Here is a 121843-nt window from a genome sequence, read left to right on the forward strand (position 1 = left end):
TGTTTTGCCTTCTTTATAGCTGCATCGATGTGTTGGGACCAGGTTAGATCCTTAGAGATCTTGACACCCAGGAACTTGAAACAGAAATATGGAGATGACTGATTTGACTTTGATAAGATTCATATCATCCTTTGCATTTAATTAAACTTTGAATGATTCTGACAAATCAGCAAGTCATACATAATATTCTTGAGTTGATTACTGAATGAAGCATCCAGAACTTCGAAGAGTTTTATCATGGTCTCCAAATGTACATAAAAGCATCTCAGGCCATTTCCTTTTGTGAGCAATTTGACTTCTGTGTTTAACAGCAAGCATTTTATGTTCATTATTCACAATACAAACCTCCGAACTGAAAGGACGGATCTTGATTTCACTTACCACTGTGATAACAGTATTTAATGAACTGTGCAGCCGATCACATTGGCTTTTGGGGACAAGGTACTTTCTGTGATTTACGCACTGAATAGTAAATATGTAAGGTACAGCTTTTTCCAAGAAAGTAATAACCCCACGGTGGTACCCTGTCATTGACGGTGCCCCATTTATTGCACAAGCAACAATGTTGGTGAGCAGAATGTCAATCTCCTTGAAACATTGCTCAACAACCCAAAATATTGAGTCCCCCTTTGCATCAGTTTCTAGTCCCCTTGCAGGTAACAAAGTTTAAACTATGCGTTCACCTCTTATAAAACAAACACAACCAAGAAGCACAGACTTATTACCTGGCAAAGTTGACTCATCCAGCCGCAGATCAAATTCTGTTATCCTAGGTATATTTCATACTGTGCCGTCCAAATTTTCAGACATTACATTTATTCATCTTTGCACAGAGTTGTGGCTGAGCAGAATTCACTTTAATTATTTGGTCTGGTGACTTATGCAAAACCGTACTCAGAACCTCCCTTACTGGGGGCAGAATCTCATATTACATGGGGCATCCCAGATTTAACAATGAAAAGTTGTATGAAGCACGTAAACCATCGTTGTTTTGTTGTGAAGTGTTGGCAAATATGTTCTGAAGTGTTTTACGTTTCTGAAAGTTTTCACAAAGTGACTGAAAATAAACCAAATTCTTGATTGCTTTATCAGAGTTTATTCTCTTCAAATGTTCAAGCAGCCTGGATGGTTTCATTGCCTCATTTGAAAAAAAATCTTTTTCACACTACGGACACATTGGTTGCTGTTGATTGCTTAGTGCTGGTATAAATCCTTATTTCAGACACTCCTCACTATACTGTCCACCCTTCTTTATCATCTGCCATTTTCATTATGGATATACGACCATGGTCAATCACTTATAGTTTAAGTCTAACCTCAAGCGCTGCGATCAATACAAGGGAAAGTTACGACATTATAATAGCTCAGGCAGAACCTGACCCTCTGCCTGAAGGTAAGTAAAGAGGGACAGCGATATCTCAGTTGGGCCGTGCGCTATAGAAATGCGATCGAGACAATTTGAAAGGGCAGATTCTGAACTTTACCCCATTGAATGCCGTACTGATATTCACAGGAATGGGAATTGTAATAACTAACAGTAGTAAACACCAATAATGCATGGGAAAGGCCTGAAAATAACGTGATTTCTTCAGTCCAGATCTCTCATGATATGCCAACTGCAACTGTCACATACTTTTCAACAACTATAACGCGCTTTGAACAAAGTCTAAGAGAATGGTGGGTTAGTAGGAGATAAGTTGATTACATGATCATTGTAATCATTATGAGGCACTGAGGATCAAATGTTTATGATAAGTAATTCATTTCATAAATTTCCCTCAGCTGTCCTTGCGACTGACTTGATGCCCCCGTGACGACAACCCTATTATTTCTACAGCTTTCCTTAACTTGTCTACGCTTCTGTTCATCAATGTCCCAATGGCTATTGGAGGTTCTGTAATACAATCCCATCAGAGTGATCGCAACCTTCCTATTTTTGAGTTATACCTATATAGATTCAGTGAATGAGTCCTCCATTATGTCCCCTCTGAGTACACCTGTGATATTGTCCCTGATTAGTCGTGCAACTCACCCCTGCCCACCACCTCTTTTACATCTATATTTTCTAAAACATTGAAAAGCTGGAACATTAATCATCCATTCCTGTCCCTCTCTCAACTGAGTCTCTGTATTAGCCACAACATCATAGTTCCATGTACTGATCCATGCTCTAAGTTCATCACCTTTACTCATAATTCTCCTACCATTAGCATACACACTCTTCAAACTAACCACCCCATTATATCTAACAATTTGCTCCTGCTTGTTTTTTACTGACCTGACCTCCACCTTCCTCTCCACTCCTTCGCTTTCTGACCTAGTACGCTGGTTCCCATTCCCGTGCCAAATGAGCTTCAAGTCTCCCGAGCAGCACTAACAAGCGTCCTTGCCAGGTTATTGGTTCCCCTCCAGTTGAGGTGCAACCTGACCCTCTTGGATAGGTCACCCTTACCCCGGAAGAGGTTGCAATGATCCAAGAACCTGAAGCCCTGCCCCCAGCCACTCATTCATCTCTACTATCACCCTATTCTTGCTCTGACCAGAACGCTGCTCCAGGAGTCATCTGGAGTTTAGTAGCTTGCAGTTCCTGCTCCTCAGCCTCCCTATTCTTCCTCTGAAGGACCTCATCCCCCCCCCCCCCTTCTACGTGTCATTTGTCCCAATGCACACCACAACCTCTGAGTGCTCTCACCCTCCTCCTTGAGAATATTCTGCGGCCGGTAGGTAACAGATTGCAAGGTTGCTGTTCTCTCGCCGGCTGCCACAGACAATGACTCACTCCCAACACGCTGCCGATGCCTTCCCAAAACGCCATGACCATCACGGGCCCAGGTTCCTCCTCTCGTCTAACCAGTGACTTCATGAAGACCTGGAGTCCTTGCCCTGCCTCGGCTGGCGCCTCAAATCTGCAAGGTTCCCCTCCATAAATACAAGAGTTTCTGCAGGTGCTGGAAACCCTAAACAGCACACACAAGGTGCTGGCGGAACTACGGAGGGCAATAACCGTTCAACGTTTCGGGCCGAGACCCTTCATCAGGACTGGAGTGGAAGTGGGCTGGGGCCAGAAAAATAAGATGGTGGGTGTTTGGGAGTGGAGAGGTGGGGGGAATTGGAAGGAAAACAAGCTGGCAGGTGATGTGGCACCGGGCATGGAGTAAGGTGGGTATAAAGTAAGCAACTGTGAGGGGATAGGTGGAGATGGCAAAGGGACAAAGAAGACAGAATCGGATAGGTGCCGACAATGGATCATGGAAGAATGGAGAAGGAGGGGCACCAGAAACAGATGACGGGGCACGTAACGAGAACAGAAGAAGTGAGTGTGTAAACCAGAGGGAGATGATGGGCAGGTTCACTTGGTCTTGTACTTCCACTCTCCCCACCTTATTGAGGCTTCTGCTCCCTTCCTTTCCTGTCTCAGTCCAAATTATCAACAGTTTCTTTCCCTCCGTAGATCCTTCCTGACTTGCAAAGTTCCCCTGGCACTTTGTGTCTGTGTTGCAGACTCTTCAGCACATTGATCTTCAATTAGAATGACGTGGATGTCATCGTCCCTTCTGGCAAGTCCCCATCTTGCTATTACCTCCTTAATTGGGCCTTAATCCCCTCGTCTGATTTCCGATCATTCCCAGTTCCTCCAATTCCATCACACCTGGTTCCCATTAGCGAACATAGAGTAAAACTTGGGCGTCACAGCCCTGCTTTACCAGTTCGACTCTCGTGTGAGTAAACCTCGTTTCCTGATTCCTTCGGACTGTCAGTTCTAAGCTCCGCATCATTTCCTGGATACTCCACGTAACCTTGTCTCCGTGTAAAGACTCTCCCGGATACCAGTTCCCTGTTCGTGATGGTACTAACGCCTCACGACTCGGCCTCCGCGCCTGTGCCCTGCACTTGGGTTCGTCCTCAGCCTCGTCCTTGCAACAGCGGAGTGTCGCGGGAGAACTCTACTGTGCCAGAATCGTTGGGTTCTGACGGAGAGCAGCAGATCTGTAGAGGATGAAATGCAGAGCATGTGTCAGTGTGTTTCAGGCTGTGGTTGTAAATGGTTATATGGTTATCAATTGTAAATTGCCTAAATTATTTTCAGCTGATTCTCAGAGACATTGATATCCAGAGGAAGAAGCCATTGACAATAATCTGAGATGCCAGAGTCTTTGGGAATTGCACGGTTGCAGGAGGACGTTGTGAATAGCAGATCAAGCGGGACCCAGCTTGGTAAATCAAACCCTCAGCTGACGGAGTCAGTGTTCTTGAGATCTTTTCCGGGACCCTCGCTCTTTGTGACTTTTACAAATAACTTGGATGAGGAAGTGGGATGTTGGCAGGTTTTCAGGTGACACGAAGGTTGTCGGAGCTGTGGACGGTGTGGTAGGCTGTCGAGGGTTACAATGGAACATTGACAAGACGCAGAGCTGGGCTGAGAAGTGGCAGACGGAGTTCAGAACCAGAATCGGGTTTAATATCACCGGCATGTGCCGTGAAATTTCTTGTCTTCGCAGCAGCAGTACAATGCAATCATAATAACAGAAAAAACATGAATTACAGGAAGTATAATAAAATGGTTAAATTAATTAAGTAGTGCAAAAATAGAAATAAAAAAGTAGTGAGGCAGAGTTTGTGGGTTCAATGTCCATTCAAAAATTAGATGGCAGAGGGGAAGATGCTTTCCCTGATTGGTTGAGTGTGTGCCTTTAGGCTTCTGTACCTCTTTCCTGATGGTGACAATGAGAAGAAGGCATTTCATGGATGAAGGGGTCCTTGATAATAGACACCATTTTCTGAGGCATCGCTCTTTGATGTCCTGGATGCTGGGCAGGCTAGTGCCCATGATGGAGCTGTCTGACTTCACGACTCTCTACAGCTTCTTTCCATCCTGTGCAGTAGAACCCCCCCCCCCCCCCAGCACACCAGACGGTGATGCAGACAGTTAGAAGGTATTCTGCTTTTAATTTCAACTTTCCAAAGTGAATTACTTCACACCTTTACAAACTGATCAGAAGTGGAGAGAGCGAGCAGTCTCAAGTTGCTGGGTGTCGATATCTCTGAGGATCTAACCTGGACCCAACGTATCAAGGCAGGTATAAAGAAGAATGTAAAACATTCAACCAGACATCTAACCCCACCCTGTGTTACAAAAACTATGATACTAAACACTCAGTAACACTTCAAACCCAACAGGTACTTCATTTAGTCTCCCAAAGCTACACAACTACAAAATTAAACATTCAACAGATACTTAGTGTGGGTATTTGCAACATACTTTCCTAATAATTCTTCAGCAACGTTCATGACCTCAGGGTGAAGATTAGCCCCTGAAGATGAAAAAAAGCCCATGAGTCTCTCGTACATGCTATTCTTACACCCCTGAGGCCCCCGGAACCAGACCGGTGTCAAGGTGTACCGGTGTCACCGGTACCACAGTGCCCAAGGTAGCCAATAGGACAGAGCTGCAGCATTCTTTGAACTGGCCAATCAATGACCGGCACTGAGAAGTGGCTTTCTACTGACAAGTGCACTAACCCTTCCCCACCAGTTGATGGTCAGTAATAAGGGTAACCTGCCTCCCATACAGGTACCAGTTGCAACGTTTTATACCCCCCGCCAGACTCAAGGCCTCTCTGTCAAGCTGTGAATACTTTTTTCTCTGCAACGGTAAGGCCATGTCATCCATCACTCATAAAATGTGACATGACTACACCTATATCATAAGGGAAGACATCACAGGACAATATGGATCATAATGTGTGAGCATTATGTCTGACATCACCATTTCCTTTACCTTTTGGAAAGCCACCTCACACTGCTTTGACCATTGCCATTTCTTTTCGATGTGTAGAGTTCAAGGGGTGGAGCACAGTAGCCAGATTTAGCAGGAACCTGTTATAATAATTGACAAGTCCTAAAAAGTACCACAGCTGTGATATGTCCTTTGGCCTTGGCACATCTACCACCACCTGAGTTTTCTCAGCACACTTGTGTAACCTTGCACGTCAATGGTGTGACCACAGTAAGTGATGTTCGGTTTAAAGGATCCACACTTGTCACATCGTGCTCTGAGCCCATAATCTTCTTATCTTTTTAACATTACCTTTAGATTTTGGGGGATGTTCCTTGTCATCCTTACTGGTCATCCTTGCGGCATCTGGTTTATAACTTTCTGCCAGAGTGCAGGCACAGATGCTACTAAAAATAAACCAATTATAATGATAAAGACCTTTTTGAGTGTTTATGGTAAGAAACACTTTGGACTCCTATTCCATCTCCATCTGTCGGTGGGCCTCAGCTAAGTCCACTTTCCCTCCCGAAAGGATTGCAAAGGCACCCTCCGTCCCGGGCAGAGGGTATTGATCTGTTTTCAGTACTGGAATGGCAGTGAACCTAAGATCACCCCAAATCCGACAGACCCCCCTTCTTGGCCACCGGCACCACTGGAGTTTCCCATGGACTCCACTCAACATTGCAACGAATTCCTTCAGCCTCCGTGCAACCTAGCTCACTGGTTACTTTGTCACGGATGGTATAAGGTTTTGTAAAACTCAGGTGTGGCAATTCCATTTAACACAATTCTACCCTTGATGCGTTTGAGTTTTCCAATGCCATCCTTGAACCCCGTGTCACCGTGGCAGAAAGTTATAAACCAGATGCCGCAAGGATGACCAGTAAGGATGACAAGGAACATCCCCCAAAATCTAAAGGTAATGTTAAAAAGATAAGAAGATTATGGGCTCAGAGCACGATGTGACAAGTGTGGATCCTTTAAACCGAACATCACTTACTGTGGTCACACCATTGACGTGCAAGGTTACACAAGTGTGCTGAGAAAACTCAGGTGGTGGTAGATGTGCCAAGGCCAAAGGACATATCACAGCTGTGGTACTTTTTAGGACTTGTCAATTATTATAACAGGTTCCTGCTAAATCTGTGACACCATCCAGCACCTTTCTTAATTCACTTTCAATTGACTGTTGCTGGGGATGTGGCATGCAGAACTTGAATGAATAATGAATCGAGTTGCAGTTATCTCAACCAATCACACCCCCTCAAAGCTGGCCCTTCTTTTTTTTTACCTCATGGAAGCCCAATGTGGCTTGTAAGTTTTTGCATTTTAGTTATGAATGTCATTTCAACAGGAGTTATCTTTTCTCCAGTATACATTCTTCATTGGATATCTGCACTCTTCAGTTCAGTACTGTTGAAATACCATTCAAACTTATTTCATGGAATGACAGAAACAGTGACTACTTTTTAATTAATTGCCGTTCACTCCTGGTGCAAGCTATATTGCTTGTCTCATGTTGGTTTTCACACTGTAAATCTACAAAATCCTACAAAAGCAATAAATATGGCCCAGTCCATCAAGGGTAAAGCTCTTAATTGAGCGCATCTGCATGCAGCATTGTCGCAGGAAAGCAGCATCGACTCACCACCAAGGGCATGTTCTCTTTTCACTGACGGCATGAGGAAGAAGGTACAGGAGCCTCCGGACTCACACCAGCAGGTTCAGGAACAGTTACCACCTGTCAACCATCAGGCTCTTGAACCAAAGGGGATAACTTCACTGAAATTCACGTGCCCTATTACCAAACTGTTCTTAGAACTTATGCACTCACATTCAAGGACTCTTCATCCCTTGTTCTTGATACTTATTACTTCTTATTTAATATTATTGCTGTTGCATTTTTATTTTTTCTCAGCTCAAGCTGGTAAAACCTGAGGTGCAGGTACAGCCAAGCACACTCATTTCTCAATTGCTAGGAACTTTCAGACTATTCTGGTGGTGTTTAGTATTGTGGCTTTCTGAAGATTTACAGAGATATTACTGTGTAGTCCTCATTGTTTAAAGCTATTGTGTAGTGACTTTGGGATGATACCAGTTGCAGATATTACTATCGGGACAATGTATACACTGTTCATGTTCCATAGTCTTTCAATTTCCCCTTTTAATTCAGAATATTTCTGGTGTTTTCACTTATTGATTTCTGTGAGTTATGTGTGTTTGGAATGACTATATCTATTAAATAAGTTGTCCTCGCTTGTTTATCCTGTATTATTATATCTGGACAGTTATCATGGATTGTCCCGGTAGTAATATAATTTGTGTTATTCTGACTCTAAAACTGGATCAGGCTTGTATTTTTAGTAACATATAGTTTTTTTTTATCAGTTTATACTTTAAAGCAAGATTTTGATGAATGATGTTTGCCTCTTGATTGTTCCCATAGATGCAATCAGATTGAGTTAAATTGTTACTGGATCCTGTCATGTTTTGGATTCTTTCTGGTTTTTCTTGACATTTTCTACATTTATCATTTTGAATTTGTTGATCTTTTATTGTGTATTTTTGACATTTTTTGTGTTAACCACCTGGCCCTGTATTGCCACAAGGAACCTCTCTGTTTCTGGGAAGAAGTCTCCAACTCTGAGCCAAGTATTCAACGCTTCTTTGTCGACACCTAGTGTACTCAGATCATGGGATGTCTTCCATAGAGGGCCATGCTCTTCCACTGGTTAACACTTTCTTCAATAGTGATAATGTCTTAATTTTTCTGGGTTTAATTTTAATTGTGTATGCTTCTTATGGGAATTGCATATGCTTGTATGGAGTGCTGGTTTCTGTTTTTGTAGATGAAAGCGTATCCTTAGAAGTTTTATCTGAGTTGTGTAGATCTTTAAAGTCTGTTATTCCTCTTCCCCCTTCTGTCCTAGGTAGTGTTAATCTAAGTGCATTCAAGATATTCTGAAATCTGTCATTTCAGTTCTTGTTTTTATTTGCCAATTTTCTAGTTCAGTTTTGGACCAAGATATTATCCCAAAAGAATATATTAGTATGGGTATAGCAAAAGTGTTTATTGCCTTTGTTATATTTTTACTGTTTGGCAGATTTTCTTAAGCCTTGAAGTAAACTCTCTCAAAAGTTTTTCCTTTATTATACTACAACCTATTTTCTTTCTTGTTGATAACCCAGATCCTCATGTTTCATATTCATCCATTGGTTGTATTGTATCCTGCTGCTCTGTTTTATATTTTATGAGCTCTGATGCAACTTTCTTTATGTTTCAAGTTCTTATCTAGTCCAAAGTTTATGTTTATATATTTCAAAAATTGTTCTACTATTTGAATTAATTGCTTTAGCTTTATTGATGAAGAAGCAAATAATATCAAATCATCCATGTATAGAAGGTGCGTCAAGGTACATTTTGTTTGTGATTGTTTCTTATTTGATACCCTATTTGTATCTGATTCAGTAAATTAGAGAGTGGGTTTAAAGCTGGACAAACCATCGTGGATTTAGAAAGTTGCCCTGCAAAATCACAAACAAGAGAAAATCTGCAGCTGCTGTAAATCTGAGTAACACACACAAAATGCTGGAGGAACTCCACTGGCCAGGCAGCATCCATTGGGTCATTGAGTACCAGAGTTTAGAGGCCAAGTTACGACTCTACAGGATAATGGTGAGACAGCACAGGGACTAAAGTGTGCAATAGAAAGCACGTGATTGGCCTTATCAAGATGAAGTAAAAGTTCACTTGAATGTTGCTGAGACCATTGGGTTTCAGTTACAAGGACAACATCAATAAGTTGGGACTTTTCCCTGGAGTGAAGGAGACTAAGGGGTGACTTTAAAGAGGTTTATAAAATCCTGAAGAGCTCAGATAAATATGATTAGTAAGGATAGAATCAGAATCAGAATCAGGTTTATTATCACCAGTATGTGACGTAAAATTTGTTAACTTGGCAGCAGCAGTTCAATGCAATACATAATCTAGCAGAGAGAAAAAAATAAAATAAAACATAATAACTAAACAAGTAAATCAATTACGTATATTGAATAGATTATTTAAAAATGTGCAAAAACAAGAAATTCTGTATATTAAAAAAAAGTGAGGTAGTGTCCAAAGCTTCAAAGTCCATTTAGGAATCGGATGGCAGAGGGGAAGAAGCTGTTCCTGAGTGTGTGCCTTCAGGTTTCTGTCATTCCTACCTGATGGTAACAGTGAGAAAAAAGTGTGCCCTGGGTGCTGGAGGTCCTTAATAATGCCTTTCTGAGACACTGCTCCCTAAAGATGTCCTGGCTACTTTGTAGGCTAGTGCCCAAGGTGGAGCTGACTAGATTTACAACTTTCTGCAGCTTCTTTCGGTCCTGTGCAGTAGCCCCTTGATAACAGACAGTGATGTAGCCTGTCAGAATGCTCTCCACGGTGCAACTATAGAAGTTTTTGAGTGTATTTGTTAACATGCCAAATTGCTTCAAACTCCTAATAAAGTACAGCTGCTGTCTTGCCTTCTTTATAACTACATCGATATGTTGGGACCAGTTAGATCCTCAGAGATCTTGACACCCGGGAACTTGAAACTGCTCACCTTCTCCACTTCTGATCCCTCTATGAGGATTGGTATGTGTTTCTTCGACTTACCCTTCCTGAAGTCCACAATCAGCTCTTTTGTCTTACTGACGTTGAGTGCCAGGTTGTTGCTGCAGTACCATTTCACTAGTTGGCATATCTCACTCCTGTACGTCCGCTCGTCACCACCTGAGATTCTGCCAACAATGGTTGTATTCAGCAAATTTGTAGATGGTGTTTGAGCTGTGCCTAGCCTCTGTGCATACAGAGCAGTGGGCTAAGCACACATCCTCGAGGTGTTGATTATCAGCGAAGAGGATATGTTATCACTAATCCACACAGACTGTGGTCTTCTGGGTAGGAAGTTGAGGATCCAATTACAAAGGGAGGTACAGAGGCCCAGGTTCTGCAACTTCTCAATTGGGATTGTGGGAATGATGGTATTAAATACTGAGCTATGGTCAACGAACAGAATTTGACGTAGGTGTTTATGTCGTCTAGGTGGTCTAAAGCCGTGTAGAGTCATGGAGATTGTGACTGTCGTTGACCTATTGTGACAATAGGTAAGTTGAAATGGGTCCAGGCCCTTGCTGAGGCAGGAGTGTAGTCTAGTCATAACCAACCTCTCGAAGCATTTCATCACTGTCGATGTGAGTGCTACTGGGCGATACTCATTAAAGCAGCCCACATTATTTTTCTTTGGCACTGGTATAGTTGTTGCCTTTTTAAAGCAAGTGGAAACTTCTGCCCATAGCAATGAGAGGTTGAAACTGTCCTTGAACACTCCTGCTAGTTGGTTGGCACAGGTTTTCAGAGCCTTACCAGGTACTCCATCGGGACCTTCCGCCTTGCGAGGGTTCATTCTCTTTAAAGACAGTCTAACATCGGCCTCTGAGACGGAGATCACAGGGTCATCAGGTGCAGCAGGGATCTTCACAGCTCCAGATGTGTCCTTCCTTTCAAAGTGAGCATAGAAGGCATTGAGTTCACCCGGTAGTGAAGCATCGCTGCCATTCATGCTATTGGGTTTCGCTTTGTAGGATGTAATGTCTTGTAGTCCCTGCCAGAGTTGCCGTGCATCTGATATCGCCTCCAACCTCATTCAAAATCATCTCTTCACCCTTGAAATAGCCCTCTGCAAATCATACCTGGTTTTCTGGTACAGGCCTAGGTTGCCAGACTTGAATGGCACAGATCTAGACTTCAGCAGATGACGTACCTCCTGGTTCAGCCACGGCTTTTGGTTTGGGAATGTACAGTAAGTCTTGGTAGGCACACACTCATTGACACAGGCAGCAAACCTCTGCCATGATTATTCTCAACATTGGTGTGCCACAAGTCTGCATCCTCAGGCTCCCTGTACTCTTTAATGTGTAGTCAGATTCATCCCTAACTCCATCTATGTTCACTGATGACCAGAACTCCAATAACAATGACACAGAGTACACAAAGGAGTTAGAGAGCCTTGTGGCTTGGTGTTATGTTAATAACTTTTCCCTGAATGTCAGCAAAACTAAAGTTGGTCTTTGACATCAAGAAGTGGGGCAAAGCACACACTCATGGATGGGTCAGTGATGCTGAGGTGGAGATGGTTGGGAGTTTCAAGTTCCTAGCTGTAAACATAATCTACAGCTTGTCACAGTCCAACCACATGTACACTACGATCAAGACAACACACCAATGCTTCTACTTTCTCAGAGTGTTAAGGAAATTCAGTGTGTTGCAAATGAACCTCACCAGATTTTACTGATGCACCATAAAAAGCATCCTCTGCCCAAAAGGACAGTATTCCTCTCCACAGGTGCTGCCTGACCTGCTGAGGTCCTCCAGGATTTTGCTTGTGTTGCTCAGAATATCCAGCGTCTGTAGAATCTATTATTTATCATTAGGTACAACTAAGGTTTCTTTCTGTGCTTGTTTGGAACCCCTAAATCTGGCGTTGGGTTTAATATTCTTGACCTGTAACAAATCATTTTTGCTTTAAAAAGTGTGTCTGGGTTCCTTAGTGCCTCTGCAATGCACACACGGTGCAGTCGGAGAGAGTATTCAGCCCAGGTGGACCCTGTCATTGTTTCTCCTCCAACCCGGCCTCCTCCAATCTCACTCAGTCCAATATTGTATTTAACTGGTACAGTCTGGTAAAGACCCTTTTATCGAGTCAATATGCCTCTTTGTTCACTATTTTGAATATTACTCGTTCTTTCGAAGTTTGCTTGCTATTTTGAGTGTTTTACAACTTGGCCACAGATGAACATTGTCTGGTTCAGCTGTATGGCTTGAACGATAACTAAACTTGATTTGATTTGATAAATTCCATAATTATTTGGATGGAAGTCAGGGTAGAATCCCTTAGTGAAGAACACTGGTGTGCGACTGTTTAACGTGGGGAGGCTGGTGCACGGGCAGCTTGCACACGGTCCTTGACAGATCGGGTTGAGAGACCGGGGGCTCAAGGTGCAGTTGCTGGAATGCAAAATGACTGGGGACTCTTCATAACTGTACTACGCGGAAATGTTCCACCAACCTGCTCGGGAAAGGCCTGGCTTATTGGCCCAAAACTGACGTTAGTACCACAGTTTCTGCCTATCAATAAAAACCACAAAAGCATCAATGATATCTACTGTCAAATATCTAACTTCTGAAGAGCCTAACGCACGTATTAATTGGACAAAACACGATGTGCTTCAGACCGAGAAAATTTATTGGTCACATTAAAAATCATCATCAGACAGATGCCGGGCTGGGACAGAATCCCGGTCCAGTCCTGGATATAATTCTTCCGAGCAATGACTCTGGAATCCAGCTCCTACAGTCACTTGCGGACTCACCGGTGATTCCACAGACTGGCTGACTGAGTGGGTCCCTCCCCCCGCTCGGAATCAGTGAACACCCTCCCTCCAGTATGAATTTTCTGATGTGATGGGATCCTCTGTGACTGAGTGAAACCCCTCCCATTGTGAAGGGGAAGGTCTCGCTAGTGTGTACTTAGCTTGTCAGACCTAGTGAATCCTTACCCACACACAGGGCAGTCGAACGGCTTCTCAGCAGCGTGAACTAGGCAACGTACCATTAACACGTCCAGCTGAATGTATCCCGTCCCACACTGAGCAGGCAGACAGTCTCTCCGTGGAGTGAACGTGCTGGTGTCTGGACAGGGTAGATGAATTGGAATATGCTTTCCCACACACAGGGCAGGTGAAGGGCCTTTCCCCGGTGTGACTGCGCCGATGGATTTCCAGATGGGACGGGTAGTAGAACGCCTTGCCACACTCCCCACATTTCCATCGTTTCTCCTTGGGGTAGTGGCTCTGTGATCTCAGCAGCCCAGAGGCTTGGCTGAAGCCTTCTCCACATTCGGAACCTGAGAACGGTTTCTCCGCGCTGTGAATGACGCTGTTCTCTCCCACGTCCGAAGATTGTCGGTGTTCTGACCTTGGTGGGCTGAGCGACTCCGGCTGATTCTGGTGCGTGGTTTGGACCAATCTTCCCCTTGTTGCTAGCACCTTGCAAACAGGTTTAGAGCAGGAGAAGGGAGAAGAAAATTAAAATACAAAGATGAGCCCTTGAACACCCCGCCCTTTTGAGCGACTGAGTGTTGACTTTAAGGGCCCCTTTCCCTCCACCGACCGCAATGTCTATTTTCTCAATGTTACCGACGAGTACTCGCGGTTCCCCTTTGCCCCGACACCACTGCCACGTCCGTCATAAAAGCCCTGCGCCAGCTCTTCACTCTGTTCGGATATCCCTGCTATACCCACAGTGATTGAGGGTCCTCCTTTATGAGTGACGAGCTGCACCGGTACCTGCTGGCTAGGGGCATTGCTACTAGTACGACCACGAGCTATAATCCCCGGGGTAATGGCCAGGTGGAGCGGGAGAATGCCACAGTGTGGAAGGCCACACTTTTAGCCCTTAAGTCAAAAGGGATTGCCGGTCTCTCGATAGCAGGAGGTCCTCCCTGAGGCACTCCATTCTATCCGCTCCCTGTTATGTACGTCCACCAATGCCACCCCTCACGAGCGCCTGTTCTCTTTTCCCAGGAAGTCTGTCACTGGGACCACCCTACCAGTTTGGTTGACGTCCCCAGGGCCAGTGCTGCTCCGGAAACATGTGAGGAGCAATAAATACTCCCCGCTGGTCGAGAGGGTTCACCTTCTACATGCGAACCCCCAGTATGCCTACGTGGTCTCACCTGATGGGCGGGAGGACACAGTCTCCGTCCGCGACCTGGCACCCGCAGGAGCAGCAGACCACTACCCCGAACACTCCATGGTAACTATGAACCCTGTACCTGAGGTGACACCGCGCTCACCAGGCCCTACACAGACTCCTCACGACACTCCTATACCGGGTGTTTCGTACGCGTATATACCAGGTGCCTCGCACACGCGTGAGGGATCACCGGCGCCTAGTGGGCTGACACCTCCAGTTAGGCCGGAACCAGCACAATCTCCATCTCCGGTGCAATCACCACCGGCACCTGTGCAATCACAGCCGGTGCTACGTAGATCGCAGCGACAGATTCGACCACCTGATAGACTTAACCTGTAAGAAACTTCGCCACATGGGGACTCTTTTTAAAACAAAGGGGGGGGGGGTGAATGTGGTGAACTACATATACCTGTCTGGACACGCCCCCTGCTGACTGCTCCTGTGGCTCCTCCCACACTGTCTCCCTGTGGTTGGACACGCCCCCCGCTGACTGCCCCTGTGGCTCCTCCCACACTGTCTCCCTGTGGTGAATTACATATACCTGTCTGGACACGCCCCCTGCTGACTGCCCCTGTGGCCCCTCCCACACTGTCTCCCTGTGGTGAACTACATATACCTGTCTGGACACGCCCCCCTGCTGACTGCCCCTGTGGCTCCTCCCACACTGTCTCCCTGTGGTGAACTACATATACCTGCCTGGACACGCCCCCTGCTGACTGCCCCTGTGGCTCCTCCCACTGACCGTGGCTCCTCCCACACTGTCTCCCTGTGGTGAACTACATATACCTGTCTGGACACGCCCCCCGCTGACTGCTCCAGTGGCCCCTCCCACTGACCGTGGCTCCTCCCACACTGTCTCCCTGTGGTGAACTACATATACCTGCCTGGACACGCCCCCCGCTGACTGCTCCTGTGGCTCCTCCCACTCTGTCTCCCTGTGGTGAACTACATATACCTGTCTGGACACGCCCCCTGCTGACTGCCCCTGTGGCTCCTCCCACTGACCGTGGCCCCTCCCACACTGTCTCCCTGTGGTGAACTACATATACCTGTCTGGACACGCCCCCTGCTGACTGCCCCTGTGGCTCCTCCCACTGACCGTGGCTCCTCCCACACTGTCTCCCTGTGGTGAACTACGTATACCTGTCTGGACACGCCCCCTGCTGACTGCCCCTGTGGCCCCTCCCACTGACCGTGGCCCCTCCCACACTGTCTCCCTGTGGTGAACTACATATACCTGTCTGGACACGCCCCCCGCTGACTGCTCCTGTGGCCCCTCCCACTGACCCCGGTATAAAGGCAATCGAGGCCTGAGCCCGGCCTCTCAGTCTCCAGGATGTAGTATGATGGTCACTCACTGCTTGTTCCTTCTTCCAGTCAATAAAAGCCGATATCTCGCCTTCACGTCTCAGAGTGAGTTATTGATGGCGCATCACCCTGCAAACAGTTTTAGAGCAGGAGAAGGGAGAAGAAAATTAAAATACAAAGATGAGCCCTTGAACACTACCTCACTGCCCATCTTTTCCAGTCTTTTTCTTTTGTAAGAGCACTGAACTGCTGCTGCAAAGCAACAAATTTTAGTTCATGCATTCAGCGGCCATTTTATTCAGTACCTGTACACCTGCTCATTAATGCAAATATATAATCATATCACAGCAACTCAATGCATAAAAGCATGCAGACATGGTGAAGAGATTCAGTTGTTATTCAGACCAAATATCAGAATGGGGAAGAAATGTGATCTAAGTGTCTTTGACCGTTAAATGATTGTTGGTGCTGGACGGGATTGTTTGAGTATCTCAGAAACTGCTGGTCTCCTCGGATTTTCACGTGCAACAGTCTCGAGAATTTACAAAGAATGGTGCAAGAAATTAAAAAAAACACCAGTGACTGGCAGTTGTGTGAGAGAAAATACCTTGTTAGTGAGAGAGGACAGAGGAGACTGGCTACGCTGGTTCAAACTGACAGGAAGGCGACAGTAACTCAAACCACACATTACAACAGAGGTGGGCAGAACAACATCTCTGAATGCACAACACGTCGATTCTTGAAGTGGACGGGCTACAGCTGCAGAAGACGACAAACATAATAAAGTGGTCACTTTATTAAGTAGAGTGGAATTTTATACAGAGTGTAGATATAATGTTGAAAGCCATTCATAGGGTAGTTAGAGCATTTTCCCTGGGGTGAAATCATCAAATATTAGAAGTGAAAACACAAGAGACTGTGGATGCTGGAAATCTGGAACAACGCACAAGGGAGCTGGAGGAACTCAGCAGGTCGGGCAGCGTCTGTGCAGAGAAATGGAGACGTCAATGCTTTGAGTGGATGTTCCCTCTTCACCCCTCTCCCACTGGGCAGAAGATACAAAAGACTGAAAACACATACAGTTGCAAGAAAAAGTTTGTGAACACTTTGCAGTTACCAAGTTTTCTACCTTAGTTTCTCATAAAATGTGATTAGATCTTCATCTAAGTCACAAGAGTAGAAAAACACAATCTGGCTAAACAAATAACACACAAACAATTGTACTTTACATGTCTTCATTGAACACATTGATTAATCATTCACAGCCCAGGCTGGAAAACGTATGTGAACCCTTGTATTTAATAACTGATAGAACCTCAGCTGAATGTTTCCTGTAGCTGATGTAACTTGTACAACAGCAAGGAGGAATATAGGAATGAGTGTCTGCAGCCAACAGCAAAGCACGGTGGAGATCCCCTGCCATTTTGGGACTGTATTTCTGCAAATGGGGTTGATGATCTGGACAGAGTTAATAGAATCCTCGATGCTGAGAAGTGCAAGCAGATTCTCATCCATCACACAATGCCATCAAGGAGGCGTCGGATAAGTCCCAACTGTATTCTGCATGGGACAATGACCCCAAACACATGGCTAAGGTCATAAAGAAATAACTTCAGCAAGAAGAAGAACAACAAATTCTGCAACAGGTTGTTATGGCCTCCACAGAGCACTGATATCAATATCTTCGAGGTTCTCTAGGATCACCTGGAGAGACAGATGCAAATGAGACAGCCAAAATCTGCAGAAGAACCATGGCAAATTCTCCAAGATGCTGGGAAGAACCTACCAGCAGATGTTCTGATAAAACTTAGGTATACAACAGTATACCTAACAGAATTGATGCAGTTTTAAAAGCAAAGGGAGGTCATACCAGATATTGATTTGATTTAGTTTTTTTTACCGTTTACTGCTCTTTATAATAATTTTTGATAATTAGAAACTTTTTATTTCCTTATTTATGAAAACATTTCACTTTTACAGAATCTTTTCCCCACAGTGGTTACTGTGTTACTTTATCAGTATTTGCTGTCGAGGATCCTTCACAGGCTCTGGCTGATGAGAGCCTGCAGTTTTAGTAGTGACTCATCTTTTATGGATTACTGAAAAGGGCTCTGTGGGTATTGTGGTAGCTCCAAATCCCACGCTGATATCCCACAATGTGCTTATTAATAGTTATTAATAATAGTTTTGGGGTGGAAATCGAAATCTCTGCAGTACAAGACATGCCCTCTGCCCCTGGCACACACACCTTGGATAGTCCCAGTCTTTGATCCAAAGATTCCCAATCTTCATACTTCAGGCAAACTATTTCTACTTTACATGTGCTTCTGAGGTTGGTGGAAGCGGGAGGTTACGGAATGTTTCTGAAATGTTGTTTATCCATTTACAAGGATGCCCAAACCCGAACACGTGGTGCTGGGTCTGTTGTTGTTTGTCATCGAGATCAACAATTTAGTTTATAATGTGATAATCTGGATCAGCAAATCTGTGATGTCACCAAGACTGAGAGTGTAGTAGACAGAGAGGAAGGCTGCCGAGTCTTGCAGTCTGTTCTGAACCAGCTGGAAAAATTGGCCGAAAACAGCAGATGGAATTTAATGCAGACAAGTGTGAGGTGTTGTATTTCAAGAGGACAAACCAGGGTAGGACTTACATGGTGAGCATGGATACTGAGGACTGCAGTAGAATAGAGGGATGCAGGTTTGACTTCAACATTTAAGAGAGACTTAGATAAGTACATGGATGGGAGGGGTATGGAGAGCTATGGTCCAGATGTGGGTCAGTGGGACTAGATAGAATAATGGCTCAGCACAGACTAGATGGGCCAAAGTGCCTGTTTCTGCACTGTGATCCTCTATGATGCTATGCTCTATGTTTAAGATCATATGAAAGCATCTCTCTCTGCATATGTAATGTGTATTTCATGCTCTTTAACATACAATCTCAGATAAGATGAAGTTTGAATGGATGTATTAGACAACAAGGCACTGATAGGTCAATTTATTGATACTCGTGTTCAGTTATTAAAGGTACAGTTGCATACGTTCATCAACAGCCTGAAATCCAGATGAGAAATGCAAAATTTCTCATCTGAGAAAAGCATTATTTGAATATTTTTGAACAAAAGGATGTGGTGTATGTAATATTTGAGTAATATTGTAAATATATCATTTGATTAAACATTCTTTGAAGTTTAAATAAGTGATTATGGGTTATACGTATAAGCACATGAATGGCATGAGTCATTACGCTAACATGTCATACAAATGCACTCGCTAGAAGTAAAAAGGAAGAGTACACATTTATGCCTGTCTCCCCATGTTTTTCTTTCAATTAGTTTCATATTTTGGAGTTAGAAAATGTTACAGTGGTGATGAGGTAGTTTTAAAACAATCCTGAGATGACTACCTACCTGTTGAAGCACAGCAAGACATTCAAGTTTAAAAAACTCAGCATGCTTTCTTTGCAAGAGGAGAAATGGCTGAATTTTAAAAAGGCAGAAAACAGACAAATTCACAGATTCCTAAACAGTGAGTACCAGAAAATAATAATCATAATTTTTTTAAAAAGAGCGGAAATTACTGGCTACATCAGAATGATAGACACATTCAATTGCACAAGAGATAACTGGATATTGTATGCCAAGCAAATTGAGCTATATTTTGAAGCAAATGAAATAGCCAAAGAGAAGTGGGCACCAGTTTTGCTGAGTTTATTGGGTTTAAAGGCGTATAGTTTGCTCAGAAGATTGTCTGTACCAACCACACCAGCCAAAATTAGTTTTGCTAATATTGTGGAAGTAATGCAGGAACATTTAGAACCAAAACTGTTGCTGATTACAGAATGCTTTAGGTTTCATAAGCGGAATCAAAAGGAAGGGGAGCCCATTTCAGTGTACGTGTCTAAATTGAAGAGGTTGTCTGAACATTATCAGTTTAATGATGGACTTAATTATCAGTTAGTTTGCAGAATCTAACAAGAAAGTATTCAAACACTGCTCTTAACTGAAGCCCGGCTAGCATTTAAAAGAGCTGTTGAAATCATAGATAGAAACACAATTGAGTCATAGTCAGGAATGAAAGTGAGCGTGAATAAAATTGCATTGTCTAAACAGAAACCAACCTGGCCAAACAAATTCTGTTACCATTATGGCAGGGGCTCACATACTCCAGATGATGCAGGTTTAAAGGTGAAACTTGCAGAAAATGCAACAAAGTAGGTGACGTACAAAGAGCAAGTCAAGTAGACAAAAATAAATGGACTGGTCAGGGTAGGAAAAAAGATAAAAATAGATGCAGTTTCAGATAGAGCACTAGTCTGCTGGTGCTGATGAAAAATCTGATAATGATGAAGGTGACACTGGACTGGGTAGCCTTGATAACTACAATCTGAAAATTAACATGAAACAAGCAATATGGCTTACACTGGAAGTGAAAAGGAAATTAATTAAAATGGAATTGGGCACTGGCTCAGCAAGTAGATTGAATGGCACTGCAAAGACCCTGAACTGAAACCTGAAGATATCCAGCCAGGAATTTATACTGGAGAAAAGATCATTCCTGTGTGCATGACATTTGTAACAGTAAAATACAATCAACAGTCATATTGGGCTTGTATGTGGTAAAAACAGAAGGGCCAGCATTGAGGGGTTGCAACTGGCTGAGACAACTGCACCTTAATTGGAGATCCATCCAACTTTGCGTGCCTCATCCCCTGCAATAGAGTCAACAGGAAGCAAATTAAGAAAGGTACTGGATTATGCCACAGCAGGGTTCAAGGCCGGCACTGGAAAACTCAAACGTATCAAGCGTAAGATAATGTTAAATGAAACTGCCACACCTGAGTTCTACAAAGTCCACCTGTTTCCTTACACCATCTGTGACAAAGTGGCCAGTGAGCTAGAACACATGGAGGCTGAAAGCATTCTTTCCAAGTTTGAGTGAAGCCATGGGCAATGCCAGTGGTCTCAGTACCCAAGAAGGATGGGTCTGTCTGGGGCCATGGTGATTTTAAGGGCACCACCAACGTAAATGGGTCTGTCAGGATCAATATCCTCTGTCCAAGACAGAGGATATCTTACCAAACCTTTCTGGAGGGAAACACTTCAGCAAACCGGACTTAGCTGAGGCCTACCGACAGATGGAGATGGAAGAAGAGTCTGAATTGTTTCTCAACATAAACACATGGGCTTTATCATTTATAATAGGCTTATTTTTGGACTAGTAATAGTGTTACCTGGATAACATAATTTTTACCAGTAAGGATGACAAATAACATCTCCAAATACTTGACAGTATGAAAAAGATTAGAGGTTTATGTGCTCAGAACACAATGCAACAATTATGAACTCTTTGAACTGAGCATCACTTACTGTGCTTACAAGTGTGCAAAGAAAATGCAAGCAGTGGTGGATGCGCCACAGTCAAAAGATGTGTTGCAATTGTGGTCCTATTTTTATGATTTGTAAAGAACTATAACAGGTTCCTGACAAACCTAACTACTGTGCTCCGCCCATTGAACATTATTATGGATTGGGAAGAAATGGCATTGGACAAAGCAGTGTGACGGGTCTTTCATAAAATTGAAGGAAATGGTGACATCAGACACTGTACTCACACATTATGATCCACATTGTCCAGTAAAGCTTGACTGACGCCTCACCTTATGGTGCAATCACGTCTCATGCTGTGAATGATGGAAGTGACTGCCTTTGCATCATAGTCCCTTACCACACAGATTGACAGACAGGCCTTGAGTCTAGCTTGGGCGTGTAAAATGTTTCAACCAGCACTTGTACGGGAGGGAGAGCTTACCCTCATTACTGATCATCAACCACCACTGGAACACCTTTCTGTGCATCTTCAAGGGCGTTCCACTAACATCAGCAGTAGAAATGTAGAGGTAGGTTGTGTTTCTCAATTACAAGATTAAATTCAACAGTACAATTAATCATGGAAATACTGAAGGATTGTCCCATTCACTCTTGGGAAAGGAAATACATGAAAAATTTACAAAAGGCGACACTCCTCTTGACAACGTGTGAACCTTTGTATCGGGTCATGGCAACATGACAACACAAACCAGCTGGAACGTGCAGCAGAAATCCTATTTTTACCTGTGTCAGGATGAACTTGCCTTTTACAGAGGTTGTCCTCTGTGGGGATTGAGAGTTGTTGTACCATCCGAGGTGAGAGCTAAAGTGTTGGAGGAGCTATGTGCTGGCCTTCGAGGTGTGGTCAAAACGAAACCAGTGCCTTGCAGCTTTGCTGCAGTGAGCTCCCATCGTCACAATGTGCCTGAAACTCATCTGACCTTACCAACCAAACGTACAGTATTGAGGATGCAAATCTCCTTTAAACCTGCCCCTCTCACCTTAAACCTAAGATCTCCAGAGCTAATTGCTATTAGTATTAGTTTATCATTGTCACATGTACAGTGAAAAGCTTGCCTGGCAATACTGTTCATGCAGCTCAAGGCGTGACACAGTGCAATGAGGGAGAACAAGGTAAAACAGAATAAAGTGTAACACGGAAAGAGAAAGTGCAGTGCAGGTATACAATAAAGTGTGGATCACAGTGAGTATGGGCAATACTCAACCTCGAGTATTTTTCAATTTCACCCTGGGGAAAACGCTCTGACTAACTATTCTCTGAATGATTTTCTTAATGTTTTATACATCTACTGTAAAAAGAAACCTTTCCAATCCTACCTGAAGTCCCTATGTGCCACCTTAATGGAACATTCACAAAATAGTGGAGGAGCTCAGAAGTTCAACACAGCATTACAGCAAAACACCGGTGACTGGCAGTTGTGTGAGTGAAAATACCTTGTTAGAGAGAGAGGACAGAGGAGACTGGCTACGCTGGTTCAAACTGACAGGAAGGCGACAGTAACTCAAACCACACATTACAACAGTGGTGGGCAGAACAGCATCTCTGAATGCACAACACGTCGATTCTTGAAGTGGACGGGCTACAGCTGCAGAAGACGACAAACATAATAAAGTGGTCACTTTATTAAGTAGAGTGGAATTTTATACAGAGTGTAGATATAATGTTGAAAGCCATTCATAGGGTAGTTAGAGCATTTTCCCTGGGGTGAAATCATCAAATATTAGAAGTGAAAACACAAGAGACTGTGGATGCTGGAAATCTGGAACAACGCACAAGAGAGCTGGAGGAACTCAGCAGGTCAGGCAGCGTCTGTGCAGAGAAATGGAGACGTCAATGCTTTGGGTGGACGTTCCCTCTTCACCCCTCTCCCACTGGGCAGAAGATACAAAAGACTGAAAACACATACAGTTGCAAGAAAAAGTTTGTGAACACTTTGCAGTTACCAAGTTTTCTACCTTAGTTTCTCATAAAATGTGATTAGATCTTCATCTAAGTCACAAGAGTAGAAAAACACAATCTGGCTAAACAAATAACACACAAACAATTGTACTTTTCATGTCTTTATTGAACACATTGATTAATAATTCACAGCCCAGGCTGGAAAACGTATGTGAACCCTTGTATTTAATAACTGATAGAACCTCCACCATATGTTTCCTGTAGCTGCTGATTAAACTTGTACAATGGCAAGGAGGAATTTTAGACCATTTTCCCATACAAAACTGTTTCAGTTCATCAGTATTTCTGGGATAACTTGCATGTACAGTCCTTTTCAGTCATTCCACAGCATCTCAATTGGGTTAAGGTCTGAATTTCTCACTTGACCATCCCAAAATAGAAATTTTCTTCTTTTTAAACCATTCTTTTGTTGATTTACTCTTGAGTTTCAGATCATTTTCTTGCCATATCATCCACCAAGCTTCAGGTGATGGACTGCTACCCTGACATTCTCCTGTAAAATGTCTTAATACAGTTTTGAATTCATTGTTCTCTCCAGCTGTCCAGGTCCTGAGGCAGCAAAGCATCCCCAAACCGCGATGCTCCGTCCACCGCGCTTCACAGTTGGGATGAGGTTTCGCTGTTGGTGTGCACTGCCCTTTTCCCACCAAGCATAGCTGTCACAAGGTGGGCATTGGGAGCTGACCCAAATGCAAGACACAGACTCTGAACCACCAGAAACTGGACTAGGCATGAGAAGGAAGCAAAGGAAGTGAGGAAGAAAGGACGCTGAGCATGACACAGGCCCTGGACAAGACAAGGACTCCAGGCCTGGGCTTGGAGTTGACAAGGAGAGCGGAACCAGGACATGGAACTGGGAACTAGGAGCCTGGGCTTGGACTCCGAGCCAGAGACTGGACAAGGACCCAGAACCTGGGTCTTGACTGGGGCTCGGACTCCAGAACCAGGCGAGGACAACCCTTGGCTACAGGATGAGGTGAGGCAACAGGACTGGATGGGAGACTCCTGGACAAGACAAGGGAATCCCAGCACCGGACTGGGCGAGGCACATGGACGAGAACTCAAAGCCGTGGCTTGGACAGGACACGGTTCTTGGATGTGGCGAGGACTGGACAAGACCCCGAAGCCTTGACTTGGTCGAGGAAGAGACAGGAGCACAGAGCGGGGACCCCTCCTTGGGTACAGGATGTAGGGCCGGGGCTCATTACACAGAACACAGAGCCGGGACCCCTCCTCGGGTACAGGACGTAGGGCCGGGACTCATTACACAGAACTCAGAGCCGGGACCCCTCCTCGGGTACAGGACATAAGGCCGGGACTCATTGCACAGAACACAGAGCCAGGACCCCTCCTTGGGTACAGGACGTAGGGCCGGGACTCATTACACAGAACACAGAGCCGGGACCCCTCCTCGGGTACAGGACATAGGGCCGGGACTCATTACACAGAACACAGAGCCGGGACCCCTCCTTGGATACAGGACGTAGAGCCGGGACTCATTACACAGAACACAGAGCGGGGACCCCTCCTTGTGTACAGGACGTAGGGCCGGGACTCATTACACAGAACACAGAGCCGGGACCCCTCCTTGGGTACAGGACGTAGGGCCGGGACTCATTACACAGAACACAGAGCGGGGACCCCTCCTCGGGTACAGGACGTAGGACTGGGGCTCATTACACAGAACAGAGCCGGGTCCCCTCCTCGGGTACAGGACGTAGAGCCGGGTCTCATTACACAGAACACAGAGCGGGGACCCCTCCTCGGGTACAGGACGTAGTGCCGGGACTCATTACACAGAACTCAGAGCCGGGACCCCTCCTCGGGTACAGGACATAAGGCCGGGACTCATTGCACAGAACACAGAGCCAGGACCCCTCCTTGGGTACAGGACGTAGGGCCGGGACTCATTACACAGAACACAGAGCCGGGACCCCTCCTTGTGTACAGGACGTAGGGCCGGGACTCATTACACAGAACACAGTGCCGGGACCCCTCCTTGGGTACAGGACGTAGAGCCGGGACTCATTATATAGAATGCAGAGCCGGGACCCCTCCTTGTGTACAGGACGTAGGGCCGGGACTCATTACACAGAACACAGAGCCGGGGTCCCTCCTTGTGTACAGGACATAGAGCCGGGACTCATTACACAGAACACAGAGCCGGGGTCCCTCCTTGTGTACAGGACATAGAGCCGGGACTCATTATACAGAATGCAGAATACGACGAGACGGCTCCCAACACAAGGTAGTGGCAGACGGCCGGACCTACCTAGCGAAGGCGTGGACACGGAGACAGTTGAAAACAATGAAAGACGGTTCCTTATCTTGCTCCAGTGGTTGAACTAGACAGCGGTGAAGCAAGGCTCCAGGCGAGGCAAGACGAGGCTCCAGGAGGAAGGAGAAGGGAAGGGGTACATCAGGGGGTTTGGACAGGAACAATCCAGCCACCAGAGGCTGAATCCTGAAGCTATTTATGAAGCCAGCCCAAATGTGAATCTGCTGCCTCAACAGAAACTGAGGAAATCCAGAAAACCTGGAATAAAGAACATGGACCGGACCATGAACCAGAATAAGGATTTCACAGACCGGACCATAACAATAGCGGTGTGCATTTCTGCCAAAAAGTTTGACTTTTGTCTAATCTGTGCTGAGAACATTGTCCCAGATGCACTGTGGAACATCAAGGTGGTCTTTTGAAAACTTGAGGCATACAACAATGCCTTTTTGCGGAGAGCAGTGGGTTTCCTTCATGAACACCATTCTTGTTCAGTGTTCTTCTTATGGTAGATTAATGAACAAAGTTGAGAGCAAGTTCTAGAGATTTCTACAGGTCTTTTCCACCTCCTTCAACATTGCACACTGCTCTTGGCATGATCTTTCCAGAATGCCCACTCCTAGGGAAAGGAGCAACAGTATTGAATTTCCTCCATTTTTGGACAATTTCTCTTACTATGGACTCATATCTTAAGTAATGGTTTTGTAGCCTTTTTCAGCTTCATGTACCTCTACAATTCCTCTTCTACCGCCCTCTGAACCATCATTTACAGCTTGCCCTAGTCCAACCATGTGAACACTACAATCAAGACAAGACACCAGTTCTTCTACTTCCTGAGAAAGCTAAGGAAATTTAGTGTGTCCCAAATGAGGCTCACCGATTTTTACAGATGAACCATAGAAAGCATCTTCTGCAGATGCATCGTTTTGTATGGCAACTGTTCTGTCCAAGTCCACAAGAGATTGCAGAGTTGTGAATACAGTCCATCTGTTACAAAAATCAGCCTCCCCTCCATGGAATCTGTCTACACTTCCTATGCCCCAGAAAAGCAGCCAACATAATCAAAGACCCCACCCACAGCGGACAATCTCTCTTGCCCCTTCACCCGTCAGGTAGAAGATACAAAAACCTGAAAGTGCCCAGCAGGTGCAAGGACACCTTCTATCCCTCTGTAATGAAATAAGTGAACAGATCTCTTGAGTGATAAAGATAGCCTCACAATCTACCTTGTCCTGCCCTTGCACCTTACAGTATTGTCTCCTTTCCTAGTGTTTTCTCTGGAACTCTTACAATTAATGTATATTCTTCATTGCAATCTTGATTTTATCTTCATTATCTCAAAGTAATGTTTCGATATGACCTGTATAAATGCCTTGCAAAGCAAGATTTATCATTGTGTCTGCACAGATGTGGGGAAATGATTTAACTGGGCAAGGGGGAATTATGATGCTATTAAGCAGGAGCTGGGGAGCATAAATTGGAACAGGAATGAACAACAGAAACATGGAGGTTTTTTAGGGAACAGTTTCAGGGAGTTCCGGATAGGATGGTCCCATTGAGGCAGAAAGTGGATGGTAGGGTGAAGGAACTATGGAAGATAGTTGAGAGGAAGAGAGACGCTTACTTCAGATTTCGAAAGCAAGGATCGGGCAGGTGGCCAAGAAAGAGATGTAGAACGGACTTAGGAGAGCTACAAGGGGCTATGAGAAGGTCTTGGTCTTTGTGCAGCGAGGAAGACCAACTCTGTTAGTTTGCAAGCAGTTTCCAGACGGGACATTGCCAGGGCGCATGCGCGTGACATCGGACGTGACGCCACCAATGGTGCCGCTCGCGCACAAGTTCGGCGGCCGTTTGGGGCTCGGCGTCGGGCCGCGGGTTTAATCAAGATCAAGGTGGAGTCCCCGACGGGATAAGAACAGGTAAGGGTCCCGGCGTCACCGCGAGTCGCCCCGGTGAGGATAAAGTCCCCCCATCCCATGGAGCCGCCTCTGAGACTCTCCGCCCAGAGCTGCCAGCGGCGGCCTGAAATATTCATGTTGGCGCATGCGCATCTCTTCGGCACAGCGGGTCCTCGGTTGCTTGGAATTGTGGGTAACTGGGCGGCCATTGATTCTGCAGCCCCCGCACGAGCATACCCAAATCTGGGCATCCAGCGGCTGGAGCTGGAACTCAGACCGGATAAAGAGCAACTGAGTTACATTCCTAGTAAATAAAAAAATTCTACTTTTTCTCCCCATAAAATCAGAGCAGAGTAAAACAGAATTAATATGGATGTAGTGTAATAACAGTAGTTGACATGTATTTGGGTAAAAGGGCCTTTCTGTGTGCCGTATCGCTATGACTACAGCAGAGACTTATGACTAGAGAATGATGATTGATACTTTTTAGATTTGTTGGTGCTGTAATTAGCGGAATAGAAAAGGGTGGTTATAGCGTATTTGCACATTGAGAAGAACTTTGAAAGATACCACACAAAGTTGTGAAAGAACATTAGGGCAGCATGATAGCGTCATGGTCAGAGTAATACTTTTACAGTACTGGTGACCTGAATCAGAATCAGATTTAATATCACAGGCATATGTCGTCAGATTTGTTAACTTTACGGGAGCAGTACAATGAAATACATGATAAATAAATATAGAGAAAATACTGTTGTGTTATATGTACATCTATTAAATAGTTAAGTTAAATAGTGCAAAATAACAGAAATAAAAAAAGTAGTGAGGTAATGTTCAGGCGTTCAATGACCATTTAGAAATCGGATGGCAGAGGTGAAGAAGCTGTCCCTGAACTGCTGAGTGTGTGCCTCCAGGCTTCTGTACCTCCTTCCCAACTGTAACAGCAAAGAGGGCATGTCCTGGAGATGCTTAATGATGGACGCTGCTTTCCTAAGGCACTGCTCCTTGAAGATGTCCCATATACTATGGAGGTTGGTACCCATGATGGAGCTGATTAACTTTACAAGTTTCTGCAAATTACTTTGATCTTGTGCACTTACCCCCCCCCCCCCCCACCCCATAGCAGTCAATGATGTAACCAATCAGAATGTTCTCCATGGTACATTTGTAGAAGTTTTTGAGTGGTTTAGTTGACAAACCAAATCTTCTCAAACTCCAAATGAAATATAGCCGCTGCCTTGTCTTTTTTATAGCTGCATCAGTATGTTGCATCCAGGTAAGGTCCTTGGAGATATCGACACCCTGGAACTTGAAATTGCTCACTCTCTCCACTTCTGATCCCACTATGAGGATTGGTTTATGTTCCCTCGTCTTACCCTTCCTGAAGTCCACAATCATCTGTTTAGTCTTCCTGATTTCGAGTGCAAGGCTGTTTCTGCAACACCACTCAACTAGCTGGTATGCCCTTTCATCACCATCTGAAAGTCTGCCAACAATGGTTGGTATTGTCAGCAAATTTATAGATGCTGTTGGAGCTATGCTTACTCCCACAGTCATGGGTATAGAGAAAGTAGAGCATTTGGCTAAGTACAAACCCTTGTGGTGCACCAGTGTTAACTGTCAGTGAGGTGGAGATGTTATTTCCAATCCGCACAGATTGTGGTCTTCTGGTTAGGGAGTCGAGGATCCAGTTGCATAGGGAAGTACAGAGGTCTAGGTTCTGTAGCTTTGCGATCAGACCTGTAGGAATGATGGTGTGAAGTGCTGAGCTCTGGTCAGTAAACAGCATCCTGGCATAGGTATTTGCGTTATCCAGGTGATCTAAGCCTCCTGGAGACTCACTGAGATTGCGACTGCTGTAGACCTATTGTGGCGATAGGTAAGTTGCAGCGGGTCCAGGCCCTTGCTGAGGCAGGAGTTGATTCTAGCCGTGACCAACCTCTCAAAGCACTTCATCACCAATGATGTGAGTACTACTGGACAATAGTCATTACGGCAGCTCATGCTGCTTTCCTTAGCCACTGCAATGATTGTTACCCTTTTGAAGCACGTGGGAATGACCAACTGTGGCAGTGAGACATCAAAAATGTCTTTAAATACTCCCACCGGTTGGTTGGCACAGGTTTTCAGAGTCTTACCGGGTACTCCCGCTGCATTCTGAGGATTCACCCTCTTGAAAGACAGCCTGACGTCGGCCTCCGAGACAGAGATCAGAGGGTCATCAGATGCTGCAGGGATCCTCATATCTATGGTTTTATTCTCCCTTTTAAAGCGAGCATAAAAGGCATTGAGCTCATCTGGTAGTGAAACATTCTTGCCATTCATGCTATTGGGTTTCGCTTTGTTAGGAAATAATCTGCCAGAGTTGATGTGTATCTGATGCCAGCTCCAACCTCCCCCGGTATTGTTTCTAGGCTCTTGAAATAGCCCTCCGCAAGCCATACTCGGTTTTCTTGTACCGACCTGGGTCACCAGACCTAAATGCCACAGATCTAGTTCTCAGCAGACTACAAACCTCCTGGTTCATTCACGGCTTTTGGTTTGGGAATGCACAGTAAGTTTTTGTAGGCACACACTCATCGACACAGGTTTTAATGAAGTCGGTAACAACTGCAGCAGACTCATCCAGATTCAAAGATGAATCCCTGAACACAGTCCAGTCCACCGACTCAAAGCACTCCTGTGTCTCCCTGGTCTATACCCTCTTGGCCCTCATGTTGCAGTCTTCAGTCTCTGCCTGTACTCAGGGAGAAGGAGTATAGCCAGGAGATCCGACTTACCGAAGTGTGGGTGTGGAATAGCACGGTAGCCACTCTTGAACTGAGTGTAACAGTGGTCCAGTGTGGTGTTTCCTCTGGTACTACAGGTAATTTGTAGATAATAATTATTTAATGATTTTATCAAGCTGGCCTGGTTAAAAGCCCCCAGGATGACCGTGAAGGCGTCAGGGTGCACTTTTTTTTGTGCATATTGATCCCATTGCTCAGATCATCTGGAGCCTGTTTGACACTGGCATGAGGTGGAATGTACTCCGCTACCAATATGATTGGTGAAATCTCCCGTGGCAGGTAAAATGGACGGCACTTAATTGTGAGATATTCCAGATCTGGTGAGCAGTATTGGGATGTCACCAACACATTAGTACACCAAGAGGAGTTGATCACGAGGCGTACACCTCCTCCTCTTCTTTTGAGAGATTCAATCATCCTATCTTGTCGATGTATTGTGAACCCGTCTATTTGAATAGCTGCGCCTGGCATGGAAGGGGTTAACCAACGTTCCATAAAACAAAGGATGCTTGTGTTCCTAATGTCCCTCAGACACCGCAGCCTAACTCTACCAGAGATAGTACGTTTGCCAGTAAGATGGTTGGTATTGGGGTTGAAAACCTCTTGTTTTTAAATGCATCATCAGACCAGCATGTCGAGCCCTCATTTGCCAGCGCCCTCTTAAAGGGACAGTGTGCTGGCCACAGTCTAGTCTATTTCCGTCGGTTTTAATCAGCGATAGATCAGTCAATCGCATTAGAACTTCATCAGTGACTGCACACATCATAGAAACAGTTATAGTTCTCAGCTGCGGCAGGCTAAAACAAGAAATTTGATGTTGATTTGCCATAGTTTTCAATGAGAGCTGCTGTTAGGGTTGTCTGTGATGTTGGCACCCCGGAATTGATGTTAGCAACGGGTTCAAATCATGCACTGTCTATAAGGAGGTTGTATATTTCCCCAGTGACCACGCGGGTCTCCTCCGGATGCTCCGGTTTCCTCCCACCTTCTGAACAGTTTAGAAGGTTAATTGTTCACCTGGGTGTAATTGGTCAGCACAGATTTGGTAGGCCGGAAGGGCCTGTTAATCTGCTGTGCCTCAAAGAGAAAATCAAACACACAAATTCAAGGGGCTGGCGATAGTATACTGGTGTGAATTAAGAATTGTGTAATAGAAGTGGATCAAAAGATGAGGGAGAAGTGTTTATTTCCAGGTTAGGTAGCTGCAAGGATTGATGTAGAGTCCCGGAGTCATGATCAATGATTTGGGGCCCGGGGTCTTGTATCCCTATTCACTGATGGTGCAGAACTGAGTGATGGTGTGTGTTAGAACAAGAATACTGGAAGTGATCAAGTTCAAGTTCAAATGTCATTCAACCGTACCTCTGAATACAGCCAACTGAGACAGCATTCCTCTGGGGCAAGGTGCAAAACCTACAACCACAGTCACGCGCAGTACACAGCACAGACAGCAAGAGAACCATACAGTTAGCAAAAAAAGTTGTATGAAATATAAAAATACAGCCCAAGTCCCTGAGCGTCATGACCTGCAGATTGATGTTGGCCTGGAGCCACGTTTCTGCAAGAACAAGCCCGCAGCAGTTTCTGATCTCCCACAGTGCAGCCGCTGACAAGTGCAATCCAGCTTGTCTTGCACTGAGCGAACACGAGAGGGCAGCACGGATGGGAGAGGCCGGTCTGCGACTCGGCGGCTGAAGGTTGCTGCCCCACTGCGTCAATGAGGACTGGTCTGCGCCACAAGTAAGGTCACACGGCTCCCTGCCATCGGTCTCGCCAATGAAGCGGTGAATCGGAATTGCAGTATTCTACTTTACCAATGTCCAAAAGGATCTTACGATCACAACAAAAACGTCCAAGGCAATCACCCGCCGACCATTCGATTGCACAGCACACACCGCCACCGATGCTGGCTGTAACACGGCGCACAATAAACCCAGCTCCGTGGCTATCGAGCAACTCGCTACCGGGGTAGACATGCAGTAACCAGCGTTGCCTTGCACAGGAAGTAGAACCAAACCTCGAGAGTGCGTGGCCATCCAGCGGGAAACCCCTACCACCTTACCAGAAATACCCTCCATCTTCCTGGAAATTAAGTGCAGAGACAGGGTGAGAATGATGGATGACTGGGTCTCCGTTGTATCCAACGATGAGAATGGAACCTGTGCCAGAGGGTCTTTTAGAAGGTTTCACTGGGACAGTTTCATTCTCGGACTCAGAAGTCCGGGACCAGCGGTACGAGAAGTCGTCACAACTGGGCTCTTCCTTGTGAATGACCGTGACTTCCATGCCTTATTGTGCCCTTCGTGTTGCAGAACTGCCTTCCTGACCATTGGATCTCATCCGCATAGTCCACTGGAGCTGTCTTTGCCCGCGAGGACGAGTGTGGCCCTGTCTCACCTGGCATGAGGCTCACCAGCGACCGGCATCTACTTTGGCTGGCCAGTCGGATTGGCGTATCAGTGAGTAGCACTGTCGCACGCAGGCAGCTACTTGGAGCCACAGGTGAGAGCTGAGTGTCTGGTGGGGACCAGAGGTGAGCGAGCTGCCCCAAAATGCTCACAACAAACCCCCTTCACCAGAGGTGCTACCCCTAGAGGGCGGGAATAGGGCAAATGAAATATCACACGGAGAAGTGTATGATTCTGGCTCTAAGTGAGCTAATCTAATTCAGTGAAATAAACAGAGCAGTGGATTACTTTTTAAATGGCTACAGATTCAGAGTGAGGGTGTTCAGACAGACCTGGGAACTTTGTACAGGAGTCACTGAAAGGGGATACAGCGAGCAGTTAACGTACACTCAGTAGCCACTGATAACGGTCTTCTGCTGCTATAGCCCGTCCACTTCAAAGTCCAACGTGTTGTGGGTTCAGAGATGTTCTCCTGCCCACCACCGTTGTAACGTGTGGTTATTTGAGTTATTGTCACCTTCCCGTCAGCTTGAATCAGTCTGGCCATTCTCCTGAGACCTCACTCATCAACAATTTTCTAGAGGGTTTGGTGACATACCAAATCTCCTCAAAGTCCCAGTGAAATATATCCACTTACCATCACATCCTCGGCAACCAGTTTTTAAGTAGTGTCAGTTGCATATGTGTATCTTCAAATCATTTGTTTCTCTAATGATTAACTGATCACTTATTCATCATCAGGCTGGTTTCCGTGCTGGACTTTGTAGTGCAGAAGTCCACTTCCTCAGCTCCCTTACGGCCCAAAGGTCCTTCGATATCACCCGTGAATACAGTGGATTCCTGTTATTTGGGCCATTGGTTGATAGGGGCAGCTGCTTATTTGGAACAACTCTGAAAGAATAAATAATAATTGAGAAAAGAGTCAGGGTTCCCTTCATTTATTTGGGCCAATATGCTGCTTAATTGGGACAGGAGACTGTTGCTGATTAGTCTCTAAATCGCTTTGGTCACGTGCACTTGTGTGGCCCTTAGTCACTACACCTCACTTAAGAGCAACCAGTTTTTAAGTAGTGTCAGTTGCATATGTGTATCTTCAAAAAGCAGCGATTTCAAATTAAACGATTTAATTACTTCGACAAGTTAGGAACTATGGTATGGATAATCGTCATGAATGTTGCAATGAAAGCAAAGATTTGGAGAACGTACAATAATCATTGAAAGTATTGTTTGAAGACCATCCATTATCAGCACTGTGTGTCTGTGCTCTGTTTGTTCATTTACAGTTAAATCGAAAGAACACAGCCAGATGAATTCTTCTGTTGATAACTATTAGCAACAGTTTTGTAGTAGCTTTGCTAGTGTTCTACATTTCATTTACATACATAATTTGTTACTTGGTAAAATACTAGTTTGTCATTTCTCGCTCCATTTTAACTATTTCCATGAAACCTCGGCTAATTCGGACAGCCGCTCTTTTGGGTCAAAAAATACTCATCCCAATTAACTGGAATTCACTGTCTGTTCAATGACTCCACTCCGTTGTGATCTCGACAGAGTTTCAAAAGTTTGTGTCCGGGGATTTCTAATCTTTATGCAGTGATCTGTGATCTGAATGTGAACTAATTGACCTCTCTGCCCAGTCTTGTGCTCAAGTCTCTGGAACCAGACACAAGCCTCTCTCCCCCCGACCCCACGATCCTGACCCAGAGGCAGGATAATCATAGAGCACTACAGTACAGCAACAGGACCTTCAGCCCATCTAGTCCTTGTCAGCTGTCCATCTACCCATACCTGGACCATAGCCCTCCCTACCCCTCTCATCAATGTACCTATCCAAACCTCTCTTTAATGTTACAATTACAGTGTCACAGTCAGAGAGCCAGCAACTGAGTCACAGCCGACCCAGGAGATTAAAGTGATCTGTTCTGAGTCACTACCCTGTACTTATTGATGATTTTTGTATCTTTTAACAGGACATCAAAGGTGGAGGAATTGCGACTGGGTATCTCAGAGGGAATATCACATCCGATCTACACCCCATTCAGCTCCCCAGCACCTGAATATCATCGGTCTGTGAGCGTGGAGGGAGAGACGCTGGTTTGTTCCACTTCAGACCCCAGGCAGTGAGGGCTGTTGCAGGGCACCGACCGTGACACAGCTGGGGAAAGACACACTGTCTACAGTGGAGAGGGGAGAAACCACTGATGTGAGGACAGGAGCCAATCTGCAGAGAAGCCGAGTAACCTCTTCCAGCCTGTGAAGGAGCGGGCAGTGATCACTCCAGTGCGGATTGGGAAAGGAACAGCCACTGCAACGAGAGACCGTGTGTGACACGCTGGGGGAGGTGAGCTCACCTGATCTGTGACTGGGAACGTGTTCACCACATCCTTGTTTTTGCACCAGTGAAACATTCATTCTTTTGACTGAGATAAACTTGATCCATTTCCCTGAGAGTATTCAAATCTTCTTTCCCTTGTTCCCATTTGAGGAAAGTAATTAGTTCGGTCATCTTTTTACTGACTGACCACTGAGGTCCTAGGGAAACATTGTCACCCTGCTTCAGGTGCATGAATGGACTCACTCAGTCATTTGACCTGATGAGACACCGGCAAATTCACACTGGGGAGAGGCCCTTTACCGACTCTGGATGCAGGAAAGGATTCATTCCCTCAGCCCACTTGGCGATACACCAGCGATTCACACTGGGGACAGGCCGTTCTCCTGCTCTCGTTGTGGGAGGGGGTTCATTCGGTCATCCAACTTCCTTGCATATCCAAACCCGGGAAAGATTGGAGTGACCCGGTGGCCTGATGAACCGCCAGCCATTTACCACTGAGGAGAGGGCGTTCACCTGCTCTCACTGCGGGAAGGGTTTCAAGCACTCCTTCAGCCTGCAGAGTCACCAGCGAGTCCACACCGGGGAGCGGCCGTTCATCTGCTCGCAGTGCGGGAAGGGGTTCACTCAATCGTCCAGCCTTCAGACGCACCAACGAATTCACAGCGGGGAGCAGCCTTTCTGCTGCCGTCAGTGTGGCAAGAGATTCACTCAGTCCTCTCAGCTACTGATACACCAGCGAATTCACACCGGGGAGAGGCCGTTCATCTGCTCCGAGTGTGGGAAGGGATTCACTCAGTCGTCTAACCTTCAGACTCACCAACGAATTCACACTGGGGAGCAGCCTTTCTGCTGCCATCAATGTGGCAAGAGATTCACTCAGTCGTCCCAGCTGTTGATACACCAGCGAGTACACACCGGGGAGAGGCCGTTCATCTGCTCTGAGTGTGGGAAGGCATTCACTCGGTCGTCTGACCTTCAGAGACACCAACGAATTCACAATGGGGAGCAGCCATTTGTCTGTCGTCAGTGTGGCAAGGGATTCAGTAAGTCATCCAGCCTACTGGCACACCAGCAGGTTCACACCAGGGAGAGGACATTCACCTGCACCGAGTGCGGGAAGGGATTCGCTCAGTCGTCCAGCCTACAGATACACCAGCAAATTCACACTCAGAAGAGACTGTTCACCTGCTCCGAGTGTGGGAAGGAGTTCACGCAGTCGTCAAAATTGCTGGCTCACCAGCGGGTTCACACCGGGGAGAGGCCGTTCACCTGCTCAGAATGCGGGAAGGGGTACACTCGGTCGTCTGGCCTTCTCACACACCAGCGAATTCACACCGGGGAGAGGCCCTTCGCCTGCGCCGAGTGCGGGAAGGGATTCACTCGGTCGTGCGACCTTCAGATGCACCAACGAATTCACACCAGGGAGAGGCCCTTCAATTGCTCCGAGTGTGGGAAGGGGTTCACCCGATCGTTCGAGCTTCTGATGCACCAGCGGACTCACACCGGAGAGAGGCCCTTCACCTGCTCCGAGTGCGGGAAGAGTTTCACTCGGTCGACTGACCTTTTGAGGCACCAGCGAATTCACACGGGGGAGAAGCCGTTCACCTGCCCTGAATGTGGGAAGAACTTTGCTTGGTCATCTCACCTTTGGAGACACCGACGTGCTCATGGTGAAGGGTAAGTTTAAACGTGTGGTGCGTATGGAAATACAGCAGCTGCTGAGCCAGCGGTGACTGCAGGAACTGATTCTGCAGTTATTGCTGCTGTTGATCACATCCAGGTTTGGACCCTGGTCACTGGACACCTTTGGGTTGTTTCCCCTGGAACTGCAGGTACATTTGTATTCTGCATCGATTATAAATAAATCTGTTCTGTGTGAATGATCTTTGAGCGGATACAGACAAGCTGAAGGGACAGGAAAGAGAATGTGCTTGTGCACACACACAATCACACTCCTTCAATCCTGAGTTATGCATGACAGGCACACAAGTGCAGGATCATAGCGAGGTAGCTTGTAAGGTCAAGAGTCCGTCTTATCATACTGAAGAATCATTTAGTAGTCTTAATACAGCGAGGTAGAAGCTGTCCTTCAGCCTCGTGGCACAGCTGCAAGAAAAAGTTTTTGAACCCTTTGCAATGACCTGGTTTTCTGCATTAGTTACTCATAAAGTGGTCTAATCTTCTAAGATGAATAATAGACAAACACAATCTGTCTAAATTAATGCACACAAACAACTGTACTTCTCAGCAATACTGAGTACACCATTTAAACAATCACAGTCTAGGTTTCAAAATGTATGTGAACCTCTAGGTAATGCCTTCTTCAAAAGCTATTTGGAGTCAGGCGTCCAATCAGTGAGATCAGATTGGAGCTGTGGGTTGTAGAGGTACCTGCCCAATTTTTTTTTAGAAGATAGAGCCTGCTCTTCTCAAGAAAGATCTGTTTACGTGCACCATGACTCGATCAAAACAACTTTTAGAGGACTTTTCGAAGAATTGTAGAGATGCATGAAGCTAAAAAAGGCTACAAAACCATTACTTAAGACCTGAGTAAGAGAAATTGTCTACAAAGGGAGGAAATTCAGTACTGTTGCCACCCTAGGAGTGGGCGTCCTACAAAGATCATGCCAAGAGCACAGTGTGCGATGTTGAAGGAAGTGAAAAAGACCTGTAGAAATCTCCAGAACTTGCTCTAGTCTTTGTTTATGTGTCTACTATAAACACTGAACAAGAATGGTGTTCATGGAAAGACCCCACGGAGGAAACCACTGCTCTCCAAAAAAAGACATTGTTGCACATCTCAAGTTTTCAAAAGACCACCTTGATATTCCACAATGCATCTGGGACAACGTTCTCAGGACAGATGAGACAAAAGTTGAATTTTCTGGAAGAAATGCACACCACTGTGTTTGGTGGGAAAAGGGCAGTGCACACCGACAGCAAAACCTCATCCCAACTGTGAAGCGCGGTGGACGGAGCATCGCGGTTTGGGGCTGCTTTGCTGCCTCAGGACCTGGACAGCTGGAGGGAACAATGAATTCAAGACTGTATCAAGACATTTTATATGAGAATGTCAGGGTGGCAGTCTGTCAGCTGAAGCTTAATAGAAGTTGGATGATGCGACAAGAAAATGATCCCAGACACAAGAGTAAATCAACAAAAGAATGAAACAGTTCTGTATGGAAGAATGGTCTAAAATTCCTCCTTGCCGTTGTACAAGTTTAATCAGCAGCTACAGGAAACATACGGTGGAGGTTCTATCAGTTATTAAATACAAGGGTTCACATACGTTTTCCAGCCCGGGCTGTGAATGATTAATCAATGTGTTCAATAAAGACATGAAAGGTACAATTGTTTGTGTGTTATTTGTTTAGCCAGATTGTGTTTTTCTACTCTTGTGACTTAGGTGAAGATCTAATCACATTTTATGAGTAATTAATGTAGAAAACTTGGTAACTGCAAAGTGTTCACAAACTTTTTCTTGCAACTGTATGTGTTTTCAGTCTTTTGTATCTTCTGCCCAGTGGGAGAGGGGTGAAGAGGGAACATCCACTCAAAGCATTGACGTCTCCATTTCTCTGCACAGACGCTGCCTGACCTGCTGAGTTCCTCCAGCTCCCTTGTGCGTTGTTCCAGATTTCCAGCATCCACAGTCTCTTGTGTCTTCACTTCTAATATTTGATGATTTCACCCCAGGGAAAATGCTCTAACTACCCTATGAATGGCTTTCAACATTATATCTACACTCTGTATAAAATTCCACTCTACTTAATAAAGTGACCACTTTATTATGTTTGTCGTCTTCTACAGCTGTAGCCCGTCCACTTCAAGAATCGACGTGTTGTGCATTCAGAGATGTTGTTCTGCCCACCACTGTTGTAATGTGTGGTTTGAGTTACTGTCGCCTTCCTGTCAGTTTGAACCAGCGTAGCCAGTCTCCTCTGTCCTCTCTCACTAACAAGGTATTTTCACTCACACAACTGCCAGTCACTGGTGTTTTTTCTAATTTCTTGCACCATTCTTTGTAAACTCTCGAGACTGTTGCACGTGAAAATCTGAGGAGAAAGGCAGTTTCTGAGATACTCAAACAATCCCGTCCAGCACCAACAATCATTTAACGGTCAAAGACACTTAGATCACATTTCTTCCCCATTCTGATATTTGGTCTGAATAACAACTGAATCTCTTCACCATGTCTGCATTGAGTTGCTGTGATATGATTATATATTTGCATTAATGAGCAGGTGTACAGGTACTGAATAAAATGGCCGCTGAATGCATGTCCTAAAGTTTATTGTTTTGCAGCAGCAGTACAGTGCTCTTACAAAAGAAAAAGAGTGGAAAAGATGGGCAGTGAGGTAGTGTTCAAGGGCTCATCTTTGTATTTTAATTTTCTTCTCCCTTCTCCTGCTCTAAACCTGTTTGCAGGGTGCTAGCAACAAGGGGAAGATTGGTCCAAACCACGCACCAGGATCAGCCAGAGTCGCTCAGCCCACCAAGGTCAGAACACCGACAATCTTCGGACGTGGGAGAGAACAGCGTCATTCACAGCGCGGAGAAACCGTTCTCAGGTTCCGAATGTGGAGAAGGCTTCAGCCAAGCCTCTGGGCTGCTGAGATCACAGAGCCACTACCCCAAGGAGAAACGATGGAAATGTGGGGAGTGTGGCAAGGCGTTCTACTACCCGTCCCATCTGGAAATCCATCGGCGCAGTCACACCGGGGAAAGGCCCTTCACCTGCCCTGTGTGTGGGAAAGCATATTCCAATTCATCTACCCTGTCCAGACACCAGCACGTTCACTCCACGGAGAGACTGTCTACCTGCTCAGTGTGGGACGGGATACATTCAGCTGGACGTGTTAATGGTACGTTGCCTAGTTCACGTTGCTGAGAAGCCGTTCGACTGCCCCCTGTGTGGGTAAGGATTCACTAGGTCTGACAAGCTAAGTACACACTAGCGAGACCTTCCCCTTCACAATGGGAGGAGTTTCACTCAGTCACAGAGGATCCCATCACATCAGAAAATTCATACTGGAGGGAGGGTGTTCACTGATTCCGAGCGGGGGGAGGGACCCACTCAGTCAGCCAGTCTGTGGAATCACCGGTGAGTCCGCAAGTGACTGTAGGAGCTGGATTCCAGAGTCATTGCTCGGAAGAATTATATCCAGGACTGGACCGGGATTCTGTCCCAGCCCGGCATCTGTCTGATGATGATTTTTAATGTGACCAATAAATTTTCTCGGTCTTAAGCACATCGTGTTTTGTCCAATTAATACGTGCGTTAGGCTCTTCAGAAGTTAGATATTTGACAGTAGATATCATTGATGCTTTTGTGGTTTTTATTGATAGGCAGAAACTGTGGTACTAACGTCAGTTTTGGGCCAATAAGCCAGGCCTTTCCCGAGCAGGTTGGTGGAACATTTCTGCGTAGTACAGTTATGAAGAGTCCCCAGTCATTTTGCATTCCAGCAACTGCACCTTGAGCCCCCGGTCTCTCAACCCGATCTGTCAAGGACCGTGTGCAAGCTGCCCGTGCACCAGCCTCCCCACGTTAAACAGTCGCACACCAGTGTTCTTCACTAAGGGATTCTACCTTGACTTCCATCCAAATAATTATGGAATTTATCAAATCAAATCAAGTTTAGTTATCGTTCAAGCCATACAGCTGAACCAGACAATGTTCATCTGTGGCCAAGTTGCAAAACACTCAAAATAGCAAGCAAACTTCGAAAGAACGAGTAATATTCAAAATAGCGAATGAAAAGGCATATTCACTCAAAACAAGGCTCTCGGCCCGAAACGTCGACCGCACTCTTTTCCATAGCTGCTGTCTGGCCTGCTGAGTTCCCCCAGCATTTTGTGTGTGTTGCACTGGGTTTCCAACATCTGCAGATTTTCTCGTATTTGTGAGAATTCCTGGCCCTTTGCACCTCTGATTTCTGAATGTGCTCTTTGTTTAGAAAATACAGAAAGTATAATGTGGAAAAAGTTGAAGTGTCAAGGATCGTCAAGGATGTAGAACAGAGTGATCTAGGAATAATGGTGCATAGTTCCCTGAGGGTGGAATTTCATGTGGATAGGGTGGTGGAGAAAGCTTTTGGTATGCTGGCCTTTATAAATCAGAGCATTGAGTATAGGAGTTGGGATGTAATGTTAAAATTGTACAAGGCATTGGTGAGGCCAAATTTGGAGTATTGTGTTCAGTTCTAGTCACCGAATTATAGGAAAGATGTCAATAAAATAGAGAGAGTACAGAGAAGATTTACTAGAATGTTACCTGGGTTTCAGCACCTAAGTTACAGGGAAAGGTTGAACAAGCTAGGTCTTTATTCTTTGGAGCGTAGAAGGTTGAGGGGGGACTTGATAGAGGTATTTAAGATTATGAGGGGGATAGATAGAGTTGACATGGATAGGCTTTTTCCATTGAGAATAGGGGAGATTCAAACGAGAATACATGAGTTGAGAGTTAGGGGGTAAAAATTTAAGGGTAATACAAGGGGGAATTTCTTTACTCAGAGAGTGGTAGCTGTGTGGAACGAGCTTCCAGTAGAAGTGGTAGAGGCAGGTTCGGTATTGTCATTTAAAGTAAAATTGGAAAGGTATATGGACAGGAAAGGAATGGAGCGTTATGGGCTGAGTGCAGGCCAGTGGGACTAGGTAAGCGTTCAGCACGGACTAGAAGGGCCGAGATGGCCTGTTTCTGTGCTGTAATTGATATATGGTTATATGATTCAAATGTTTGTGCTACATGGCTGGGCAGGCTGTATGAGTAAAATACAATATTGGACTGAGTGAGATTGGAGGAGGCTGGGGTGGAGGAGAAACAATAACAGGGACCACCTGGGCTGAATACTTCCTCCGTGTGTGTACTCTGTGTGTATTACAGAGGCATTAAGGAACCCAGACACATATCTTAAAGCAAAAATGATTTGTCACAGATCAAGAATATTAAACCCAACGCCAGATTTAGGGGTTCCAAACAAGCACAGAAAGAAATCTTAGTTGTACCTAATGATAATAGATTCTAGAGACGCTGGATATTTCGAGCAACAGAAACAAACTTCTGGAGGAACTCAGCAGGTCAGACAGCAAGTGTGGAGACGAATACAGTCCTTTTGGGCAGGGGATGCTTTTTATGGTGCAACAGTAAAATCTGGTGAATTTCCTTAACACTGAGGAAGTAGAAGCATTGGTGTGTTGTCTTGATCGTAGTGTACATGTGGTTGGACTGTGACAAGCTGTAGATTATGTTTACAGCTAGGAACTTGAAACTCCCAACCATCTCCACCTCAGCATCACTGACCCATCCATGAGCGTCTGCTCTGCCCCACTTCCTGATGTCAATGCCCAACTCTTTCGTTTTGCTTACATTCGGGGAAAGGTTGTTAACATAACACCAAGCCACGAGGCTCTCTAACTCCTTTGTGCACTCTGTCTGGTTGATATTGGAGATCTGGTCATCAGTGAATGTAGATGTAGTTAGAGCCGAGTCTGACTACACATTAGAGAGTACAGGGAGCCTGCGGATACAGCCTTGTGGCACACCCATGTTGAGAATAATCATGGCAGAGGGGTTCGCTGCCTATCCTTACTAATTATAATTATCTATGCTCTTCAGGATTTTATAAACCTCTTTAAAGTCACCCTTAGTCTCCTTCATTCCAGGGAAAAGTCCCAACTTATTGATGTTGTCCTTGTAACTGAAACCTAGTGGTTTCGGCAACATTCAAGTGAACTTTTTCTTCACCTTGACAAAGCTAATCACATCCTTCCTATAGCTCGGTGCCAGGAATTGTACACATTTAGTCCCTGTGCTGTCTCACCTTTGTCTTGTACAGCTTTAATATGGTCTGCAAACTCTGGCACGTCGTGACCCAGGAAAGTGGGTCATACGCCTTCCTCACCACTGTAAAACCATAATAATCAGGCCATTTGGCCCATCACATCTGCTCCTTCATTTCATCATGGCTGATCCATTCTGGCATCTTCCCTCTTCCTTTCCAGTCCTGAAGAATGGTTTTAGCCTGAAACATTGACTGTTTGTTCATTCCCATGAATGCTGTGTTGAACTTCTGAGCTCTATTTTGTGAATGTTCCATTAAGGTGGCACATAGGGACTTTAGGTAGGATTGGAAAGGTTTCTTTTTACAGTAGATGTATAAAACATTAAGAAAGTCATTCAGAGAATAGTTAGTCAGAGCGTTTTCCCCAGGGTGAAATTGAAAAATACTCGAGGTTGAGTATTGCCCATACTCACTGTGATCCACACTTTATTGTATACCTGCACTGCACTTTCTTTTTCCGTGTTACACTTTATTCTGTTTTACCTTGTTCTCCCTCATTGCACTGTGTCACGCCTTGAGCTGCATGAACAGTATTGCCAGGCAAGCTTTTCACTGTACATGTGACAATGATAAACTAATACTAATAGCAATTAGCTCTGGAGATCTTAGGTTTAAGGTGAGAGGGGCAGGTTTAAAGGAGATTTGCATCCTCAATACTGTACGTTTGGTTGGTAAGGTCAGATGAGTTTCAGGCACATTGTGACGATGGGAGCTCACTGCAGCAAAGCTGCAAGGCACTGGTTTCGTTTTGACCACACCTCGAAGGCCAGCACATAGCTCCTCCAACACTTTAGCTCTCACCTCGGATGGTACAACAACTCTCAATCCCCACAGAGGACAACCTCTGTAAAAGGCAAGTTCATCCTGACACAGGTAAAAATAGGATTTCTGCTGCACGTTCCAGCTGGTTTGTGTTGTCATGTTGCCATGACCCGAGACAAAGGTCACACGTTGTCAAGAGGAGTGTCGCCTTTTGTAAATTTTTCATGTATTTCCTTTCCCAAGAGTGAATGGGACAATCCTTCAGTGTTTCCATGATTAATTGTACTGTTGAATTTAATCTTGTAATTGAGAAACACAACCTACCTCTACATTTCTACTGCTGATGTTAGTGGAACGCCCTTGAAGATGCACAGAAAGGTGTTCCAGTGGTGGTTGATGATCAGTAATGAGGGTAAGCTCTCCCTCCCGTACAAGTGCTGGTTGAAACATTTTACACGCCCAAGCTAGACTCAAGGCCTGTCTGTCAATCTGTGTGGTAAGGGACTATGATGCAAAGGCAGTCACTTCCATCATTCACAGCATGAGACGTGATTGCACCATAAGGTGAGGCGTCAGTCAAGCTTTACTGGACAATGTGGATCATAATGTGTGAGTACAGTGTCTGATGTCACCATTTCCTTCAATTTTATGAAAGACCCGTCACACTGCTTTGTCCAATGCCATTTCTTCCCAATCCATAATAATGTTCAATGGGCGGAGCACAGTAGTTAGGTTTGTCAGGAACCTGTTATAGTTCTTTACAAATCATAAAAATAGGACCACAATTGCAACACATCTTTTGACTGTGGCGCATCCACCACTGCTTGCATTTTCTTTGCACACTTGTAAGCACAGTAAGTGATGCTCAGTTCAAAGAGTTCATAATTGTTGCATTGTGTTCTGAGCACATAAACCTCTAATCTTTTTCATACTGTCAAGTATTTGGAGATGTTATTTGTCATCCTTACTGGTAAAAATTATGTTATCCAGGTAACACTATTACTAGTCCAAAAATAAGCCTATTATAAATGATAAAGCCCATGTGTTTATGTTGAGAAACAATTCAGACTCTTCTTCCATCTCCATCTGTCGGTAGGCCTCAGCTAAGTCCGGTTTGCTGAAGTGTTTCCCTCCAGAAAGGTTTGGTAAGATATCCTCTGTCTTGGACAGAGGATATTGATCCTGACAGACCCATTTACGTTGGTGGTGCCCTTAAAATCACCATGGCCCCAGACAGACCCATCCTTCTTGGGTACTGAGACCACTGGCATTGCCCATGGCTTCACTCAAACTTGGAAAGAATGCTTTCAGCCTCCATGTGTTCTAGCTCACTGGCCACTTTGTCACAGATGGTGTAAGGAAACAGGTGGACTTTGTAGAACTCAGGTGTGGCAGTTTCATTTAACATTATCTTACGCTTGATACGTTTGAGTTTTCCAGTGCCGGCCTTGAACCCTGCTGTGGCATAATCCAGTACCTTTCTTAATTTGCTTCCTGTTGACTCTATTGCAGGGGATGAGGCACGCAAAGTTGGATGGATCTCCAATTAAGGTGCAGTTGTCTCAGCCAGTTGCAACCCCTCAATGCTGGCCCTTCTGTTTTTACCACATACAAGCCCAATATGACTGTTGATTGTATTTTACTGTTACAAATGTCATGCACACAGGAATGATCTTTTCTCCAGTATAAATTCCTGGCTGGATATCTTCAGGTTTCAGTTCAGGGTCTTTGCAGTGCCATTCAATCTACTTGCTGAGCCAGTGCCCAATTCCATTTTAATTAATTTCCTTTTCACTTCCAGTGTAAGCCATATTGCTTGTTTCATGTTAATTTTCAGATTGTAGTTATCAAGGCTACCCAGTCCAGTGTCACCTTCATCATTATCAGATTTTTCATCAGCACCAGCAGACTAGTGCTCTATCTGAAACTGCATCTATTTTTATCTTTTTTCCTACCCTGACCAGTCCATTTATTTTTGTCTACTTGACTTGCTCTTTGTACGTCACCTACTTTGTTGCATTTTCTGCAAGTTTCACCTTTAAACCTGCATCATCTGGAGTATGTGAGCCCCTGCCATAATGGTAACAGAATTTGTTTGGCCAGGTTGGTTTCTGTTTAGACAATGCAATTTTATTCACGCTCACTTTCATTCCTGACTATGACTCAATTGTGTTTCTATCTATGATTTCAACAGCTCTTTTAAATGTTAGCCAGGCTTCAGTTAAGAGCCACGTTTGAATACTTTCTTGTTAGATTCTGCAAACTAACTGATAATTAAGTCCATCATTAAACTGATAATGTTCAGACAACCTCTTCAATTTAGACAAGTACACTGAAATGGACTCCCCTTCCTTTTGATTCCGCTTATGAAACCTAAAGCATTCTGTAATAAGCAACAGTTTTGGTTCCAAATGTTCCTGCATTACTTCCACAATATTAGCAAAACTAATTTTGGCTGGTGTGGTTGATACAGACAATCTTCTGAGCAAACTATACGCCTTTGAACCCAATGCACTCAGCAAAACTGGTGCCCACTTCTCTTTGGCTATTTCATTTGCTTCAAAATATAGCTCAATTTGCTCAGCATACAATATCCAGTTACCTCTTGTGCAATTGAATGTGTCTATCATTCTGATGTAGACAGTAATTTCCGCTCTTAAAAAAAATTATGATTATTATTTTCTGGTACTCACTGTTTAGGAATCTGTGACTTTGTCTGTTTTCTGCCTTTTTAAAATTCAGCCATTTCTCCTCTTGCAAAGAAAGCATGCTGAGTTTTTTAAACTCGAATGTCTTGCTGTGCTTCAAGTAGGTAGTCATCTCTGGATTGTTTTAAAACTACCTCATCACCACTGTAACATTTTCTAACTCCAAAATATGAAACTAATTGAAAGAAAAACATGGGGAGACAGGCATAAACGTGTACTCTTCCTTTTTACTTCTAGCGAGTGCATTTGTATGACATGTTAGTGTAATGACTCATGCCATTCATGTGCTTATACGTATAACGCATAATCACTTATTTAAACTTCAAAGAATGTTTAATCAAACAATATATTTACAATATTATTCAAATATTACATACACCACATCCTTTCAAAATATTCAAATAATGCTTTTCTCAGATGAGAAATTTTGCATTTCTCATCTGGATTTCAGGCTGTTGATGAATGTATGCAACTGTACCTTTAATAACTGAACACGAGTATCAATAAATTGACCTATCAGTGCCTTGTTGTCTAATACATCCATTCAAACTGCATCTTATCTGAGATTGTATGTTAAAGAGCATGAAATACACATTACATATGCAGAGAGAGATGCTTTCATATGATCTTAAACATAGAGCATAGCATCATAGAGGATCACAGTGCAGAAACAGGCACTTTGGCCCATCTAGTCTGTGCTGAGCCATTATTCTATCTAGTCCCATTGACCCACATCTGGACCATAGCTCTCCATACCCCTCCCATCCATGTACTTATCTAAGTCTCTCTTAAATGTTGAAGTCAAACCTGCATCCCTCTATTCTACTGCAGTCCTCAGTATCCATGCTCACCATGTAAGTCCTACCCTGGTTTGTCCTCTTGAAATACAACACCTCACACTTGTCTGCATTAAATTCCATCTGCTGTTTTCGGCCAATTTTTCCAGCTGGTTCAGAACAGACTGCAAGACTTGGCAGCCTTCCTCTCTGTCTACTACACTCTCAGTCTTGGTGACATCACAGATTTGTTGATCCAGATTATCACATTATAAACTAAATTGTTGATCTCGATGACAAACAACAACAGACCCAGCACCACATGTTCAGGTTTGGGCATCCTTGTAAACGGATAAACAACATTTCAGAAACATTCCGTAACCTCCCGCTTCCACCAACCTCAGAAGCACATGTAAAGTAGAAATAGTTTGCCTGAAGTATGAAGATTAGAAATCTTTGGATCAAAGACTGGGACTATCCAAGGTGTGTGTGCCAGGGGCAGAGGGCATGTCTTGTACTGCAGAGATTTCGATTTCCACCCCAAAACTATTATTAATAACTATTAATAAGCACATTGTGGGATATCAGCGTGGGATTTGGAGCTACCACAATACCCATAGAGCCCTTTTCAGTAATCCATAAAAGATGAGTCACTACTAAAACTGCAGGCTCTCATCAGCCAGAGCCTGTGAAGGATCCTCGACAGCAAATACTGATAAAGTAACACAGTAACCACTGTGGGGAAAAGATTCTGTAAAAGTGAAATGTTTTCATAAATAAGGAAATAAAAAGTTTCTAATTATCAAAAATTATTATAAAGAGCAGTAAACGGTAAAAAAAACTAAATCAAATCAATATCTGGTATGACCTCCCTTTGCTTTTAAAACTGCATCAATTCTGTTAGGTATACTGTTGTATACCTAAGTTTTATCAGAACATCTGCTGGTAGGTTCTTCCCAGCATCTTGGAGAATTTGCCATGGTTCTTCTGCAGATTTTGGCTGTCTCATTTGCATCTGTCTCTCCAGGTGATCCTAGAGAACCTCGAAGATATTGATATCAGGGCTCTGTGGAGGCCATAACAACCTGTTGCAGAATTTGTTGTTCTTCTTCTTGCTGAAGTTATTTCTTTATGACCTTAGCCATGTGTTTGGGGTCATTGTCCCGTGCAGAATACAGTTGGGACTTATCTGACGCCTCCTTGATGGCATTGTGTGATGGATGAGAATCTGCTTGCACTTCTCAGCATCGAGGATTCTATTAACTCTGTCCAGATCATCAACCCCATTTGCAGAAATACAGTCCCAAAATGGCAGGGGATCTCCACCGTGCTTTGCTGTTGGCTTCAGACACTCATTCCTATAGTGCTCTTCAGCTCTTCTACGGACAAAGTGCCTCCTGTTTGAGGAGTAACAAATTCTTACTCATCAGTCCAGAGCACTTGCTGCCAATATTCGCCACCCCAGTGCTTGTGTTTTTGTGTGTAGCTTTCAGCTTTGGGGGAATGGCTTATTTTGGCAGCAGCTCTTCCATGAAAACCATTTCAGTTAAGACATCTCCAGACCATAGAGAGTTGTACTTGGGTAGCAGTGGTTTCTGTCAGGCCAGAGCTGATAACAGCATTGGACTTCTTCCAACTTGGAAGGGACATCAGTTTGATGTATCTCTCATCTGCAGCACTCAGTTTCCATGGCCGGTCATTGCTCTTCTGGTGCTCAGCCTTGCTTGTTTCCCTGTGCTTCTCCAGAAGAGTTCGGACAACAAGTCTTGATACTCCCGTCTGCCGTGAAATTTCTGCTTGGATGAGACCTTGCTGGTGCAGAACGACCACCTTGTGTCTTGCTGCTATGTTCACTCTTGCCAAGGTGTAAGAATTAATGATTTGAAGGTTAAACTGTCACATCTGGCACACCCTCAGCTTTTAGTTTGGTTGTCCTTCGGCCAGTTTGATTCCTTCTGCACGCGTTTCTGTTTCAGTTAATCAGTTTACTTCATTTATCTCATTATTTCATTGATCATTAGCACCTGTTTGTTATCTTTGTTTAATCATGCACTGTGCCGATTACAGGCCAAATTGCTTCAGAGAAGGTAGCGTTGAACTAACTTTTGAGCACTTTTCAATTCGACATCAACAGAAAATGTTATCAAGTTTTTATCTGAAAAGTTGCCTGTGACTTAGTGTGTTACTTTATTTAACAAAATACATAAAAATCTCTGTAACATTTAATTTTTTGAAACATGGAAGTTTGGAAATCTACAATTTGCTCTTTTCTACTGACACCTAATGGAGAAGACAAAAAATGAACATCTAAAACAAATTTTATATAAAAAATCTAGGATGCCTAAGACTTCTGCACAGTATGTACATCACATAAAATTATATTAACAGATGAAAAAGTTTTCTGTAGGTGTACAAGTTGACATAAAACGCATATACAACATATATGTTATATATATATATATATAACTATTACTGTTACTGGCGCTGTCGTTCAGGGTGTTCAGAAGTCTCACAGTCTGGGGGACAAAGTAGTTACCCGGCCAAAAAGTCCTTGTTTTCACTTTTTACCTGACAATAGGACGTCAAAGGGATTGTGGGATGGATGGGAGGGGTCCTTGATAATCAGAATCAAAATCAGGTTTAATATTACTACCATATGTCGTGAAATTTGTTGTTTTGCAGCAGCAGTACATTGTAATGAACAGTAATATAAACTAAAAATTACAATAAGTTTATCTAAAATATAAATTACATAGTGTTCATGGGTTCATTGTCCGTTCAGAATTCTGATTGTGGAGGGGAAGAAGCTGTTCCTGGGATGTTGGGTGTGTGTCTTCAGGCTTAGGTACCTCCTTCCAGATGGTAGGAAGGAATGAGAAGGGGGCATGTCATGGTGATGGGGGTTCCTTAATGATGGATGCCACCTTTTTTGAGGCATTACTTCTTGAAGGTGTTGTGGATACTATGGAGGCTGGTGCCCAAGGTGGAGCTGACTAATTTTACAACTCTTTGCAGCTTACTTCAATCCTGTTCAATAGTTCCCCCCCCCCCCCCGCCCACCCACTACCAGATAGTGATGCAACCAGTTACAACGGACTCCACAGGACATCCATAGAAATTTGTGAGTATCTTTGGTGACATACCAAATCTCCTCAAATTCCTTTTTAGTAATTTCCCCCCCAAAAAACTCATAACACGTGTGAGTGATGATAAACCTGATTCTGATATGGGTCTCTAATGTGAACAGAGTGGAAATGGGGCAGCGAGAGGGAAATTATGGCTGGGAAAAGGGGAAAGGAGTGGGAAGCACCAGAGATATTGTACATTCTGTAATTATCAATAAACCAACTGCTTGGAATCAAATGGCCTTCCCTGGTGTCTCAGGGCTGGGTGTGTCTACACTAGGGGTGGGCAAACTTTTTGACTTGTGGGCCACAAAGGGTTCTAAAATTTGACAGGGGGGCCGGACCAGGAGCAGATGGACGGAGTGTTTTGGTAATACACCTCATAAGAGAAAATAAAATATCATGGGATATGTAGAAAACATGTGCTTTAATTTCAATTGAAAATGAACAAATGCATTACAACAAAATATCTGTCTTTGAAGTCCCATGGTATTTAGCTATTTATTGAAATGACTTTTAAAACACTGAAAATTAAATGAATAAAATACAGCTTTTTTTAATAGTAACAGTTATTATTTTAAAGCACTGAAAATTCTGTTATCCTTCAAGATATTATAATCATCACACTCCTCCTGCCTGTCTTTATTTCAAAAACGGTAGGAGATGCAGGTCTACTTGTCCTGCACCTTCTTATTCAATTGTCCCCTGTGCCAAAACTCAACAACGACCAGCACAAGGTCAGAACAGTGACAGCGCGCCAGTATGCGGAGTGCGTTATTTGATCTGGAGCGCATTTTTTATTTTGAGAACGTACGTGCACCTGCGCACTACTCATGTCCATCACTTAACAGAAATGATATGTAACATGTAAGGCTTATTGAAAAAAATATTTTCAAATGCATTTTTTACTTAACACAATGAAGAAACTTATTTTTAATTTCAGTGGGAACAGTGTTGTTGGTCTCCCTTTTTAGCCAGCGCATCAAAGTCTGGATTTAGTTTTGTTGTGGCGATTCTCAGGATGGATCTGAGGTGTTGGTCAGTTAACTTGGATCTGTGGCTGGCTTTGTTGATGTTCATGACGCTGAACGCCTGTTCACACAAATAGGTCGAGCCGAACAAAGAGTAAAGCGCAAATGTGGAGTAATACGCTGCACCTCAACAAAGGTCAATGTGTAGCGGTGTGCTACATGCAGCGCTAAAATTACGACACAGAGTCGGTAACTGCAGTCGAAGAAAAAAACTTTATTCGAAATCCCCAGCCTCACTTTTAAGCCTCCCTCAACCTGCCCCCCGTGGCGCAGAGGCTCCAAAGCTCTGTGCTCGCAAATCCCCGTAGGCTATCTCCCTTAGCTGGAACGCTGGCTAATTGTGAGCCGGTTCGGATGTGCCAGGAAATGGGTCGCCACAAATGTATATAGAGTGCGTCATCTATTGGGAAAACGCCAGAACTGCGGGGAAAAAACGTTAACAAGGTTTATTAATATAATTTCATCAAGTTCTGCGGGCCGGATTAAAAAGCTTAACGGCCCCCGGGCCGTAGTTTGCCCATGCCTGGTCTACACCCATGTCAACACACCCCTGGCACTCCTTCTCTGCCACCTATCCCTCACCCCTCCCGCGGCACTCCACACTCGCCATTCCCAACATCCTCAGCTCCTGTCAGATTTACAAACTCACTCTCCACTCCACATCAACAAATACAGTACTGTGCAAAAATCTTAGGCACCCTAGCTATATTTGCCTGATGTTTGCATAATATTGCATATTCAGGATGTGTGACCTCAGGAAGGCAAGACCTATCATCAAAAGAAACCAAGTTCCTCTCCTAATAGGTTCCATCTTCTTCTGCCCTTTACCTCTTCCACCTATCACCTCCCAGCTACTTAGTTCATCCACCTTCCTCCAACCCAACTGCAACCTCACCTGTTTAAACCTCCCACATGCCAGCTTGTATTCCCTCCCCTCCCTCCACCTTCTTGTTCTGGCTTCTCACCTCTCCCTCTCCAGTCCTGATGAACATCGACTGTTTATTCCTCCTCGTAGATGCCACCTGACCTGCTGAGTTCCGCCAACATTTTGTGTGCGTCGCTTAAGATGTCCAGCAGCTGCAGGAACCCTTGTGTTTATTGTCTTTCCTGCTCTCCTGGTCTGGCTTCTTCCCCTTTCCTTTTCAGTCCCGATAAAGGGTCTCAGCCTGAAATGTCAATGGTTCACTTCCCTTGAGAGATGCTGCCTGGCCTGCTGAGTTCCTCCGCCATTTTGTGTGTGGATTTCCAACATCTGCTATCTGCCATGTCCCTAGCCATGTTGCAGAGCCCAATCAGCATGCTCTCCTCACCGTCTGACTTGGGCTGCTTTGTGACACCGATCCAGGCTGCTCTGTCAATGAACTTGTTTGGATTCAGGAGCTGGAGTGTGTGTGTGTGTGCCCCTGCGTGCGTAATGTTCTATGGTTGTATCATAAACATCATTCTGAATGCATCATAATTGATTACAATGATCATGTAATCACCTCATCTCTTGCGAACTCAGCTTTCTCTTCGACTTTGCTTAAAGCACGTTATAGTTCTTTAACAACAATGTGACACTTCTGCATTTGGCATATCACGAGAAATCTGGACTGAAAAATTCCTGTTACTTCCAGGTCTGGCACAAATAATAATGGGGTATAAAGAAATGGCAGATGAACTAAGTAAGTACTTTACATCAGTTTTCACTGTGCAAAACACTAGCCGTATACCAGAAATTTGAGATGGCAGGGGGTAGAAGTGTGAGAAGTTGCCTTACTAGAGAGAAGATAGTTGGGAAACTGAAAGTTCAGAAGGTAGATAAGTCACCCATGCCAGATTGACTGCACCCCAGGGTTCTGAAAGAGGTAACTGAAGGCTATTAGTAGTGATCTTTCAATAATGATTCCAGAGAAAGGGAAAATTGCAAATGTCACTCCACTCTTTAAGAAGAGAGGGAGGCAGAATAAAGGAAATTATCAGTTAGTTAGTCCGACTTCAGTATTGGGAAGATGTTGGAGTACATTATTAAGGATGAGGTTTTGAGTACTTGGAGGCCCATGATAATCAGAATCAGAATCAGACTTTAATCGCCAAGTACCTGTACACATACAAGGAATTTACTTCCGGCATGTGCCAACATCAGTGTGGTTTCTATAAGATAAAACCTTGCCTGATAAATCTGTTGGAATTTCTCGAGGAAATAACAGGCAGGTTAGACCAAGGAATCAGCAGAAGGCCTTTAACAAGGTGCTACACATGAGGCTGCTCAACAAGTCAAGAGCCCATGATATTACAGGAGAGATACTAGCATGGGTAGTAGATTGGCTGTCTGGCAGGAGGCAAAGAGTGGGAATAAAGGGGCCCTCTCCTGGTTGTCTGATGGTGACTAGTGGTTTTCCACAGCAGTTAGTGTCGGGTCCACTACTGTTCATGTTATATGTTAATTGTCTGGATGACAGAATTGATGACTTTGCGGCCGAGTTTGTAGACAGTACGAAGATAAGCATTGGGTCAGTAGTGTTGAGGAAGCAGGGAGCCCGAATAAGAATTAGACAGATTAGAGGAATGATCAAAGAAACGGCAGATGTATAGGGAAGTGTATGGTCATGCACTTTACTAGAAGGAATAAAGACATAGACTGTTTTCTAAGTGGGGAGGAAGTTCAGTAATCAAGGTGGAGACTTGGGAATCCTGATACAGGATCCCCTAAAGGCTAACTTTCAGGTTGAGTCGGTGGTGAGGAAAGCAAATGTGATGTTAGCGACCAGTTCATGAGGACCAGAATAAAAAAAGCAAGGATATGATACTGAGGCCTTATGAAGCATTGGTCAGACTGCACCTGGACTATTGTGAGCAGTTTTGGTCCCCTTATCTAAGAAAGAATATGCTGGGATTGGAGAGGGTCTGGAGGAGATTCACGAGAATGATTCCAAGAAGGAAAGGCTTAACACGTGGAGCATTTGATGGCTCTGGGCTTGTGCTCGCTGGAGTTTATAAAAATGAATACGTCATTGAAACCTATTGAATATTGAAAGGCTGAGATAAAGTGGACGTAGAGAGGATGTTTCTTATAGTGGGGGAGTCCAGGACCAGAGGGCTAGGCTCAGTTCAAACACCATCTATAAAGTTGCCAATGATATTGTTGGTAAAGTTTCAGATGGTCATGAGGAGGCACACGGGAATGAGTCACATCAGCTGGTTGAGTAAGAGCAAGGAATTGATTGTGGACTTCAGGAAATGGAAGTCGAGGGAACATATATTAGTCCTCACTGAGGGATCAGCAGTCGAAAGAGTGTGCAGTTTCAAGTTTGTGGGCATTAACATCTCTGAACATGTTGATGCAATTATAAAGAAGGCTGTCAGCGGCTATATGTCATGAGGAGTTTGAGGAGATTTGGAATGTCACCAAACACTGTAGCAAATTTCTACAAATGCACCATGGAGGCATTCACCATCTGCAAAGGAGCAGAAAAAGCTGCAGAAATTTGCAAACTCAGCCAGCTCTGTCATGGGCACTAGTCTCCTCCCCAGCACTTTCCCTCAGAAAGGCATCATCCATTGTTAAGGACCCTTGTCACTCAGGGCACGCCCTCTTCTCATTGTTACCATCATGGAGGAGGTACGGGTACAGGAGCCTGAACACACACACACACACACACACACACACACACACACACACACACACACACACACACACACACACACAGACACACACACACACACACACACACAGACTCACATCTTTTAGGAACAGCTTCTTACCCTCTACTATCACATTTCTAAATCTCAATAAATCCATGAGCACTATCTTACTAATTTTCTCCTCTCTTTTTGCACTACTTATTTAATTAATTTTTATATTAATTATTGTAATTTATAAATTTTATATTGTGTATTTCACTGTACTGCTGATGCAAAGCAACACATTTCGCGACATATGCCGGTGCTACACTATGATAAGGATGCCTATTGTTCCTTCCCAAGACCACATTATGGCAAGTCGGATCATTTGGCTGTACCCCTGCTACCTGCATACAGGCAGAGCCTGAAGAGCAAGGCTCCAGAGATCCAGTCAACTAAGAGGTGATCTTGCAGGGTGGAGGAATAGTTACAGGATTACCTTGAGACTAGGCTGTGTTCAAGAACTCGTCTGAGGACACCAGGGTGGTTAGAGACTTTATTAAAACAGCTGTGGATGAGTTTCTCCCACAAAATCGTTCAGGGGTTTCCCCAATCAGAAGTCCTGGATGAACAATGAAATCTGGAACCTACTGAGAGACAGATCAGAGGCATTCAAGTCTGGAGATCCAAGAATGCTACAAGAGGTGGAAGTATGATCTCTGGAAAGCCATTTTTTGGGCAAAGTGGAGATTCTGGACTAGACTAGAATCAACGAGGGATGCTCAACAGCTGTGGCAGGTTTGAATGCCATAACCTCCTACAAAATTAAATTCTGTGACATTGGCGACAGCAGAGCTTTGCTTCCAGATGAACTCAATGCCTTCTCTGCTCGCTTTGACCACCAGAACAGGGAGGAACCATCACACACTCCCATCTCTCCTGATGATTCCTTGGTCTTGGTTTCTGAAGATGACGTGCGAGCTGCCTTCAAGAGAGTGAATCCAAGGAAACCATCTGGTCCAGATGGAGTACCTGGCCGAGTACTGAAGACCCTGCGCCAACCAAGTGGTTGGTGTATTCACAGATACCTCCAACCTCTCACTTTGGCAGTGTGTAGTACCCAGCTGCTTCAAAAAGGCTTCCATCATACCGGTGCCCAAGAAGCGCCTGGTAACCTGTCTAAATGACTATTGCCCAGTGGCACTTATCTCACAGTGAAGAAGTGTTTTGAGAGGCTGGTGTTGAAGCATATCAGCTCCTGTCTGAGTAGCAACTTGGATCCACTCCAATTCACCTACTGAAGCAACAGGTCTACAGCAGATGCTATCACATTGGCTCTTCGCACAACTCTGGAACATCTGGACAGCAAAGATGCACACATCAGGATGCTCTTTATCAATTACAACTCAACATTTATCACCATCATCCCCTCAAAACTGATCGGTAAACTTCAAGACCTGGGCCTCAATATCCCTTTGTGGAATTGGATTCTGGATTTCCTCATGTGTAGATTCCAGTCAGTTCAGATTGGCAAAAACATCTCCTCCACAATTTCCACCAGCACAGGAGCGTCGCAGAGATGTGTGCTTCACACCTATGACTGTGTGGCTAAGTACAGATCCAACCCCATGTACAGGTTTGCTGATGACACCACTGTCGTGGGCCGTATCGAAGGGAGTGATGAATCAGCCAGCACACAGGAGGGAGACTGAAAACTTGACTGATTGGTGTAGTAACAACAACCTCTCACTCAATGTCAATAAGACCAAGGAGTTGATTGTAGCCTTCAGGAGAGGGAAACCAGAGGTCCATGAGCCAGTAATCATCAGAGGTGGAGAGAGTCAGTAACTTTAAATTCCTGGGTGTCACTATCTCAGAGGACCTGTCCTGGAGTCATCATATAAATATAATTGTGAAGAAAGCACACAGTGCTTCGATTTCCTCAGAAGTCTGTAGAGATTTTAAATGTCATTGAAAACCTTGGCAAACTTCTATAGATGTGTGGTAGAAAGTATTATGGGAACACCAATGCCTTTGAGTGGAAAATCCTACAAAAGGTAGTAGATTCGGTCCAGTACTCAAAACACTCCCAATCATGAACGTTGCCGTAGAAAATCAGCATCCATCATCAAAGATCCTCACTGCCCAGGCCAGGCTCTTTTCTTGCTGCTGCCATCAGGAAGAAGGTACAAGAGCCTCAGGACTCGCACCACCAGGTTCAAGAACAGTTACTACCCCTCAACCATTAGGCACTTGATCAAAAGGGGATAACTACAATCATTTAAGGACTCATTTATCTTGTTATTTCATGCTCACTATTTAGTGCTACTTATTAATTATCTGCATTTTGCAGTTTGTTTACAGTTTCCAGTTCCTGATGTTTATAGTTTACAGATCCTATTTAGTTACTGTTCTATAGTTTTGCTAAGTATGCCCACAGAAAAAGAAACTCAGTGTCGTATGTGGTGACACGTAGGTACTCTGATAATATTGAACTTTTGATATTACACCTGATTCTGATTCTGAATAAAAGGATATCCCTTCAGAACAGAGGTAAGAAGGAATTTTGTTAGCAGAGGGTGATGAATCTGTGGAATTCATTGCCACAGACAGCTGTAGAGGCCATGCCATTAGGTGTCAAAAAGGCATCAAAATGTACATGGAGAAGGCAGGAGAATGGGGTTGAGAGTGATAATAAATCTGTCATGATGAAATGGTGGAACAATAGTCCAAATGGCCTCATCCTGCTGCTCTGTCTTATGGTTTAGTGAATGCACTGGCTACTACTGTCCCACTTTCCACTGTTTAGTTTCTCCCTCATCTCCCTTTCCTCGATCAGCAATGAAGGTCTGACTCCCGCCACACGGTCCTTGCTCATTCTCGGTTTGCTGCCTGCCCTATCGGCTTCTGTCGCACCAATAGAGCATCTATTCTCTTTTGATGACAGTTCTGGGGGAGTAATAATCGCCTTGCAAACCTTTCAAAATCTTGCATTGAAACAACGGATTTCCTGTTCTTAGAGCTAAGGAATTGTTCTGCAGGCAGTCCAGGAGGAGCACAGCAATCTATCCAGCCAATAGCACTGGAAAAAATATTCCAGATTTCCAGCTGACTGATTCCGAGTTCCTGTGGAATTCACTGCCGCAATACTCAAAGAAACGCCAAACTAATTAAATTCTCCTTTGCTGTCCAACAGGATTTCTGTCTCTCTTACCCATTCTGATGCAGAGCCCTGAAACATGAATTCTGCATCTTTTCCCATGGATACTGCCTGATCCTTTGAGTGTTTCCTGCAGTTTCTGTGTCAGTGCAATTCGTTGCTAGATGAGCAGTAATAGAGGGGAGGGTTTACATCAATCTTCAGGCAGAATGTTATGCTTTGGACATAAAACATTAATTCTATTTCTGTTCCACTGCTCTTCTTGTATTTAATCCAGATTTCCAGCATCTGCAGTTGCACATAATGGCTGAATGGCAATGGAATGTGGATTAGAAAGACATTAGGGTTACTTTCCTTGATGAGCAGAATAAAAGAAGAATGGTCTGATGGAGCTGTATGCAACACCAGTTGTGTGCAGTCTGAAGTCTGCATTTTGGAGAGAGGTGTTGCACGGACATGCCTCTCGGGAGGGTAAGAATGCGATGGTTTGGCAGATGAATGTGTGGCTGAATAATTGGCAGGGTTTCAGATTTGTGGATCATTGGGGTCTCTTCTGGGGAAGTTAAGACCTCTACAAAAAGGATAGGTTAGACGAGAACTTGAGGGTGACCTATATGCCTGTGGACAGGTTTGTTAGAGCTGTTAGGTAGGATTTGAACTACGTTGGTAGAGAGAGATAGGATCAGTTGGTATAAAGGTAGATGTAGCATGAAGAGAGTTTCTGAGGAAAGATAGGCAGTGGACAGGGTATAATTGTAGTCAGTTGGATGGGTTGAATCAAGGAAGTATTAGAAACAAGAATGATGAACTTTGAACATTAGTCCATACATGAACCTATGACATTGTACCATGACAGAGACTTGGCTGACACAAGGGCAGGAATGGTTGCTGGATGCTGTGGGTATTATATGTTTCAAAGGGGACAGGGAGGGAGGTAAAGGTGGTGAAGGTGTGGCATGACAAATCAGGGATAATAATGCAGCTGCAGAAAGGGAGAACATCGTGGAGGGATCAGAATGGGTGGAAGTCAGAAACAGGAAGGGAGCAATCATTCTATGGGGAACATACTAAGGACCCTACACCCCCACCCCCATAGCAACAGAGACACTGAGGAACAGATCAGAAGACAGATTTTAGACAGGTGGAGAAGTAAAATGGCTGTTCTCGTGGGTGACTTTAACTTCCCTAATGTTGATTGGCAGCCTCTTAGTGTGAAAGGTTTAGATGGGGCACTTGTTAGGTGTGTCCAGGAAATATTCCTGACACAATATGTAGACAGGCCAACTAGAGGTGAGGCCATAACGGTTCTGGTACGAGGCGATAGACTAGGGCGAGGAGAGGAGCATTTTGGAAACTCGCTGATATTTACCAAAGCTTGGACAGGGATAGGTACAGACAATATAGGAAAATATTTAATTGGGAGAGAGTGAATTATTATGCTACTAGGCAGCAACTTGGAAGAGAAAATTGGGAATAGATATACTCAGGGAAATGCACAACAGAAATGTGGAGGTTGGTTAGGGAGCACGGTGCATGGGGTTCCTGATGGGTTTGTTCCATTGAGGCAGGGAAAGGATGGTAGGGTAAAGGAACTATGGTTGACAAAAGATGTGGAACACCTGGCCAAGAGGAAGAAAGAAGCATTTCTAAGGTTTAGGAAGCAAGGATCAGGCAGGACTAGAGAGGAAGGAGCTTAAGAATGGACTTAGGAGAGCTAGAAGGGGGCATGAGAAAGCCTTTTGAGGGATCTATAGACACAGACCCCAAGATCCCTTTGTTCCTCCACATTGCTCCACATTCCACATCCTACCATTAAGCCTGTATTCTACCTTCGGGTTCAAACTTCCAAAGTGAATTTCTTTACACTTTTCTGTATTGAACTCCATCTGCCACTTCTCAGTCCAGCTCTGCATCCTAGCGATCCCCCGTTTTTACCTACAAAAATCTTTACCACACTTCCACTTTCTCATAAAAGTCAGTGTGTGTTGTGTGCAGTGTTACCTATCTACAGGAAAGGATGTATATAAGATTAAAAGAGTGCAGAGACAATTTACGAGGATGTTGCTGGGACTTGAGGCCCTGAGTTACAGAGAAATACTGAATAGGTTAGGATTTTGTTCCTTGTAGTGTAGAAGAAAAAGAGGTGATTTGATAGAGGGTATACGAAAGGGGTGTAGACAGGATAATTGCCAGCAGGCTTTTTCCGCTGAGGTTGGGTGAGGCTACAACTAGAAATCTTGGGTTCAGGGTGAAAGGTAAAATGCTTAGGGAAGTCTTCACTCAAGGGGTGGTAGAATGAATGAGTTGCCAATGCAAATGATGGATACAGGTTTGATTTCAACATTTCAGAGAGGTTTGGATAGGTACATGGATTGGCGGATTATGGAGAACTATGGTCCAGGTGCAGGTGGACCTAGGCAGATTAATGGTTTCGCACAGACTAGATGGGCCAAAAAGCCTGTTTCTATGCTGTAGTATTCTATCACTCTATGGGTGTGTTTATAACAATCACAAAGAGCAGGAGTCCCAGAACAGATCCCTGCAGAACACCACTCATCAGGCACTCATCAGACCTCCAGGCAAAATACTCTCCATCTACAACCATCCTCTGTCTTCAATGGGCAAGCCACTTCTGAATCCACACAGCCAAGTACCCCGGGATCCCACACCTCCATACTTCCTGATGTGAGCCTACCATGGGGAAAATTGTCAAACACCTTACTAGATTCCATGTACATCACATACTCTGCCCTACCTTCATCAATCTGTTTTGTCACTCCCTCAAATAATTCAATCAGGCTCCTGGAGCATGGCATGTCTCTCACTAAGGCATGCTGGCTCTCCTTCAAGGCTAGCTGGTCTACAATTCCCAGGGTTTAACTCTATTCCTTTTCTTGAACCAAGGAATAACATTTGCCATCCTCCAATGTTCTGGTACTACTCCTGCGGCCAGTGAGGACACAAAGATCATTGGCAAAAGTACAGCAATCTCTCTCTTCATTTTCTGTTATAACCTGGGATATATCACACCTGGCCCTGGGGATTTATCCTAATAGTTTTCTAAAGTTCCATCACATCCTCTTATGTTGATGTGCTCCAGTATATCAGTCTATTTCATGCTGTCCTCACATTTGTCAGGGACCCTCTCACTGATGAATAAGAAGCAGATATCCATTAAGGACACACAAGATTCTGCAGATGCTGAAAATCCAGAGTAACACACACAAAATGCTGGAAGAACTCAGCAGGTCAGGCAGCATCTTTGGAAAAGAATAATGAGTCCTTCGGGCCAACACACCTCATCGGGACTGAAAAGGAAGGGGCAAGAAGCCAGAATAACGAGGGGAAAGGGGAAGGAGTTCAAGCTAGAAGGTGACAGGTGAAGCCAGGTGAGTGGGGAGGTAGGTGGATGGGGGAAGGGGGATGAAATGAGAAGCTGGCAGGTGATAAGTGCCAAGCGTAACCCTCAATGGCAGTGACGTATGGAGGGATCGGGAGAACAAGTCTATAATTCCCTGAAAATAGCAATGTAAGTAAATACGTGGTAAAGAGGATGTGTAACATGCTGGCCTTCATTGTTCAAGGCACAAAGTATCACAATAAGGAAGTCATGTTGCAGCTATATCAAACTTTGGTTAGGGTGCCCCATTACAGAAAGGATGTGGAGACTTTGGAAAGGGTACAGAAGAGGTTTATAAGAATGTTGCCTGGATTAGAGGGAATGAACTATAAGGAGAGGTTGGACAAAAGGATTGTTTTCTCTGGAGCATCAGGTTGAGGAAAGACCTAATTACAGCTCATAAAATTAGGAGAGGCATAGATAGAGTAGATACTCAGAATCTTTTTAAGATCCTGGAGTAGAAATGTCAAACACGAGATCACATACGTTTAAGGTGGGGGAGGGAGTTTAAACGGAGTAGACAGGAACTGATTTGGGTTAGTCAACATGACTTTGTGCTTAGTAAGCCATGTCTTACCAATCTTATAAAGCTTTTTCCAGAGATATCTGGAAATCTTTCTGACTGGAGGCCTTTGACTATAATCATCTTGGATGATAATGTTGTAAACTGGGTCAGCAAATTTCCAGATGACACTAAGATTGGGAGGGTGGAGAGAACAGTGAGGAAGACTATCAAAGCTTGCAAGCAGGATCTGCACCAGCAAGGATCATGGGCACAAGAATGGCTGATGGAATTTAGTGTGAGGTGTTGCATTTTGGGAGAACCAATCAGCGTGGGTCTTACACAGTAAATAATGGGGCTCGGAGGGTGCTGTGGAGTGGAGGGCCCTGGGAATATAAACTTGTTGTTCCTTGAATGTGGCATCACAGTTAGATAGGATCATAAAGAAAATTATCGGCACACTGTAAACACAAGAGAGTCTGCAGATGCTGTAATTCCAGAATAACATATACAAGATGGCAGAGGAACTCAGCAGGTCAGGCAGCATCCGTTGAAAAGAATAGGTACTTGACGCTTAGGGTCCAGACCCTTCATCAGGACATTTGCTGCTGCCATCGGGAGCCTTTGGTCCCACACCACCAGCTTGAGGAATAGTTATTACCCTTCAACCATCAGGCTCCTGAGCCAACTTGGGTAACTTCGCTCAGTTAAGCACTGAACTGATCACTGAATGCAACATATGGATTCATTTTCAAGGACTCTACAACGCACGTTCTCAGTGTTATCTATCTTTCTATTTATTTATTGTTTTTGCACAGTTTGTCGTCTTATATACTTTGTTGCTTTTCATTGATTGTATTGTATTTCTTTGTTCTACTGCGAATGCCAGCAAGAAAATGAATCTAAGTTTAGAAATAATGACATTCTCTGATAATAAATTTGCCTTAAACTTTGATTGAATGGTGCTACCAACCCCCCCCCCCACCCCACTCACTCAATGTCAACAAAACTAATGAGCTGATTGTCATCCGAAGGAAGGGGAAAGAGGACAAATATGTGCTGCTTTCCACTGAGGAATTAGTGGTGCCAAAACTCAGCACTTTAAAATTTGGGGGGGGGGGATTAACAAATTGTTTGAGCTGTCTGGGACCAGCAGATAGATGCGATCAAAAGCAAAGAACCCCAGACTCTTCACTTTCTTAGGAGGTTAAGGAGGTTCAGCTTGTACCTCACACTAACAAACTTCTACAGGTGTCCTGTTGAAGGTATCTTACTGGCCGCATCATGGTCTGGTATGACAATTTGAATGCATAGCCATGACAGGGGTGGTGATAGAGACAGATACATTAGGGACATTTAAGATACTATTAGATAGACACATGGATGGTAGAAATATGGAGTTATGTAGGAAGAAAGAGTTAATCTTAAAGTAGGTTAACGTTATGGGGCAAAGCATCTGTACTGTACTGAGCCGTTCTATGTTCTATGCATAAAAAAAGTGACTGCTTCAGGTCTGAGATGCTTACACAAACACCAGAAGCTGCAGGCTCCACCAAATGCATTATGGACTCAGCACTCCCCACAATCGGTAGTATCTACAGGAGGTGCTACCTCAAGGCAACATCCATCATCAAAGATCACCACCATCTGGGCCATGCCATCTTCTTGCAGCTACCACCAGCCAGAGCTTCACCTACGACCTTGTGTTTCTTCCTCCCTTCTGACCCCTCGCCTTTTTTTTCTCCAGTCCTGCTGAAGGGGCTCAGCCCGAGAACGTCGACTGAACTCTTTTCCATAGTTGCTGCCCGGCCTGCTGAAATCCCCCCAGCAATTCTGTGCGTGTTGCTTGGATTTCCAGCATCTGCAGATTTTCTCGTTCGTGATTGGACTTCCCTTTAACCATTAGGTTCTTGAACCAACCAGCACCACCTTAATCAGGACAGTTTAGCAACACTGTGACTTCTTTGACCACTTTGCTCTAAAACAGGGATAGTTTGTTTGTTCTAACTGTGTTCTTTCTTGTAAAAAAAAGTTTGTGTTTCTTGTGAATGCTCCCTACATGATGCTATGTGCCTTTTTCATTGCACCTGTGCATAGCCACAATAAACTCGACTTTGAATAACAAACTGCTGGAGGAATTATGAAATTCAGACAACTGTGGAGAGAAATAGACGTTTCGGGTTAAAATCCCTCTCCCGGACCCGAAATGTCAATTGTCTCTTTCCCTCCGTGGATGCAGCCTGATCAGCTGAGTTCCACCAGCATTTGGTGTGTTGCTCCATATTCTAGCATCTGCAATGTCTTAAGTGTCCTAGAATAAATCTTTGGCGCATTCTAACTCTATTTCCTTAATCCCGTGGTCACTGACGGCACAATGAGCGCTTCAAAGTTAATTTCCAGCCAACCACCAGAGTGAAGGAGCGTGTCGGAAGTGACGTCTGCCTCACGTGATTCCATTCACAGATACTTTCGGGAGCGCCACAGCAGGTAGGAGCGGCGCCGCTTTCACCAGTTCCGCGATTCAAGCCCGAGCGGGAATGGAAATCATAATTCCCGCTTTGGCTCCGTTAGAACCGGGAAATATAGAAAATAAGTTTTCCCCTGCAAAGACGGTTGGGTTGGGTTGGGTTGGGTTGGGTTGGGGGGGGGGGTTTAGATGGAAAAAAGGGAACATCGCTGATACAGGGCGAGGCCACGGTTGTGCAGGTGATCCCATTGTTGAGGGACTTTCTTTTCTGGCGAATAGACTAACGAGAGTGGTCGGAGACAAAATAAAGACTTTTAAGATATGAAATGCAGGGCTGCTGCTAGGGCCTCTGGCACGTATTTTCCACAGTTTCAAAACGTCCCTTTATTTGCTTTCCACCTGCCGTTCATCTCAGCGAGGCGACTTCTTAAACAAAGCGTGAGGCCAGGGTTGCAGATGCTTTCCCAGAGAGAGTTCCTTCGTACTCTTTTAAAAAGACAACTGCAGGTGCTGGAAGACAAAGACAGAGCCGCAGGTAAATTCGCCAGGTGCCATCTGTGGAAACGGACTTCATGTTTCAAACTGCAGACCCGTAGATTCATGAAAAGTAAATTGTGTCTGCTGAATTTCTCAAGTTTTTGAGGAGATCTTGGCTAGAGTGTACAGAAGGGAACCTGCAGGTGTATTTGGACTTCCAGAAAATGTTTGACTGGGTGCCTCACAAAAGATTACATCTCAACAATCCATGGTGATGGAACTAATAGATTGGAGTGGAAGGAGGATTGGCTATCACTCGTGAAACAGCAAGTAGGAATAAGTCTATGATTAGTAGTCTTTCAGGGAGATAGAGTGGATACGGAGAGGATATTTCCAATACCGAGAGAGTCCAGAACTAGAGAGCACAGCCTTTGAATAGAAGGACATCCCTTTAAAACAGCAGTGAGGAGGAATTTCTTTAGCCTGCGGGTGGTCAATCTGGAATTCATTGGCTCAGATGGGTGTGGAGGCAAAGTAATTAGGTATATTTAAAGTGGAGGTTGATAAGTTCTTCATGAGTAAGAGTATCAAAGGGTATGAGGAGAATGGGGTTGAGAGGAATAGTAAGTCAGCCATAATCGAATGGTGGAGCAGAGTCAATGGGCTGAATAGCTCAATTGTGCTCTTATGCCTTATGATCTTATGGACAGGGTCAGTGCTGGGTCTGCAACCATTTACAAAAGAAACTATAAATAGGAGGAAGGGAGTAAATATGAGGGAGCATATTTGCAGGTGGTACAAAGTAGATGGAAAGGTTAAGTTGCACAGGAGATGCAAATAGTTTATGGAGAGAGTTTCAAAGGCTACGCACACATATGGTCAAAGTTGGTAAGTAGTCTGTAAAGTATTAAATGTTTGTTTATTAATTTTGAAAGGAAGAACAAAATAATGATGTTATTTCAATAATAAAAAGTTGTGCAAGAATTTTTTTAAAAAGTGGTGCAGCAGATAACTAGGCAGTTCAGTGGAATTTTGGCCCTGTTTTAAGGTTATATAAAAAGTGGGAAGGCCTTAACTACACGCATACTGCAAACAGTTTTAGTGCCCCTATTTTAAGGAAAGATGTTGGAGAAAGTTCAGAGAAGGTTCACAAGGATGATCCTGCTTGTGGTGGGATTGGCCGTGAAGGAAAGCGGGTAAACTGTGTGGGGCTCTACCTTTTGAAGTGTAGAAGAATTGCAGGTGAACTTGAAACTCATAAGAATCTTATTGGTTTCAGAAAGATCTCCGGGCATTCTCCTGCATTTTGGGGGCTCAATAGGGTTAAGCTGAGAGAACATTTCCTTTGCAACAGAAAGTGTTGGAGGAATTCAGTGGAAGAAAGGAACTGACGTTTTGCTCTCCACAAAAAATAATCAGCCTTTATTCCTTCTACCAAAGTGCATGACCATACATTTCCCTGCATTGTATTCCATCTGTCACCTTTTTGCCCATTCTCCTAATCTGTCCAAGTCCTCCAGGCTCCCTGCTTCCTCAGCAGTATCTGTCTCCCCACTCGTCTTTGTATCCACAAACTTGACTATAAAGCCATTAATTCTATCATTCAGATCATTAACACACATTGTGAAAAATAGTGGACCCAACATTAATCACTAGTCACCAACAGCTAATCAGAAAAGTCTCCCTTTATCCCCACTCTTTGCCTTCTGCCAGTCAGCTAAATATCTTTCCTGCAATACCGTGGGCTCTGACCTTGTTTAGCAGTCTCATAGTACCTTGTGAAAGACCTGAAAATCCAAGTAAACATCCTTGACTTTCCTTTGTCAATCCTGCTTGTTATTTCCTCAAAGAATTCCAACAGATTTGTCAAGCAAGACTTTCCCTCGATGAAACCATGCTGATTACAGCCTATTTTATCCCGGTACCTCCAAGTACCCCAAACTCTGGGGATAAGGGGGGGACTTTTCTGATTAGCTGTTGGTGACTAGTAGTTACTGGAAAAAAAACTCTTGGGATCCTCTTTTATATTTTTGTCTAGCCTTATCTTCATATTTTTTTTATCTTTTCTGCCTTTATTGCTTTTTAGTTGCTTTCTTTTTGTTTTTAAAAGCTTTGCAATCATCTAGCTTCTCACAAATTTTTGCTATATTCTATGCCCTCACTTTTTCTTTTAAACTCTTAAGCTGTGATCTTGTTTAAACTGCTACAATACGCCTGCCCATTTCTAATTCGCCAGAAAATAATCTTATTATGGACAGTATACTGCATGCATTCAGATATAGTACCTTCATTTTTGTATTCACTCCTGTTTTCAATTTTATCTCCATCTTGCACAAAGTTAATTTTTTATCCTATTCTCAACTTTTTGTTCTGGAGGTTTTTGCAAACTTTTCTGCACTCTCCTTCCCTTTTATTTTATCCATACTTATCCAAGCTGTTCCAACCATTCCCCCACCCCCCCCCCCCCACACTACAAACTACTTAGTTAACAGTAGGTGAGGCAGTCTCGGCAGAAAGAAAATCGGGGTTAACGTTTTAAGTTTGATACCACTAATTCTAAGAGAGAAAGAGATGAAAAATAATTGCTTGGTTGTCAGTGACAGAGAAGGTGAGAGGTGCTCTTGAAGAGCAAACAAAATATGTCTCGGCTGGGACCACATCATTTGGAAGCAGATTATGCTTGGTTGACTGTACTGAGTCGTTAGTAGTGGGACTGTTCGGCACACCTGGCAGCTCAGGTATGAGTCGTTAGTAGTGGGACTGTTCGGCACACCTGGCAGCTCAGGTATGAGTCGTTAGTAGTGGGACTGTTCGGCACACCTGGCAGGTCAGGTATGAGTCGTTAGTAGTGGGACTGTTCAGCACACCTGGCAGCTCAGGTATGAGTCGTTAGTAGGGGGACTGTTCGGCACACCTGGCAGCTCAGGTATGAGTCGTTAGTAGTGGGACTGTTCGGCACACCTGGCAGGACAGGTATGAGTCGTTAGTAGCGGGACTGTTCGGCACACCTGGCAGCTCAGGTATGAGTCGTTAGTAGTGGGACTGTTCGGCACACCTGGCAGGACAGGTATGAGTCGTTAGTAGTGGGACCGCTCGGCACACCTGGCAGGTCAGGTATGAGTCGTTAGTAGTGGGACTGTTCGGCACACCTGGCAGCTCAGGTATGAGTCGTTAGTAGCGGGACTGTTCGGCACACCTGGCAGCTCAGGTATGAGTCGTTAGTAGTGGGACTGTTCGGCACACCTGGCAGGTCAGGTATGAGTCGTTAGTAGGAGGACTGTTCGGCACACCTGGCAGCTCAGGTATGAGTCGTTAGTAGTGGGACTGTTCGGCACACCTGGCAGCTCAGGTATGAGTCGTTAGTAGTGGGACTGTTCGGCACACCTGGCAGCTCAGGTATGAGTCGTTAGTAGTAGGACTGTTCGGCACACCTGGCAGGTCAGGTATGAGTCGTTAGTAGTGGGACTGTTCGGCACACCTGGCAGCTCAGGTATGAGTCGTTAGTAGTGGGACTGTTCGGCACACCTGGCAGCTCAGGTATGAGTCGTTAGTAGTGGGACTGTTCGGCACACCTGGCAGGTCAGGTATGAGTCGTTAGTAGTGGGACTGTTCGGCACACCTGGCAGGACAGGTATGAGTCGTTAGTAGTGGGACTGTTCGGCACACCTGGCAGGTCAGGTATGAGGCGTTAGTAGTGGGACTGTTCGGCACACCTGGCAGGTCAGGTATGAGTCGTTAGTAGTGGGACTGTTCGGCACACCTGGCAGCTCAGGTATGAGTCGTTAGTAGTGGGACTGTTCAGCACACCTGGCAGGTCAGGTATGAGTCGTTAGTAGCGGGACTGTTCGGCACACCTGGCAGCTCAGGTATGAGTCGTTAGTACTGGGACTGTTCGGCACACCTGGCAGCTCAGGTATGAGTCGTTAGTAGTAGGACTGTTCGGCACACCTGGCAGCTCAGGTATGAGTCGTTAGTACTGGGACTGTTCGGCACACCTGGCAGCTCAGGTATGAGTCGTTAGTAGTAGGACTGTTCGGCACACCTGGCAGCTCAGGTATGAGTCGTTAGTAGTGGGACTGTTCAGCACACCTGGCAGGTCAGGTATGAGTCGTTAGTAGCGGGACTGTTCGGCACACCTGGCAGGTCAGGTATGAGTCGTTAGTAGGGGGACTGTTCGGCACACCTGGCAGCTCAGGTATGAGTCGTTAGTAGTAGGACTGTTCGGCACACCTGGCAGCTCAGGTATGAGTCGTTAGTAGTGGGACTGTTCGGCACACCTGGCAGGTCAGGTATGAGTCGTTAGTAGTGGGACTGTTCGGCACACCTGGCAGGACAGGTATGAGTCGTTAGTAGTGGGACTGTTCGGCACACCTGGCAGGTCAGGTATGAGGCGTTAGTAGTGGGACTGTTCGGCACACCTGGCAGCTCAGGTATGAGTCGTTAGTAGTGGGACCGCTCGGCACACCTGGCAGCTCAGGTATGAGTCGTTAGTAGTGGGACTGTTCGGCACACCTGGCAGCTCAGGTATGAATCGTTAGTAGCGGGACTGTTCGGCACACCTGGCAGCTCAGGTATGAGTCGTTAGTACTGGGACTGTTCGGCACACCTGGCAGGTCAGGTATGAGTCGTTAGTAGGGGGACTGTTCGGCACACCTGGCAGCTCAGGAATGAGTCGTTAGTAGTGGGACTGTTCGGCACACCTGGCAGCTCAGGTATGAGTCGTTAGTAGCGGGACTGTTCGGCACACCTGGCAGCTCAGGTATGAGTCGTTAGTAGCGGGACTGCTCGGCACACCTGGCAGGTCAGGTATGAGGCATTAGTAGCGGGACTGTTCGGCACACCTGGCAGCTCAGGAATGAGTCGTTAGTAGTGGGACTGCTCGGCACACCTGGCAGGTCAGGTATGAGTCGTTAGTAGCGGGACTGTTCGGCACACCTGGCAGCTCAGGTATGAGTCGTTAGTAGCGGGACTGTTCGGCACACCTGGCAGCTCAGGTATGAGTCGTTAGTAGTGGGACTGCTCGGCACACCTGGCAGGTCAGGTATGAGTCGTTAGTAGCGGGACTGTTCGGCACACCTGGCAGCTCAGGTATGAGTCGTTAGTAGCGGGAATGTTCGGCACACCTGGCAGCTCAGGAATGAGTCGTTAGTAGTGGGACTGTTCGGCACACCTGGCAGCTCAGGTATGAGTCGTTAGTAGTGGGACTGTTCGGCACAGCTGGCAGGTCAGGTATGAGTCGTTAGTAGTGGGACTGTTCGGCACACCTGGCAGCTCAGGTATGAGTCGTTAGTAGTGGGACTGTTCGGCACACCTGGCAGCTCAGGTATGAGTCGTTAGTAGTGGGACTGTTCGGCACACCTGGCAGCTCAGGTATGAGTTAGTAGTGGGACTGTTCGGCACACCTGGCAGGTCAGGTATGAGTCGTTAGTAGTGGGACTGTTCGGCACACCTGGCAGCTCAGGTATGAGTCGTTAGTAGTGGGACTGTTCGGCACACCTGGCAGCTCAGGTATGAGTCGTTAGTAGTGGGACTGTTCGGCACACCTGGCAGCTCAGGTATGAGTCGTTAGTAGTGGGACTGTTCGGCACAGCTGGCAGGTCAGGTATGAGTCGTTAGTAGCGGGACCGTTCGGCACACCTGGCAGGTCAGGTATGAGTCGTTAGTAGCGGGACCGTTCGGCACACCTGGCAGCTCAGGTATGAGTCGTTAGTAGCGGGACCGCTCGGCACACCTGGCAGGTCAAGCTGTACTATCAGAAAGAATATCTGAGACAAAATACATAGTATGAAAAATCAAGTGAAGTGAAAGTAAATTTACCTCATTTTCAGGCAGATATACACAGGAAAATGAAGAAATTTATGAAAAACCATATATAAAGACTGATAAACAACCATTGTGCAAAAGATGGCAAATTGTGCAACTAATAAAAAAAAGTAAATAAATAATACTGAGAACATGAGTTGTGGAGTCCTTGAAAGTGAGTCCATAGGTTGTGGCGTCAGTTCAGTATTGAGATGAATGAACGTATCCACACCGGCTCAGGAGCCTGATGTTTGAGGGGTAATAAGTGTTCCTGAACCCAGTGGTGTGACACTTAAGGCTCTGTACCTCCTTCCCGATGGAAGTAGTGAGAAGATAGCATGACTTACGGGGAGAAGGTCAAGAGCTGGGGTTGGGGAGGAGATTTTAAAAAAAAAGGATCAGCCATGATTGAATGGCAGAGCAGACTTGATGGACTAGATGGCCGAATTCTGCTCCTATGTCTTATGGACAGGGGTAGTGGGAGTCATTGATGATGGGTGCATCATCATCAAATGTGCTCAATGGTGGAGAGGACTTTGCCTGTGATGGACTGGGCTGTATCCACCACTTTTTGTAAAGTTTTCTGTTCCTGGCATTAATGGCCAATTCTAATAAAGACAAAAATAAATTTTGATGTTGACCTAGGAGGCTGGAATGTGCCCAGACTGCTGGATGCTGTTTGCTGCTGAAGTTCACTTGTTTCTCAAGATTTGTAACAGTGCAATGTCACACCGTACCTGGGAAACCAAATTTATCTCTTCTGAAATGCTGTTCTTTACCAGGCAGAAAAAGAAAGGAAAACAAACATTGGTGAGGCCTAATTTAGACTATTGTGTACATTTCTGGTCATCCACCTAAAGGAAAGATATCGATAAGATTGAAAGAGTACAGAGAATATTTACAAGGATGTTGTTGGGACTTGAAGACCAGAGTTGGAGGGAAAGGTTAAATAGGTTGGGACTTTATTCCGTGGAGTGTAGGAGGATGAGAGGAGATTTGATAGAGGTATATAAAATTATGAGTGGTATGGATAGGGTAAATGTAAGCAGGCTTTTTCCAGTGAGGTTGGGTGGACCTAGAATTAGAGGTAGATTTAGGGTGAAAGGTTAAATACTTAACGGGAACCTGAGTGGATACTTCTTCACTCCGAGGGCAGTGAGAGTGTGGAACGAGCTGCCAGTGGGTTTGAGTCCAACATTTAAGAAAAATTTGGATGAGTATATGGATGAGTGGAGTATTGAGGGCTAAAATGCAGGAACTATGGGACTAGGCAAAATAACAGTTTGGCATGGGCAGGAGGGCCCAAAAGCCTGTTTCTGTGTCGGAGGGCTGTATGACTATGAACAAAGCGGGCACCAGTTCGCATAGAGGGCAAGCCCATGCTTTTGGGTTCACCAGCGCTTAAATGTGCAAGTGGGGAATGCGCTGAGTGAGAATGTTCAAGCACACTGACTGTGGAAAGGGTTACACATTGAGAAGCAGGATACGCCAGGGAGAAACTGTGTGTTTTTGTGTGTGTCTGTGTCTGTCTGTGTGTGTGTGTGTGTGTGTGTGTGTAGACTTGAATCATCTTAGAGGGAAACCAGAAATACTTTCAAGTGTGTTAAGGATTCGGATTGGGACACATCAGGACCAGTACAGTTTTGGCCCAATTAAGCAGCTGCCCCTTGGAAATAATAGTTGAAGTTTCATGGAAAAAATTTAAAAAGTATAAAAACACAAACTGAGTAACAAGCTATATATTTCAACGAAATAAAGAACAAAATTAGAACACTAGCAATACCACTACAGTACTGTAAAACTGTTTATTAGTTCTTAATGATAATCGACAGGGGAATTCATCCAGTGTATCTTGTATGTGAACAAAATTAGCACAGGCACCTTTTGTAGATAATGATCTGCCTTCATACAATGTTTTTGACAACTGCATCCTCAAAATCTTCATTTTCATTGTATTATTTAAGATGATTGTCGATACCTTCAAATTCTTCATAGCTCCATGCTTGTTGAAGTAGTGAAATGGTTTCATTTTAACTCCCAGCCATTTCTGGCATTTCCAAGCCTGTATGTTTGAAACCGCAGTGAGTAGAACAGTTCTAAATTGTCTTGCTGCTTATTTCTCACCAACTATCAGTGACAACAATCACTGCTTTTTGAACACAAACACATGCTCCAATGCTATTTAAAAACTATTGTAAACACAGTGTAGTGGCTAATAGCCACACAAGTGCATGCAACTGACGTTACTTAGAAACTGTTCAGTAACTGTCTCCTGTCCCAGTTAAGCAGCATAGTGTTCCAAATAAACAAAAGGAATCCCAGATATTTTAACAATTAGATTTGTTCTTTCAGAGTTATTCCAAGTAAGCAGCTGCTCCGATTAACTGGAATCCACTCTATTTCTGTGCTTATATGATGAGTTCATGGCCTAAGGTAGAAGGAGTCAATTTTAGAAAACCTAGCACATTTATTTTTCCTATATTTACACACTCAGTCCAGCGGTCGTGGAGCATACAGACCCCTTCTTTGTAGAAGTTGGCACCTTGGACCTCCAGAAGTGGTCCACAGCAGAGGTTATTGATAAATTCATGGCCTAAGGTAGAAGGAGATGAGTTATTAACTTCAAACTTTCTGCAGTTCAGAGTTGAACTGCATGTGCATGTAATGAGGGCTGTATAACTCATCTCCTTCCATCTTAGGCCAAGAACTTATCAATCAGCCCTGCTGTGGACCACTTCTACAAAGAAGGGTTCCGTATGCTCCACAACTGCTGGACTAAGTGTACATGTAGGAGGGGACTATGTTGAAAAATAAATGTGCTAGGTTTTCTAAAATTGACTCCTACCTCAGGCCACGAACTTATCAATCACCTCTGGTATCTTTTGTATTTCCTTCAAAGAGAGACAATACCCCATGCTAACCTATGCAATGCACACTGAACTTTTGGTGATCTCAGCAAGTCAGGCAACAATTATGATGGGAAATAAACAGTTCATGTTTTGGGATGAGAATGTCAACAACTTATTTTCCTCCATAGATGCGGCCTAACCTGCTGAGGTACTCCAACATTTTGTGTGTTCTGTTCAAGGTAGCTGACATCTGCAGACTTTTGTGTGTGTATATAATGTATGGGATGAAGCTCACTGTTTTATGGTCTTGTTGAAACAGCATTGATCTAGGGTCTAAAGAGAAGCAAGCTCATCTTCACTGTTACAAGTATGGGAAAGGATTCGTTCATCATGCCTGATGCTACACCGATGAGTTTAGAGTGGAGAGAGGACATTCGCCTGTTTTGAATGTGGAAAGAAATTCATTCTTATTGAACTTGGTGAGATACCAATGAGTTCATACCTGGGACAGACCATCTGGCTGCTCTGAGTGTGGAAGGAGTTTTACTCGGTCATTCAAACTGATGGCACACCAGCGAGTTCATACTGAGGTGAGGTCGTTCATCTGCTCTACATGTGGGAAGAGGTTCGCTCGGTCATCCAGCCTAATGGTACATCAGCGAATTCACACTGGAGAAAGGCCTTTCACCTGCTCCGAGTGTGGGAAAGGATTTACTCATTCATCCAGCCTGAACTTACACAGGAAAAGGCACACTGGAGACAGGCCGTTTAGCTGCTCTGAATGCGGGAAGAGGTTCATTAATTCATCCAGCCTCCTGAGACACCAGCAAGTTCACACTGGGGAGAGGCCATTCTCCTGCTCTGAATGTGGGAAGAGATTCACTCAGTCATCTGAGCTGTTCTTACACCAGCGAATTCACACTGGGGAGAGGCCATTCTCATGCTCCGAATGTGGGAAGAAATTTGTTCAGTCATCCAGTCTGCAGGCACACCAGCGAATCCACACTGGGGAGAGGCCCTTTGCCTGTATTGAGTGTGGAAAGAAATTCACTCGGTCATCCAATCTGCAATTACACCAGCAAATTCACACCGGGGAGAGGACGTTCATCTGTTCTGAATGTGGGAAGGGGTTCACTCGGTCATCTGAACTGCTTCTACACCAAGGAGTTCACACTGGGGAGAAGCCGTTTAACTGTTCCAAATGTGGGAAAGGATTCACCCGGTCGTCTGAGCTGCTTTTACATCAGCGGATTCACACCGGGGAGAGGCCGTTCACTTGCTCTGAATGTGGGAAGGGATTCACTCGGTCTTCTGAGCTGCTCTTACACCGAAGGGTTCACACCGGGGAGAGGCCGTTCACATGCACCGAGTGTGGGCAGAGCTTTGCTCGGTCATCCAGCATGAGGAGACACCAGAGAAGTCACACTGGAGAGAGGCCCTTCATCTGCAATGACTGTGGGCAGAGGTTCATGCGGTCATCCAGTCTGCAGACACACCAGCGAATCCACACTGGAGAGAGGCCCTTTGCCTGCGCTGAATGCGGGAAAAGATTCACTCAGTCATCCAACCTGCAGTCACACCAGCGAATCCACAATGGGGAGAGGACATTCATCTGCCCTGAGTGTGGAAAGAGGTTCACTCGGTCATCTGAGCTGTGCTTACACCAGCGAACACACACCGGGGAGAGGCCATTCACCTGCTCTGAGTGTGGGAAGGGGTTCACTCGGTCGTCTGAGCTGCTCTTACACCAGAGGACTCACACTGGAGAGAAGCCCTTCAGGTGCACCAAGTGTGGGAAGAGATTCACTCAGTCATCCAACCTGCGGACACACCAGCGAATTCACGATGCGGAGAGGTCCTTCATCTGCTCTGTATGTGGGGAGGGATTCACCCAGTCATCCGAGCTGCTTTTGCACCAGCAAATTCACACTGGAGAGAGACCCTTCACCTGCTCAGTATGTGGGGAGGGATTCACCCAGTCATCCGAACTGCTTTTGCATCAGCGGGTTCACAGTGAAGGGGGCCCATTCACATGCACCAAGTGTGGGCAAAGATTCGTGCAGTCATCCGGCCTGCGGATGCACCAGCAAGTTCATACTGGGGAAAGGCCCTTCACCTGCACCAAGTGTGGCAAGGGATTCATTCGGTCGTCCCACCTGCAGACACATCAGCGAATACACACTGGTGAGAGGCCGTTCATTTGCACTGAGTGTGGGAAGAGATTCACTCAGTCATCCACCCTGCGGACACATCAGCAGATTCACAAAGGGGAGAGGTCCTTCACCTGCTCCGAGTGTGGAAAGCGATTCACTCGGTCATCCAGTCTGCGGACACACCAGCAAATTCACACTGGGGAGAAACCTTTTGTTTGCTTGGAGTGTGGAAGGAGATTCATTCAGTTATCCAACCTGCGAACCCACCAACGAATTCACACCGGGGAGAAGCCATTCATCTGTGCCGTGTGTGGAAAGGGATTTACTCGGTCATCCCACCTACAGAAACACCAGTGCAAAAACACTGAGGGGAAAAATGACGTGTGCTGAATTTTCAGTATTCAGAGTCAAAGTAAATTTATTATCAAGGTACATTTATGTCACCATTTACTACCTTGAGATTAATTTTGTTGCAGGCACTTACAGGAAAATAAAGAAATATAACAGAATTTATGAAAAAGCTATACATAAATAATGGCTAACAAACAACCAATGTGCAAAAGACAAATTGTGCAAATAAAAAATAATGTTGAAAAATTGACTTGTAAAGAGTCTTTGAGAACAAGTCTGTAGGTTGTCGAATTAATTCAGAGTTGAGATGAGTGAAGTTATCCACAACAGTTCAGAAACCTGATAGTTGAGGGGTAATCATAACTGTTCCTGAACCTGCTGGTGTCGGATCCAAGGCTCCTGTACGTCTTTCTCAATGGAAGTAGTGAGAAGAGAGCATAGCCTGGATAGTGGGGGAATGCTGCTTTCTTGAGGCAGTGCTTCAGGTAGATGTGCTCAATGGTGGGGAGGACGTTGCCAGTGTTGGACAGAGCTGTATACACCACATCAGTACTGCTGGAAGCAATGTAAGTTCCCAGATAGCTGCAGGTGTAAGATTATGTCACTATTGCTGTTGCTCATCTCTCCTTGGATTAAACACCAGACATTTGGTACAGGTGTTTTATTTTGTTGATTTACTGGGCTGGAGTTTAATATTCTGGATCCATGATGAATAAATCAATTCTGTTGTAAACACATTATCTCAGGCTCATTCATGACTCTACTGCACATTGTATGTATGGCAAAGAGGCCATTCAGCCCATCCCATCAAGTGCTTCTGTTCCGCACCAGCCTCTTTCCATCTCAGCCAGTATAAATATCCTTAACAATCTTAGAATACTAGAGATGTAGCTTGGAAACAGGCCTTTTGGCTCATCAGATGTATGCTGATCATCAACTTCCCATCTACTCTAATGCTCCATTAATCCAATTTTTATAAATTTTCCCTGCAATCCCTCCTTGCCTCCACCAAATCTGACTATCACATGGACATCAGGGACAGTTTATTAACCCATCAGTGCTTGTCTTTGTGATGTTGGAGGAAACTGGAGCACACAGGAAGGACACACAATCTTTCCTCCAGAGGGCACTTGAATCGAACCCCAAAGTCCTTCGCACTAACCTCTATGCTACTGTGGCATTCTCACGGTATCTGTTCTCTAAGGGCTAGGTATCACACAGTTGAGTTACTGCATTATAGGACTTTCCTGACAGACCCTGTGCCTCATTCATTGTGCCAGCTGATTCCTCCTCCCCCCCCCACCCCCAACCTGCCATTCACAATCTTAAAAAAAAACATTGATTTCCAACTTGATTAATTCAGCAACTTGGGTTCTATCAGCGAGTCTGTTCCAAAGGGCATCTCTTATTACTCCATGACTCTTAAGAATATTAAGATCACTAGAGGTAACTAAGGAATTGAGTGAAATTACCAAGGATCAGCAAGGGAAGGAGGTTAAATGGTTTATGAATAGGAAAAATTACATTAAATAGCTAAGGCAGGGACAGACCTTACAATCCACCACTGGATTGGTCTCCTAAAGTTAATACCTTTTTGAAATTAGCAATTCATCCTGTAATTGTATTGTTTAATGTTAGATTTTGTATGTTATACTGTATGTGTAGTAGGATATATGTTACACAACAGGGAATTGAGAATCAGGCACTGTAAAGAATCTTTTGTTAGATTTGTTACAGTGTTAAAAATTTCAAGATTAAAGGGGAATTATGATAATATGGCAGTATTTAGTGTATCCATAATCTATATATGATTGTCAGTATTGTTGAATATTGGTACATTGCATGGTGTGGCTGAAGAACGGGCGCAGGGTGTAGCTTTTCAGATTTCTGGATCGTTGGGATCTCCTCTGGAGAAGGCATGGCTGTATGGAAAGGATGGGTTACACCTGAACCTGAGGGGACTAATATATTGAGGGCAGGTTTTTTCGAACTGTTATGGGAATCAAAGTGATAGAGCTGGGTTTGGGACAGTTGGTATACAAGTAAACGAAGTGAGACTGTGAGAAAGGACAAGTAGATAATAGGGCAAGATTGCAGTCTGTAAGATGAGTTAAAGTGTAAAGGGGCTAAAGTCATAAAGGGCGATGATTACAGTACAGAATGAGGTAGGTGATACTGTACACAACATTGTGCAAACCAATCTCTAACTGATAAATCTGAGGAGTGGCTGAAAGATAATCATAGTTGGGAGCTTAACGTCAAGAATACACATTGTATTAAAAGAACAGGCAGGTAGGAGGGAGTGGGGGTGTTTCTGTTGGTAAAATAAAATTAAATCAAATGCTTTTAAAGAGGTGACATAGGATCAGAAGATGTTGAATCCTTGTGGATTGGGTGTTATGTAATGGCCCAAATTTGATTGGGAAGCTTAATGTAAAGGAACCTGTAGGAGACAGTGAGCATGATGTGATAGGAGAAGCTAAAATTGGATCTATCAGTATCAAATTGCAGTAAAGGGAATTACAGAGCCGTGAGAGAGGAGCTTCCCCTTGATTGGAAGGGGGCTTTAGCAGAGATGACCACAAAACAGCAATGGCTGGTGTTTCTAGGGGAAATTCAGAAGGTGCAACAACAATACGACCCGGAGGTGAAGAAGTATCCTGAAGGGAGGATAACATGGTTCACAAGGTAAGTCAAAGACAGCATAAAAGCAAAAGGGAGAATAGATAATATAGCAAAAATTAGTGGAAAGTTAAAGGATTGGGAAGCTTTTATATACCAACAGAAGACAACTTAAAATGCCATAAAGAGCGAAAAGATGAAATATGAAGGACAGCTAGCCAATAATATCAAAGAGGATACAAAAGGGTTTTTCAGATACATAAGGAATAGTAGAGTTGAGAGTGGATATCAGACTGATGCAAAACAAAGCTGCAGAGGCAGTAATGGAGGACAAAGAAACGGTGGAGGGATTTAATAAGTATTTCGTGTCAGTCTCTACTGTGGAAGACACTAGCTGAACGTTAGAAATGTGAGTGTATCGGGCATAGTGAGCAAGTTGCTAATACTAGGGAAAAGGTGCTTGGGAAACAGAAGTCTAAAGGTAAATATAGAGTGTTCTGAAAAGGGCAGTTGAGATTATGGAGGCAATGGTTCCTGAGGACAAGAAAATTGCAAATTCACCCACCCTTTCAAGAAGGGTGAGGCAGAAGAAAGGAAAGTATAGGTCAATTAGTCTGACTTCAATGGTTGGGAAGATGTTGGAGTCTATTATTAGAGATAAGGTTTCCATGTACTAGGCACATGATGAAATAGGCCAAAGTCAGCATGGCTTTCTAAAGGAGAAATTTTGCTTAAGACAGACGGATATACTTTATTGATCCCGAGGGAAAATGGGTTTTGTTACAGTCGCACCAACCAAGAATAGTGTAGAAATATAGCAATATAAAACCATAACTAATTAAATAATAATAAGTAAATAATGCCAAGTGGAAATTAGTCCAGGACCAGCCTATTGGCTCAGGGTGTTTGACACTCTGAGAGAGGAGTTGTAAAGTTTGATGGCCACAGGCAGGAATGACTTCCTATGACGCTCAGTATTGCATCTGGGTGGAATGAGTCTCAGGCTGAATGTACTTCTGTGCCTAACCAGTACATTATGGAGTGGATGGGAGACATTGTCCAAGATGGCATGCAACTTAGACAGCATCCTCTTTTCAGACACCACCATCAGAGAGTCCGGTTCCACCCCCACAACATCACTGGCCTTACAAATGAGTTTGTTGATTCTGTTGGTGTCTGCTACCCTCAGCCTGCTGCCCCAGCACACAACAGCAAACGTGATAGCACTGGCCACCACAGACTTGTAGAACATCCTCAGCATCATCCGGCAGATGTTAAAGGACCTCAGTCTCTTCAGGAAATAGAGACAGCTCTGACCCTTCTTGTAGACAGCCTCAGTGTTCTTTGACCAGTCGAGTTTATTGTCAATTTGTATCCCCAGGTATTTGTAATCCTCCACCATGATGTCTTTGATAATTTAGAATTCTTTGAGGAGATAATAAGCAGGGGAGACAAATGAGAGTCAGTGCATGCTATTTATTTGGATTTTCAGAAGGTCTTTGACAAGGTGCCACACATGAGGCTTCTTGGCAAGATAAGAGCCCAGAATATTATGGGAAAGGTACTGGCATGGATTGAAGATTGGCTGAATGGCAGGAGGCAAAAAGTGGGAATATAGGGGGATTTGTCCGACTGGCTGCCGGTGACTAGTGGTTGATGTTGAGATCTCTTCCTTTAACGTTGTACGTCAATGATTCAGGTGAATGATTTGATGGCTTTGTGGCCGAGTTTGCAAACAGTACAAAGACTAGTGGAAGGGCAGGTAATGACGAGGATGTTGCCTTCAGAGGAACTGAGAGAGATAGGCAGAATGGGCAGACAATATAATGTAGGGAAGTGCATGGTCATGCACTTTGGCAGAGGGAACAAAGGTGAGGACTGTTTTGTAAATGTGTTACCTTGCAAACTGGGTCAGTGGTAAGAAAGGCAGATGTAACGTTAGCATTAATTTCAAGAGGACTACAATACAAAAGCAAGGATGTAACGCTGAGGCTTTATATGACATTGATCAGACCACACGGAGTATTGTGAGCAGTTTTGAACCCCTTATCTAAGAAAAGATATGCAGGCATTTAAGAAGATCCAGAGGAGGCACAATGATCCCTGGAAAGAAAGAGTTAACATATGAAGAACATTTGATGGCTCTGGACCTGAACTTGCTGGAGTTTAGAAGAATTAAGTGGGATCTCAATGAAACCTATTGAATATTGAAAGGTCTGGCTAGAGTGGACGTTTTCTAAAGTGGGGGAGTCTATGACCAGTGGGGACTGCCTCAAATTTGAGCAACGTCTATTTAGAGCAGAGATTTGGAAAATTTTCTTCAGCCAGCGGGTGGTGAATCTGTGGGACTCTTTGCCAGGCGGCTGTGCAGGCCACGTCGTTGGGTATATTTAAGGTAGAGGCTGATAGATTCTTGATTAGTCAGGGTATCAAAGTTTACGGGTAGAAGGGGGTTGAAAGGGATAATAATAAATCAGCCATGGTGAAATTGCGGAGCAGACTCGATGGGCCAAATGGTCTAAATCTACTCCCAGGTCTTTTGGACATTAACCCTTTAAAGTATAGTTGGAGAAGCTAATCAGCCTTATTGACCAAATGTAATAACATGATAGGACTTATCACGCAGCGGTCAGATTCCAACATTGATTAAAAAGGGTGAACAAATACATGAGGTACGCTTGCGGAATGAGCAGTTCTGCGGCAGGAAAATCCAGGAGGCGAGGATTTAATATCCCGGAGAGAGCGGGACCGATTCGGAAAGCGAATTCAGTGAGGGCGCGGTGGGGGCAACTTTACGCCAAATGCGCAGGCGCGGCATCTCCGGCCGGCTTCTGACGGCACAAGGGGAGGGGAGTGCGTCTGCGTCACTCCGTCAATAGCCGCTGGTGCCGGCAACGCGCAGGTGCGCTGCGGGCTGCCGGGATGGCTTCGCGCGGACTGAGGGAATGGAGAGGGCGGAGTTTTATGGTGGGAGGACGAGGCCTGTGGTGGGGTGGGGGAGTTGAGATTTTGAGGTGGGGGTTGAAGTTTTGTGGTGGGAGGTGGGGGGGAGTTGAGATTTTGAGGTGGGGGTTGAGGTGAGGTGGTGGGGGGGTTGAGATTTTGAGGTGGGGGTTGAGGTTTTGTGGTGGGAGGTGGGGTTGAGGTGAGGTGGTGGGGGGGTTGAGATTTTGAGGTGGGGGTTGAGGTTTTTTGGTGGGAGATGGGGGGGTTGAGGTGAGGTGGTGGGGGGGTTGAGATTTTGAAGTGGGGGTTGAGATTTTGAGGTGGGAGGTGGGGGGGTTGAGGTTTTGTGGGGGGATTGAGGTGAGGTGGTGGGGGGGTTGAGATTTTGAGGTGGGGGTTGAGGTTTTGTGGTGGGAGGTGGGGTTGAGTTGAGGTGGTGGGGGTTGAGGTTTTTTGGTGGGATTAAGGTGAGGTGGTGGGGGGGTTGAGGTTTTGTGGTGGGAATGAATGGGGTCTGTGGCGGGAGGTCGTGGGGGGAATGGGGTTTGTGGTGGGGAGGGTCTGATAATTGGGAGACAGTTGGTGGGCATGGGCAGTCTGGGGGGGCTGATTTGGCGGCAGGGAATGGTGGGGGTTAGGGCCTTGTGGGAGATGCTGGAGAAGAATTGGGAGGTATTTGAGGAAATTGTGAGGGGGTGGGTGGATGATGGTCTGAGGGAGAGGGTGGAGGAGAATTGGAGGGGCTGGTGGTTGGAAGAGTGCCTGAGGGGAGGAGGCAGTGTTCTGAGGGAAGAGAGTTGGGGTCCACCATTGTAGGAAAAAGATGAAGATAAAATTGGAGTTAATGTTCTTTTCTGAGGTGAGGATACAAGACTAAGCAATGATTTAGTAAAAGAGAATTGAAAATAGCTATTTGAAGGTATTGTTGGAGAACTCGAGTGAGCCCTGGAGTAGGTTCATATTAAAAATGGTGTCCTAAAAAGAAAGGATGGGGACGTGGATGATGAGGCAGAATGAAGGAGAAAAAGTGAAAGACAGGTCCTTGTTAGTCCTTGAGAACTCAGTGCTGTAGAAAGTCTACTGGCAAAGAAAGTTGGATTTGCAATTAGAAAAGATTTTAATAACTCACTGTTATGCCACTGGCGCTTAGGGCAGCAATGAAGGTCCTTCATCTTCTTTGCTGTTTCCGTAACAATTTTTTCTTGACCAGTCAGCGTTGTTAGTCCTGGGATGAACCTGGAGGACCGGTGGATCGCTGTTAGTCTGGCCTGTATCCTTTGACTTGTTTGCTATGGGTGACCCCACCAAGAATCAAAACACAAGGCCCTGACTGCAGCCAACCTTGCTCTGCGGGTCATTGAGGCACGCAAGTCCCTAATCCCTATGATGAGGTTGTGGTCCTCTTGGAGGAATTAGAAAAGATATTAGGACCAAAAATGCATGGAGGCAGAGGATGTGGGGAATATGGTTCATGAAAACTTCATCGACTTCTAAAGAAACCAAGAGACATAAGTCCAGGTATGACCTCTGGAATGCAATTATAAGTGTAAAGAGGCAAATTTGGACTAAACTGGAATCACAGTTGGATTAGAATTTACATTTTTTGTAGAATTTGGATTTTATTTCTTAAATCCATCTCATAACATGAGTGAGTAAAAATCTTTGTTGCATTTCCATTGCTATGTACAGTCAGATATGCAATGAGATCAATGTGTATTAATAAATCTGATGGCCTGGTGAAAAAAGCTGACCCATAGCCTGTAGATCCTGGCCTTAGTGCTGTGGTACTGTACAGATGGAAGCAGCTGAAACAGGTTGAGTTTGGGGCGGCTGGAGTCACTGATATTCCTCCGGGCCTTATTTATGCACTTGCTGCTGTAAATGTCCTGAATAGAGGAAAGTTCACACCCACAGATGTGCTAGGCTGTTCGCACCACTTTCTGCAGTGCCCTGTGATTGAGGGCGGTACAGTTCCCGTACCAGGCAGTGATACAGCCAGTCAGGATGCTCTCGATGGTACCTCGTAGAAAGTCCTGAGGATTTGGAGACTTGTGCCGTACTGCTTCAGCTGTCTGAGGTGAAAGAGGCGCTGTCGTGCTTTTTTCACCAGACAGCCAGTATGTACAGTCCACGTGAGATCCTTGGTGATGTGTACACCAAAGAACTTGAAACTACTCACCTTCTCAGCTACAGTCCCATTGATGTCAATAGGGGCTAGACTGTCTCCGTTCCTCCTGTAATCCACGATCAATTCCTTCATTTTGTTTTTGACTTTGAGGGGAGAGGTTTTCTTGTACCACTGTGTCAGGCTGTCTCATCATTGTTAGAAATAAGGCCTATCAATGTCACGTCAGCAGCAGATTGGAGCTGTGTGTGGCGTCACAGTAGTAGGTGTATAGGGAGTAGAGGAAGGGGTCCAAAACACAGCCCTGTGGGACTCCTGTGTTGAGTGCCCGTCCTTACCACTTGCTGGCGATCTGACAGTAAGTATAGGACTCAGGTGCAGGACAAGGTCTCTGAGCTTCTTGTCAAGCCTGAGGAGAGAGTTAGGGTGTTGAATGCTGAACTATCTTGGATTATTCATCCAAGATGGCGGCACGATGCAGCTTGCAGCAGCCACTCCAGAGCTGATTACCTGTTATTTGTGAAGCGGGGTGCCGTGCGCAATCATAATCGGATGAAAAGCGGACGTGGGAGCACGGAGGAACATCTGGAAATCTCCAGACAGACCTTCGTTGCTGCTGCTGCTGTGAGGTCCGGGTCTCTACTGGAAAGAACAGGCCCCCAGTCCTCAGGGTCGCGTTGCCAATGGCCGTTGGTGGGGGCGTCTTAATACGCTCGGCAGAGGATGGTGCTCGGAGAAGCTGTGCCGGAGAGGATGGTCGGAGGTTTGATGGACTCGGAAACCGCTGCGGTCAGGTGTTTCACTGTGGGCTGTGTCTGCAAGGCTGGGTCTGGTGGCGCTTTCATGGTGTGCTGCGTCTGTGAGGCTGAGTCGGGCGGCGCCGTGGAAGTCCATAGCGGGGGTATTCCCTTCTGCCGCCTGCATGGGATGACAAGTCCATCAGGACCCTGAGGACTTGTGGAAACTGTGTGGTGGTTTCTTTTGAACTTCTTGTCTTTTACCATCTTTGGACTATCTTTACTGTGCTCATGGTCTTTTTTTATCAATTATGTTATTGTTTGCACTGTTATAGCTATGTGGTTTTGTGCAGGTCTTGTAGCTTTAGATTTTGGTCTTGTTTTGTCTGGGGATTTGAAGCTCCTTTCCGGGGAATGCGCTAAGATGGTAGCGCGATATTAATACGCAGCAGCCTCTCCGGACTCTGGATTGGGGATTGCCAAACGTTATGTGGATTTTCTGGTGTAGTCTGTTTTGCCATATGCTTTTGTGATACCATTCTGGAGGAACGTTGTCTCATTTTTTAACTGCATTGCATTTGTGGTTTCTAAATGACGATAAACTGAATCTGAACTGTAGTCCAAGAACAGCAGAAAATAACTGAAGAGTAGATAATAATACTTTCTGCATAAGTGGCAATGACTTGTCACTCCCAGATCAGTTCAATACCTTTGATGGGGATAAACATGACACACTCATATGAGCCTGTAATCCCGGTTTCTGAGACCAGTGTCTACACAGCCTTCAAGAGGGTAAACCCACAAAAGGCATCTGGTTCAGACAGCATGCCTTGGTCTTAAAGATCTATGCAGACCAAAAGCAAGGGTATTTAGACATATTCAGCCTTTCACTTCTGTAGTCTGAAGTTCCCACCTGCTTCAGATAGTTATCTATTGTACCAGTACTCAAGGAAAACATGGTGACCTACCTCAATAAATACCTTCTGGCAATGCTTACATCAACAATAATGAACTGCATTGAGAGATTGATTTTGGTGCTAATCAATTCTTGTCTCAGAAATTACTTGGATCCATTTCAGTTTGCTTACTGCTACAATAGGTCAACAGTAGATGCAATTTCTGTGGCTCTTCATTCTGCTCTGGACCATCTGAACAACCAGAGTACATTTCTCAAGATGCTGTTCATTGACTACAGCTTCCCTCCAAACATCACCAAGCTTCAAGATGTGAGTTTCTGTTCCTTTGGAACTGAAATTCTTGACTTTCTGTGTGCTTGCCCCTTGCTCCACTCCCTCTAAATATGTGATTGTAGAGCTGGATACAGCTCTAATGCCATATACAAACACTCTGACAACACCACAGTTACAGGACAAATCACAGAGGTTGTTAAGGATAAACATGTGCCAGACTACATTAATGGATCAGTGTTGGAGAAGATCAGCAGCTTTATGACTTGTTTGGGGTCCAAACAGTTGATGCAATCACAGTGCAGGCACACTGGTGTCTTTACTTTCTTAGGTGGTTAAGGAGGTTTAACTTATTGCCAAACAATCTTAACAAACTTTTTACAGATGTACTGTTGCAAGTTTCCTAACTGGTTGCATCATAGTCTGCTATGGTAATTTGATTGAGCAGGAATATAAGAAGCTACAGGAATTAGTGGGCTCAGCCCAGTCCATCATAGGCACATGCTTCCCACCATTGATAGTATCGATAAGAAACACCGCCTTAAGAAGGCAATACCTATCAAAGATTCCCAGGACATGCCATCTTCTCACAGCTACCATAAAGACCCACACCACCAGGTTCAAGAACAGCTACTTTCCTTAACCCCACAACTCTTCAATCTGTACGTCAGTATCCGCGACTTCATTAATAGCAATACTATGTCCACTTTACCCTACAGTTGATGTATTTTTGATTTCATTGTGCACCTGATGCAATGTGCCTGCGTTACTATACATAAGCTTTTCATTACATCTATGTGTACAAGTAGTTTAGCATCTGACAATAAACTAACTTTGACTCTGGATATTAAAATAAAAATAGAAAATATTAGAAACAGGCTTCAGTTAGAAACCTAACTCATCATTTGTCTTTGAGCTGTGTTACGTATTCAGGCAACAATAAATATATGAGATCGGCAAGGGTTTCTTATAACAAACAACACGTTTATTAAACACAGAAAACAAACCCCCCAAAAGTAAACAAACACTACCGTAACCGGAAACAGCTGCTGAGCGGCTGTTCAAACAGTTCGTAAAGTGATATTCCAAAACAGTTCTTTAAAGTGGTATTGGCAAAAGTTCGATATGCTCACAGTCCATTTAAAAGGAGAGATTTTATAGGATGATTTAAATTCTCTTTCACGTCGCTTGCTTCGATCCCCGACGTCGAACTTCCCACGAAGAATTTACGAAACAGAACGGCTTAAAGGCACTGACCTTTTCCTTCTCCACTACCTTCAATCCTTTCTTGGTAAACCTAGGGATTAACACGAAGATAGTCAACAAAATCCTTCCAAATAAGGATCAAACAAAGGTCGCCCCCGTTTCACCGTAGAAAGCGATTCTCCTCGATCTTTAACTTCCGAACTTCGAATCTTCACTCTCCTCTAATTCTCAAACTAACAGAATCATAAAGAACCTGCTAGCAATGACCTTTTAAACTTTAGGCATTAAATAAAAACTTCATCCTTCAACTAAACTGCGTCATCACTTCAAACACGCAGTGGCATGAAGTCAACTTGGCAAATCCAGCCACGAACTGCCCCTCCTCACAGGGTGGGGTCTACCTTTTATAACCTGTAAAAAAAAACCCGTCACATGATCTCTACTGGCGGGAAAATGACGTCATTCCACCATCACAAGACCATCACCTCAAGTCCAGTACAGCTTCAACCCCAGTCACATGACAAGGGCTCCACTGTCATGTGTCACGAGTACGTAACACCTCCCTCCAAAAAAAACATTTTTGGTCTGACAAGAACAAAAATTTTTAACAATTGCTTACAAGAAAAACAAAGGTATAAATTTTATAACATACACAATACACAACACCATCATATAACAGCTTATAAGTCACAATACAGTAGGAGTGTTACAATTGAAAAAAAACCACTCCATAAAAAAAATTAGTGTACATTCAACATCGAGATAGACAATCAGCAACCACATTATCTTTACCTTTAATATGAGTCATCACAATATTGTACTCTTGTAACATCAAACTCCAATTTAATAACCTTCTGTTTTTGTTTTTCATCTTACTCAGAAAAACTAACGGATTATGATCAGTGTAAACAATAAGTGGTTTCTGATTTGTACTAACATATACCTCAAAATATTCCAAAGCTAAAACAAGAGATAACAATTCTTTCTCTATTGTCAAATAATTTCTTTGATGCTTATTAAATTTCTTAGAAAAGTAAGCTACTGGATGATCAACCTCATCACCCTCATTCCTTTGCATTAATACTGCTCCTGCAGCCTCATCACTAGCATCCACAGCCGATGAAAAAGGTTTTCCAAAGTCAGGTGCCTTAAGCACAGGTTGTTGACATATCATTGTTTTCAATTTTTCAAATGCTTCTTGACAAGGCACCGTCCATACAAACTTCTCATTCTTCTGCAGAAGGTTAGTTAATGGAAGGGCAACATTAGCAAAATTCTTACAAAATTTCCGATAATATCCTACCATTCCCAAAAACCTTCTGAGAGTCTTTTTCCCCGTTGGAGTGGGAATCTCTAAAATTGCCTGAACTTTTGCCTGAACAGGAGCTACCTTACCTTGACCCACAACATAACCAAGGTAAGTCACAGTGGCATGTCCAAATTCACTCTTAGCTAAATTAATAGTTAAGTTAGCTTTTGAAAGCCTTTCAAACAATTTCTCCATCGCAATAATGTGTGCTTCCCAAGTATCATTTCCTGTCACTAAATCATCAATATAAGCATCAGTATCTTTCAATCCCTGAATCACAAAGTTAACCATCCTCTGGAAAGTACCTGGGGCATTCTTCATCCCAAATGGAAGAACATTATACTCATATAACCCAGATGGAGTTACAAATGCAGAAATCTCTCTACCTCTGTCCTTTAATGGAACACACCAATACCCTTTCAATAAATCAATCTTTGTAAGGAACTTTGCCTTTCCAACTTTATCTACACAATCATCTACTCTAGGAATTGGATATGCATCTGTTTTCGTTACAGCATTCACCTTCCTATAATCCATACAAAACCTAATACTACCATCTGGCTTTGGCACCATAACACATGGCGAACTCCAATTCGAGTTAGAATGTCTAATGATATTATTCTCTAACATATATTCAATTTCTTTCTCAGCAAGTTCACATTTTTCCATGTTCATCCTATATGGATGTTGTTTAATAGGTTTGGCATCCCCAACATCTACATCATGTGAAGCTATAGTAGTCCTTCTCGGAACATCTGGAAACAACTCCCTATATTTAAAAATCAACTCCTTCATCTGTTGTCTCTGCTCTAACTGTAAATGTGCTAATTTCTCATCAATATTTTCCAGAATGGTTGAATTTGGTAACCTAACAGAAACAATGTTGGGTTTAGAATGAAAGTCAGATGAATCATCTATCATGTTCCTAGTTAAATCAAACTCATTCTCACTAGCCACAACAGTCACAGTATCAGATTGTTTCTCAAAATATGGTTTCAACATATTTATATGGCAAAGTTGTGTTGACCTTCTACGATCTGGAGTTTTTACCATGTAATCCACATCATTGATTTTAGACACAATTTCATAAGGACCATGAAATCTAGCTTGTAAAGGATTTGTCTGCACTGGGAAAAGAACCAACACCTTATCTCCAGGCTTAAACATCCTCATCCTAGAGTCTTTATCATACCAAGTCTTCATTTTCTCCTGAGCCAACTGTAAATTTTCCTTAGCTAAGCTACAAGCTTTATGTAACCTGTCCTTAAATTTCAACACATAGTCCAACAAATTAGTGTGTACTTCCTTATTAATCCACTGTTCTTTCAACAAAGCTAAAGGTCCTCTAACTCTATGCCCAAACACAAGTTCAAATGGACTAAAACCTAAAGATTCCTGTACCGATTCCCTTACTGCAAATAAAAGTAAGTTTATACCCTCATTCCAGTCACTTTCATTTTCCACACAAAATGTCCTAATCATATTCTTGAGGGTAGAATGAAACCTCTCCAAGGCACCCTGCGATTCTGGATGGTATGCAGACGAAGTGATTTGCTTAACTCCCAATTTATAAACGATCTGTTGAAACAATCCAGACATAAAATTACTGCCTTGATCAGTTTGTATCTCCTTAGGTAATCCAAAATAAGTAAAAAAATTTATAAGGGCCTTTGTCACAGTCTTAGCTTTTATATTCCTAAGTGGTACTGCCTCTGGAAACCTAGAAGTACACATGATAGTCAACAAATACTGATAACCAGTTTTTGTCTTTGGTAATGGACCAACACAATCTACAATAACTTTAGAAAATGGTTCACCAAATGCTGGGATAGGTTGTAATGGAGCTACTGGTGTAACCTGATTTGGTTTACCCACAATTTGACAAGTATGGCACGTTTTACAAAACATCGCCACATCTTTTCTTAGACCAGGCCAGTAAAAATGTTTTAAAATCTTGTCCACAGTTTTCCTTACCCCTTGATGTCCACCTAAAGGCACACTATGAGCTAAAGTCAAAATCTCATTTCGATAAGCTTTTGGAACAACTACCTGGTAAACAACATTCCAATCCTCACTTGCAGGAATTGTAGGCGATCTCCACTTCCTCATCAACACTCCTTTTTCCAAGTAATATCCTACTGGCACCTTATCAATTTCACTAGTAAAACCTGCTCTCTTAATTTTATAATCTCAGAGTCTCTATTCTGCTCTGCTATCATCTCCTTCCGAGACAAAGATAAATCTTTATAGTCAGACTTACTCCCAGAATCTTGTTCAAACAACGAAGATAAGAAAGTCTCTGACACATCCTCAAAACTCGAATCCTGAGTTGAACAGTCCTGAATAACAACCTCATTCTGCGCATCAATCTTTTTAGCCATAGCTCTAGTCACAACACAGGAAGAATCTGTGTTAGAATTCAACTCTGGTTCCTCTGACTCCATTGTCAAATGCACTTCAGGAAAAACTTGTCCACCTGCCAAGTCATTACCTAACAATAAAGAAATACCCTTCACAGGTAAGCTATGCTGTAATCCTACTTTAACAAATCCTGTAACTAACCCCGACTTTAAATTTACTTTATGTAAATGTACAGGCATAAAATCACTTCCAACACCTCTTATGTAATTTACCTCACCAGTATCAGACTCTTCATCAAACTTCAACACACTGTCTAACATCAATGATTGAGAAGCACCAGTATCCCTAAGGATTTTTATTGACACCAGAGTAGATCCTTCCTTCAAGGATACAAACCCTTCAATTATAAAATGATCATATCCCTTTCTAACTTGGTCAGACTCTAACAAAGCCTCATTTGTTTTTATCAAACCCTGTAACTTTACAGGTGCTTCAGTATGTTGCACACAAGCATCTGGAACTGCTTCCTTCTCTTTCTTTCTCAATTTGAAACAGTTAGCTATTACATGGCCAGGCTTCTTACAATAGTTACAAGTAAGACCAAACTGTCTTTCCTTCACAGGCTTTCCTTTCTCATCAACTTTCTCATTAACCAACAATTTAATTTCAAATTTACCTGGAGTCTCCGTGTTATTTTTCCTCTTAAAAATTCTGCCCTGAGGAAATTTGTTCTTATGGATCAAAACATACTTATCAGCTAATCTAGCACAGTCCTGCAATTTATCAGTATCCTTCTCATTTAAGTAGGTCCTTACTTCAACAGGAATGCTTCTTTTAAATTCCTCCATTAAAATCAGCTCTCTCAATGTATCATAGTCCCCATTTACATTTTTAGAAGAAACCCATCTCTCAAAACACATAGCTTTATCATAGGCAAATTCCACATAAGTTTTTTTCCACAGACTTTTTCAAACTTCTGAATCTTTCCCTATATGCTTCTGGGACTAACTCATATGCGTTTAAAATATGACTTTACAATATCATAATCAAGAGCTTGCGCAGCTGTTAAAGCTGTGTAAACTTGTTGTGCTTTGCCTTTAATTACACTCTGTAACAACACTGACCATTTATCTTTCGGCCACTCTGACATCCGAGCAATAGTTTCAAAATGTTGAAAATACCTTTCCACTTCTGTTTCACTAAATGGAGGGACCAATTTAATTTCTTGACTAGCAACAAACTTTTTTTAGAACCAGAAGACTGATTTCCAGTCCTTAATTCCTCCATTGCATATGCAAATACTCTGCTTTTGTTCCATCTCTAATTTACACCTCTCCAATTTCATTTGTTCGATTTGCAACTGCATCTCCAGATTACTTATTTGAAAGGACTCTAAAATCGATTCATCAAAAACACCCGAATCCACATAGTGTGACGCGATTTTCCTCTGTATCACAGCCTTAGAAGTAGTCTGCAAAATACCTTTAAGTCGCAATCTACTAGCTATCTCAAACACCTCAGTTTTTTTCGCCTTCGCCAACACCTCCGCAGCTGGCGAAGCCAGAAACTCATCAATATTCATTGCTGCCAAATACCACAACAAGCCAAACAAAAGAACCGAGTAATCCCTCTTTCCAAAACACCGATTTAAAAGTCAGCAAGCATTCAAACTCAAAAGTTTCAATCCCGGACGAGCCCCCATATTTAATGTTACGTATTCAGGCAACAATAAATATATGAGATCGGCAAGGGTTTCTTATAACAAACAACACGTTTATTAAACACAGAAAACAAACCCCCCAAAGGTAAACAAACACTACCGTAACCGGAAACAGCTGCTGAGCGGCTGTTCAAACAGTTCGTAAAGTGATATTCCAAAACAGTTCTTTAAAGTGGTATTGCCAAAAGTTCGATATGCTCACAGTCCATTTAAAAGGAGAGACTTTATAGGACGATTTAAATTCTCTTTCACGTCGCTTGCTTCGATCCCCGACGTCGAACTTCCCACGAAGAATTTACGAAACAGAACGGCTTAAAGGCACTGACCTTTCCTTCTCCACTACCTTCTATCCTTTCTAGGTAAACCTAGGGATTAACACGAAGATAGTCAACAAAATCCTTCCAAATAAGGATCAAACAAAGGTCGCCCCCGTTTCACCGTAGAAAGCGATTCTCCTCGATCTTTAACTTCCGAACTTCGAATCTTCACTCTCCTCTAATTCCCAAACTAACAGAATCATAAAGAACCTGCTGGCAATGACCTTTTAAACTTTAGGCATTAAATAAAAACTTCATCCTTCAACTAAACTGCGTCATCACTTCAAACACGCAGTGGCATGAAGTCAACTTGGCAAATCCAGCCACGAACTGCCCCTCCTCACAGGGTGGGGGTCTACCTTTTATAACCTGTAAAAAAAACCGTCACATGATCTCTACTGGCGGGAAAATGACGTCATTCCACCATCACCTCAAGTCCAGTACAGCTTCAACCCCAGTCACATGACAAGGGCTCCACTGTCATGTGTCACGAGAATGTAACAGCTGAAACAGTAATGCTGTTTCTCTTTCCACAGATGCTTGGTTTTCAGATTTTGAGCAATTTTAAAAAATTTTCACTTACTGGTAAGCCCAGCATTGTATGTGGTTTAGTATGATGTATGGCATGTTTCTTAGCAGACATATTGTTGACACTTATGTTTTATGCTAGAAATATACACAGCAGTAGTGAACAGTATTATCTGTGCATTATTTGATAGATACGGTTGCACAGCAGAGTTGGAGGGGAGATATAACAAAGGTTTTACTGGGGTATAACATTATTATCAATGAGAGAAAAAGAAAAGTTGTTTACACTGAAATGCTGGATGGTGCTGGTGGATTTAATTGAATTGTAGACAATTTGTTCTAGAACTGTGGTGGTGAGCCTTTAGAGAACGTGTGCCCAAAATAGCAGTAAGCTTCATAAAAGAAATTCTCCTGCAGGCCAGAGTAATTTTGAACAGCTTACAATTGATTAATGAGTTAATAACAATAATTACGTTATGTTTTTATACAAAGGATAAAACATGTGTTCATTGTTTGACTATTAATAAAAATATAATGGATGAATTGAAATAAATGGGTCAATTTACAAAACCTGTTTGAAATTATTTATATTAATCCAAAATTGAAAAATGACATCGTTTCTAAATGGTTTTGTTATTGTAACCATTTACTATCAAAATACTGATGTGTGTACTGGGTGTGCAAGGATTTCAAAACTTATTGTTCAACATTCCATGTTCTCATAACTGCCCAGCTAGCACCAAGCCTGTGTGGATGTTTCCCGTGTAAGCACCTCCCTGTTCTTGGGTTGTTTAAAAAAAAAATTTGCTACTTCATTTGGCAGTAAAGATAATTATATACCTTTTTATTATGGGTGGGGTTTTAAGAATTGTGGGGTGGCACTGCAGTCTGCTGGAACTGGTGGATTTTTAATATTTTTAATAAGGTATTAGTTGAATTAATGTGTTTTTAACAATACTGAAGTTGTAATTTCATTAACATACCATTTGTATTTTAACTTGTACTTTTCAAAATAGTGGTATTAGACCAATGTTTCCCAACTTTTTTTAGCTGGACCTGAAGCACTGAAGCACCTTCATGCTTGCCAATGCTTTTCTATGCACAATATACAGTGCCCCCATAGTGTAAAAACATGTCTACCATAAGTTAAGAGAAAAATAATTCTGCTTTAAATTTTTATTTGTCTTTAAACCTAGCTTGCACAGTACCTGTGTGCTGTATAGCAGCTTCGACATCAATGTGATCCTTGAGCTTAATGGTTTTTTAGCAAGAGTTGAAATGTCTGGTTCAAGTTGTGACAGCAAAAGCCTTAATCTCCAAGTGGCTTCTGTTTTCTGTGGTTCACTACACGGAAACCCCTTTCAACAAGGTAGGAGGTTGAAAATGCAATGAAGAGTAGCAGCATGCAGTGAAATGGCTAGGTGAAGATGAAGACGATCACAACAGTGAAAATTATGTTGACAGGGATTCTGAGTGGAATCTGAATGTTGGGTTGGAGATGGTGTTCAGCAGGCTACCTTTATACAGTTAGCGCGATTGATCAATCACATGAGATCTTATAATCCCAAAAGATAATTGTTGACTGCACATATGAAGCTGAGGTCACTTTAAACACCTCAAGAGGAATCCTTGGGGTTGGCAGATTCATTATTGGCTTTAGTTCACCTCCCGCGGAGCTGTGGTTCTTCCTGTGTTCCAGTGCCTTATCCTTTTTGTTTTGGAAGTGCCTGCTCAACTGACAGTCAATCAGGTTCTGTGCCTCAAGTTAGGATGCTGCATACCACTCCATCCCCACCCCCAAGAGTCTTGAATGCCCCACCAAGGACTCCTTTTTCCCCCTAGTGCTTCCTTAGGACACACAACCACCCCCATTGGGAATCACTGTGTAAGACTCCACCTACTGTTGGCAAAGGGATTATAATGGCTACGTGATGGTTTATCATCTTTCATTTTTCATTGGCTAAGTGTTAAACATGCTATGCCTATGTGCCCTCTAATAGGCCCTTCGCGTATCTCAGAAATGTGCCTTACCTCAGTAATGAAAAGTGTCTGTTCCTGCAAAAATCACCATCTTTGTCTGTATTACAAGTCCTTTTCTTTAGTTTCATGTGCTCTGTGCCTGTTTCTTTGTTTAAACTTTTCAATAAATGATCGTGAAACAACAAATTTTCAACTTATTCTTGGACTTCTAAAAGAACCTATGGATTAGAAAAACGCATGATCTGACAATTCCAACAAAATTTTTGTGTGTTATTGATTCGCTATCTATGATCTAGAATAAATTGAAAGGATCTGTTTCCTGGGCAGAGAGCTCAAAACCAGGTCATGTAGATCATGTAAACCAGGTCATGGAGTAATGGGATAGAGGGTTTTTGATGCCGAGGGTGGTAGGTTCCTGGAAGTCACCGCATGAGAGAACAGTTGAGGCAGTAACTCTCATTGTATTAGATGTATTCTTGAACTTTAACATGCAGGGGTGTATGACTCTCGTGTTGGAAAGTGCCTTTTAGCTGGTACCTCTTTTTTAAATGAGATGTAGACAGACTGTAGGATTTTTTTTGTGTTGTAACTTTTCAAAGCTTTGTATGTGCAAAATAACACAATTGTGTGGAACAGGCCATATGGGCCAGCTGTCTTATATAGCTGTCATGTTTTATTTTCTCTCTGTTTCTTAATAGTGTATCCAGAACAATTGCATACAATTTGAGAAATCAGCTGTGACATTGAAACTATAGATTTGCTCCAGTCATGTTGCTGTCCTTGGATCCTGCTCTGTCTTAAAGGCATCAAAAACTGTCCATCATTACTTTGCCTCTGGATGTCAAGCCAACACGCAACAAAGTTTGAACAGTTGAGTGCCAGAGGAAACTGTAATGTTCCCTTGGGGAGCCTGAGTTTTGATATCAAATACTTTGAGTTGATTCCCATCAATGGTAGTGAAATGATTCAAGGCAGCATTTCCACTTCATTACCACCTTTAAGGGTGAACAGATGCTGGATATAGTGCAAAGCTATAATCAAAACCTCAGTAAACTGCATATTGTCAGTCAGTATTTTTGTGAATGAAAATGATTTCAACCTGCTTCTGCTTTAGAAAATATTTCTGGTAAGATGAAGAAAGATTTCACTGTGTGCATTCTCTCTCTGTCTGGGAAAGCAATGTCTTTCTAAATCATGTCCACTTTGGTGCAATTAACAAAAATAGTATTTTTTTAACTGATGAGTGATTGGGAAATGTTGATGCTGAGGGAACTTGGACATGTCAGAAATATAAAAGAAAGCTGAGTAAGGAAAATGGTATTTGGCCATTTTTGTTGCTGGAGAATTTGAGTATAACAGTAAACACAACATAGGATATTGGTGAAATGACATCTGGGATATTGTGTACAGCTTAGATCTCCTTAGCTTTAAAGATGGTTGCTATTGAGGGAATGCAGCAAAGATTAAATAGCCTCGGGATGAAAGGAAAGACATGTACAGACATTGAGGATATTTAGAAGGTGATTTTTTTGAAATTTGGAAGATTCTGTGCGAGTTTGATGGATGTTTAGATATTACTCCTTGTGGAGACATCTAGAATTAGGAGGCATAGGTTTAGAATAGGTACTTGCTCATTCAGACAATGAGGAGAAATGTTTCCTCTTGGAGGACTGAGACTATCCGGGAGCTGTGAAAGTGGATTCATCAAATGTCTGTAGACTCCTACTTTTAATACATTTGAAGTACAAAGGGAGTTGAAGTGTATAGGAGATTTTTTTTTTAACTTTTTTCCCCTGTCAGGCTAACTGGCCTGTAGTTTTGTTTTCTCTCTCCTTCCTTAAATACTGGGATTGTATTCGTTACCACTCGGCCTATGGGAAATGGAATAATATATCCATATTACATAGAAATAGATCTTTGGACCTACCATGTCCATGCCTATCATGAAGTACTTTTTAACACTAATTCCTTTTACAAGCACTTGGTCCCTGCTCATTTAGGTAATTGTGAGAGTAATCTGCTTCTATCACTCTCAGTATTTCTATCACTCTTTGGTGAAATATTTCTTTCTCAAATCCCTATAACCTTAATATAAACCCTTGTCCTTTACTTTTAGACAACTTAATAATGGGGAAAAGTTCCCTATCTTCTCTATCTGTGTGCCTGTCAGGTACTACTTTCTCAGCCTCTTCCACTCCTAGAAAAAAAACAGCCTATCCAGTTATTCCCCTGAAGTGCTCCGTACCAGGCAACATCTTGGTAAATATACACTGCACCTTCTCCAATACAATTACATCCTTCCTATAGCTTACTGCCCATTATGCCATTGATGCTTAGGGCAGCAATAAAGGTCCTCCATCTTTGTTTGTCCTGGGCCATCTTCTCTAATGTGCCCCAGGTTTGGTTCAGGGTCCTCATTTCTGCCTCTATGGAATGATGCCAAGTTGTCTTTGGTCTCCCGTGTTTCCTCCACCCTTCAGGGGTCCAGTGAAGTGCTGTCTTGGTGGAGTTGGCCTTTCCTCTCATCATGTGCCCAATGTTTCCTCAGGATGATCATGCCGTGAACTCTTTTTTTGTGTATATTGTGAGATAATTTAGTTTTAGACATATGGGCCCTGTGTACAACTCTGAACTGTAACAGGCAGTTGCAGGCACAGAAAGAGGTTGAGTTAACTAACTGTCTTCTGACAGTGAGACATTTAAATCTTGCTCCCAGGCAGTCTTAATTTTGTCAAAGGGGGCTTGCCTCTGAAATGCTAGCTTGTCGCAAATAGTAGTTATTAGACCTTTGTGCAATGGATTCATGCAGAGAAACATATCAACGATGTTTGCATCAGGTGCCTCAGGGAAGATTGATATCAAAGGGCTGATAAAATAACTAATTTGCAAATATCTGAAGAAATAAGTGTTGGGTAGTTAAACTTTGCCGACAGTTGTTCAAATGATGCAAAGCAGTTGTCTATAAAAAGATCTTTAAAGTGCCTGATGCCCTTTCTGTACCAGTCTTGAAATGTTGGATCATGTATAGAAGGCTGGAAGAGATGATTATATAGAATAAGACTTGAAAGAGAGAAGCCATGGAGACCACTATGCTTTTTGAACTGAGCCCATACTCTCAGGGTGTGTCTGATAACAGGATTGACAATTGGTTTAGGTATAAGAAAAGGGAGTGCAGAGATGGAGAAATTCTTGATAGAGTGTAGCTCCATTGCCACCCATATTGGGCAGTCAGATTGGTTGTAAAAATGAGACAGTGTATGTTAGCTGCCCAGAAATTGGGCAGAGCCATGCCCCCAACACTTTTAGATTTTTGAAGATGGACTTTATTCAGTTGGGGACACTTGCCCTTCCATAAGTAGAACGATATGACTGAGTCTAGTGAGTCAAAGAAGGCTTTAGGAATGAAAGTTGGTATGGACTGAAAAAGGTATAAAAATTTGGGAAGGATGTGGCCATGAACTCTTGATGACTGAAGGAGTAGGGTGTGGTTGGAGATCTTTCTTGGCTGGAAAATACGGAGGATCTTCTGGAGCCTCATGGTGTGGAATGATGACAGCATGGCAAGGTCACTCTCTGTCATGCGCCAGCATTCTGACCCACACAAGAGTGTGGACAGAACACAGATCTGGTACAGCTTCACGTTGGTGTGAATGCTGTACTTGGTTGATCCTCATATGTAGCTCATTGATCTAAAGACATTTCTTGCTTTGCTGAGTTTGTACTAGTTATCGCCCTTGGTCCCATCATCCTGCCAAATGATGCTACGGAGGTAGGTGAATCTGCTCGTGCTGGGTAAATCAATGCTTTGACAGGAGAAGGAAACTGTACATTTAGGGTCATGGTCTCAGTTTTCTCTAGCCGACTGAGTCCACCCTGTCCACCAAAGTTTCACAGGTACTGATTTTTCTCTGTGTGCTGGTGTGTATGTGATAGTGATGCAGAGTCTTCTAAAGTAGAGAATATAGTCCTCCTAATGCCTCTCTGCTTGAGTTTCATTGTTTGCCTCATAACCCAGTCAATCACCAAGTTAAACAATATAGCCAAAATCACACAGCCTTGCCTGACTCCTGTCTTGACTTCAAAGCCCAAATTGCAGTCCCTAACTTGGCAGGTAAAATTAGTATAGAAACTCTGGATAAGCTGGGCAATTTTCGAAGGGATCACACATGATCTGAGAATTCGCCAGAGGCGTTCCCTTTGGATACTATCAAAGGCCTTTTCAAAATCCACGAAATTCACATAAAGTTTTCTCTGCCACTGTGCACTGTTCTATGATGTGAATCAGTGTTAAGATCTGGTCAATACAGCTTCTGTTCTTCCTGAAGCCAGCTTGCTCTTCTCAAGCACACATCAACAGCATCTGTAATCCAATGGACAATGACTTTGGCGAGAATCTTGCTGGGCATTGACAGAAGTGTGATGCCACACTTAGTGCTCTTTTCTTTGGGATCGTAACAATAACTCTCTTTGTCCAGTCCTTGAGTACTTGTCACTGTTCTCAGACTATAGAAAACAGTGGTTCAGAATGGCTGCTGCAACTTGTTTCAGCTGTGAACAGTTGAGTATTGAAATAGTCATGCCCTGGAGCTTTGTTGTTCCTTAATGTCGTATAGTTTGGTGAACAGACTGTACATGGTACTCCAGATGTAGCTGACCAAATGGTTTATAAAGTAATATCATAACCTCTCTGCTCTGGCTAATGAAGACACCTCAGAAGCATGGTTAATAAGCTTGTAGCTGATACAAAAATTGATGGTGTTACTGATAGTAAATGCTATTTTTGTAAAAATATACACAAAATATTGTTACTTTCTATTCCATCTCCACATTTATCATAATTTACCCTATCTGTATAAAAAGCAATATTAATTTGATGTAATCTTCTCTTCTATGTCCATCTGTGGAAGCTTTTACAATCCACTGTATCCTAAATCTAGTCAAGTCTCATATTGGAACATAGAAGATTACAGCACGGTACAGACTCTTCAGCCCACTATGTTGTACTGACCTTCTAACCTACTCTGAGATCAATCTAGCCCTTCCGTCCTACATACCCCTCCGTTTTTCTATCATCCATGTGCTTATCTCAGAGCTTATTAAATGTTCCTAATGTATCTGCCTCTACCACCACCCCTGGCAGGGTGTTTCATGCATGCACCACTGGAAATCTCTCACATCCCGCCCTATACTTTCCTCCAGTCATTTTATCAATATGCCCTCTTGTATTAGCTATTTCCGTCCTGGAGAAAAGTATTTTTTCAACTTTCTCTTTTATTAATGCCTTCATGTTCCTTTACTGAATTCAGAAAACCTCCTAATCCACATGTTTACAGGTTCCTCAGCCTTTCCCATTTAACTTCCCTTGTTAGTCATGCGTTACTTTTGAAGAATTAAAACTTTGCACATAATATTGTATTTCCTTATTTACTGTCATTCCTTATTATATATATTGCCTCTTGTTTCAGTTTTTAATGATATAGATTTAAGATCCTAATTTCAGATTGAGCTCAATCATCTGGATGCTTGAAAAATTTGTTTACTTTTAATACTGTTCCATAAACAGCTTTAACCACCAAGTCATCAATTAACCTTTGGTTGATTTTACACATGAATTTTACACAGTAAAGAATATAAAAGTCTGTTCTCTCAACCAATTAATCTAGAAAAACAATTATAATTCAGCTTGCAAATTCATTGTCTACACTTGCTATTGATTTGGTTTCAAAATTCAAACTAAATTTATTATCAAAGCACATGTATGTCACCATATACAATCCTGAGATTAATTTTCTTGTAGGCATACTCATTAAATAGAATAGAATAATAACCATGATACTGTAGCGGTGTGCTACAAGCAGCGCTAAAATTACGACACGGAGTCGGTAACTGCAGTCGAAGGAAAAACTTTATTCGAAAACTTCAGCCTCACTTTTAAGCCTCTGTCAACCGGCCCCCCATGGCGAAGAGGCTCCAAAGCTCTGTGCTCGCAAACCCCCGTAGGCTATCTAATTGTGAGTCGGTTCGGATACGCTAGGAAATGAGGCGCTACATAACCCCCCCCCAGAACCGGCGATACACCCCCCAATGTCCACAGCCTGGGCCAGAACCTGCTTGGGAGGTCGGCCTCTACGCCGAGGCGCCGGAAACTCGGCCGGTTGCGCTAGGTCCACATGGGCCGGCTTGAGGCGGTCCACCGTGAAAACCTCCTCCTTCCCCCCCAACGTCCAGCACGAACGTGGACCCGTTGTTCCGGAGCACCGTAAACGGCCCCTCGTATGGCCGCTGCAGCGGTGGCCGATGCCCGCCCCTTCGTACAAACACAAACTTACAGTTCCGTAGGTCTTTGGGTACGCAGGTCGGGTGCCGCCCATGCTGTGAAGTGGGTATGGGGGCCAGGTTACCGAGCTTCTCGCGAAGTCTGCCCAGGACTGCAGCGGGTTCTTCCTCTTGCCCCCTCGGGGCTGGTAGGAACTCCCCGGGGACGGCCAGGGGCGCGCCGTATACCAACTCGGCCGACGAGGCGTGCAGGTCGTCCTTGGGCGCTGTGCGGATGCCGAGAAGGACCCAGGGAAGCTCGTCCGCCCAGTTGGCTCCTCGCAGGCGGGCCATGAGGGCCGACTTCAGGTGACGGTGGAAACGCTCCACTAGCCCGTTCGACTGTGGGTGGTAGGCAGTGGTGTGGTGCAGCTGAGTCCCCAAAAGGCTGGCCATAGCTGACCACAGGCTGGAGGTGAACTGGGCGCCTCTGTCGGAGGTAATGTGGGCTGGTACACCAAAGCGGGATATCCAGGTGGCGAGCAGGGCTCGGGCGCAAGATTCGGAGGTGGTGTCGGTGAGCGGGACCGCCTCTGGCCATCTTGTGAACCGGTCCACGATAGTCAGGAGGTAACGCGCTCCGCGCGACACTGGCAGGGGGCCCACGATATCCACATGAATGTGGTCGAAACGCCGGTGGGCGGGATGGAACTGCTGCGGTGGGGCTTTGGTGTGCCGCTGAACCTTGGCCGTCTGGCAGTGCATGCACGTTCTGGCCCATTCACTGACCTGTTTGCGGAGACCGTGCCAAACGAACCTGCTGGAAACCAGCCGGACAGTTGTCCGGATGGAGGGATGCGCCAAGTTATGAATGGAGTCGAAAACACGTCGCCGCCAGGCTGCGGGGACGACCGGACGGGGCTGGCCGGTGGCGACGTCACAGAGTAGGGTCCTCTCACCTGGGCCCACGGGGAAGTCCTGGAGCTGCAAACCAGAGACTGCAGTCCTGTAACTCGGAATCTCCTCATCTACCTGCTGTGCCTCTGCCAGTGCCTCAAAGTCTACCCCTTGGGAAAGGGCATGAACGGTAGGGCGAGAGAGCGCATCCGCCACGACATTGTCCTTACCCGAGACGTGCCGGACATCCGTTGTGTATTCAGAGATGTAGGACAGGTGGCGTTGCTGGCGGGATGACCAGGGGTCGGATGCTTTCGTAAACGCAAAGGTAAGCGGTTTGTGGTCCGTGAACGCGGTGAAGGGCCGACCTTCTAGGAAGTACCTGAAATGCCGGATTGCCAGGTAGAGCGCCAACAGTTCCCGGTCAAAAGCACTGTACTTGAGCTCGGGTGGCCGCAGGTGTTTGCTGAAAAACGCCAGGGGTTGCCAGCGACCTGCGATGAGCTGCTCCAGCACCCCACCGACTGCCGTGTTTGATGCGTCCACTGTGAGGGCGGTAGGGGTGTCCATTCTGGGATGTACTAGCATTGCGGCGTCAGCCAAAGCTTCCTTCGTTTGAACGAAAGCGGCGGCGGACTCCTCGTCCCAGGTAATGTTCTTGCTCGGACCCGACATCAGGGCGAACAGGGGGCGCATGATCCGGGCAGCTGAAGGGAGGAAGCGGCGGTAGAAATTGACCATACCTACGAATTCCTGAAGGCCTTTGATCGTGGTGGGTCGGGGGAAGTGGCGGACCGCATCTACCTTAGCGGGCAGAGGGGTTGCCCCGTCTTTAGTAATCCTGTGGCCCAGGAAGTCAATGGTATCAAGTCCGAACTGGCATTTGGCAGGGTTGATTGTAAGACCGTACTCACTCAGTCGGGCGCAGAGTTGACGGAGATGGGACAGATGCTCCTGACGACTGCCGCTGGCTATGAGGATGTCATCCAAATAGATGAACGCGAAGTCCAGGTCCCGTCCCACCGCGTCCATTAACCGCTGGAACGTCTGTGCGGCATTCTTCAGGCCGAACGGCATGCGGAGGAACTCGAAGAGGCCAAACGGGGTGATGAGAGCCGTTTTGGGGACGTCGTCAGGATGCATCGGGATTTGATGGTACCCTCGGACAAGGTCGACCTTGGAGAAGATCCGGGCGCCGTGCAGGTTTGCCGCAAAGTCCTGAATGTGCGGCACAGGGTAGCGGTCCGGTGTGGTAGCCTCGTTCAGCCTGCGGTAGTCGCCGCACGGTCTCCAGCCCCCCGTCGCTTTGGGCACCATGTGCAGGGGGGAAGCCCAGGGGCTGTCGGACCGCCGGATGATCCCCAATTCCTCCATTCTCTGGAACTCCTCCTTCGCCAGTCGGAGCTTGTCCGGGGGAAGCCGCCGAGCACGGGCATGGAGGGGTGGTCCCTGTGTCGGGATGTGGTGCTGTACGCCGTGCCTGGGCATGGCTGCTGTGAACTGCGGTGCCAGAACCGATGGGAACTCCGCCAGGACCCTGGTGAAATCGTTGTCGGACAGCGTGATGGAGCCGAGGTGAGGGGCTGGCAACTGGGCCGCGCCCAGGGAGAACGTCTGAAAGGTCTCGGCGTGTACCAGTCTCTTCCTGGGCAGGTCAACCAGCAGGCTGTGAGCTCGCAAAAAATCCGCACCCAGAAGCGGTTGGGCTACGGCGGCCAGTGTGAAGTCCCACGTGAACTGGCTGGGACCGAACAGTAGCTGCACCTGACGGGTGCCATAGGTCCTTACTGTGCTGCCATTCACGGCCCTCAGGGGGGGACCCGGTGCCCTGCTGCGGGTGTCGTAACTCGTCGGAGGTAAAACGCTGATCTCAGCCCCAGTATCGACCAAAAACCGGCGTCCCGACCTTCTATCCCACACATACCGGAGGCTATCCCGATGGCCAGCCGCCGTAGCCATCAGCGGCGGCTGGCCCTGGCGTTTCCCGGGAACTTGCAGGGCGGGCGGCAACGGCGGGCTTCTGCGCCCCACCGCTGGTGGTAGAAGCACCAGTGGTCATTGGGCCGGGGGTTAGTGGGCTCTGCGGCCGGGCCTGGACTGGTTTGCTGCCGGGAGCGTGGCTGGGAGATCTGTGCGATGGACGCCCCGCTCACCTTTTTGGCGTTCCACAGCAAGTCCGCCCGGGCTGCCACCTTCCGGGGGTCACTGAAATCCGCGTCGGACAGCAGCAGGCGTATGTCCTCGGGCAGCTGCTCCAGGAATGCCTGCTCAAACATGAGGCCTGTGTGTCCCTCGGCCAGAGACAACATCTCATTCATTAAAGCCGATGGAGGTCTGTCGCCCAAGCCATCCAGGTGCAGTAAACGGGCAGCCCGCTCGCGCCGTGAGAGTCCGAAAGTCCTGAGGAGCAGGGCTTTGAATTCCGTGTACTTGCCGTCTGCCGGGGGCGACTGTACGAACTCCGCGACCTGGGCAGCAGTGTCCTGGTCGAGGGAGCCCACCACGTAGTAGTAGCGGGTGTCTGCTGAGGTGATCCGGCGAACGTGGAATTGGGCTTCGGCTTGTTGGAACCATAGGTCCGGGCGCTGTGTCCAGAAACCCGGCAGTTTCAACGAAACCGCATGAACAGAGGCGGCGTCGGTCATTTCTGGTCCAAAAATCGTTTGGACCGTCGGGGTCACCAATTGTAGCGGTGTGCTACAAGCAGCGCTAAAATTACGACACGGAGTCGGTAACTGCAGTCGAAGGAAAAACTTCATTCGAAAACTTCAGCCTCACTTTTAAGCCTCTGTCAACCGGCCCCCCATGGCGAAGAGAATAACCATGATACAATGAATGAAAGACCGCACCAACTTGGGCGATCAGCCAGTGTGCAAAAGATAACACACTGTGCAAATACAAAAGAAAGAATAATAAATACTTATTGCCCATTAGGGCAGCATTGAAGGTCCTCCATCTCTGGTGGAGTTTCTTCATCATCTCAGTAGCTTCCTCTCAGTTTTCACTATTGTCAGTCATGCAAGTCCCGGATGGAGACTCGGGAATACCATTGCACTCAGATGTAGGAGGATCCTTCATTGTTGTATCTGTAACAATTTTGTTTTAGCCCTGAGCTGATCCCCTGAACCTGGAGGTGGACCACTCTTAGTCTGGCCTCTACCCTTTGACCTGTTTGGCATAAAGCTCTATCAAGTTCTAGCCAACTGTAATGGCGGGTCTCTCTTCCCGCCATTACAGACATTTGCACTACATACTGCATCTGCAAAGCTAACAACATTGTGAAGGACCCCACACACCCTTCATGCAAACTGTTCTCCCTCCTGCCGTCTAGCAAAAGGTAGCAAAGCGTTTGGGCTCTCATGACCAGACTGTGTAACAGTTACTTCCCTCAAGACATTAGACTCCTCAATTCCCAGAGTCTAGTCTGACACCAACTTACTCCCCCACTCCCCCTCTCCCCCCCCCACTCCACTCCCTTTGCAATTTCTGCTCATTTTTCTCAATTCCTCCTAAAACATTTATATTTACATTTACATAATTTATCATGATATTGTAATTTGCCCTTTACTGTGGCTATTGTCTTGTTTATTAATTATTGTACTGTCTGGCACTGTTTTGTGCACTTTATGTAGTCCCTTGTACATCTTAAGTCTAATGTAGTTTTGTGTTGTTTCATGTAGCACCATGGTCCTGGAGGAACATTGTTTTGTTTTTACTGTGTACTGTACCAGCAGTTATGGTTGAAATGACAATAAAAAGTGACTTGACTTCACACAGCTCGCCAGATCATTGAAGCATGCAAACCTCCCAACCCAATGACAAGGTTGTGGTCCACTTGGAGTAATAATAAATAAGTAATAAATATTGACAACATGAGATGAAGAGTCCTTGAAAGTGAATTCACAGGTTGTGGGAACATTTCAATGACGGGGCAAGTGAAGTTATCCCCTTTGGTTCAAGAGCCTGATGGTTAAGGGGTAATAACTATACCTGAATCTAGGTTCCTGAGGTTCCTGTACCACCTTCCTCATGGCAGCAGTGAGAAGAGAGGATATCTTGGGTTGTGGGGGTCCCTGATGATGGATGCTGCTTTCCTGCAACAATGTTTCATGTAGATGTGCTCAATGGTGGGGAGGGCTTTACCTGTGGTAGACTGGGCCGTATCCACTACTTTTTGTAGGATATTACATTAATGGGCATTGGTGTTTCCATGCCAGATTGTGATGCAGCCAGTCAATGTACTGCCCATCTATAGAAGTTTGTCAACATTTTAGATATGCCAGCTGTTCACAATCTCCTAAGGAAATAGAGGTGCTGCCGTGCTTTCCTCATAATTGCATGTGTGCTGGGCCCAGGACAGGCACTCCAAAATAATAACACTGAGGAATTTAAAGTTGCTGACCCTTTCTGCCTCTGATACTCCAATTGGTTTGACAAATCTAGTGATTAAAGATCTATTATTTATTTTATTGCCCTTTTTACAGACACCTCTGATTTCCTGATTTATATTACACCTTGTATTGCTGCGACCGTTTGAGATGGCTGTACAACTCTCATCCATGTTTTCTGCACTTATATTTGCATCAGCTTTGTGACTTTCTGAGCTACTTCCTTTCTTTCTACTGCCCTTGTTCTTCAGCGTCATACGCAGAGACCAGAACTATTTTTTTTCCTACGTATGTGGGCAAATCAATTAATATGGAGACCAAAACTGCACTGGGCTCCATTGTGGATTACCTAAGATATATGGAAACCAGAAATGCCCCTGCGTTTGAAACAAGCTTGATCCTTATTTTTTCGATACAATTGGATGATTAAATAACAAAGTATTTTTGTGCTATTCTAGATGTAAACAGAGGAGCTGCTTGTCCTTGCAGATCACTGGAATTGTTCACTGGACTACTGAGAAGCTCATGATATGTTCACTGCTTGCTGGTAAGTTGAAGAGGCCATTTTGTTTATCTTCTGTGTACCTTTCCAGCTTCTGCCAAATAGCCCCATCCTGCTCCTGTGATCTTAGGAAGTAGATGTTTGACATGGAGTAAGCCCAGACCCTAGATTCCCAACTGGTCCTCCAGACTTCACAAGAAACACTGCTGAATAGTGACAATGGTACACAAGTGAAGCTAGATAAAAATGCAAGGGTGAGAAGAGAAGGATGTGGTGAAGCAGAGAGAAGGACAGAATCGGGTTGAGGTTAGCACTGAACAGGAGCACAGGCAGGTGGTGAATAGCCCTTTTCTATATTGAAGACTGTATCTTTAAGACAAAATACTTCCTACATTTGAGCTTCACCTGGTAACTTGCACTGTGCACACATTCTTTCACTCTGAAATCCTGCTTTTCCAACTTTGTCGTAGAAGCATAAAGTCGCAAAATGTCAAAGTTCAAAGTTAATTTATTATCAAACTACATGTACGTCATCATTTACAACACAGATTCATTTTCTTGTGAATGTACTCAGTAAATCCAAGAACCATAATAGAATCAATGAAAGATTGAACCCAACCAGGCAGACAATATGTTATCAGCAGTTAACTGAATTCTTTAAAAACTCATACTCATTCCTCAAACATGCTTTATTTTACTTGTGTGCAAGGGGAACAGCATGACCCCTGTCACCACACTGTTCTGAACTCTGAACAGAGAAATGCCATTTTTATGCATATTTGACTAGCAATTACAGATATTGATTATCTGGTAAACTGTATGTTTGAATTCCTTATTGCAAGAACAATTGTCATTCATGATACAGGTGTTAAAAGTCAATAGAAACTACAAGCTAACAATCAACTAAACTTTGAATTTAGTAAGGCTTTAGTTGGTGATTGTGTTTCACATCCTTATCTTGTCAAGATAAATTCTTATCTTGTCTCCAGTAAATGAAAATAGCTCCGGTATCTGCTGTGCAAATGGAAGCTATGCTCTTCAAATACTGTTCTTGCCTGGGCTGTCTGCACTCTAACTGCAATCTGTCCTTGACTAGACATTGTTAACCCTTGCCGTACTGCAACATCCACATTCCCTTCTTTTTGTCCTGTAGAGAACAACCCAAATCTTACTGAGTCTCTGAAAGCAGAGAGTCTCTGAAACTCATTGACAAATTCTTCAGGTACTGTTGGCTGTTGATTGTGTTGGAGGCAGCTGCTCTGTGGATCACAGAGTGATCTCGGGCAAAAAAAAAATTAAATTGCATATTACCACTAGCATGGAATATTACTACCACTAGTAAAGAGTGAAACCAGCTGAAGGTTTTCACTCTTGGTGATGATGGGGTCCCATGTAACTCTTCTCTAGTCTTCCTAACTTTTATCGGCTTCTAGTATACCTAAATCAATGATGTTCTGAGGTGTACCGGCGATGTATTTTGGTGCAATATTCATAATCAATGATGGCACAACTACAACCTTTCTCTGCCAACAAAAATTCAGTGCGAGTGAATTATAATAGGCAGGTGGCTACCATTTTGATAGTGGTGTCACTGATGCCTTGGCTTGTGTCATATGATGCTGAAGTTGTGTCAGTAACCAGTTTCTCCAGCGACACTGAGCTACACTGATGGTCTCACGAGTCAGTCTGGCATGTCACCAGAATAGGATGCTGGTATCCAAGAATGCTCAGATGCTGTAACACTCCTTTGATGGCGGAGAGTGTAGTCAGATGTTACAGATATTCAAACTGCATTTGTATCAAAGAATGTATAAATTATACAGCATTGAGATGTGTTTGCTTACAGGCCATCGCAAAGCAAGGAACCAGAAAGAACCCAATCTTAAAAAAATAAAGATCAACCCCCAAAGCACAGAAAAAGAGAAAAATGCACATCATGCAAACAATAGAAGTGAGCAGCAACAACAGCATTCCGAACCAAAATGAATCCTTGGATCCAAATCCCCAGAGCAGCTCAGAGTAGGCCCAAAGCCTCGGTATTCAATTCATATTCGCTGGGCAGTCACTGCAGAGTTCACAGACATGAAGCACAGCAAACGGGGTTAGTCTCACAGCCTTAGCGTTGCGGAGAGAGGAGCCCCCAGTCTATCTGGTGTGGCGTTTAAATTGTTCGAACAGCTGATTGCATTGTGCAATGGGACCCAGGCTCCCCCGCAGTGAATCACTCTGGGCCTAGATTTCACTGCTGAAGAAGCCGTTCTCGACCTCTCCAAATTAGTTTGGTGCCCTGAGCAATCTAACCTTGCCCAACTCTGCACACCCTGTCTTTGCAGTCTATCTGGGTTGGCACTTAGATTGTCCAAACAGTGTATTGTACCTCGCTGCGCCTTTAGAACATACCACCCAGGGATTCACTTCAGGACTAGATTTTACTGCCTAAGAAGCTGTTCTTGGTCTCTCCAAATCGGCTCAGCACTTTGAGGGATCCACCCTCACACCCAGGGTAGCTGTATGGGCATTGCAACTCCTCTGTCTTGCCTTCTCTGCAAATTGTTTCCTCCAACCAGCATAGCTCAAGTGTGTCAATTTTCCAGTGCTCAAGTTCACTTTGCCTTCCCTCACCTCTTCAGTGTTTGCAGATCACAATTTACTTCAAAAAAGTAAATGTTTTTAATCAAATTCCTTTGCTTTTGAGCTATCAGTAAGCTGTTGCAGACCTTCAGCCGCACCATCTTAAACCAGAAGTTATATATGCACAGTGTGGGCCAGCTAACAATAACCCCTCAGGCTTTGAATCAGGCCAATCTCATTTTAGAAGGGGTACCTCCAGCAGTCAGTCATGGGCCTGATATCCACATACCCAGTTAGTACCATTAATGGGATTTGAAGAATTACCACTACTGTATTGCACATACTGATATCTAAATCTAGTCCTGTTCTATAGTAGTTGCAGTAACAGATTCCCATAGCTTCAGAGCAGGAGGTTACGCAGTCTATTGTAGTAAGATTAATACCATCTTTCACAACAGTTGGTTTGGCAAGAGTCATTTTTATGGCCAGGGCAGTCATGTGTTCCCTTCACAGCTCCAGTAACATACTATGATTCAGAAGTATAGGCAAATTGGCAATCCTCCTTCCTGATGTATGGACTCTCCAGAACACACCCAGTAACCTGACCAGTTAGTATGTGGCACATATTCATAAGATGAATTGTTAGTTTTAAGTGTCATGGTAATTCAGTTCTTGTCACTTAAGGTCACAAGCAGTGATGATCAAAAGTTCAGCTACTCAGTCCAGGTCGTCAAGGATCTCTGGACACTGATTCTCTGGTCTGGTGGCACCATTGTCTTAAGGTGCAATGTGTGGATCCACCTTGGCTTCCCTTGCTCCTTCAAGCAGTGTATGTAGATAACAATACTGGATGTGGGCCTTTCCACCTGGGCTCAAGGCATTTCTTTCAATAGACAATAGGTGCAGAAGTAGACCATTTAGCCCTTCGAGCCTGCACCGCCATTTTGAGATCATGGCTGATCATCTACTATCAATACCCGGTTCCTGCCTTGTCCCCATATCCCTTGATTCCACTATCCATAAGATACCTATCTAGCTCCTTCTTGAAATCATCCAGAGAATTGGCCTCCACTGCCTTCTGAGGCAGTGCATTCCAGACCCCCACAACTCTCTGGGAGAAGAAGTTTTTCCTTAACTCTGTCCTAAATGACCTACCCCTTATTCTCAAACCATGCCCTCTGGTACTGGACTCTCCCAGCATCTGGAACACATTTCCTGCCTCTATCTTGTCCAATCCCTTAATAATCTTATATATTGCAATCAGATCCCCTCTCAATCTCCTTAATTCCAGCGTGTACAAGCCCAGTCTCTCTAACCTCTCTGCATAAGACAGTCCTAACATCCCAGGAAATAACCTTGTGAATCTACACTGCACTTCCTCTACAGCCAGGATGTCCTTCCTTAACCCTGGAGACCAAAACTGTACACAATACTCCAGGTGTGGTCTCACCAGGGCCCTGTACAAATGCAAGAGGATTTCCTTGCTCTTGTTCTCAATTCCCTTTGTAATAAAGGCCAACATTCCATTAGCCTTCTTCACTGCCTGCTGCACTTGCTCATTCTCCTTCAGTGACTGATGAACAAGGACTCCTCGATCTCTTTGTATTTCTCCCTTACCTAACTTTACACCGTTCAGATAATAATCTGCTTTCCTGTTCTTACTCCCAAAGTGGATAACCTCAGACTTATTCACATTAAACGTCATCTGCCAAGTATCTGCCCACTCACCCAGCCTATCCAAGTCGCCCTGAATTCTCCTAACATCCTCATCACATGTCACACTGCCACCCAGCTTAGTATCATCAGCAAACTTGCTGATGTTATTCTCAATGCCTTCATCTAAATCGTTGACGTAAATCGTAAACAGCTGTGGTCCCAATACAGAGCCCTGTGGCACCCCACTAGTCACCACCTGCCATTCCGAGAAACACCCATTCACCGCTACCCTTTGCTTTCTATCTGCCAACCAGTTTTCTATCCATGTCAATATCTTCCCCCCCAATGCCATGAGCTTTGATTTTACCCACCGATCTCCCATGTGGGACCTTATCAAATGCCTTCTGAAAATTGTGGTACACCACATCCACTGGATCTCCCTTGTCTAACTTCCTGGTTACATCCTCAAAAAACTCCAATAGATTAGTCAAGCATGATTTACCCTTGGTAAATCCATGCTGGCTTGGCCCGATCTTATCATTGCTATCTAGATATGCCACTATTTCATCTTTAATAATGGACTCTAGCATCTTCCCCACTACTGATGTTAGGCTGACGGGTCGATATTCTCTGTTTTCTCCCTCCCTCCTTTCTTAAAAAGTGGGATAACATTAGCCATTCTCCAATCCTCAGGAACTGATCCTGAATCTAAGGAACATTGGAAAATGATTACCAATGCATCCACAATTTCCAGAGCCACCTCCTTTAGTACCCTAGGATGCAGACCATCTGGACCTGGGGATTTGTCAGCCTTCAGTCCCGTCAGTCTACTCATCACCGTTTCCTTCCTAATGTCAATCTGTTTCATTTCCTCTGTTACCCTATGTTATCCATACATCTGGGAGATTGCTTGTGTCTTCCTTAGTGAAGACAGATCTAAAGTACTTATTAAATTCTTCTGCCATTTCTCTGTTTCCCATAACAATTTCACCTAATTCATTCTTCAAGGGCCCAACATTGTTCTTAACTATCTTCTTTGTCTTCACATACCTAAATAAGCTTTTGCTATCCTCCTTTATATTCCTGGCTAGCTTGCGTTCGTACCTCATTTTTTCTCCCCGTATTGCCTTTTTAGTTCTGTTGTTCCTTAAAAATTTCCCAATCATCTGTCCTACCACTCACCTTAGCTCTGTCATTATTTTTTTAATGCTATGCAATGTCTGGGATGAATTGATTTTGCACCTTGTGCATTATTCCCAAGAATACCTGCCATTGCTGTTCCACTGTCTTTTCTGCTAGGATATCCGTCCAGTTAACTTTGGCCAGCTCCTTCCTCATGGCTCCATAGTCTCCTTTGTTCAACTGCAACACTGACACCCCCGAGCTGCCCTTATCCTTCTCAAATTACAGATAAAAACTTACCATATTATGATCACTACCTCCTAATGGCTCCTTTACTTCAAGATCGCTTATCAAATTCTGTTCATTACATAACTCTAAATCCAGAATAGCCTTGTCCCTGGTCGGCTCTCGTACAAGCTGTTCCAAGAATGCATCCCGTAGGCACTCTACAAACTCCCTATCCTGGGGTCCAGCACCAACCTGATTCTCCCAGTTCACCTGCATGTTGAAATCCCCCATAACTACTGCAACATTATCTTTGCCACATGCCAATGTTAACTCCCTATTCAACTTGCACCCAATATCCATGCTACTGTTTGGTGGCCTGTAGACAACACCCATTGGGGTCCTTTTGCCCTTACTGTTCCTCAGTTCTATCCACACAGACTCCACTTCTCCTGATCCTATGTCCCCCCTTGCAAAGGACTGAATCTCATTCCTCACCAACAGGGCCACCCCACCCCCTCTGCCCACATTTCTGTGCCTACGTTAGCATGTATACCCTTGTACATTCATTTCCCAGGTCTGATCTCCCTGCAGCCATGTCTCCGTTATCCCAACAACATCATAGTTACCCATTCGCACCTGAGCTTCAAACTCATCCGCCTTATTTCTGACACCATGCATTCAGATATAGAATTTTTAGCCCATTTCTCCTCTCTCTGTTTGAATCTCTGCCTATTGTGCTTAACCCAGCTCCACGAACTCGCATCAGGCTATTTCTTCAGTAGGATTTCGCCAGTACCCAGTTTCCTTACTGATAGGTCTAACACTCTGCAGCCAGCATGATATTCTGGGCTTGAAGTATCTGTTGAGGGTCTGTGTTAGTACTATACAATCACACAACATGCTTTGACTCCTGTTATGGATGTTCATCTGTTATACCAAAAATGGACGAGTGACTGGCTAGTGCATCAGATGTCCCATTATTATCTCATGGAGGTAGGTGTGTTAGACAGTTTGGAGCACATTGCGTTGTCATGACAGCCAGTGGAAGAGCCTCTGGCTACTTTAACTTGGTGTCTTGCACAGATTAGTTAACCCCATTTAGGGCCCCATTCTTTCAGCTGCCTCAGTAGATTTTGGTTAGAAGGGCAGGTAAAATGATGCCTACACTGCAAGGCTTTTGTCAGCTCCTATGTAAATTTACCCAGAAAATGATGACTATTATCCCTTGAGATTTTGCCAGAAATAAATTATCGTAATAAAAAAATTAGCAGCAGTTTCAGCAGCATTTCTGTGTTGGATAAGTGGAGATAGCAATTGCAATAACAAGTACATAATCACAACCCATACACTTGTGTCGTAACATAAAGCCCATTTGGAGATGCATAAATGAATTCTGGAGTAGAGCACAGTATCAATAGATACCAGCGGTGTCTTTCAGGATTATGTCTCGCAAATCATACAGTTGTTGCTATTTTGCTTGCTCTGATCAAGAATTTATCACTTTCAGTTATACCCATCATCCTTTGTAGTCTTGCATAGTGTCTTTTAGTCCATAAAGTTTTATCAGTATCTGATTCATCACACTGTAATTGTGCTAGTTCATCCAAAGAATTTGGGAAGTATTGACAGCCAAATCACATTCAAGTGCTAAGTGGCCATAAAGTGACCAAAAAGATCTGGCAAAAGGAAGTCATTTGTTCCCTCTAGTTATTTCATCATTCCCATTAGTGGGAGCCACACATCTTGTAACAACAATCGCAGTCGGTAATTGAAAGACAGGAAAAGGTTCCGTTAATTTACCATGTTTCACCGGAGTTCCCGAAGAGGTGAGAAACCCATATAGTTTTCATGATTGTCTGTTGCCTTGCACTATTGCGAAGGCATAATGTGCAAACTAAATGTTACAGCAGCACACCTGCAAGGATGCAGGTGTTTATTAAGGTAAAAAGCTGCTTTAGTGGAACAGGAGGGACGGTAGCTGTGTTGCCTCAGTTGCTATGGGGTGCACACACTGCAGATCTACTAAAAGTTTTTCTCAGTATCTACGAGGAAAAACCAAAGAAAGTGACAAATGGGTTTACATCAGGTGGCATTTTCCAGCAGGCAGAATTAAAATTGTTCAAGTTATGTAGAGTTCTGGAATGGATTATTTAAAGTAAACATGTAACCTATGATTCTGGTGGTGATGGAGGCCGAAATTGTTATCAAAGTTGCCTTAGCGCCAAGGGCATCTTCAAGTCCAGTGGCCAGGCTGTCTGCAAACATCCAGGCCTCCCTGTCTTACCCATACTATGGAGGGTTGCGGATGGTGTTCCCTTATTCAAGAAAGAGAGTAGAGATAGCCCAAGAAGTTATAGGCCAGTGAGTCTTACTTCAGTGGTTGATAAGTTGATGGAGATGATCCTGAGAGGCAGGATTTATGAACATTTGGAGAGGTATAATATTAGGAATAGTCAGCATGGGTTTGTCAAAGACAGGTCATGCCTTACGAGCCTGATTGAATTTTTTCAGGATGTGATTAAACACATTGAAGGCAGAACCATAAATGTAGTGTATAAGAATTTCAGCAAGGCATTTGATAAGGCACCCCATGCAAGGCTTATTGAGAATAGACAATACACAATAGACAATAGATGCAGGAGTAAGCCATTCGGCCCTTCGAGCAAGCACCACCATTCAATGTGATCATGGCTGATCATCCACAATCAGTACCCCGTTCCTGCCTTCTCCCTATATCCCTTGACTCCGCTATCTTTAAGTAAGGAGGCATGGGATTCAAGGGGATATTGCTTTGTGGATCCAGAACTGGCTTGCCCACAGAAGGCAAAGAGTAGTTGTAGATGGGTCATATTCTGCCTGGAGGCTGGTGGCCAGTGGTATGCTTCAGGGATCAGTTCTGGGACCCCTACTGTTTGTGATTTTTATAAATGACCTGGATGAGGAAGTGGAGGGATGAGTTAGTAAATTTGCTCATGACAGAAAGGTTGGGGGTGTTATGGATAGTGTGGAGGGCTGTCAGAGGTTACAGTGGGACATTGATAGGATGTAAAACTCGGCTGAGAAGTGGCAGGTGGAGTTCAACCCAGGTAAGTGTGAGGTGATTCATTTTGGTAGGTAAAATATAATGGCAGAATATAGTTTTAATGGTAAGACTCTTGGCAGTGTGGAGGATCAGAGGGATCTTGTGGTCTGAGTCCATAGGACACTCAAAGCTGCTATGCAGGTTGACTCTGGTTAAGAAGGCATACGGTGCATTGGCCTTCATCAATCATGGGATTGAGTTTAGGAGCCAAGAGGTAATGTTGCAACTTTATAGGACCCTGGTCAGACCCCACTTGGAGTACTGTGCTCAATTCTGGTCGCCTCACTATAGGAAGGATGTGGAAACCATAGAAAGGGTGCAGAGAAGATTTACAAGGAATTTGCCTGGATTGAGAAGCATGCTAAACTCAGCCTTTTCTCCTTGGAGTGACGGAGAATGAGAGGTGACTTAATAGAGGTGTAAAATATGATGAGCTGCATTGATCGTGTGGATAGTCAGAGGCTTTTTCCCAGGGCTGAAATGGATAGCATGAGAGGGCATAGTTTTAAGGTGCTGGGGAGTAGGTACAGAGGAGATGTCAGGGATAAGTTTTTATCTAAATAACTATGTTGTTCAAAATTAAAATCATACCAGTCACATGAACTAAATGTGTGTAATGCAGGTAATATTAAAATTAACTTACCTGGATGACTGGTGGTCACTCAGTCCTGATGAAGGGTCTCAGCCCGAAATGTTGACTGTTTACTCTTTTCCGTCAATGCTGCCTGGCCTGCTGAGTTCCTCCAGCATTTTGCGTATAGTAGTTCCTGCCCATTATGCCACTGGCATTTAGGGCAGCAATGACGGTTCTCCATCTCTGTCTGTCCTTTGCCAAAACAAATTTTGGACTTGGTTTTGGTAGTATTCAGGGCCTTCTCCTTCATGCCTCCAGTCACTGCTGTCAGCCATGCAAGACTTGGGTGGAGACCCAGGAATGCCATCACACACAGATGTAGAAGGATTCTTCATTTGCCGTTTCTGTTACAAATTTGTTTGGCCAGTCAGGGTTGTTAGCCCTGAGCTGAAGCCTTGAATCCGGATGATTAGTGGACTTCTCTTAGTCTGGCCTCCACCCTTTGAACTGCCTGGCAAGGGTGACCCTACCAAGAACTGAAGTACAAGGTGCTGACTCCAGCCAGCATAGCTCTCCAGGTCATTAAGGTACGCAAGCCTCCTAACCATGACAAGGTAGTGGTCCTCTTGGAGGGTTAAAGCTAAGTTTACAGTAAAGTTGTAAGTAAAAGTCAGTCTGGTAATGATTAGCTAAAATTTGATCACTGTCATTTTAGTTAAATATAAAACAAAACTCAATTAAAATAACATTCAAATTGTAGAAGACAACTGTTACAATACTGTTTAAACAATGTATAATATTGCCCAGAGGCTATAGTGGAGCAGCCTGAGAAGTCTCACAGAAATATTGTCTTCATTTCCCTAACAGTTTTGCTCTTTTGGTGTTGTAATTGCTTTTGACAATTTTGTAAAACACTCACAATTTTAGTTAGCTCTTCTCATCTCTCAGAATTAACAGTATACGTTTCTCTTTAACCTAAGTTGCGACTAATTTACAATAATATTCATTAAGACAGGTGTCCCCACTTCTAGAGTTAATCCAGGAAACTTTTCAAAATATTACGCATGCATTCTACACATTCATTAAAATCATTGTCATATGTGTATTTTATGCCAAACTACAGTGGGAGGGAAATATTTTTTGTCGAGCTCCTACTAGATCTGTTCAAGGTGCATTGAAATCAACATATCACTCAATCCCTCTGCCTCTTGTCTCCCGGAGTGCTACTGGAAGCCTCTGCCTTTGGCAAGACACCAGCTGGCGCCACCCTCACTGAGTACTCAAGAGGTGCCACATGGTGTAGCCTTTGTTGTAACTGTGCCTGGGGTAGGCAGAGGTACAGCAGTTTATAGTCATCCAGTTCATCCTCGGACACTGGCGTTCATTCACTGAGGTAGACACAATTATACTTTGCCTTTTCTTTCTGTGTCTTTTCCTCCTCTAACTTTTGTTCACTTACTCTGCTCTTTCATAAGACCATAACGTATAGGAGCAGGGTAAAGTGGTTCAGCCCAGTGAGTCTGCTCTGCCATTTCATGATCACTGATCCATTTCACTTGTGACCTTATTCTCTTGCCTCCTACACCCACCCCGATAACCTTTCATGCCCTGACTAATCAAGAGCCCATCAACCTCCACCTTAATATCTAATGACCTAGCCTCTACCGTCACCCGTGTCATTGAATTCCATAGATTCAACACCCTCCGTCTAAATAAATTTGTCCTCAACTCTGTACTAAATGGCGTCCCTCTAATCTGAGGCTGTACACTCTGGTCCTAGACTCCCTCACCATTGATAGCATACTCTCCACATCCACTCTATCTAGGCCTTTCAACATTTGATAGGTTTCATTGAGATCCCTCCTCATTCTTCTGAAATCTAGTGAGTATAGGCCCAGAGCCATCAAGCATTCCTCATACAATAAGCCTTTCATTTCCAGAATCATTCTCATGAACATACATTCAGCACATACATTCTAAAATAAGGGGCCCAAAACTGCTCTAAATACTTAAGGTGAGACCTCACCATTGTCTTATAAAGCCTCAGCATTACATCCTTGCTTTTATATTCTAGGTCTCTCAAAATTAATGCTAACATTGCATTTGCCTTCCTCACCACTGACTCAACCTAAAAGTTAATTTTAAGGAATCCTGCACAAAGACTCCCAAGTCCCTCTGCAACTGGGATATTTGATATTTTTTCTTTATTTAGAAAATAGTCTGCTTTTTCCCTTCTACCAAAGTGCATGACCACACTGTATTCCATCTGCCATTTCTTTGCCCATTCTTCTAATCTGTCTTGTCTTTCTGCAGGCTTTCATGTTTCTCGGCACTACCTGCTCCACTAGCTTTCATAGCATCTGCAAACTTGACCACAAAGCCATCAATTCCATCGACCAGATCATTGACATACAATGTAAAAAATAGTCATCCCTGGAAAACACCATTAGCCACCAGCAGCCAATCAGAAAAGGCTCCCTTTATTCCCATTCTTTGCCTCCAGGCAATCAGCCAGTGCTCTATCCATGCTAGTCTCTTTCCTTTAATATCATGGCTCTTAGCTTGTTAAGCAGCTTCATGTGCAGCACATTGTCAAAGGCCATCTGAAAATCCAAGTACTCAACATACACCATTCTCCTCTGACCATCCTGCATGTTATTTCTCAAAGAATTCCAACAGACTTGTTGGGAAAGATTTTCCCTTAAAGAAACCATGCCTATTTTTATCAGGTGCCTCCAAGCATCCTGAAATCACATCCTTTAACAATTGATTCCAATATCCTCCCAAGTACTGAGGTCAGGCTAACTAGCCTATAATTTCCTTTCTTCTTCTTCCCTCCCTGCTTGAAGAGTGGAGTGACATTTGCAATTTTTCTGTCCTCTGGAACCATGCCAGAATCTATTGATTCTTGAAAGATCATTGCTAATGCCAGGACAATCTCTTTATCTACCTCTTCCAGAATGTTGGATTGTGGTCCACCTGGCCCAGATGACTTATCTACGTTCAAACCTTTCAGTTTAAAAGCACCTTCTCCTTAGCAATAGCAACTGCACTCCTGCCCCCCAACACTCTCAAACTTCCAGCATACTGCTAGTGTCTTCCACTGTGAAGACTGATGCAAAATACTAATTTAGTTTGTCTGCCATTTCCTTGTCCCCCATAACTACCCAGTGTTATTTTCCAGCATCCAATATTTACTCTCACCTCTCTTTTTGTCTTTATGTATCTGAAAATACTTCAAAGCTACAATTTAATGGCAGAGAAATGTAAATATACATCCTGAAATGCTCTTCCTTTGCAACCATCCACGAAAACAGAGGAGTGCCCCAAAGAATGAATGACAGTTAAATGTTAGAACCCCAATGTACCCCCAACTCCCCCCTCCCAGGTATAAGCAGCAACGAGCAACAATACCCCTCCCCCCCAGCAAGAACAGCATTAGCACCTCCACTGAGCACTCAAGCATGAGCAAAGCAATAGCAAAGGCACAGAGTTGCAGTTACCCCAAAGACTTCACGTTTCATCTGGTATTCAACATACCACAGGTATTCTCTCTCTCCCTAATAAAGGAGAAAGAGGTGTCTCCATTTTCCCAGTGAGTGGAGAGACATAACCAACAACTCGCTGGTTTATGGTGTTACAAGTGCGTTATGTTGCTTTATTCAAGCCCTGTGCCTGAAGATCGCAAAGGTCTAGGGTCTCTGGGCACACGGCCATAGATATCTCAATTCCCTTGATGACACACGGGTCTTCTATCATGACACCGACCCTCCATTCACCCGTCTCCAGAGCCCTGAGTCCCTTGCCTTCCAAGTCTGAGTATGTAACTCCCAACGGTGTCTTTGTACCCTTGATGCTCCTTAATTCTACCCACAACGATTCTGCATCTTCCGATCCCATGTCATCTTTCTAAGAATTTGATTGCATCTTTTACCAACAGAACTACACCACCCCCTCTGCCTCCCTGCCTGTCTGTTTGGTATGTGTATCCTTGGATGTTAAGCTCCTCACTGTAATCTTCTTTCAGTCACTAATCATTGATGCCACAATGTTGAGTCTCTAACTGTAGTACAAGATATCTCCCTTGTTCTGTATACTGTGAGCACTGAAATATAACACCTTCAGTCCTGTATGTGTCACCCTCTTTGATTTTATCCCCCTTTTACACTGCAACTTGACGCACTGTCTGCAATTTTGCCCTATTATCTGCTTGTCCTTCCTAACAGTCTCACTACACACTGCCTCCACTTGTAAACCAACTACCCTATCACACCAGTTCCCATCGCCCTGTATAATTAGTGTAAACCTTCCCCAACAGCAAACATACCTGCATGGATATTGGTTCTTCTCTGGTTTAGATGTAACCTGTCATTTTGTGCAGGTTGTACCTTCCCCAGAAAAAATCCCAATGATCCACAAGTTTGCCCCTGCACCAGTTTCCCAGCTGTGCATTCATCTGCCAAGTCATCCCATCCTTGCCCTCGCCGGCACATGGCACAGGCAACAATCTAGCAATCGTTGCCCACCTAGCTCCCTAAATGCATTTTCAGGACCTCTTCACCTTTCCTACCTGCGTCATTGGTGCCAACATTTAACAAGACTTCTGGCTGTCCACTCCCCCCTTTAGAATGCTATGGACCTAATCCAAGATATCTCTGACCCTGGCACCTGGGAGGCAACATACCATCTGGTTGTTTTTTGCTTCAAGATTAATCTAACCATTTTTTATTTCACATCTTCATTGAACAAACACAATCATCTCACATTTTTGTTTCTCTAACAACATGTCTACAGACACTCACTTAGGCCAGTCCATCCATGCAATATTCTTCTCAACATACTTGATGTCTTCTGGTCCACAATGTGCAAATATGCATACAACATGAGTCCTTTAAGAGGTCCGGGACAGGGGACTTCCATGCTACCAGTCACACACGATCAATTAGGGTGCGCACACACACATACATGCATATTCACACTCATTTTGGAATACCTTCTTTTAGCTGCATACTTACTGTGCTCCCATTGGATCCTACCTGGACCAGAGCAACATTCTTTTATTCCTCTGCTCTTGCAGGATCTAATCTGGACTGGGGCAACCTATTTTTTTTCTCCTCTGCTGCCACAGGATTAAACCTGGAGCACAGAAACATCTTTTCTCTCGTTTCACATGTCTCATGGGATCCAACCTGAACTGTAGCAACTCCTTCCTGTGCTTCTGTGGGATCCGACCCAGACCAGAGCAATCTCCTTTTTAACATGTCCTTGCAGGATCTGACCTGGCCCAGAACACCCTCCCTTTTCACCCTGCAGCATTCCTACATTATCGACTTTTTACAGGAAAAAATTTGCATTCCAGCAGCAGACTCAGTCCTTTACTCAAATATGAGCTTCTAGGAATTAAGCCTGATCGGCTACCAGGGCTGAAGTCCTTTCTCCCGATAATGAAATCAAGGGTAGCCATCTCAGTGTAGCCTCCAATTGTCATTGCTGATTAACTGGACTCTGATAACTCTCTCATTCCTCAATCACATTTTATCTTACTTTTGCAGAAGGAGAGCAGCCCTTCACCACACTGTTTGAATTCTGAGTAG

At 44.3% G+C, this 121843-nt stretch overlaps 3 protein-coding genes across 5 annotated transcripts; 2 read left to right on the forward strand and 1 right to left on the reverse strand.

Moving 5' to 3' along the window:
* Nucleotides 1-13034: 13034 nt before the first annotated feature.
* LOC132381654 (zinc finger protein ZFP2-like) lies at nucleotides 13035-14914 on the reverse strand. The gene is made up of 2 exons (XM_059951255.1): nucleotides 14889-14914; nucleotides 13035-13846 (listed from the first exon to the last, which is right to left on the reverse strand). The coding sequence occupies exons 1-2, from the start codon at nucleotides 14907-14909 to the stop codon at nucleotides 13385-13387; spliced, it is 483 nt and encodes a 160-aa protein (XP_059807238.1). The 5' UTR covers nucleotides 14910-14914; the 3' UTR covers nucleotides 13035-13384.
* Nucleotides 14915-27294: 12380 nt separating this feature from the next.
* LOC132381596 (gastrula zinc finger protein XlCGF26.1-like) lies at nucleotides 27295-40178 on the forward strand. 2 transcript variants are annotated; one of them, XM_059951097.1, is made up of 4 exons: nucleotides 27304-27412; nucleotides 32493-32682; nucleotides 34562-36603; nucleotides 39355-40178. In XM_059951097.1, the coding sequence occupies exons 3-4, from the start codon at nucleotides 35399-35401 to the stop codon at nucleotides 39815-39817; spliced, it is 1668 nt and encodes a 555-aa protein (XP_059807080.1). In that variant the 5' UTR covers nucleotides 27304-27412; nucleotides 32493-32682; nucleotides 34562-35398; the 3' UTR covers nucleotides 39818-40178. The 2 variants fall into 2 exon arrangements, with proteins under 2 accessions (XP_059807081.1, XP_059807080.1); XM_059951098.1 differs by lacking the exon at nucleotides 32493-32682 and having other exon boundaries at nucleotides 27295-27412.
* A 24342-nt stretch (nucleotides 40179-64520) lies between these two features.
* LOC132381592 (gastrula zinc finger protein XlCGF26.1-like) lies at nucleotides 64521-76638 on the forward strand. Of its 2 annotated transcripts, none has more exons than XM_059951086.1 (2): nucleotides 64521-64839; nucleotides 73752-76638. In XM_059951086.1, exon 2 carries the CDS (start codon nucleotides 73996-73998, stop codon nucleotides 75973-75975), a length of 1980 nt encoding a protein of 659 aa, XP_059807069.1. In that variant the 5' UTR covers nucleotides 64521-64839; nucleotides 73752-73995; the 3' UTR covers nucleotides 75976-76638. The 2 variants fall into 2 exon arrangements, with proteins under 2 accessions (XP_059807069.1, XP_059807070.1); XM_059951087.1 differs by lacking the exon at nucleotides 64521-64839 and adding an exon at nucleotides 64894-65669.
* The last annotated feature ends 45205 nt before the right edge of the window (nucleotides 76639-121843 follow it).

Source organism: Hypanus sabinus, chromosome 26 (assembly GCF_030144855.1).
Source record: "Hypanus sabinus isolate sHypSab1 chromosome 26, sHypSab1.hap1, whole genome shotgun sequence".
NCBI lineage: Eukaryota > Metazoa > Chordata > Chondrichthyes > Myliobatiformes > Dasyatidae > Hypanus > Hypanus sabinus.

Bases quoted from the DNA above. Each gene is read 5' to 3' on its own strand.
- LOC132381654 (XM_059951255.1), bottom strand. From the start codon at position 14,909: ATGTGGCGAAGTTTCTTACAG. The intron at 13,847-14,888 runs GTTAAGTCTATC...CCTGTTTGCAAG, and splicing joins TGTGGCGAAGTTTCTTACAG to GTGCTAGCAACAAGGGGAAG.
- LOC132381592 (XM_059951086.1), top strand. From the start codon at position 73,996: ATGGCACACCAGCGAGTTCATACTGAGGTGAGGTCGTTCATCTGCTCT.
- LOC132381596 (XM_059951098.1), top strand. From the start codon at position 35,399: ATGAACCGCCAGCCATTTACCACTGAGGAGAGGGCGTTCACCTGCTCT. The intron at 36,604-39,354 runs GTAAGTTTAAAC...ACCTGTTTGCAG, and splicing joins CGACGTGCTCATGGTGAAGG to GGTGCTAGCAACAAGGGGAA.